This window comes from Quercus lobata, chromosome 2, assembly GCF_001633185.2.
Source record: "Quercus lobata isolate SW786 chromosome 2, ValleyOak3.0 Primary Assembly, whole genome shotgun sequence".
Lineage (NCBI taxonomy): Eukaryota > Viridiplantae > Streptophyta > Magnoliopsida > Fagales > Fagaceae > Quercus > Quercus lobata.
The window spans coordinates 74,365,014-74,466,771 of record NC_044905.1 but is presented as its reverse complement, the minus strand read 5'-3'; the positions used below and the strand labels follow the sequence as shown (position 1 = coordinate 74,466,771).

Sequence of the window (101,758 nt, the reverse complement as noted above, 5' to 3'; positions counted from 1 at the left end):
TGTTCAAGTAGCACCTCCACATTAATGTGCCTAGAGAGTTAGCTGTAGAGCATTTAATGCAGTGGTAGCAGTTTTTTCCTTAAATATTTTAAAACTTCTCTCTGTCCTTTGTTTCTGCAATGCTTATCTGTACCAACAAAACTTCCTGAAACATTCCTCCGGACGACAAACCACCTCTATGGACCTTGACTTTAGTTAGCCGAGGAGGCATTCATCCTCGGCCCAACCTCCTGGGCCGTTATGATCAAAATTGACATATTCTTTTACTAACATGGGCTCCCTTGACAATGTTTACTTCTCCTCGGATGCCCTCTAATCCTCGGCTTGGGCCTTAAACCCACTATATACATAAATAATGAGCTCTTGGGTCCAATACCCCTACAAGAAACATAATAAATAAATGATTGAATTAAGTTATCGCTTTGTTTTTTGGATTTTTGACTCGATCACATCACATTTACATTGGGAAAAAAGAGTTTGACTTTGATATAAGGATTTTTTTTTTCTCCTTCCCCCCCCCCCCCCGCGGATTTTGAACAGTAGTTTTATTGAGTTTTATTAATTTTTAAGATACATTTTCAGTGTTTTGGATTATAGGAGGAAAATAATTGGGTTTGAGAAAGTTGGTATAAACTAAAAGAATAATTTTCAATTTCTAGCATACTTTTTATTGATGCACACAATGTTATAAACTATTATTAAGGAATTAATATTTTTCTTAACTTAAGGAATTAATATTTTTCTTAACTTACTTATTGAGAATTATTGGGAAAGATTGTATTGATTTTTCATTTTGATGTGATGGATATTTTTTTATTTTGTGTGCATCGTCTTTATATGAAACTTTCATGCATAGAGCATAGGTTAGTGACTAATCTATATATAATATCTAATAGTCGAAGATGTTTGACTCTTTTTTGGACTCTTTTCATATTATGCCACATAAGTTTTGGTAGTCTCGTGATTTTTTACATAATATTTATTTTTTCAATTCTTTATTTATTTGAGACATAATTTTTATTTTTTATTTCCTTATTTATTTGACACATTTTTTTTAATTCCTTATTTATTTGACAAAAACTAACCAAATGTCAATCATTTCTTTTAATGCCCAATACGTTGCTTGTATTTAGATTCTCGTTAAAAACCGTTTTCCTTAGAGTGGCGTGCAAGTCTTTGACTTGCTTGCAAAGCATGTTTGTATACAATGCAAATTCCTTCACAGTTACTCTCCTAAAAATCATATATGATTAATAGAACTAGGCTAATTAAGCTTGACCCATACGTCTATATAAGATGCAAGAATCCTCATAAAAAAAAAATTAACAACATTGTAGGTGTAGTTTCAACTTTTGAGCTATTGGAAAATTGTCATGAAGAAACACACCATGACCAAGTATAGGAAGACCATCTAATCTTCACATGTCGAATATGCGTAAAGCCCGTGCAATCAAATCATAAATTCAACTTCAATAACAATTGTGTGCACCCTTTTTTATGATGCCAAATATATTAAAACCCATATTGACAACAAAGTGCTAAACATTGAATGTCCTATGTATATTTATGATGCATGTGTTTCATGGTTAAATAAAACTTAATATCATATATATTCTATATCTATATTTGCTACTTCAATTTGAAGGCTTCACAACATCAATATTTTATTTATTTTATTTTAAAACCGAATTTTACCACTACAAACATGTTTCACTTATATTTATGTTGTGTACTTCGGTCCTTTTCAGTCCACTTTGGTCGTATTTGGTTTTATTCGGCTCAATTTGGTCTCTTTTGTCCACTTTGGTCATACTTTGTTTTATTTGGTCCATTTCAGTCTTATTCGGTTCAATTTGGTCCATTTTGTCCACTTAGGTTATATTCGGTCCATTCTGTCCACTTTAGTCCTATTCGGTCCATTTTATAAATTTCGGTCCTATTTGGTCCACTTTGGTCTCATTCGGTATTTTAATTATATTCGGTCCACTTTGGTCCTATTTGGTTCTATTTAATCGATTTTGGTCACCTTTAATCCTATTCGGTCCACCTTAATCGTATTTTGTCCAATTAGGTCCTATTTTATCAACTTCAATCTATTCGTTCTTTTTGCTTGTGGTTTTGATGAAGTTTTTTGCAATGGAAATTGGTAAAGGTTCTTGTGCCTAGAAAATTAATTTAAATACAATGTAATAAATGGAGTTATTTGTTATTGTACTATGCAATTACCCCTTAGAATAGTTTTAAAAAAAAAGTAAAATTTTTTTTATGAAAAAAACAGAGTAAAAAGTAAAAAGAAAAAAAAGAAAAAAAAAAAGACTATTAGGACTGTTTGGTAGGAGAAAGTATACCATATTTCGGTAATACAAACTCAGTTTCTGTTTTGGTATTTCCTACTTAATAAATGAGTGACACCTGTTTCAAAAAACCACATTAGACTACTTCAATAAAGGATTAATTTATCTTCCCGATAGTATAGAAGATTGTGATTAATTTATTAGAGTAGTCTGATATGGTTTTTTTGAAACATGTATCACTTATTTAATAAAAAATACCAAAACAAATGCCGAGTTAGTATTACTGAAACATAGTATACTTTCTCATTTAGTAGGCAAGCTCAAACTCATATTTTTAGTTTTTAAACAACCTTACATATATTTTCACACACATTTTCATCCACACATATTTTAAAAAATTACAAACAATATTAGTCAAACTCTTATACCAAACGAGCCCTAATATTATCTTAACTTTTACTTCTCGCTACTAGATGATAATTGCGTCAGATTTAAATCCAAATCCATAATAATATTAAAATAAAAAAGGTATTTTATTTTATTTTATTTTTGAGGAATAAAAAGCATCTTAAAAGTTTATTAAAAAAAAAAAAAGCATCTTAAAAAAGACACTGTTCCAAGTCCTTTCCGGAGCAACGTGTCCCCACTTTTTTCCAGATTAATAAATATCAGGGACCCACCAACAATATAGAAAGTTACAGAAATCCCAAATCCCTACCACTTTCCACATCAGCACCAATCACACCTCGCCACGTCTCCCACCTGTCGTTCCCCCCAAAACCCCTAAAACTAAAACCCCCCCTGATTTTAGGGTTTCCATTTTTTCTCTGTTCAAAATTTTCAGCTCAAGCTCTTCTTCTCCACAATGCTCACTCACTGCTCAGCTCCAAAATAATATAAAGTCTCAAACTTCAACTTTTTCCCACTACTGCTATGCCATGCTGTGGCGTAGACTCGATGCGCTCCAATATGTTGTACCTCACAGTACTACTCACTCTTCTTCTAGTGTTGGACACAACGACGTCGTACTCAGGCTCAGGCCCTCACATCGCCGATGTCAATTTACTCTTACCTCCCAAAATGACTCATCCTGTTGAGTACAGGCTTCAAGGAAGCGATGGCTGCTTCAAATGGTAAATTTCTGTGAAATTTTTTGAATCCAAATTCATAAACCCTAAACCCCCCCTGTTTGGCTGTCGAGAAAATGTGTATCATAAGTTCGCTTTTGTTGATGTAATCATAATGTTGAAGCATTTTTGTTTGGAATCTGTATGCATAGGTCCTGGGATCATCATGATGTTCTGTCAGTGTTACCTGAGTATAATTCGAGCAATCACTGCTCGACTAGTGCGAGGCTGAGGTCGATTGCTACTTATAGCGGTCGAAAGGAGACTGCTGTTTATGCTACTGATGTTCGCACGGGGGTCGTGATTCGTTGCAAAGTTTTTATTGACAATTTCTCCAGAATTCAGATATTTCATAATTCTATCAAGCTTGACTTAGATGGACTCGCTACTCTCCGTGTCCGCGCCTTTGATAGCGAAGGTGGATGACCCTTTTGTCAATTGTTTTTAGCTTTTTTTTGCAGGGTGAATGGATTTTTGTTTTCTGAATTTGGTTGTTTTGTACTTTAAATAATATAATTTGGTCTGGTTGGAATGTTTATTTCACTTTTGTCATCCTTCTGTTGCAGATAATGTGTTCTCGTCACTAGTGGGCTTACAATTCAAGTGGCATCAGATGCCCGAAACTGATGGATTGCCTCATCACCTTGTCCATGTTCCGTTGAAGGATTCTCCGCTAAGCGACTGTGGTGGATTGTGTGGGGACTTAGATATCCAAATACAACTTGAAGATAGTGTATGAATGCTGCTACTGAATGTGAATGAGAATTGGCAGCGTGTTAACTAATTCTTCTATATGTATAAGTAATTATTTTCTTTGATATGTAATGCAGGGTGTATTTTCAGATTTATATGTTGTAAAAGGAGTTGAAATCGGCCAGGAGATTGTTTCTGTGCATTTGCTTGAGCCTGGATTAAAGCATATGGCTGATAGGATTGTTCTGACTGTAGCAGAAGCCATGTCACTTGAACCTCCCTCACCTGTTTTTGTCCTCATTGGTGCTGCTGTTCGTTATAGGCTTAAAGTTATACGTGAAAATATTCCTCAAGGTTTCTCTATTTGAACCCATTTAATAATACTCCAAAGTAGTTCTACATTTTTTTTTTTTGGTCTATTTCAGTATGCCTTCAATTTGGATGATTCTGCGTACCTGAATTACAGGCCATATATGACATTTTTTTTTTTTTGGGTGGCAATATTATCTTTTGATGCTATTGATTTAAACAGAAATATAGAAGTGCATTGGAGATATTGACTAGTTGATGTTTTTTTTATTTTTTATTTTTTTTAAATAGATAACGAAAAATTTTAATAAGAAAAAAATAGCCAACTTGAGAACATTGGGGATGTACTGCAGAAGCAAAAATCAAAAACCAAAATTACAATGATCAAGTAAAAGAGGAAGAGAAAAACAAGAAAAAAGCGACAGGGTCACACTCCAAACAAGGAGAGTGTGTAAGAAAAAGGACTTAATCTTATTGGTTAAAGTTCTCTGCTGGGATCTGTATGTTATTTGAAATCTTTTTGATAAATAAAAAGATTGCAAATAACATATGTTAATTGAAATCTGAAGTTCTGCTGTTTGGTTCTCAAAGAAAAATTTATTTATTTATAGAAATTTAAAGTTATTTCTAGCAACTTTCTAGTCCAGTAGTAGGGAAACCTTAAGGTTCTTCTGACCTCAGGGTCAAGGTGAGTTTTTAGCCAAAATAGCACTGCCTTATTGCCCAGGAGTTATGGGATTTTACACTTTTTGGGGTTCAGTGGGTGATGCCTGGGAGGATTGTTGATCTACTAGTGAGTTGGCAATGCCATTTTGGGTGGCATCAAAATAGGGGGATTTGGAAGGCCATTCCTCATTGTTTGATGTGGTATTTATGGAGGTGGTGAAATGCAAGACATTTTGATGGGTGTGAGATGTCAATTTTAGACCTGAAGTCGCAGTTTCTGAGGACTTTGTTCTAGTGGTTATCAGCCTCAGGGATGTTTTCTTTCTCAAACTTGATGGAACTTAATTGATTATTTTTCTTTTAAATCGTAGTTATGTGAACATCTAGTATACTGCCTGTGTACTTGATATTTCTTTCTTTCTAATAAAATTACTACTTATTTTATATATATATATATATGTGTGTGTGTGTGTGTGTGTGTGTGTGTGTAACCAAAGTAGCTACTCATTATGCTGTAAAGGCCTGAATCAAAAAAAAATTACGCACTTTTTTTTTCTTTCTCTATCTAGATATGGATGACTCTTATTGTGCTTTGATGCTGAGAATCTAACTAAGAAAAGACAAAGCTCTTTAGGGAATGGTCGCATTTGGATTGCACTGTAGCAATAAACTAGTGGGGGTCTTGCATCTTTTTACCTTGGCTTTGCTGAAAGTTGGAAATCCCCTTGATTGAAGATCTGGTTTCAAATTAGTTTTCTTCGTCTTAGGGTTCTTTAGGTCAGACTCTATACACAATAGTGTTGGCATGATGGATGTCAAGAGGTTTTAAAGGATTGACATTGGATGTGGGTTTAGTTAAGGTCTAGTTTCAACTATGCATTATACTCTCTCTCTTTATTTTTATTTTTCTCTGAGTTGGCTAAAAATACTGTGCAATTGTAATTAAGTTGGCCATTATGCTACCTGGCTTTATGTTTTTAGCTGTGATGCATTCAATTCTTTAAGTTTCTGCTGGTATTTACCTCTTTTATAGAATTACATGGACTGACTACGTGCTTCTTCATTATGGGCCTATTGTCAATGGCCTTACGCCACTTTCCTGGAATTTTCAGTGGTCATTTTACCATCTCCACATCATCGATGGTCTGTTTCAAACTCTTCAGTTGCTCAAGTGGACTCTATGATGGGATTAACAAAAGCACTAGACTTAGGGGTAGCAACTGTTGTGGTTGAAGATACAAGGGTTGTTGGCCATGTACAAGTTTCATCCCTTAATGTTGTTGTACCAGATTCTTTATCGTTATATATAGCATCATTTTCTACCTCTGGTGATCCTTTAGAAGGAGTGAAAACCATTCCGTCTGTGGCACGTTGGTATGTCGTTTCTGGCCGTCAATATCTCATACAAATGAAGGTCTTCTCACAAGGGCCTGATGCACAAGAAATTTACATTACAGAGGTAACTTATTCATATTTTGGTTTCAATTTTTTAGTGTTACTAGAAGTTCTAGAACGATGCCTGTGTGATGCACCTATCGATCAAAAATCATATGTAAACTCAAAGAAATTTTTTATAATGTAATTGAAATTGAATAATAAAATAGATAATAGAAATATAGGAGCAAAAATAATTTAAGTTATGTGGCAAAAACACATCATGTAAAACTGAGTTTTTATCAAAACTAATAGATTATTAAAATATTTTAACATCTATTAAGAAAATGTTTTCTTTAAAACTTTTGGTAATTGAGTTTTAATTGTTGTAGTATTTTAAATTTCTTAAAGCAAATGAGCTATAACTTAATTTTCACCTCCTCCCCTTACAAGTTCTAGGTGGAGGGTGAGATTGTGGGTTCAAGACCTGTTGGGTATATTAGTAACTTACCAATAAAAAATGGTATTTAAAATCTCTTAAAACATTGGTGATAGAATTTCCCTTAGAGTAAACTGTGCTAATAATTGTACTTATAGTGCATGTAAGACCCGTATTTTATTATTAAACAAAAAATTTTGGGATATTGTTAAGATATTATAAAATAAACAATTGAATTTTCTAAACACTTATTTAAAAAATAGTATTTTAGACGGAGTAATGTTTTCAAGCAATAGACTAGACTTGGAGCAAACAATGATAATAGTTTAATATCCTTATATTGTGCCGGATGCCATACAAAGTGGGAAAAAAGAAAAAAGAAAACAGAAGAGGATATTCACTTGGTCTAAACACAGTGTAGGATGGAATTTATATTATATAGTTTATTATGTATGAAAGCATAGTATGCATGATAGCTTGTTCGTCCTTTTATGATGTCTATATAATTGGTCTTCCTAATTCTGTTAAGACAAATCGAGGCTATCAATTCATTTACATTATTCTAGGAAAGTAATACCTGTTAAAAGTGACTAATTTTTTAGGAGTTTGAACAATCCACTAAATTAATTATTGTTGAGTTGTAAAATACGAGGTATTAGGGTTAAAGGGAAGAGAGAGAGAGAGAGAGAGAGAGAGAGAGAGGGTATAGGACTATTTTTAATCAGTCCCTCACCTTTGCACATATTTATATGATGGTCTTATAATATGATTACAAGAATGCCCTTATGCTAACGGAAACTAACATACTAATATAAAATAAAAACAAAAACAAGAAGTTTCAACAATTATGGAGTACAATCAGCTTATCAAAACTAATGTATTTTTTTGGGGGCCTCTAGAAACAAAAGAGCTATACAGACTTCAAATTTTTTCAATCTCAATTTCAAATTATTCTGGTGTATGGCAAAGGGCTAAGCAATCCTCTCTTTGTAATTTAGAGGAACTACAGAGATATCTATAAAGAAGCTTACATTTGTAGTAGTAGTCCAAGATGATTTTTTTTTTTTTTTTTTTTTGGGTTGTAAAAACTTATGAATGAAACTCAAAGAGGTAACCATGTACACTGGACATGGAAACCCCATCTCCCATTCCAAGATGGGATTTTATTTGGTGGGTATTTTATCCCTTTATATCATTTCATTTTGATAGCTGCATCTGAAAGGTGGTCTCATCTGTCAAAATAAAGGCTTATCTTATGATAGGGAAACACCTCCAATTATATGTTCTTTCACATAAATACTGAATTAACTTCTTCAGGATGTGCTATTGTTGTCAATTCTGGCACTCTTTATGTTTTGTCTACCATGTTTTCTTTATATTCATGATCTTTATTCATTCTAAAATTTCTTTTATATCTTTGCATTTACACTATCTATAGTTTTCTTTAGATTTTTTTTTTTTTTGGATGACCTGGAACCTCACCAAGGTAGGGCCCTTTAGACCCATCCTTGGGAAATAAACCATAGATACACGACCCCACCTGCTAGAACCGTGTATTAGGTAATCCATGAGAACTACTAGTGGAGATTGAACCATGATATCTGGGTCTATAGCTTGTTCCCAGCAGTTTTATTTAGATTTATTAGTTTATGTGTCGAAATGTCGGAATGGCATTTTCCTCTCTCTTGTTCATGATAATTTAGTTTACTATTTGTTTTGCAAATTTCTTGCTCCTATGCATGGACAATATGCCAGTTATCTGTTGGCGTTTTGCTCTTATTATTCACTTTACTCTGTTATACCAGCTAGTTTATCATGATTTTCTTGGCTGTCTTCTCAGAAATTCCTTCCTTGAATTGCAGAGTGATGATGTTAAGTTGTACGATAACCAGTCAGAGTACTGGAGAACTTTTTTGGTGCCTGATGATATTGCAGTAAAACATAGCTGGCAGACTAGAATCCTGAAAGCAACTTCACAGGGACTGGATAAGTTGATGGCTTCTTTGACATATTTTACCGGGCATCAAGAAACAAAGGAGGTGCTGCCTTGTATTAGTTTGGAATTTTGTGCTTGTATTATGAACTTCTTTCTTATTTTGTCCCCCCATTCACTCCCCCCACCCCTAAATTATCATACCTCTATTGTCTTTGGAATATATAGTTCCTTTCTTTTATGTGCCTGTGTTGGTTATATTCCCTTTTAGGTTCTCAAAGTTGTGCAAGAAGTCAAGGTTTGCAATCAAGTGAAATTTATTTTAGACAAAAGAAGCGGTATCACACAAAGCATTCTCCTTCCCTGGGCCCCAACTGTTTATCAGGAGGTGGAGCTAAAGGCCACAGGAGGTTGATACCCTGCTGAGTTTTGTATGTAGTGTTTAACTTGCTGCTAATGTTGTTGATGTGCTTCTGATTGCTATTAAATTTTTGTAGGCTGTGCAAAGGCTTCTAGTGACTACAAATGGTTTTCTTCAGACACAGCTACTGTATCGGTATCTGCTTTAGGGATTGTCCAGGCCAAGAAGCCTGGTAAAGCTACTGTTAAAGTGATATCTGTTTTTGATGCATTGAATTATGATGAGGTAATGTGTTTGCAGTGCTCAGTGTTATACCTTGTTTTTGATGATTTATAAGCATACAAATTTTGCTTTTAGAATTTAGAGATCCTTTAACATCCATATACATCCAAGAAATACTTCACCACGGAGTTTATAACAGAAGTTGAATATTAAAATGTTGAATACATAATGAATATTGATTGTATACTTATTGCATATATATATATATATATATATATAGACAAACACACACACACACACACACACTCACACTTATCACATATGTTTAATAATAAATCTTCTATCTGAAGTGATCCAATTTGAAGGAAATTTCTAAAAATTGAAACATGAAATGATTTAATTAATTATTGCTTACTTTTATCTTTCGGAAAATTTGAGATATTGCACTATGTTACTAAGATCTGTTATGTTTTCATATTTCCTAATATCTGTGCTTGTTCTTGTGTCCAATAATGCTGAGAAAATCTTATAAGCTGGTGCACTAGCACAAGGGAAAACCCTTTCCTTTCCCTTTTATTTATTTATGTATTTAATTTTTGGGATGAGTAAAGGGACAAACTTTAATCACTGGTGTTCCTTTAGATTTATTTTTTGGTTTTTCTAGATGTTCGCAATGATGAAATCTCTGCATCACTTATCTCTTTGATTCCCTTTACCCTTTTGTTAACACTTGTATTTATAATGTTAAATAATTACTAATAGGTGGTGATTGAAGTTTCCATCCCCTCATCTATGGCTATGCTTCATAGCTTCCCCGTAGAGACTGTTGTGGGATCACATCTTCAAGCTGCTGTAACAATGAAAGCATCAAATGGTGATGCCATATCCTTGAACCATATGAACTTGCCTTTTGTTGGTGTTGGTTAAGTCTTTGTTAAAGGTGATTTGTCAACTGCAGGTGCCTATTTTTATAGGTGTGATGCTTTTTGCTCCTTCATTAAGTGGAAAGCTGGAAGCAAGTCTTTCAATATTGTCAATGCAACAGGGGAGAAACCTGTCTTGGACATGGTAGAAAATTTTGAGCTCTATGCATCATTAAATGGTCCTCCATGCTCTTGGACCCGTATATATGCTTCCGGTCCTGGTCGAGCTATGTTGCATGCCACTCTATCAAAAGATTATCACCATGTTGATAACTCATTACAAGGACCTATTGTCTTAAAAGCATCTACACGTATCGCAGCATACCCACCACTTATCATTTGTCAGTTAGGGGATGGGAGCCAGTTTGGTGGTTATTGGTTTGATTTGGCTCAAGCTGAAGCTCAAAATCTATTGGAAAATTTGGATAAATTTTATCTTGTTCCTGGAACACATTTAGATATCATGCTTCTTGGTGGACCTGAAAAGTGGGATAAAGGTGTTGACTTCATTGAAACCGTTGAAACTTTGGATGAAGGGCATGGTCCTGTTCAGAACGGAGTTCTTGTGAATCAGCTATCTGGCAACAATAGTAGTGTGTACAGAGTTTTATGTCAAACGCTAGGAAACTTTGTAAGTTTCTGCATTCTTTCTTGCTTTATATTGAATGCAGTTCTTTTTTTCTTTGAAATCTTGAAGTCATGATATTTTTTTTCGATGGTTTAAAATGATTCAGAAACTTGTTTTCAAACATGGTAATTTGGTTGGGGATGACCATCCTCTGCCTGCAATAGTAGAAATTTTGTCATCACTTTCATGTGGCTATCCTTCCTCAATTGCACTAATAGCCGACGAACCTGGTACACATTATTTCCTTATATCAAAGTTGCATTCAGTCACAATTTACTAGTTTTTATAAATTTAACTTTTCATGCTTTTGGGCAATTTATGCCGCTGTTCAGTAAATGAGCGCAATGTTATACAAACTGCAATTCAAGCTGACCGCAGCTCAGGACGAATTCGAGTCACCCCTGTGACTGTGGCAAATGGACGCACTGTTCGAATAGCTGCAGTTGGCATAAGTAACACTGGAGAACCTTTTGCAAATTCATCTTCTCTTTGTTTGAGGTGGGAACTAAGCAGTTGTGATGGGCTAGCCTACTGGGATGATGCTTTTGATTCAGTTAGGTCGAAATGCAGTTGGGAGAGGTTTTTGGTCTTGCAAAATGAATCAGGACTGGTACTGGAAAACTTTGATTCCTTCATCTTTCGTATTGTTTTGTAATCTACTTATGCCCTTTAGTTGTTTGTAAAGAATTTAGGTTTGAGATTGAACTCTAGTGGATAATTAGGAAAAGGTTGCAGCCATATATCTGGTTTTTTAGGTTCTATGGATAAAGCACTTGCTTTATTTTTATTTTTTCAATTGACCTTGTCACTAGCACACAATCCTCCATATTTTCTATTGATCTTAAAATTATGACACTTTGTCATATTCTATGCTCTAAAAATTATAGCCTCATAATGTACCTCTTTTCCTTGTCATGATGTGAGTAAATTGTAATAATTCTGTTCTGAGATGTTAAGTACCCTTCTTTTCAGTGCATTGTTCGTGCTAGTGTCATTGGTTTCAGCGATACCGTCATTGATCATTATTCTGCTCAACTGCTAGAAAGTTCAGAGACTGTTCTTACAGATGCAATAAAATTACAGGTCTAAGTTTGTAATTTTTTCCCTGAAGAGATGCTTATGTAATTTTTTCTTGTTCTCTTTCCCCCATTAATTTCATAAGATTTGTGATGAAGTTTGTTGTGCCTGGTTTATACAAACCTATAAACCATTCAGGTTTATATTGCTAATCTATCTTCCAAAGTATGATTCTTACCTTCAGTTTTGTTCAAATATGCAGCTTGTTTCTACTATTAGTGTTTACCCAGAGTTCAACTTGCTATTTTTCAATCCTGATGCCAAGGTAGACTCTAATCCCAGTACTTAATGACTTTTTCAGTTTGATTTCAAATAAAAATGCATTGTCAGCAGCCTGTTTGAATTTGGTCTAGGTTCAAGGCCTAACAATTTTTTTTTTTTTAACCAAGCAAATTTTTCTGTTGAACTTACCAAAAGTGGTGGTTACATATTATTGGTCTTCATTTCATCGGTGTCCTTTTACTAAAAAGAGCACCTTCACACCCATTAACTGCCACAATATTTGGTAAATTAGGGTTTGGTTGCATTACCAAAATGTAGGTTTCATAGATTAAGTAAATGGAGTTAGTAATGCTATTTCAATTGATGTAAATCAGTATTATCAAGAGGCTTCTGATTTTTCAAAGAGAGATTAAAGTAACTATCCATTTGAGGAATAGAAAATGCTTTGATGAGTACTACACTCTCAGGAAAATGTTTTGTGGAGCAACATTAAATCATTTGCTGTCACATACAATCAAAAGCAAGATTTGATTCTACTTAACCCAAGCTATCTCAATGCAGAAAAGTTTGTTTCCCTCTTTTCTAATCATTTTTGTTATGGTACTAATTAAATAAAAAAGGGTGATATATTAGCTTTCTAAGGTAGAAGAAGGCATTGGGCCGATTAATCACCATGGATGTGTGAGATGAAAGATTGAAGGCTTCAGGCCTGTATAACTCTGATGTGAAACTGTTTTTACTTATCCATTGAAGATGATGGTCATTGTACAGTGCCATTGTTATAGATCTTCATTTAACTTAAGCATCCTGTTTGTTTATAGTTTAAAAATATATTATTTTCAGAATTCTTGAGATGCTTTGAGCTGGACGCCAATTACTTGGTCAGGTTTATGAATGTTTATCTGGTATATTTATCAAATGGCACATACCAAAATTGCTGATATGTTTCGCAATACTTGAGGATGCTCATGTGTAGGACAACTCATTTGACACTTGGTTTTCAACCTAAATTGCCCATCAGATTTACCTCTCCAGTGCTGCTATGTATTTATGTTGGTGTCAGAAAATATAATCCTTATACTGCTTTAACTTTTATACAATGCAATGATTTCCTTATTTTAGGTAAATCTGTCAATTATTGGTGGAAGCTGTTTCTTGGAAGCAGTTGTGAATGATTCTCGAGTGGTAGAAGTTGTTCCACCCCCACTGGGTTTACAATGCTCACAATTGATGTTGTCTCCTAAAGGGTTGGGTACTGCATTTGTGACAGTTCGTGATATTGGACTTGCTCCTCCAATTACAGCTTCTGCTGTGGTATTTTTCTTCCCATCTGTTCTTTCTGTGTAATTTGTTTGATTGTGTCTTTCACCTTTACCAACTTCAATCCTGTTTCTAGTGTTGATGAAAGATTTATTGTAACAAGTTTGCAAAATTTTATTCCCACTCCTTTTCCCTTTGAAACCGTTTGTTTTATGAAGAAATCTTTTTGGAGAGTGTTTGACAATAGATTCTGGTGGAAATATATATTTCCCCAAGCTAATTTAAAGAGGCATGAATAAATCCTCAAGGTCCATATAAATTTTTCAATTAAGAGAAATTAGCCTCAAATGGAAATATTTTTGTTGAAAACAAGTTTGGATCTTATTCTTGCTAAACAAGCAATCCTAGTAATCCATCTGTCTATGTGAAACTCTTACACAATCATATTTTTATTTAAGCTGATTTGGGTGATCATTCATCATGCAATTGTTAGGTCTGATGTAATGTTTTTCTTCTACTTTTTTGTGGTTTTTCATTCAAGTTTGGGTGTAAATGACAATATCCTGGATGTTGTGTACTTCCTCTGTACTTGGGCAGCGCCCTCTCTTAATGATGCTTATTAGTTATAAAGTTAATCTGATAATGCATGGCCTTGCCACCTAATGGTGTACTCTTCTTTGAAGTAGATGTGATGAGTGTCCCACATAAATGTAAATTCAGATGTTTATTATCAGATCCAAATGAATCCCTTGTCAGTTTCATATAAAAGTTATCTTTTTCTTCTTAAATATGAAAAATTACGTTTTGATGTGATGCATAATGGATTATAACTTGTAAAGTTAAATAGAAATTATCCGTTGCTATGGAAAGTGGGAATTTAATTTGCAATGTCTCTCACTTTTGGTTACAATTATAATCTAGACCTTGGGTTGTCTCTGTGACAATATAATCTTGAGCAAATAATCAAAATATTTAGTGTTGTCTAATTCATAAAGCTGTAGGCTGCTTTCTTTTCTTCATTCTTATACTTGTTGTGATGCCTTTATCTTCAGATCCACCTGTGTGAAGTTTCTCATAGATTATAATATTTTACAGGTCCAAGTTGCAGATATAGACTGGATTAGGATTACATCACAAGAGGAGCTTTGCCTTATGGTTTGTATTCCCTTGGTGATATATATTTTTTTATAAGCTGGCCTTTATTCTAATATTTCTTGCTATTTTTAGGAAGGATGCTCACAAACCATTAACCTAATGGCTGGGATTAATGATGGAAGTACTTTTGACTCTTCTCAGGTTTGAATTGATGTCATTTTTATCTCTCTCTGGGAAGACATGCATTCCAATATATTTTGTACTCAGCATGATTTAAACTGATTTTACTGTGACACATCTACTAGAAAGTTGCAGTAGTTTGCATGTGGAAAATAGAGCCTGTTGTTTTATATAGATATTCTTGACCACTATTCTTTTCATGCTTTAAAAAGGTTTTGTTTGTTTTTAAATAATTACTTCAGTGACTGGGAACTTGTGATGCAGTATGCTTACATGAATATTCATGTCCATATTGAGGATCACATAGTTGAACTCGTAGGCATTGATGATACCTCGAGTCCTCATGGTGGACACGTGAAAGGGCCGAACTTTAAAATTATGGGGACAAGTCTGGGAATCACAACTCTTTATGTAAGTTCACTGTTGATTAACACAAATATTTTATGTCTCCAATTAGCAACCATTGTTAGATTCTCTGTTGGGAATTTGGGGTGATGCAAGTTTAAAGATAAAACTTGATATCAGGTCAGTGCTTCACAGCAATCTGGACATGAAATTTTGAGTCAGCCAATAAAGGTCGAAGTTTATGCACCACCAAGAATTCACCCTCCTAATATTTTCCTGGCACCAGGTGCATCATATGTGGTATGTTCTGGATATAAATATTTGCTTGTCTATTCCTTGTTCTCATCATAAACATTAGCTTTAGTTGATAGTGCTAAGATAAAGAGAAATTCATTTTGTTGCTATAATGGATGTTATATTTCATTCTGCCTTATTCAATGACTCTGGAAGTCCACCACCCCCCCCCCCCCCCCCCAAAGACACAAAATTATACATGTGTTTCTGCATGTATTTATGTGTGCTTGTGTTTTTCTTTTTTTTGTTACTTATTGGTGCCTTGTGGTTTTGTATGCTTAGCTTACTGTTGAAGGAGGCCCAACTATCGGAGTGTATGTTGAGTATGCTAGTATGGATGAGGGGATTGCAACAATTCAGAAATCTTCAGGAAGATTGTCTGCAAATTCACCTGGCAATACTGTAAGATATGATAACTAGCTAATGCTGCTTTGCTGTTAACTATTATCTATAGCTTTTTTATGCATTGATTATGAATTACTAGTTTTTGTTGTTCTTTTCTTTTATGAGCTATGGGACATGATATTTGATGTTGGATATAATAGATCCTATAACTTGCAGTCAGCTGCCTAGTCAGAGTGTGCATCTGGCTTCTTGTTAATGGTTACCTGTTTTTAATTATTCTGTGGCAAGAACACTTCTCTAAAAGGGAAAAATGCAAAAATATCCCTTGAACTTTGGATAAAATCAAATTTGACCCCCACTATTTCTAATTTGAAAATATGATACCTTGAACCCTTGGTAAATGCCAAAATCACTCCTTTTGGTACCATTTTTATAATCTAATTGACAAAAAGTATTTCATGCATTTCGCATGATAGCATTTTAATTTAAAAAAAAAAAAAAAAATTTGTAATTAAGATTTAATAAAATTCTCCAAATCATCTCTATCAGACCTCACAAAAGTGGGAGTTTTGTGCAGTGGGTATGACCTTTAATTAAAGGTAAAGGTAAAGGTTAAGAAGTAGAGGCCTTACATTAGGTGTGGTGGTACATGGAGAGCTTGAGGAAGTGGGGGTGGTGCTGTTTGGGTCTAGCATTATGAGTAGGCTATTTTGGTTGGGGATTGTGATGAAAACCATGTTATTATGTGACTGTTTGAGAATTGAGTGTATGTTTCCTAGTCATTTTTATTTTCAATGAACATTATTACTTACATAAAAAAAAAAAAGTGTTTTATTTGGGGAAGTGGCTGAAAATTTTGTTGGGGTTGTGTGGTTGTTGGTGGTTGGGTAATTGTGGTTTGGTGGTGATTGTGACAGTCTATGCTGTGACTGGTGAAGGAAGAGAAAAAAAGAAGAAGATGTTTTAAAGGGAAATTTTTTATTAAATTCTAATTTAAAAATAGTTTTTATTAAAATGCATGTAGCATTGTCCATCCATTCAATAAATAGAATGGTAACAGTAAGAATGGTTTGGGCATTTATCATAGTTCAGGAGTTAAAATTTCAAATTAGGAGTATAGGGTACCAGTTTGTTTTTGACCAAGAGTTCAGGGGGTATTTTTGCATTTTCTCTTTATAAAATTATATTAGAAGTAAATAGGCTTGCCGTTACAAATGACGATTTCAGGCAGGGCAATTCTGTCCTCTTGAACCATTGGATTTACCTAATCAAGACCAGTAGACGTTGCCTCTACAACTTTTTTCCTTTTTTCTTTTTTTCTTTTTCGTTGAGTATGTCTTATTTACATTTCTACTAGAAATATACTGACATTTGTTATTATGATCAGACTGTTCTTGCCTCGGTTTTTGGCAAAGGAGATACTGTAATTTGTCAAGCATATGGCAGTGTCAAAATAGGAGTTCCATCTGTGATGACTTTGAATGTACAAAGTGATCAACTTGGCGTTGGGCGTGAGATGCCAATATATCCTGTGTTTCCTGAGGTAGGAATTGAAAGCCAACAATTATTACCTTTCTCTTATTAAAGTACTGATTGACTTCTTTGTAATATCAGGGACATTTGTTTTCTTTTTATGAGCTCTGCAAAAATTATCAGTGGACTGTAGAAGATGAAAAGGTTGGATAAGTTTGGTGTCAAACTACTTGGGATTTCTGCTCATCACATGTTTTTACTAGGGATATTATGTGCTTGACCTTTTCTTTTTCCCCTTGTTTAGGTGTTGGGTTTCCTTGTGTCAGAGCATTCGCATGGGGAAATGTATAAATCCCTGGTGGCTACTTCAAAAGAAGTTCAATTCACTAGTTATTTGGAAGAGAGAGAACTTGGTTTTATCAAGGTTTTGTATGGAAGGTACGCTAAAGTTACTGCTACATTGGTTTTGTGTTCTCTCAATGGGATGCATTGGGTTTTATACTGAAATTAATTGCATTGAGCAGTCAAACATTTCATTCTATGATTGATTGCATCTGCGTAGATTCTAGTGCAGTCTTCTTCTTTTGGATTAAGTATTTCTCATACAATTGTGACTATTTGAAATCAGATGAAGATTGTTGAGGATATTAGCTCTTATATATACACTGCTAGGGTTCATTGTAATCAACAACTAAGAATACAATAAAGATGTAGCCACTAGGGCTTTATCTCATGGACGTACGATGTTGGCTGAAGCTGAACCACGTCACTTGTATTCTTCTCTCTTTTCTGCTTCAGCTTCTCTTATCAAAGCCATCTTTATCTCATTGTTACTATTGTTCTCGGTTGTTGATGGTTGGTTGCTTGTGCAACCTTCAGATCAAAGTTTGTGTTGTTGTTGGTGGTTGCTGTTGATAGTTGTTGGTGGTTGTTGGTAGTTCTTGGTGGATGCTGTTGTTAGTTGTTCTTGATGGTTTTTGCTGTTGTTGGTGGTTGTCTCGTTGTCATTGCTGGTGGCTGCTGTTGTTGTTGTCATTGGTGTCGCAGATCCAACCTGAAGGCATAGATTCGACCTGAAATCCAGATCTGACCTGCAACCCAGCTTGGTAGATCTTGGTGGTTGGCATCTGTTTTTGTTGTTATCAACGGAAGGTCAGTGGTGGTTTCTGACCATCCTCCACTGATCTTGGTTGTTGTTCTTGGTGTTTCTCAGTGGCCTTTTGTTGTTGGGTTGTTGTTTTCATCGTATTCCGGTGAGTCTCAGCAGATCTGGTACTCCTCAGTAGGTTTCAGCCTGCCACGTTGGTTTTTTGGTCATGGAGGTTGCTTGCCAGAGCTCGCAGTGGCTTTTCCTTGATCTCTCGGGAGTTTTCAGTGGTTCCAAGGTGTGTTTTTCTTGGTAGTTTCTTGCTCATTGCTGCCAGAGTTGTTGGTTGCCAGTGCAGTTGTCATCATTGAGTTCTGAAGCCATTGGTGTTGGTTGTTGGTTGTTGATCGGAGTTGACAGGGAATACCCCTGTTTGGTTCATGATGTGGGCTATTCCCTATCCAGGATAAGGATAACTTAATCCTAAATATGATAAAAAGTTATTTTTGGTAGATGTTTGATTGTTTGGGTATAGGTATTTATTTGTCCCTTATGCAGGATAAGGATAACCTAAGCTGAATAAAGTCTCTGTTTGGTTCTTTGTTTGGTTTCATATCATTTAGGTTGGTTCAACTTCTATTTCAGCCTGCCCAGGTGAATTTGCACCCTCTTTTGTTCATCATTTACCAAGGCACTATGTAGGAGTTGTTTAGGGTGTAAATGTTAATGTTCCAAGCTGGACCTATATGCTATATGCTCTTGCTTGAGGGGGAGTGTTGAAGATATTAGATTTATGTTAATGTAATGGTCCAAGATGCCATGACATCTCCTGAACTTTGGTGTAGTGGCCATTAAACCCCCTAAACTTATATTTTTGCCAATTTACTCCCTTAACTCCACACGTGTCAAATTGATACTTTTTTTAGTTTGCCGTTAAAATTGACTAACAGTGGTTGGCCTGGCTCAACATCCACATACAAACATAGAAAAAAAAAAAAAAAAAAAAGCCCAAAACTCACTGCAATGTCTAGATCGGCGGTAAGAATCATGGCTGTCAAATCTGGGATTGTGCTCCAAGTCTGCCATTGAGCCCTTGGACCTGCTCGTTGCCACAACTAGGCAGTTATTGGCAGCAAATGCAGCGGCCAACATGTGGCAAATGCCTCTGACCTCACACCTCTTGATTAGTACCTCTTCTTTGCTGTATGGTTCCATTTCATAGTTGAAAGAATCAGATTAGATTTATAATATTAGTATTACTATTTACTACCACAGGTTCCATTTCACAGTGAAAGAATCAGATTAGATTTATAGTATTAGTATTACTATTTACCACCACAGTTCTTCGTTGCTGATCTCTCTCTCTCTCTCTCTCTCTCTCTCTCCATCAATCGGTGACTCTGGCACTTATTCGCAACTCCACAGACCCTTATCGGCATGCTCTCTCTGCTAGCTACAATGGGGCCTTATGTTGCTGAGCTCTCATTTTTCTCTTTTCATATATATATATATATATATATTTTTTTTTTTTTTCTTGCTTCTGCTCAATGATTCTTGAAAACTCTTTGAGCATTTTACTTTTTTTTTCCCCCATTTTGCTAAGTTGGCGTCGAAGTCTGTTTTAATTGTTATTGGGGAAAATAAATAAAGGCCCACAATTTATATAATATTTCAAATTAAGTCCCAGTTTTCTAATTTTGTTAATTAAAGTCCCAAATTTATGTAATTGTTTTAATTTGCAGCCTCTGTTTACGTCCGTTATTCATTTCATTATTATAGGCAGTAACAGAGCAGATAAAGTTGGGAAATTATTAATTAAACTCTTTATTTCTCCTAGAGCTTGTTCATAAATCAAGTTGGCAGCTATGGACAGAAAGGTAGAGAGAGAAAGCTTTGTGTAGAGTGAGAGACTGATTGCCAGAAAAGTGAAACTACTTAGTAGTTAGCTAGGTGAAATACAAAGTTTAATAATGGTTTCCCCATTTATTCTGCTCCATTAATGCCTAGAATAAAATAAAAATTAATAATGAGTTGGACAGGTGATCCCAGTTGAAATTGTTTCATAAGTTTGGGACTTTAATTGACAAAATTAAAAACCTGGGACCTAATTGAATAGGGTTTAAACTGTGTACCATTTTATGTAATTTCCCCTTTTTATTTATTTATTTTTCTTTGATATATTATTGTGCTTATGGTTTTATTTACTGAATATGTCAAGATTAGTGTTGAATAGTCAATTTTTTTTTTCTTTTATTTCCTTATGTTTTTCTATTTATATCAAATTGTGAATAATAATGGTATTGGATTTTTATCTTTAAGTTTTGATGTTTATTTGTAGTTTGTTTTTGCCCTTGGTTTGTACTCTAAACATCACTTTATAATTATTAGTTTACATCTTTGCTATCTTTTTTTAAATTTATTTATAAGTAATGTAAATTTTATTCAGATCATAAAAAGGAGTCACCCATGTATACAGAAGTATACAACTGGGGACCAAAACAATCAAAAACACAAATTACAAGCATCCATTAGATCATAAACTGAAGACATAGTAGGACTTCCTGTCTATTATTGTTTTAAAATTAATTTAGATATGTTTTACTTATCAAAAAAATTAATTTAGTTATGTTTGTAAACTTATTGATGGCTATTACCTAATTTTAAAGTCTAAGATAATTACATAAAATATGCCTAAAAATATTTATATTAATTAATTAATTTTCATGTCCTTGATGTGTCATGACCTAGATTTTCAAGAATTGATATTTCACCGTGTTTCACGTAGTGTCGAACTGTGTCCATGTCTGTGCTTCTTAGACTGGGACTTAATGAAAATAATTGCAAGATCTAGGAAATTTTGGGGCCTTAATGTGCTTGAGCAAAAAACGGAGGGCTGATAGATTATGGATATATTGTGCTTGAGCAAAAAACAGAGGGCTGATAGATTATGGATGTATGCTGTTTCATCAGAAGCTTTGAAAGTTCCTCGGCCTATTTTGTTTATGACTAAATTTAGGTACTAGCATGTAATTCTTATTTTTCAGTCAGCGCTTAACCTGTAAACATTTCTTATGAAGAATGGTTTTGAGGTATTTAAAAATAAAATGTGCTGATGAATTGTTTGTACTTTTTACCTGTATCTTATCAAAAGAAAAAACCCGTCTTATCCTATTGTGGTATGAGCTACATCTGCTTTCTATCTATTCTAATTGACAACTCTTTGTTGGCTTATTTTTCTTATATGCCATTGTCACTCCATTCCAGATCTGCAGGCAGGGCAAATGTCAATGTCACATTCTCATGTGATTTTATAACTCCTGGTTCTAACTCAGGGTCAAGGTTTTACAGTGCATCAGTATCATTATTGGTGGTGGCAGATCTCCCTCTTGCTCTTGGAGTTCCCATAACCTGGGTTCTTCCTCCCCATTATACTACAACAAGTTTATTGCCTTCATCTTCAGAATCGTATGGTCAGTGGGATGGTCAAAGTCGGAAAGGAACTATTGTATATTCATTATTAAGATGTTTTGGTGAGAAGAATGAAGCTGTGCAGAAAGATTCTATTTCCATTCACAGGGATAGGATAAAGACAACAGACAGCAACAATCTTGCATGCATTCAAGGAAAAGATCGTACAACAGGAAGAATTGAGATTGCCTCTTGTGTTCGGGTCGCTGAGGTATGGATATTTGATCTTACGTAGGGCTGATAATTGGTGTAGATGTAGGCAAGCTTTATTATTTCTATTTTAGTTCTTTAAATATATTGTTGATGCCTTGCAGAGTGATGTAGGTAAGCTTTATTAGAGCATTGACATCAACTTACGCAAAAATTACCATCTATTTTAGAATAAGAACCTACTTTTTCTATTTTAATTAACCATTCTTCAAAACATGCACTTTTGTTTATCTATTTTATAATTTATTTCTTTAAAATAACAAATTTTCTTGATTTTTTTAAATTGTTTCTCTCTCTTCACATGCAACAATCACCATCCACCCTCTTCCTTTACCCTCGGGAAATGCAAAGAAATAATAAAAAATTGTTTTGCATAAGCTATAGTAACTTGTATATTTGCACAAGCTCTGTAGCAAAAACCCATTTTGCATAATTGGTTCATAATCTGATGTTGGTGATTTTTGGGCTTTATGCTATTTTACATAAGCTGTTGTTAATGCTCTTATTTCTAATAAGATATATTGTTGTCTTTTGGGTGCCCTCGCCCTGCAAAAAAGGGAAGAATAAAAGGTTCTGTAATTCAATGAGCGTGGGTTGCATGTTCATATCTTAGCATTTGATTTGTCTAACCTCATGAGAAAGAGACATTGTTAGTGTCTCAAATTCCTCGATAGTTTGGTGCAAATTGAAATGTGTATGATTCAATATGTCAAAGATGGGATTTCCAATTAATTTGACACAAGCAGATGCTCCCTGCTCAGTTTCATACATATGCATTAATAATTCACTTCTTTTTCTTATGACTCAATAAGAAAAGCAATTGAAATTTTAACGGGTTACATGCAGGTCTAGTTCATAATATTTGTCAAAATGTAGTTACTGCATAGCATTTGGAAAATATGTACAATGTCTTGGGTTCCTTCTTGTGCCTTTGCCTCATCTCAGTCTATTGACATTTGAGTCTACATTCTTTAACACTTTGTGTACAAGTTTTAGAATTCACTATGCTGATGTCTGTGCATTTTGACCAGGTGGCTCAAATAAGGATAACAAATAAGGAGTTCCCATTTCATGTAATCAATCTTGCTGTTGGTGCTGATCTAAAACTGCCAATAAGCTATTCTGATACTCTAGGTAGTAAAGTTTTAGCTTTTTTTAATGTTTATGGGGAATCATAGCTTCTGGATTTAAGTCCTCATCAGTCTACCTGTTATTTTGCTATTGACCAGGAAATCCTTTTTATGAAGCACACAATGCAGTTCTTTTCCATGCTGAAACTAACTATCCTGATATTGTCCTCATAAACAACACACATGATGACGATGGAAATATTCATCTCAAGGTTTGTTGTTTACATAAACTTTTGAGTTTCAATTGTCCCAGCTTCAAAGAGCAAACTACTGGAGAGGAATCACGACTTGGCCCTTTTTCCATTTGTTCTGCTTTACATTGCATTTGATCATGCATTTTATCTCATCTGGATAAACAAATGAAGAACACTTATTTCAGTATTCATTCTATTTATTCCTGGCCATATCATCTAACTGTAACTTGTGAACTTGCTAATTTTTGTTGAAGGCATTACGACATGGAAGAGCTCTCATACGAGTATCAATGAGTAGTTCACCATTGAAGTCAGACTATATTCTGGTACAAACTAATCCCTTTTTTCACAACCCTTACGAATGCTTGAAAGCAATGTAAAGAAGTGATGCTATCTTCCAGCCATAAATTATGCATTTCTTCTCTTGCACATAGCTTGAAAGCTAAGTTCCATAGAAATGCTGCAGAAAGGCTCTGATTTTGTCATGCCAATACACTCAAGGCATGCTTTCCTTTATTATTCTAATTCATTTTACATCTTGAATGGAAATAACTGACTCTACAGTTTCAAAATTTCCCTTGCTACTTATTTTTGCCATTTTTACCATAAACCTCAGTTTTTTATTTATTCATTGCTGGATGTATGAACCCATGTATAGCGATTTGAGACTACCAGTAGATGGGCCACACCTAGGGTGGTAAATGAACTCAGTTGTTCATGTACTGCTAGGACTTGGCTTGTTTTCACAAACCCATGTATGGTGGTTTTGATATGCGCTTGTTAAAGAACTAGAGCCTAAGGGCTCTGTGTACTTCAGCTCAGCTTAATTGGCTCAAATATGCTGGATTGAGGAAATTCAATGTAATTCCAAATTACATGCTATTGGTTTATGTTTTTATTCATAATCCTCTGCGTCTATACTTGACCTGTATAAGCTCGGTCTTGAGAAAACCTAAAAATCATATTTTTGGTCCTTGCCCTCCACTCAATCATATATCTAATTTAATACTGTTAAATGAACCAAGCATAACTTGAGCTGGAATTGGGCATTACTTGATATTGTTGAACTCATTTACCAAAAGACAGAGCGGAGCCAAACCAGTGCTTTGCCTATCACTCATGAGTATTTTGTGGGAGCTTTTTTTATTTATTTGATAAGTAGTTTTTGTGGGAGCTTGAAAGCTATTTTTATACTTTTATTGATAGTTTATACACATACCCAGCGGGTCTTGAACTTAAGAGCTCAGCTTTAACCCTATTCTTAAAGGGGAGAAGTGTCACTTGAGTTAAAGCTCAATGAACAGCATGGGGCTGGATTGTTTGCAGCCCTAGCCACACAGCCCACACCTGATACATTGTTTTGTTCAGTTGTTGTAAGATATCTCATGGAAATTTCCTAATTAGCCCCACAGGAGACTTCCTGAGACTTATGTCTGAAATAAGCCTTATTTGTTAACCAAATGCTATTGGTTCTGATCATAATATGAAAAAGTAATCTCTATATGCGTTTTACTTTCATATTTTCCTTCTGAGTTTCATGTTTATGTTTTTAATTAATACTACAGTTTAAGACAAGTTAATTCCTTAATTTTCTTTAGATTTCAGTTGGTGCTCATGTACACCCTCAAAATCCAGTCTTACACAAAGGAAGTTATCTGAACTTCAGTATAGAAGGTGGGTCTACAGTGAACATACTACCAATACATTTTCTTTACAGTTATTTATAGTTATGTGTTTTCTTTCAAATCTGTCTCAAATTACTAATTAAATGAAATTTCAGTTTGTGCAGTACTGTCTCCATCTTGTTGCTATTTATAACTATTTGCTCCATGTTATAACGTGAAATCTGTGATAGCATTCGTCTTCTAGCACTTCATAATTGTATCTGATAATATTTGAACTACTCTAAGCTTCATTTGTTAATAGTCAAGTTTATTTAAAAGTGTTGAAGAAGTCTAATTCCTATATAGAATGTTGGACTTGATATGATTCTAATTTTAACACTGTTCAGTCTACTCGGAAGATGAGAGTTTCAGGCCCATGGCCTATGGGTACCACATACACACACATGCACACACACAGAAAATTCTTTCATTTCCCATAAAGAAATTCATAAAATAAATAGTTCTCAACTGTGAAAATTCCTTTGACATCTCCCTTTTCTCTACTTCCTTTCTTCACCTATTGTTATCTGAAGCAGATGTATCTCCCGTTTTCTTTGATGGATGTATTTTGCTTATATAGAAATAGGTTCCCTGCATAAAAATATTTATCTGCCAAATGCATTTGCATCACAACATGTGGACTGCTTACTTGTGTCCTAGGGTGGCAGATAATGATGTTCTAATGTCTTCTTGTACCATCCTGTTTCTCATATATTAATCATAGTATTATTTTCTTTTCTACCAATGAGCTCTAGCTCAATTCGCACCTCCTCCCCTCAAAAGTTCTAGGTAGAGTGTGAGGTCATTGCTTCAAGACCCATTGGTTGTGTACCTGACCGCTAAAAAAATATTCTTCTCTTCCAGAATCAATATTCAAATATCCATGGATTTATCATTCCTTTCGTACCTTTTTTTTTGGGATTTTACATTGTTCAATTTATTATGGTAGGTTTAAATGATCAAGATTCTGGCAAGTGGTTTACTGCCAACGAAAGTGTTGTATCTGTGGACATGACATCTGGAATAGCTGAAGCAGTTGGGGAAGGTTCAACCCAAGGTATTGGAATAAAACCTTTCGCTTTGTTGAAGCTTCTGGCACAAATTTAATGTTAGATATCTTCCCTATGTGCTTCTATGATTTCCTCTGAATATGATGGTAGCCCTTTTCAATATGGAACTTGTTACCTGTGAACAGTTATTTTCGAGGGTTCTGGTCTGAAACTGCAAACACTGGTTACGGTACTCACGGGGGATATTGTTTCTGTGGATGCTCCAAAAGAGACGCTGACAAATGTTCCTTTTCCTACAAAAGGATATAACTTCTTGGTGAAGTTCAGGTTTGTAAACTATGAATTGCAGACAAAACCCTTGTAATTTGTTGTGAATAGGTGTTGGATTCAGCAAGTCCAAAACTTGAGACACAGTCATGGCTATATGTGTGTTTTAGTAAATTAACAATATTGAAACATACATTTTTGTGTATGATGGCAGAAAAAATTATTAGTAATAAAAATCATCAGGATGATAAGAATTTCATAGGTTATTAATGGTTGATAGTAATGTGTTTGATAATTCTCCTCATTTTTTTTTTTAATTAAATGAAGGTTATTTTACAAATCTTAGAATGCATGTTGGATAATGGTGTGCTCAATTGTCATGTCCACAAGTATCTGACGTGCCAAAGAAAGTGTCACACAAGTCATGGTTCATAAATAAGCCAGTCCTGTGCCGACAGAGACAAGATAGAAGCACCCTTTAGTGACTTGTGAAGTACTTGAAGACAGATTATTTAATTTATAGGTTTCAATCATGTGGAGAAAAGTAATTCTTCCATTTATAAGAGTTCAAGCATGCCATTAGAACACATTGCAACTGTTTTCCTTTCTTTCTTTCTTTATTTTTTCATTTTTCTCACCTCTATAAACCCTTTGTGACTTCTGAACATTTGCAAAGCAAGTTATGCTGCCTTGACAACTCATGCAAATAAGTTAAATAAAATTTAGAGTCTGAGTTAATCTAACACGCACACCTGTAATGGCTAGAATTACCCCCCCCCCCCCCCCAAAAAAAAAAAAATCTGAAATTTATTGTGTACCTATTTAAATGACTTAATATATCATGCGATTAAAAAATACATGTGGATGGTCATCTTTTTGGAGAAGACTTCTTTAAATTGGTTTGGATGAAAATTTTGTTCTATCTTGAAGTTTATGGCTCCATCACCCTTAATCTTTGTCGTTGATATGTTGTATACTTTATATATGTTGTGAAGACTTGGTATTCAGTTTACTAGCACACTTTTGTAGATAGATTCATATAAGTGATGACATTCGGTTAATCCCTTTCTTTTTTCTCTTTATTATGAAAGTAATGCTTATGGCAACAACTTTGGACCTCTTGGAAACAGTGAGGAAGTCCCATATGACTGTATTGTGGACCCTCCTTTTGTTGGGTATGTTTCTTAAAATTTTGTATGTTTTGTATGCTAATTTACCAGAAAGTTTTCTCATCTGCTTATATTCTTTTCTGTCTGTGGGCTTGAAGGTATGCAAAGCCATGGGTGGATCTTAACACTGGCAGCTCATATTGCCTCTTTTTCCCTTACTCACCAGAGCACTTGGTACGCTCTATACCCAAGTCAAAGGACATGAAACCAGATATATCTGTTTCCATGAGTGCATCAATTAGAGGAGCTAAATATGCCTCGGGATCTGCATCTGGTCTTTTTATTGGAGGGTTTTCGGTATTAGAAACGGGCAAGGTAAACATTTATTCATACAGCTTGCCTTTCTTTTTGGTTGGTGCAGGAAGGGAAGAATAAAACTTGAGCAAGGCACCTTGATCACCACCCATCAGTTCAGATGACCGTTGGTCCTGTCCTCAATAAGTTCATGAACATGTGACTTCAGTATAGGATTGGCTAGGAGGCTTAAGATTTATTCTGTAGATAGTTCATTGAATTGTTTTTGGATTAAATTTGGGGTGCTCTGTTTAATGCCTGTGATCCGATGAACTAATCTGATTATATGATATTGCAAATAATTTGTTTCAATTTTAGAAGTGTATGATGATGCAATTTTTTAATGTTTCAGAATTTAAAGCAGTTGAATCTGACACCAGGCTCTAACAAGACAATCATAACCATCTTGGGGAATACAGGTACAGTGCCAGGCATTTTTCCCTGTGTATGTGTGTGGGGGCATGAGCCTTTTCTCTACCCATAGCCCTTACACCCTGATGGAGGTGGGGGTTCTCTCTTTCTCTCTCCTTCAATGGTTAGATTTGAACCTTAAGACCTGCAACAGACTTTCACTACCTAAGCCAAGGCCTATGAGCCATGAAGGTGCAAGTTCACCCCATTTCTCTACCACCCCCCATGAAGATTTTACCACAAAGCTAGCTGGCTCCTTCATTATCATTGGAAGGGGATGCTTATTTTAGAAATACTACTGCATGAACCAGAATTTATGTTTATGATAAGTTTCCAGAAGAAGCACATGCATGGTGATTTTTAAATTTATGACTTTAAGACTGTCAGCAGAACTTTCAACATTTAAACTCATCACAAACTGATGAGCTGGGATTTTGAATATGCCCTTTTGTGCATCATCCATAATGTTTGTTCAAAAATATAATGTACTTGTCTACTTAGGTTTTGGGGGAGTTCCCTTGCTAGCCATCTTCAGTGGTTGAGACCTATTCTTGTCATTATAAGTATCATGGATTCCTAATGGCATGTTTGGAGCATGCATATCTATTTGCACCATTCATATTATTTGTTCAAGGAGCCTATAAATGGATGAAATAAGATGTCTTTATTTTTCAGTGACCCCGTATACAGACATAATAAATTTATATCTACATTAATTTTGCTAAGCTTTGGTAGAAAAAAAAAAACCCAAAAGAGAGAGGGAGAGAATTGGTAACTGGATAAAAGTACTGCAATGACTTATTTGGTTGTCTCATTTTAGATGTCGAAATCCATTGGCACAATCAGGATCAGATCATGATCATCCCCATCTATAGAGAAGAATCTGGAATTGGTGGGCGGGCACAGTATGAGGTGAGCATTATGCTTCATTTAATGCATTTGCTTATAATGCAAGTTTTGTTGATGAGTAATTATTACTAGTCAAGTTAAACTGTCACACTTTACAGAAATTGTTTAAATGTCTTGTAGAAATAAAAAGGTTTCATGGCTGGCCTACGAGTATATCAAGCTCAAGAACACTTTTAAGTTTTAACTTTTTAGGCCCCCTTCACAGGCTGGCCTACCCAACAGCATTGAACAAAAAAAATGCAGGCCTTGGACATTTAGAACCAAAGCAACAATGTAACAGAAACTGAAATGGGGTTTAGTATCGAACACAAGATTCATGAATCATACCGGGCTTTAATACAATGTTAGTTATTTCATCTCAAAAGCTGAAGTTATTAGGAAATAGGCTAACAATGTGTACATCAACCTAACAACCACAAACTCTAATATTGGGAAGCACATTGTCCAAAGTCCTAATGTTCCTCCTCTATGTTTGCAGGACTACAGGATAATAATTAGTGTACTGGTTTCATCTCTAAAGCTGTATAAAATACAACAAGTCATTTCATTTTTAGACTGATCATCTCTATTCTCCCTGTCTCCAGATCAAAGTGCTAGGAACAAAAAGTTTTGAAGACAAAATCATCATCACGCTCCCAGCTAATGGTGAGTCTGAATCATGATACGTCTTTGCTTTTTTTAGCGATCAAGAAAGTTTGTCTCTGAGGGAGACACAGTGGATTTCTTAAATATGGACCAAATTGACATCTTTATTGCCTGTTTTACAGGTCAGAGAGTGGAAATAGATGTTGCCTACCAACCTGTAGAAAGAGCAGCGGCATCAGGAACTATCATAAATAAAACCCTTTGGGCAAGTGTGGTTGGGTGCTTTGTGCTATTGGTATTGACAGCGGCCATCTTCATCTGTTACTTGGACAGGCCTGGCAGATCTCAGACATCCACTGCTCCTGCTCCTGCTCCTGCTACTCCCACTGTCCCAGCACCCATGACCCCTGTTCGTGGCAGCCCTGCTGTTTTGAACGAACAGTCTCCTCAAACACCTCAGCCTTTTGTTGACTATGTAAGAAGAACAATAGATGAAACTCCATACTACAGGCAAGAGGGAAGGAGGAGGTTTAATCTACAGAATACAATGTAGATGTATGGTTTGTCAGGGTCTAGATTAGAAGGGTCTCTCTCTCTCTCTCTCTCTCTCTCTCTCATGTAAATTCATGTACAACGTGGCAAAGTGCCCATCAAAATTTTGTTGTATTATTAAAAATGGTTAGGAACTTAAGTATGAAAAAGAAAAGCAACAAACGTTGATTCTTCGATCATGTGCAAAGCTGATCTAATTTTCAAACTTAATAGTTGGTGATAATTTTTTCAATGAAGTGGATTTTGCTTGTTGCCCTTTCCCCACCATTTTTTTGAACTTTGAACTCCACAATAAAGAACCATTTGTGGAGTACATGTCAACTCGAAATCAACCGCACCCTCATTTTGAGTGACTGGTCGATCTTAGTCCAGAGTATCGAGTTAACTGTACCCTTTCTCCCAAACATGTCGATAATTCAAGTAACTCAAACTAAATCCATTCAACAAGTAATTCAAACTAAATCTATAAATCAGATCCACCCACATATGGAATTTTTTTTTAAATCCAATAAATTTCTATGCATTAGATCTGAAAATTAAAAAAAAAAAAAAAATTTCCATAAGAGAGAGTTACAAATTCTCAATTGGACCTAAACCTCAACTCTCTGCTCGTAGCAACAGTCAATGAGGATATCACTGGCGACTGAAATCCTAAAATTTTTGGCTCAATCAATTAAAACTAAAGCTAGCAGAAGCGGTGAGATTCAATGTTTTCCCACAGGATTGGACAACAATTAGGGATGGCAATGGGGCAGTGTGGGGCTGAAGGATAGGGTCTTCGTCCCCGCCCCGCTTGGTTTTGTCTTACCTTATTCCCGCCCCACCCGATGGGGAAAATTTTCTCACCCCATCCCCGCCCCTTGGGGTCCTGCGAAGCCTCGTCCCACCTCGTAAAACTTTACTTTTTGTTAATTTTCCCTACAACTAGTACAATTTTTTTAATGAAACCTATTTCATTAATATACTTGAAATTACAACTAAATTTATCCCATCAAATAAATTCAATTTCTATAAAAAAAAAAAAATTAAATAATATATCCAAGCGTTTAACAAGACAATCACCAAAAAAAAAAAAAAAAAATTCTCATAGTGTAACACAACAAAATAATGGTAAAGAACCACATTGGATAAAATAAAATAAGCTAATATTGATATGTTTGTAGGGTATAAAAAATTTACAATTATAACCCTTAATAATGAGGAATGGGGCGGGGTGGGTCTAAAAAGTCTAAACTCATACCTGCCCCGTCCCGTGGTGCGGGGCTAAAATCCTACCCCATTCCTGCCCCACCACCTTTGTGGGGCGGGGAAAACCCGCGCGGAGCGAAGTGGGGAGGGGCGGGTTAAAATTGTCATTCCTAACAACGTGATGCTTTCTAAAATGATGGAGATTTAACTTATAAGGAGAGAGAATTTTGTAGTGATTTCTTTTCCTCACAAAAAAAATAATAATAATAAAAAGAGAGATAAGATAACATTATATTTATCTAAATAAATTTTGCATGTGTGAGGGGTGAGAATACATACATCCAACAAAATTAAGACATGCATATATTAAAATCGGTTAAGTCAGGATTACTCAAGTGAATTTTAGTAAACCCAACATCTTATCGAATACTCATTTGTGTTTTTTTTTTTTTTTTTTTTCAATCGAGACTCATTGATAATTGAACAAATGAAAGAACTGGCTCGTGTAGACTCGAATTAGGTTGGGTATGGTGAGTAGGGTGAGATACCTATTTTGTCCTTAAAGTATATGATTAAGCATTCATAATTTTTTTTAGTAAATCACATAAATTTGATAACTTCAAGGCAAAATAGGGATTTCATCTATAAGCTTGCATCAAATTAGAAATGTTAATGCTTAACTAAGAACATGTTAATCCACAAAAATAGACTAATAGGCAAAAATAACCATTAGAGTTTCATTATACCGGTTGCGCTTTTCACAAAGTTTAAGATAATTATCATTTTTTACTTCTACGAATCTTAAAAGATTGATGTTGCATATATTCATTACACAAAGAAGATTGACGTAATTTGTCTAAAAAAAAAAAAAAAAACCAAAAATATATGTTTGTTTCCTAAATTTTGGGTAAGGTTATATTTTAGTCTTTGAAATTTGGAAAATTCATTTTTAGTGCTAAAAAGGAAATATAAATGCATCAAGTAAGCTATTTTGTAATTTTGTCATTACTCATTATAATTATTGCTAACATGACAAGATCTAATAAAACCACAAAACGCTTCATTATAACATAAGTTATAAAATAACTAATTTGATATATCTATAATTTTTTTTATATTTCAATAGTTGAGAATAAAAGATTTGAAACCGAGATATCACTAAAATATAACTTATAAATTATAGTGAGCTTTAAAAAATGGTAAAAAGAAAGAAAAATTATAGGATGGGTTTAAAAGGAAGGAAGAAGTAGAACACTTAACACGATAGCCGTTTGTGTCCAGCCAATGAGAGAGCAGGAATAGCTTAAAAAGGGTTTTAGTTTTAGGGCTTTCTTTTATTCATTGTACTCTCTCTCCCTCTTTCTCTCTTTGACTCTTCTAAAGCCAAAAGCTATTAAGCTAGGGCACTCCAAAATCCAAATCCAAATCCCAAATCCTAAATCCAATTTTTCTTTTTCTTCTTCTTCTTCTTCTTCGAATTCGTGAAATCATCGTTAGCTAGCTTCCAAATGGACTCTCAAGCCAACGAAGCCATCCTCGACGGAGAACCTAACGACGTTAAGTCTTCTGACCTCAGAGAAGACGACGATATCATCAACGACAAGTCTCACTCTCACTCTTCCGACGGAGCTAGCGCCGGGTTTCTCTCTCTCTCTCTCTCTTAAACTTTCAATTTTTAAGCTCTGTTTGGTTCCCAAGAAAATCTATCAACAGCAATAAAATCACCCAAATCTTGTTAAAAAAAAAAAAAAAAAACTTAGTAACTGTTTCATTTGCTCGTTGTTTCTCTAATACTTTCTTGATTATTGGGAAAAAATTTTAGGGGAAAAAAACGGAAGGAAAAAGAAAGAAAAAATTTCGGAACTGAAGGAAATTTGTGTTTGATTTTAATTGTTTGTTTAATGCTCTTGCTAATCAAGTAGTTGTTATGAATAATTAAGATGAAAGTAAAAGAAAAGGAAAAATTTTCAAGAACTTAAGTAAGAAGGCTGTATTTGAGTTTACGTTAACTTCTTGTGTGGATAATAATTTGCGTGTGTGTGTGTATGTTTTTGATCTGTTTGTGATTTTTTTCCTGTTTGTAATTTGTTGCAGAAAAATCTTTATAGGGGGCTTAGCGCGAGAGACAACTGATGGTTAGTTATTTTTATAGTTGATGATGCTTTTTTGTAATGTATCAAATGCAGTTTACACTTTACACCACTTTTAAGTTTGGGTTCGTGTCTAAATAGGTCGTCTTGGCTTTCAAAACTCGCAATTTACGCCATGTTGATGTGTCCCTTTTCTTATGTTACATCACATTTTCACCAATAATCATGCCCGTCCCTTTTGGGTTCATTAAAAGAAAAGTTTTAACGGATGTTGGCAACTAGGTCTAGCTCAACTGGCACCTCCTCCCCTTATAAATTTAAGGTGAGGTTGTTGGTTCAAGACCCATTGAGTGCGTGTGTAACCTACCAAAACAAAAGGTTTAGCAGATGTTGATGGAAGGGGCACACTGACATTGTTGTAATACTGATTTAGAAGCGATCCTAAACTTAAAAGGTGTAAATAGTGTTTGTCTTTCTTTTTTCTTTTTTATTTTTTCTTTTTTATGCAAGTGTTGTTGATTTTTAGTGGGACATTTATGAGTTTTTGTTTGGTTCTTCTTTTGATTGTAATTGTATTATGCAGCACAATTTGTCAAGCACTTCGGTAAATATGGTGATATTATTGATTCTGTGATAATGAAGGACCGGAAGACTGGGCAGCCCCGAGGATTTGGGTTTGTGACTTATGCAGAACCCTCTGTGGTTGATAAAGTCATTGAGGATACCCATGTTATTAATGGGAAACAAGTAGGGTTTTTGTTTAATCGTGTCAATATTGAGCTAGAATTTAGTTGTTTTCGCTTTAGTTGTTGATTCGATTTTATTGGTGTTTTGATGTGATTTTGGGGGGCATTTAGGTGGAAATTAAGCGGACTATCCCTAAGGGAGCTATTGGGTCTAAGGATATCAGGACTAAGAAGATTTTTGTGGGTGGAATTCCTGCAACTGTGAATGAAGGTTGTTTCTTCTATAGTTTTGTGGTAATTGTCTTTTTGTGAATATAAAGGTTGTTTGCATATTAATTCTGAAAGGGGAGCTATTTGTTTGTTTCAAATGAGCAGATGAGTTCAGGGACTTCTTTGCACAATTTGGAGAGGTCAAGGAACACCAGATCATGCGGGACCATTCCACCAGTCGTTCTCGTGGGTTTGGGTTTATTTCCTTTGATACAGAGCAAGCAGTTGATGATCTCTTGTCCAGGGGTAACAGACTGGAGCTGGCAGGAGCTCAGGTGAGCAGAGTGCTAACTAAAATTAACATTTATTTTTCCTTTTTGTATGTTCTTAAAGATAATGTCCCTATTTCTATAACCAGCCTTTGTATGACGTAATTACTAGCTAGGCGACACATAACATATTAGTTACTAGATTATTTATATATATATAAAAAAAAAAAAACATATCAGTTACTAGATTAAAAACGAAGACTATTATTATTCAAATGCAAATTTTTGCCCAAAGGGCCTCATACAGAGCTTGCAAAGGACTTCTAATTTTTTTTTTTGAAAAAGTGAAAAAAATGCATCTATTTATACTTGAATGATTACATAAATTTTTGGTGGGTGGGGTTGTGTATTCGTGGTTTACTCCCCAGGGATTGGCACAAAGTGTCCTCCTTCCCTTGGTGAGGTTCCGTGTTATTTAAAAAAAAAAAAAAAACCATAAACTAACATCTAAGTGGGGATGTTTTGACTATTAGTTATGTGCCAAACCGAGTGGGTTTCTTAGGAAGTACTTTGGTGTATTAATCATTCATTATTGGTTAACTTTATGCTATATCTTGTTTAGAATTTTTTTTATCCATATCAGCTGTCCCTCTATTCTTTGGCATCCATCAAGCATGGTGCCTGGTGTAGAGTTCATAATTTTAAATTTTTATATAGTTTATATGCCAACAATGTTGTTGTTTTTGTAGTCCTTAAAAAAAAATTCTGTAGATGGATGATGTTAATGAAAGTATTTCCAAAAAAATTTGCACTATTTGGTGGCTTACTTTAGCGCCTACTTTCAGATTTAGAAATATTTTAATAAATTCTACTACTCCAGATGTGTTGTTATCACTGTTGAAGTGATGCATAATGTGGACTTTATACAGAAAGTTAGTTCTAAGATGAAAGGACAGGAAAAAAGGAATATAGAATTTAGAAAAAAAGAAGAAGAAGAAGAGGGGGGTGAGGGTCAGGGGAAGTGAAATTAGGATATCGTTTTCTTCTTTGATTAAACTAATTAATATTACGTCTTCTAAGCATACGAAAGATAAGAAGATTCTTGAATTATTTAACACATATGCTGTTGTTCGTACTGAATAGAACCCTTTTTCAATTATGAAGCATTGTAATTTAGGTTCATGTTTCTTTCTTGTAGGTGGAAATAAAAAAGGCCGAGCCAAAGAAGCCAAACCCACCACCTGCCCCATCCAGGCGTTATAATGATTCTAGGCCCGCATTTAGTGGTGGGTTCAGAGATAGTGGTTATGGTGGATTCGGAGGCAGTAGCTTTGGAGGTGGCAGTGGTGGTGGATATAGGTCAGGTGGACCCTATGGTGGTGGCAGGAGCAGCGCTTATGGTGGTTATGGTGGAAGTGAATTTGGTGGTTATGGAGGATATGGTGTTGGTGGTGGTATGGCAACTTACAGGGAAGAGCCCTATCTAGGATACTCGAGTCGTTATGGAGGAGGAGGCTTTAGCAGAGGTTATGATCTAGGAGGCAGTTATGGTGGACCTAGTGAGAGTTATGGGGGATATGCTAGTGGTGGTAGTGGTGCTGCTGGTGGCGGCTATGGGAGTAGTTATGATGCCAGTCTTGGTGGTGCCTATGGAGGGGGTAGTGCCTCCTTCTATGGGAGTAGAGGGGGGTATGGTGGTGGTGCAGGGAGTGGTAGTCGATACCATCCTTATTCAAGGTAGAAGTCATTGGAGGAGGAATATTAGGATTATAATTTATAAGCGTACGGAAAAATGCGAACCTGTCTCAGTTTGTAGCATTGAGTTTCAAGTTTGTTAGCTTATGTTTTCGGATTCTTTTATTTTGTTGAGGAGGTGGTTTTGAATGTTTTTACCCTTCTGTCCTAGTAGTGCAAGATAAAAGATCTGATTTTAACTTTTCATTCGGTCGACATTAATGAGCTGCAAATTGTGCAGATGATTGTATTATCTCTGGTTCTTGAAAGGTTACCTGCAGACATAAGTGGCAATTAATCTTCTTAACATTGTGTTTACTCATTTTCATTAGCAGATCATTCCTGTCAGTTAAGGAAGCACTCAATTTATTTCTTATGTTTAGCGAATCATTTTAGTTCCAGCAATGCCATAGACACAACAAATTCAGAACTTTTTTCACAACATTTGAGGTAGCAGATTATTGTCTCCGTTGTATACCAATCACAACTTGTCACCTTAGCACTGATGAAAAAAGTTGTGAAATTGGTTGTGCATTTAGACTTATTGTTTCAGTTTTGCATGGACACCAGTGGCTAGACCTTGCTGTTCATGGTCATAATTCCTCCGGATGTCAACTCTTTAACATATATGTTACATGGATAGCTGCCTTGTTTCATAAAATGCAATGTTCTGATATGTTAGCTGCTTTCTATGACTTAGAACCATTCTTTTCGACATGATTGTTACATTGCAACCTTGACTACATGAGCTCCTATGATGGAAATGGAACAAATCTCAACCATTGTTAGTTTAACCTTTACTATGTTCCTGCTGAGTCTTTCTTCTGGGTGAATTGGATCTTGGCGAGAGTTGATGTGGTATGAATTTGGAACTGATCTGGGTGTGAATGCATCTTAATCCTGCAAGATTGTGACTTCTTAGTAAAGGCATGCCATGATTGTAGCCTTTGTATTGATTTGATAAATTTATGCTATCAACAAAGTATAAGAAATAACATTCAGCTACTCGGCTAGGTTGGGTGTTTAAAACTGTAGTATATTATACAAGGGTGAACTGAAAGGACATAAGTCATAGCTGCACATGAAACGGTGTCTGTTTCCACATCCAAAAGCATTTGCAACTTGTTGAGTGTAAGGCTAGGGATGTGATGTGATACTTGAGAACTACGGCAACAAAGACGGCAGGTGATGGTTAAAACCATAGCTTTGCTCTCATATTTGCTATTTGTTGCGAATGTATATTGTTTGAGTATTTGCAAATTCTATATTTTTACCACAATTATGTTACCAACTAATGTGCCTGTTTGTTTGTTTTTTTCATTGTAAAACCTATTATGAAATGTGCAATTCAATATCATTCATTCCGTATTCACAATCTACAAAAGATCATTATCATCAATTTGTAATGAAAATTTAATAAATGTTTTATATAATATTTCTTACATATTAATTTATTCTCTCTCTCTCTCTCTTCAATATATAACTAAATTATTTTAAGCAATTCCTCAAATACTCCATTAGGCCTGAGCCAAGTTGGTCTAGGGCTCAAGCCAAAACTTTGACTGAATCACTTCTGGTGGTTAATTTAATAGCAGAAACCGCCATCAATTGCGAAGAACCACAATCTTGACTATTTGATCTCTCATGGACAATGAAGGGTGATGGGGTAAGGATCTCTAGATCTTCATTTGATCTAGAAACCCTTTTAGATCTTTCTCGATCATTTTTGTTGTATAAAATTCCAATATGGGAAAATCAACACTCAAATTGAAATGATCAATTTTTTGGAGACTTTAAGGGTCTATTTAGATAAACTTATTTTGATGAAACTGAAAACACTGTAGCAAAATAATTTTTAAATGTGTAAATAATACCGTGAGACCCATTTTTAATGAAAAAGTTGCTGAAAAGTGAGATTTGTGGGTCCTATAAATAGTGTATGGGACCCATTGATGTGCTAAAAAGGGGTTGAAAAGTCAAATAGTGCGGCTACTATTCATGAATAGTGTATGAACAATAGCCGTTTGTCTCCTGAAACGCGTGCCAAAAAAAAGAAAAATAGAAAGGGAAAATGCAAGACTCAAAACGCAAAACGCCAGACGTGTATCCAAACCCACACTAAGTGTGCACTTGGGAAGTGTTTCGTGTTTGTGCGTTTTGTTGAAAAAAAGTAGGTCTCACGGCACTATTCATGGACCCACAAAAGTCATTTAAACACAAATTTCAATATAAATTTGAGTTAGCACTATTCACATATTTAAAAATATTTTACTACAGTGTTTTCAAAAATAAGTTTTCAATTTTCAACAAATAAGTGATATCCAAACACACCCTAAGTCACCATCAACCACCTCCTGCCATTGAAACCACTTAGATCCTGATGGATCGGTTTGGATTGGGCGGGTGGGTCAATTTGAACTAATATTTTGGACAATTCTAAATACCACACTATACAATGTGGAAAAGAATTGATTTCAGAACAATAATCCTCCACAAACCAAGCCCGAAAGGGCAATTCATTTTAGTTTACAAACTGAACTTGGGCTGCAAAGTCAGTAGCCCATGGGCCAAACCTGATACGAAAAAAAATTCCAAATAAACTTCCTCCAACTCAGTAAACATTGTCGTGTAATCACAAAAGAAAAATCTTCAATTTTTTCTGGCTTTCATGCTCAGAGAGAGAAAGAGAGAGAATGGCGATGGTGTCATGGAACTTGGGCCTAGGTGCATCTCAAAAGGTACGTAGATTCATTCCGCAACTCAATTCTTAGGTTTTTTTTTTTGTCCTTAATATTTTATAGTTACATTCCGCTTCTCAATTTTCCCTTCTTTTTTAAATAATTAATTTTTAATTTTATATTTTTTAAAAAGCAGAGAGAGGTACCCCAACTCCAAGTATTTTGCAGAAAGAAAGAGAGAAACAGAGATAACAACCACCCTTATAAAGTCATCGAAATTACGCCTCCGCCCAAGAACCTTGGCATTCGTTGCTTCCCCTCTGTAATTACCCACTATTCTTAGTATCTATTCTACTCCTTTTTTTTTTTTTTTTTTAAATTTATAATTATTATTTTTTTATCTCCATAATCAAAGTCACATTCATTTTTATAATTCTTAGCTATTAATTTAGACTAACAGCTTGGAAATGATTTTTATTTATTTATTATTATTATTTTATTTGGGACATACAATCCAAAATAAAAGAACTACAATAGTAAAGTACATATAATGATATATAGCGTTCACATTTTAGTGTTGAAAGTTAAAACTACAACTTACTATCGTCATTTTGGACAGAATAATGCTAGAGCCAATTTTTTTCACAACGGCTGACATGGCCAATTGTGATTGGAGCAACGCGATTTTTATCCCTTTTTAGTTTATCCACAAAGAAAAAGGATTGCGTTTGCTGTTGGCGTCTTGGATGTCGATAAGTACCTGTATGTATATGATGTGTTAGTTAGGCCTAATGGATGTCTTTGAAATGTTTATTAATTTTCTACATCAGTTTGCGTGCTAATGATCTTTCACAAAAGAAGGATGTGTACATCAATTAACTTTAGAGGCAAGACATTACCCTTTTCTAATAAATTTTTTTATGTGTTATTTAGGAGATAAATGCAAGTACCTTGTAAAATACACTATAGATGGGCATCTCTAATAGGCTTTTTAGGAGCATACTAGCTAGGTTATACAAAAATCAATAATCACATGTGCAGTATGAATTATGAAACTTGGTCAACTATCACATGCCAAATGTCAAAATAGGCCTAGCATTATTGGAATCAGATTAAATTACGTATGACAGAAACAAAGAAATGTGATTTGGAATTATTACAAGAAACTTGGTTAAAGAATTGTTATTGCATGCAGCTAAGTGTATATAGAAGTGTTGTGTTGTTGGTCAAATTTGCAAAATAAATAGAGGCACAGAGAGAGTACTTGATTTTCATCCACAATTCCATTGATGCAACACACTTTTGATTGACTGATAGCAAGAAGAACAATAATCAAAACTTAGTCCCAAAATGTTGGAGTTGCCTATGAATCTGCAAAAAAACTAGTCAAGATTGGCCACATGTTTTTTTGATTGACTGATGCTTAAAAAAAAGATTTTAAATTTGCATTATTGCAGGTTTACACTGGTAGTGAAAGGCAATGAAAGGTGTCCAAATAAGTATAGACTATAGATTACTTTTAATGTGGTTTGAAGGATGTACTCCACGTAGCAAAATGGTCCCAAGAAAAGATGCTGCTAGATTAGCTATTTAAATAACTTAAATTTTTTTTTTTAATGGATGATAAGGAAATCTATTGAAGGTTGTATTATAGATAACGATGCTAGTCTATAACACACCTTGTCCTTGCTTGCTCTATAATAGATCTCCAAAGGCAAAGAGAAAGATGAGGGAGAAAGATCATGCAAATATTCTTTTTGTGCCATGTGAGCTTCGTGGCTGGGACTGGGGTCATCCCAGAGAGACAGAGATAGTGGAAGAACTAAAGACAGCATAACATGTTGGATTAGGATAGAGAAAATTCTAGCACATACATTATTGTCTGCATATTTTGTCATAGTTTGAAAGATATGAGGAATGCATTTACTAATATATGTTGGTTCCTTCTTTCAACACTAATGCTTCAATGCCAGAACATGTTACAGGAAAGACATATGGTCCCATTTGGCATCGAATTTGCTTAATCAACTGTAAATTTCAAGTGCCATTCTATGTGAATTGGAAGTGTAGATAACTGGCAAAAGACGTTCCCCTTAAATTTATGCGCACCCAAAATTTTTTTTGCCGTTCTGTCATGTTGTCAATGTTGCTGTTATTGACGTATTCGTTGATCTGTAGGCCCAGCATAGCTTGTGAATGAATAAACAGCTGAACAAAATGTTGCAATCAGGGTATCCATGTTTAGCTGTATATCTCAATTGTACCTTGTTTGTTGCAGAACTTGCAATGTGGAGAGAGTGTAACAATAGAAGGCCAAGCCTATACTATTTCAGCTGTAACTCATCGATACCAGCTTCGAAAGGGCAAGTATGAACCAAGTGAGAAGAGGCTTGATGTTTTGTCAACAGGGAGATACATCCTGAATTTGTATTTAGAAAGTTTACTAGAACAATCTTGATGTCTATTTTATGAATAACTTCCATTATATATAAAAATTAGGCTTTGTATAACTAGATTGTACAGGACCACTCTTTTAAATTGCATCTTAATGCTTTAGTTGTAACAGCTAAAAAACTGTGCAATGAAGCTTTAAGTTAATGACTTAATGCAACACCTTTACTTGTAAATCATAATGGTATTACCTATATTCATTTAGTATGTTCAGTTTATTAGATCACCCACCAACCAGCCCAACTAACCCTCTTTCTAAGCTAACCTTTGGACCAAAGTGACACCACTTATCTGTCTTTCTGGGATTCAAACAGCAGGACCCCAACCCCTTTATGGACTTGAATGCAACAAGCTTTGTTCCCGTAACTGTAAAAGGATGTACAAACCATGCTCACTAACACTGTTTTGTAACTATCAACAGGATTTGTTTGCCAATAATTAGTACATAGGGCCACATTCCATTCTTGAATTGTGAATTACTAAGGATCTTTTGTATGCTGAGCCCGAGCTACACTACAACCCATCACAATTGCTCCATCTGTTCCCTAAGTAATGCTATTTTCACAAACATTCCATTTTACAAATCAAGTATACTCTTAATGCTAAAGTGACCAAGAACACTACAAATTCTCAATCCTCTCTATTTCAAATAAGAGCATACGTTAAAGATTTATTTCTTTGTTCTAATAGTGTTTAGGATGTCATCTTATTCAAAATTTTAAATAACACTAATAAATACATATTTAGATTTATAATATTTAATTAGATTGAAAGACAGTTTTTTCTCAGCAAAAACTTGGAAATTTGTTCTCAATTGCGCACTTGATCCTAGAGGAGAGGACCCATGAAGTGAGAGCCTAGCTAGTGAGATTACTATTACTCATTGAGAAGTAAACTCTTCAGTGTGAAGCGACCAAGAGGACTTTGGTTGTAGTTGCTGCACATGATCCTAGAGGACAGGAAGGAAGCATGAAAGTAAGTGCCTAGCTTCGTGAGAATTTTCGTTAGTCATAGATTTGCTGGAGAAAATGATAGCGTACATTGCACACTGAAAATGATTGTTGAAACATGTTTAGTTGATTGGTGACACTAGTCACCACAAGCCTGGACATCTTTGTCTCAGAACCACTTAATCATAATCTAAAAAACGTGTCAAGTTGTAAGCCTGCAAAGGACTGGTTGGGAAAGTCCCCCTCCTTTATCATGGCCCCCACTTATATGCAAAAATTTTATAAGTAAAAGTCCGTTAAAATAGTCTTCGCAACAAATAAAATAATATTATTTAGGTAAATGTAGCATTATCTGCTAATATTTTATGAGAAATACTAATAGATGCTCTTAAAATAATAGTTAACAATCCATTTTAAAAAAGTTTTTATGGGAAAAGAAAAAAAAAGTAATTAATGTTTTGACATTTTTTTCTATTTTCCATAAAAGTTGTATCAAAATTTTCCTAAAATGGATTATTAACCATTGTCCTAAGGGCATCCGATAGCATGACCCATATTTTATATTCTATTTTTTTATACTAATTAGTAAGCTAACTCACACATTTATATCGGTGGTATCATTTCGTTAGTGGGAAGGATTATTTCAACAATCTATTCTGGGACTTTTTTACGAAACATGATGTTCTTTCCTTTCACATTAAAATTATATCTGTAAAATCAATCATGAAAGTGAGAACAACGAGCACCAAGTTAATTACTCAGTTATATGTCTCAAACCGTTAAAAATGCACTATTGTCCATTGGATTAGAATAAAATTAGAGGTCAAAGTAAGGTTATAGTTAATGGAATGGAACCCACACAATGAGGCCCACTAAAAATATGGGAGGGGATTTGTTATGGTCATCATCACGAGGGACTACTCAACCACCGTATTCCCTCCGTGCCTACCGTCTGCACCACATATAATAGTACCTACGTGGGTCCCAATTAAAGCCCCAAGACTAGATTAGAACAAGTGGTGGGTCCCACTAGCGTGGCACTCCGGCCCCTCATGTCGCTAGAGATGCCATTGCCGGCATTGTAAAAAAACTTGTAAAGTGAACATTGATATGGGCACCACCACCTCTAACAAAAAAAAAACAGATGATTGTGGCCTGCATTATGATCCATAGTTTTTTTTAGGTAACTTTTGAGTTGATTTCTTTTTGTACAATGTTGTCCAACCATTTTTTACAACCCTTATCATCAATAATTATATAGATATATTAAATTAATAATAGTTAAATTTTATTTCAATATTAGGTTATAATCCGTAATGCCGTACTTATGTATAAAAACATTTAACAATAATAATAATGAAGTGGTTTTTATTTATCTAAAGATAAGGGAGATAGTCTTCTAGATTTTGACACTGAGTATTATAAATGTGTAATTGGACATGAGGTGTAAAATTAGAGAATTATTAAAAATTGATTTAAATTTTTTCTTAGAAGAAAATTTGAATTATGATTATACTTTGACTTAAATATAATATAGTATATAATATATGATTGATGTCAAGATAAAACTTGATGCTTATACGTTTTAAATGAATTATAAAATTTTAATACTTTCATTGAAAGGTTTTTTTTTTTCTTTTTTTCTTTTTTGGATACCATTCATAGGAAAGAAACCAGGAAACAATACAAAAATTTTTACAAAAATGTTGGATTAATCCATCAGTGGTTGGTTGGCATCCTAGTAGCTTGCTCAGCTAGAGTAGTAACTTTACACAAAATGATCCTTGGTACAAAAAAGGATTGAAAGACCAGCCTGTTCTGTGATAGGGACTGTAAATCTGTGAGCATGATTTTTTCCTTCCAATTGGGAGAGCTTTTCGAATTGTAAGGTTATACCAAAAAAAAAACTTAATCCTTGTAGTCTTGATATCAAAATGACGTCAACAAGTTAGTGTCACAAAATTTATTATTATTATTATTATTATTATTACGAGTATTATTATTAAAACTGCTTTTTGGTAGTATTATAATGGTTGATATATAATAGTGTTAGTGATAGATGAATATGAAATTATAGTATAACTTAACATTTTAACGTGAACGAATTTATTTCCTTAAGAATTACAGTACTAAAAAGTAAGCCGCCATTTGTCATCAAGTAATTAATTCTAGTTTCTCAAAAAAAAAAAAAAAAATTAATTCTAGCACCACTTTTTTTACCATATAATTTTCTCACAATTATTATGTGAAAAATTGTAATTATTTGTCTGTTGTTTTTACATAAATCCACCACTCTTTTTTGCCGTTCACATTCAACTACATAAAGCAATTATGGATTTCAGTTAGTTCAACTAGTAAAGTAAGAGATTTGTAATTCAACCAAAAGAGCAATCATTCGAAACGGACGCAACAGGTTAACAATACCTCTCAAAAAAACTACATAAAACAATTGTCAAAAGAGAAGAGTGTGGTAAAGGTTATAGTGATATAATTATAGTTTATCATCATATGGGTTCCCTCAATAATTACTTATTACTTTTATTGATGGGGTTTAAAACTCACCGTAGGGGCAAGATAATGTTATGCGCCGAACAAAGCAATGACAGCCGTCCACATGCTTCTGGTCCTCTTCACGTGCGCACATGTGACACCTTCTTGTTCCCGCCAATCAAAAAGTTAATGGTATTGGTGCGATGACTTAATCCCCATGTGATTACTATTAATTTTTTTATCAATATTTTTACTCATCGATATTTTACATTCAAATACGAAAAAAAAAAAAAAATCAAATCTAAATTGGTCTCCGTGAATTTGATTCCTAAACTTAATGAAAAAAATGTGGATAAGAGAGAGAGATTCGAAGCATCCACATGCAAGTTAATGGTGTTGTCCAATTAAATTTGGGGTATTACAAAACTGGTTGAGATTTAAGAAAGAAATGAATCTTTATCTACTCTCTGTCCAAACATTGAATTTGATTGCTGTAAAACCCAATAAAAAAAGTAGTATTAGTTGACACCCCAATTCTTGTAATTTACTCTCTCTTAACAAGTATTAGGAGAAAGCAAAGCATTGAAGAAGACAAAAATAAAATATATCACTCTTTTTAACTGTCCCTTTTTAAAATTATTAAGCTCTTTTTCTATCATGCTTAAACACTTTTCTTTTATTTTTTTGCTGTCAACACTTGTATGCACTCGGAGAAGGAGCTGTCTAAGAAAAACTAAAAAAGAGATTTTTTTTTATTTTTTTATTTTTTTTTTATTTTTTATGATTTGATAGTTCGGTAAGATGTGGTTCTTCTAATAAAAGATAACAACTTGTATTATTAAGTTAAAAGACTCTTAAAAATATTAAGGATTCAATGTTATCATTTTTTTTTTTTTGAGAAAAGGATTCAATGTTATCATAATTAGTAGAATTAATAGGATTTGATTGGTGTAAAATCATTCTTACATAAATCTTTATTATATATCAATCACAATTTATATCATACTAAAAAGTATGAAAAGATTTGTGCTACTACTCTTCATATTAGCCAAAAAGAGAATTACCTTTGTTGGGAAAATAACTTTGTTGGGCTCATTAAACTCTCATGATGACATAAAAGAACTCATGTTTATTGGCATTATTGTAATAAAGTTTATCCTAAGTATTTTTTTTTTTACATCCTTTGAGTATCATGCGATTGTCATTTTAGTCCCTTGACTATCAAAACTTATAATTAACACCATAGAATTTTAAATTATTATCAATTCATTCCTTCTGTCAACTCTATTTGCTAGCATTTATAAATAATCCAAACCTACATCGTTTTGGGCAAAAAAAAAAAAAAATGAACAAAGATTAAAAATTTAAAATAAGAACATTAAAAAAAAAAAAAGGGAGTAAAGTTATAAACACAATAATATTCATAACATTTTTTTGTTCATAACAATTGAGTTGGTTTCTGTCTATTTGGTTTTCACGTTGGCACACTACTAACTTAATTTTTTTTTTTTTTAACCTACAATAACAACTTGTTAACTTGTCAGTTATGAAAATTCTCTCTCTCTCTCTCTCAAACAAAATTGTGTAACTAATTGAATTTCCATGTTGGTTAAAGGGCAATAACACTCTTCTCCAACTAACAAAATAAAAGAAATGATATATCTACAATATTTTCACAACAAATTCTAATGACAGGTTATTATTGGTTGTTACTGGTGAGAAAAAAAATAATTTTAATGATGGATTTAAATTAAAACTAATAACAACTTATCACCTATGATGAAAGTATTGTTAAAATATTGTGAATATTCAATATAGTACTTCTCGAAAAATAGTAGAGATTTTTTTTTTTCTTTATATTGATAAAATAAGAGAACCTTTACCATCTTTAATTATAAGCAAAGAGGCCTTGGGGTCTACAGTGGGGGTGCGAGCAATTCGTTGGGGATGAGGAAGTAATTTTGGGTGTGTGTATTATGTATATAATATTAAATTTTATAAGATTTTCTAATTCTTTAGTTATATTGTAAGCAATTTTTGATATAAATGTATCTAAACGATATTGTTATGATTAACAGAGACAACAGAATGATCATTTTGATTGCAAACCAATAATAGTTAAAGGTTTAAAATGAAAGTTTTGATAGTCAAGGGACTAAAATGAGATCAACCCACTAATCAGAGGATGTAATGTATTTTTGCCTTGATCTAAAACATTAAGTGAATTCGGTGGATAGTGGAAGTGATGGGTGAAATGACTCTAGAAATCATTTACTTCTCTAATTTACCATTTACCAATGATGAGTGACATTTTTAAGTTGAGCTTTCAGTAGATAATATAGCTCCCTAAAAAGAAAAGCAAAAATATATATTTTTCAATTTACTAGTATTTAACTATTTATTTATGGGTTCAATTAACGAGTGCTCTAAAGACATTTGTTAATAGGTTATTTTAAAAAAGTTTTGATATAATTATTTACAGAAAAATACATAAAATTATCAAAAGAATCGATTATTTTTTTTTCCTTTTCTAATAAAAAATTATTAAAAATATTTTTGGTTAATTTTATTTTTTCTTTTATTTGAATGATGAAGAAGTTGCCTTTTTAGAAAGGGGTTCATTATAAAACACAGAGTGAAGTGAAAGGGGGTGCCCCATGAATCAAAAGTGACTTTGTTTGTTTGGGTTGCTATTTTACCTTGGCTATGCTTTGCTTGTGTGGTTGGGTTTGTTTTTAGTTTTTACTCACTGAACAAAAATCCCATTCCTATGCAAAAGCACCATTAACTACACGACGAAAAATAACAGAAAAAACCTTTTCAATAATAAAAAAATTAAAAAAAAAATTGTTGCTGCTGTAATTATTATTGTTCCATTTCTCTGTCTGTCTTTGTGCGTCTCTTTCTTTCTTTGTTTCGATCAGATCTGAAGCTCTTCTTCAGAGAAACACAAAGACAACCCAAAGTTGTTTCACTTTCTCCGTGAGTTTTTTTGGTTCTCTCTCTTTCTTTCTCTGTGTTCCAACTGTCATGAAGGATTGCTTGCTCTGCATTGTACTCTTTCTTCTCTGATAAAAAGGTATGCTGTACTAAAACTAAAACTATACTGTACCCTTTATTTCTTTCATTCTTTATGATTCTTTGGTTCTTTGCTTTTTTTGGGGTTTCTTGCCTTGTTTTTCGTTTGGTTTTTGAGAAATTGTGGGAAAAGAAAAGAAGGGGAAGGTCAAGTTTGTTGCTTTTTTGGCTCCAAATGAATGGAGGTGTTGGGTTTCTTGCGTCACAAACAATGAAAGCTTCGAGCTTGATTGTTTCTTCAAATTCTAGTTCCTTCCTTTTCTTTTACTACATTTTTGCTTGGCAAGCAAAAATGCCATCTGGGTCGTTGAGAAACTTCTTTATGGTGGTGTAGGAATCTCAAAGCAATGCATTTTTATTTAGTTGATGGTTGACTTTGCTAGTTTTTTGACCCTTTTTTTTGTGTGTGTGTAGTAATTATGTTCACTATCTTGATTCTGGGGTTAGCTATGTTTGTCTTGGTATCTCGGGTCGGCTTTAGGTTTCTTGTTCTATCCGTAATCTTTGGGATTTTCTTTAATTGAACGAAATATTTGTGTGATGGAACTCTGCAAATTCTGTTAATTATGATTTTTATTTGAAATTGCATACAGGGTCATTAAAATTCACGCCTAGGTTTCAACCACATAGTTATTGTCACAGATTTTCTTCTTTTGAAAAATAGATAGACGTTTAAGTCTAAGATTTTGTTATTAATGGCCTTGGCATAAGGTGGTGGTAGTGGTGATGGTGAGGGGGATTATATTGCTTATCATTTTGTCAGTTTTTGTCTCACAAATTCACTGTGCTTAGTTTAGATTTTGGCGTGGCAGTGCCTGTTTGAAATTGCTGAATGGAGTCACTTATTGATGGAGTTTCGAAGACTCAGAATTTGGCAATAGGCAACAAGCCTCCATCAAGATCTAAGACTCCTCACTCCTCTAGGCCTCCATCTTCAAAACAAACTAGACATGAAGTGGTTTCTTCCACTTCCTATGCAACTATTCATAATCATGCCATGAAAACAGCCAGCTATCCAAATGGTTATGTGATTAATCAAAAGCCATCTCACAAGGTGGCCCATCATGATGTGCAGCATGCAGAATCACTGAAGACAGAAAAACACTATTACAATTCACATAAAGGAAAATCTGAATATGGGCCCCCCAATTATGTTGATAGTAAAGTGGGTGGAACCTCTTATGCGGAGAAGGTTTCTGCAGTGGCAATGAAATCTTACATCAATAATCCCATTTTTGATTCAAAGAATTGTAATTCGAGTGGCTTGTCAGAATCTGAAAATTCGGTTTTATTTCCAAGTAAAGGAGGTGCTGAACAAATGAATGGCCACTGTACTTCTCAACCAGTGGTAACCTATTGTCCAAGTCCTCCAAATAGCCTCTATGCTGCGACCCTGTATTCAGAAGCCAAACAAAGTTTCACAAACACGGAAGTTAGTGAATGCACAAGCAGCATTGAGAAGTCTATTGAAAGTGGTGAAGTTACTAATTCTTGTGATCTTGTCGAGAGCAGGAAGACCAGCATCTACAGAGGCAGCACTGGCAGTGATCTTAGTGATGAGAGCAGCTCAAGTAGTTTAAGCAGTGCCATGTACAAGCCTCACAAGGCAAATGATATAAGATGGGAAGCAATTCAAGCTGTTCGATCTCGTAATGGGATGTTGGAAATGAAACATTTTAGATTGTTAAAGAGACTGGGATGTGGAGATATAGGCAACGTTTATCTATCAGAGTTGACTGGCACTAAAACTTATTTTGCCATGAAGGTAATGGATAAATCAGCTCTTGCTGCTCGCAAGAAGCTATTGAGGGCTCAGACAGAAAGAGAGATACTGCAATCTCTGGATCATCCATTCCTACCCACATTGTATTCATATTTTGAAACAGAGAAGTTCTCTTGCTTGGTAATGGAGTTTTGTCCCGGTGGAGATCTGCATGCACTCAGGCAAAAACAACCAGGAAAGTATTTTCCAGAGCATGCTGCCAGGTTAGGAATTGTTTTCTCCTCCTGTTCCTTTTCTTGTTGCTTTAAGCACTTGAATTTGTACAAATGCATGCACTCAGGCAAATGTTTTATGTTGCTGCTATTGGTAAAGATAAAAATGTTGGTTCTCGTAATATAATCGAGAATAACTTGTGAGTCCAATTCCAGTTAACTCTGTCTCTCTTGATTTGATTCATTTGATGGTCTCACTATGCTCTTATTTTATTTTTATTTTAAACAATACAGAAATTTCTCTGTAGACTTTGCACCAGACTTCAGTGGTTTGTACAGACTCTCTCTTTCTAATAGTTTGGCTGGTATGAAAGAGGAGTCATCTTCGCCTGTAGAAACCTTGGGGAAAGCCAAAGAACTGCAAAATTTAATTATATATACTAGTCCATTTTTGTCTAGTGGATCAAGTGAATCTTTAGATCTTGCCACTATTATGAATGCTTTGATGTTGATAGCACCTGCTTATGCAATTTAATTTTTTTTTTCTAGGAGGTTTCTAAAACAACAAGCATCAATTTCCTTTGCCATAAACATTCCTTTTGAACTAATCCTGCTTACAACTCAATTTTTTAAGAATACCAACCTAGTGGAATCACACTACAAACAGTTGTCACCTGCATGAACTTGATGTTATACCTTATATTTTGGTACTACATCAACCTTATTTATGATCTCTATCTAATTTCCCTTTGCTGTCCCTTCATCATGATGATTTGGGCAGTCATAACAAGTGCTCATTTTCTTGTTTTTCTCTAAGTTCTTTAATTCTTATGTGGAAGTCTCTTTCATTAACTTAACTCCTGATTATTCCCTTTCTCTACGGCATCATACTAAGTTTGGCTTGTCTATACACATATAAGTCGCTTCTATTGTTGCTGTTATCATTATTTAACTTATAGAATAGGTTTCACGAATGTAAGATATATTGAAGTTCTGAAATATTATGCCAAAGCTAGCAAATAGAAGGTAAGTTTGTGCATTATCAGTTGTCATTAAAACAATGAACTCAATTAATAGCCAAAGGAGTGTGGGGGTGGGGAAGAGCCAAAAAGGATATTTGGCAGGACTTTCTTCTCCTAGAGATGTAGCCTCTTGGGGAACTATTTAAAATTGAAAAACAATTGGAAAAATTAAAAAAAAAAAAAAAAAAAAAAAAAAGGATTCCATCATATTAAGCAATACTCCTGGTTCTCACAAAAGCTAATATTTTTTCTTTTTCCTTGTTTTTGTTGATATAATTCTAGTGAATGCACAATGTGTTAAAGAAATTAAAAAACATGATATTTGAACTAAGACTTCTGGCACAATTGTTCTTACCGATCTATCTTGGTAACTGTTCGTTTTGATGATGATGGTGATAAAGGTTTAATTTTATCTGAACTTAATTTTAAAGAAAAAATGATAATGTATCCCATTGATCTACACTGTCACTGCAGGTTTTATGTGGCTGAAGTTCTTCTTGCTCTGGAGTATTTGCACATGCTTGGCATCATTTACAGAGACCTAAAACCAGAAAATGTGTTGGTGAGAGAAGATGGGCACATAATGCTTTCAGATTTTGACCTCTCTCTAAGATGTGCTGTCTGCCCAACTCTGGTGAGATCCTCTAACTTAAGCTTGGAGACAAAAAACTCAGCATACTGTGTTCAACCCACCTGCATAGAGCCAACTTGTGTAATGCAGCCAGATTGCATCCAACCTGCCTGTTTTGCACCACGTTTCTTATCAGGCAAGCCCAAGAAAGAAAAAAAGAACAAGTCAAGGAATGAAACATGTCATCAAGTGACTCCTCTCCCTGAACTCATCGCTGAACCCACCAGTGCTCGGTCAATGTCTTTTGTTGGTACACATGAGTACTTGGCACCTGAAATCATTAAAGGTGAAGGCCATGGTAGTGCTGTAGATTGGTGGACATTTGGGATATTTCTTTATGAGCTTTTGTTTGGTAAAACTCCATTCAAGGGAGCTGGGAACCGGGCTACCCTATTTAATGTGGTTGGCCAGCCCTTGAGATTTCCAGAGTCACCTTCTGTGAGCTTTGCTGCCAGAGACTTGATTAGGGGTCTACTTGTAAAAGAGCCACAGCATCGTCTTGCTTATAGGCGTGGTGCTACAGAAGTTAAACAACATCCTTTCTTTCAAAGTGTGAATTGGGCACTCATCCGTTGTACAAATCCCCCAGACGTGCCAAAACCAGTTGTGATGGACTTCCCCTCTATCATTGATCCGCCAAAAGCACCCACAACTGAGGTGCCTGGTGTTGATGTGAAGCCTTCAGGTAATTATTTAGAGATTGATTTCTTTTAATTCTTGTATCCATTTTCCTTCTTTGTACCACTACCAGTTTCCTCTCCTCGATTGTATTGTGCCTCAATGGTTTCCTTCCATTGCAAAAAAGCTAAAAAGTGGTTGTTCCTTTCGATTGGCACTTGTAACTGCTCTGCAGTTGTAGGCACAAGATAAACACAATGAGGAAAAGCAAATGCATTAAAATCTGGAATGAAGTTGCTGATCTTTCTTTCCTACACCTGTTGCTTCTGTTAAATTAAATTTGTCCTGGTGGAAATATAGTATTTAAGATTGAAAATGCCTACTTTTGCAAGATTCTTCCTATTTTTCCCACTTGCATTCTTGTGGGCACGTTCCTGTTTAGGTTGGCCTGGTCTAATCAAAATCTAAGTCTAATCAAATCTATCTGACTCACATGAAGAAACACAGTGAGTTTCCACTAAAGCTCATTGCTTGAGTCTATAGGCTACCTCTCTTATCCACATATCTACAAGGTCTACTTTATTCTTCCTTTAAACCAGAATAAGAGACTTTCATTAAACTGATTAAGAGGCTACATCAGATGCTATTTGAGTTTGGAGGAAAGCCGGAGTTTCTTCCATCCAGATTACAATGAATATAGCTAACCTTTTATTTTCTTATAACAATTATGTACTTCAAAAAATAATTTTATGCATATATATTAATTGAAATTCAGGGTGTTATAAACTTAACTACTTTGTCTTTATCATTTCAAATATATATAATTTTCTAAAACTTTGTACATATTTAAGATTTTTAAAAAGAAACCTTATAATTTTAATTTACAGTAACCATTTTTTTTAAAAAAATTTTGGGGGGCCATTGGCCTAACATGGATCCATCAATGTTTGGATCTTCTCCTCCTCCATTGTTGTAATTATTGAATTATTAAAAAATATATATTGATGGAAAATTTTTTAAAATGTAATGTAAACATTGCAAATGACTAAGTTATTTAAGCTAAATAGCTGCAGGTACCCATTAAAGAGTGAAGCTTGTGTCCAATGCATTTTTACACTGGAGACGATACAATTCGGACACGTGTTTGCATTGTACTCTATTTAGTGCAAAAATGCACTGAACACAATCTGTATCCCCCATTAAAAAGTAAAAATTTAGTCCGAAAAATTGAGGAATCTCGCAGTGAGCAAATTGAACGGATTGACATTCATCAACCTCTAGTTTATTGCTATTAATAGATGCAACAGTTTTGAATGATTCATGAACATTTTTGTATACATTGTCGAAAAAGTAAAAATTGGATTTGGATGGCTAAAATAAAATGCACAATAGAAGCTTTGTTGGGTGGTGATTGACTTCTGAGTTGTGAGGTACACTTTGAGTGAATGGTATGGTTGATTTTGATGCCTCTGACGCAAAGAGATTTTTGTTTTGGACCAGCTCTAACTGAAAGTCCACCCACGGCCCACCTGAAATTCTCAAATTCGTAAGAGCATGCGTCAGCAATTGGGCATCCCCAAAAACATCACACATACTAAGGGCACAATGGAAGGAGCAAGTAGGCATACTTATTAGGCTTGTTTATCTAACATCCACAAAAATATGACACATACAAAGTGCCCTCGGAAAGAGCAAGTCGGCATAAAGTGGCTTTGTTTATCTAACATACAGAAGTGTCCTTATATTTTCTCCCCAAAAAAAACACACACACACACACAATTGTGCCCTTATAGATTGATGATAGTTTTGGTTATAAATTAACAACCCCCCACACCTCCCCCCCCCCCCCCCCCCCCCCCAAAAAAAGAGTATAAAATGAAATTGGTTTTTTTTTTTCCTTGATGTCTAGTCTATGAGTCTATCTACACTTATGTTAACTAAATCTGGAGAAAAATATGTACGTAAAAATTAATAATTTAACTGACTCCATCTATTTTTATTTTTAATCTTGAGTAAAAACATGTTGACTTGTACCCGACATGTTTTTTAAGTCAGATACATTCAAGTTCATGAGTCTGAGTTTATCAAGTCTAGTTATTGAGTCAAGATTGGATAATTTAGTTTGTTTGGAGTCTTGATTTATGTGTTATACTAATTATGCATTTTCTAAGTGATAGAAATTGTACAATAAGAAAAAAAAAATGTTAAGGTATTTGACACCTAATATTCTATTAAGTATACCTTAATTGATAATCATGTTTCATCATAACTTATTTACTTGCCTAATCTTACTTTGTAGGCTAAGAAAGTGCCTAATGGGTTATCTTGAGACTAAAGTATTCACATATAATTGTTTGAAGATTAGCTAAATTTAGAAGAAAACATTTTCTTTTTCTATTTTAAGTTTTTAACTGCTTAATTGTAAAATACACTTAACATTTTTCTTTCTATTGTTTCACCTCTCCATTAAAATATTCATTCTATTTTTTATTATTCTTTTTTCTCCACTCAAAACACCACACCTATCATCCAAAACACTCACACCCACAATCCAAGTGACCCATACCCACAACACCACCCTCTCAATCTCTCATTTTGATCTGTTTATGTCCCTTCATCCTATGTCCAACAACCCACCTTTGCTAGCCCACGCTTCAAACATTGCCCCAACACCCCTTTCTATAAACATGAAAGCTACAATGACTGTTTGTAAATATGACTGTTGTAACCATTTTTATTTGGTTTCATCACATTTAGGATCTCCTCCCATTTAAATATTTTATAAATCTCTTATATTTTAAACCAAATACAAGACATATGGCATTAAATTAATCTAATGGTTTTTTTTTTTTTTTAAATCCATGTCAACCACACAAAAATAAATAAATGTCAAATCATAGCTTGTGAGATGTTTGAGTCCTTATAGGGTGATTAGACTTATAATTTGGCAAGAAAAAAATTGATTTACACAACCAAATGTATATGCTCTTAGAATGAATGTGCTTCAACATGTTATTGGCTAGTAGGGTCAGCCTAATAACCATCATTTTCAAATTTTAGTTTCTTTTGAAGCCTCAATCACTCAACCCAAAATAATAATAATAATAATAATAATAAATCTCTTGTATGCTTGGAATTAAAATTGCATTTTGGAATTGATTATCTAAAGAAAGGAAATAATTTTTAGTTAAACAATTGTTAATGCATAAATCATGACGCAAGTTACCCGAAAAACGGAGGATTGACTAAACCACTGGTTAACAAACTAGTGGGTCCTATCAAAAGAAAAAAAACTAGTAGGCCAACCAAAGTCACTGTCTGTTTCATAAAGGCTATTGAAGGCCCAATCATGAAAGGCCACTTCAGCAAATTCAGATACTAAAAAAAAGATTCTATTCACACTATTAGTGGGTACTGCACGCGCGCTCTCATCTCCACGCGCCTTTCATTGAGCTTTTGAAGTAGGACCACACTACACCCGTGGTCGCGTACACGGAAGATCAATCTTCCAGTCTTCTTGACCCAATTTGATGGGCGAGGGTTCCAACCGCCTCGAAGAGTTGTTATCAAGTACACCCTGGACTAAAAATGATCACGTGGTCCTGGATGTAATGGGAATTCTTGTTTATTTTTAGGGAGTTTTAGGACTTTCAAATTCTATATATATTTTTTTCCCAGAAAAAGAATTCTATAATTTTAAAATATTTTGGTCAATTAATTAATTGATTTTTTTAATACAAACGAGGGTATTAAGACCATTTTGAGCATAGGCAATTCCTCCATCCTACATACAATAGATTATTATAAGGAAGAATTCCTTGAAAGTGCCTCTAAGATACTGGTAAGAGGTTTTGAATTCAGGAACTTATAAATATTATCCACTTTTTTTGTGTAAAAAATTATCCAATTTTCGAATACATCTTACACCCTTCTCTTTATTTTCCTTATACATTTAGCTTATATTTTCATCATAAAAATTATTTGCTCTCTTTTTTAGTGGGATTTAATTGGGATGCTTCAATTCCCATCTACACTTATAAAATAACAAAGCAACTTAGAATTGTTCATTCGCCTTACACCTACAAAATAACAAGGCAACTTAGAATCATTCATTCGCCTTATGATTTATTTGTATTTATCCAATTCTTAAAATATAGTTCTAATGATCGAATATCTATAGTTGTTCTTAAACGAAAAATAAAATAAAAAGTCATATATGGATGTTAAAGCCCTGAGAAAATAAAAGACAATACAAGAATTTAATATATTAATATCATAGTATATGGTATGAAGTAATTTCCAATAATGTAGGACAAAATATGACACATTTGTTAGTCCTTGCCAAAATAAAACTATATAGTTTTTATGCTAAAGAAATTTAACCATGTTGTAAGTGCTTGATTGTATTGACTAACAAAAGTTTTTAAAACGTTGTTATTCATTTTGGTTGCATCCTCACAATGACAGGCTTAAAATAATAGAAATAACATTCTTCCTTATTAAGGGGATGTTTGAAGTGGATGAGTATTTATTTCCACTTGATTTTTTTTTACTTGGTATTTGGGGATTAAAATCTTAGATGTTTCATTAGAAATACTAAGAGGTATTTGATTTATTGTGACTAATATTGCAATTCTTATCCTATAGATGTAAAGTGCAAACATATGATAAGAAAAGCATCGCGAAATTAAGATTATAGCTCTCATTTTCATCCACTATTTTTGTAAGATTTTGTGCTTTACTAATCATTTTCTAACAAGGTGAAAAGGATCTCTAATTTCAAAATAATTAGGTACTTGAAAATTGTTGAACACTTTATTAGCAAAAAAAAAAAAGAAAAAAAATCTCTTTGGGTGAGGACATGGCATATGATACTATAATTTTGCAGACCAAATTATAAAATTATTTTTATATATTTTGGTACACAATCATGTGATTTATTTTACAATTATATGAAATATTTGATCAAGAATGGATAGTCAAATGCGTTGTTTAGTTTAGGCTAAAATGCAAACGATACTATTTAAGTTTAACTGAAATTTATTTTAATTCTGTAACTTTACTTTCGTTCAATTGAGTCATTTAAGTTTTGAATTTATTCAATTCAAGCATTCTTTTCAATTTTATTATGAATTTCAATCAAATTTAAATGGTGTAATATGCATTTTAGTCATTAATTTATTATATAACTGATCAGAAACTTAAAAGGTGGTGAAGTTGATCTATTGAAATATCTAATCTCTTATAATTCAATTGAAGAAAAATTGCATCTCCCTCTATCATATTTTTAGACAAACTTAATTTTCTTAAACTAAGGCAAAAAATCTATCATAAAAAAAGAAGAAGCTAGATTAAAGAATAATGATTCATTATATCCCCTACTTGTATTTAAGTCTAATTAATTACATGCATATAGTAATTTGAAAAATCTAGTCTTCAAAGAAGATTCCCATTTAAAGAAAAAAATGTAGATTTGAAGAAAAGGAGTATTACATTATCATTTTCTCTTAGACCCAGACCCAGTCCCAGTCCCACCCAAATAACCGCGTCTTACCCACGCGCCAGCCGCGCTTCTTTCTTTTACCCCAAGCAGCGAAATACTTGTCACCATTTCTCACAGCCCAAATCACCAAAAAGCCCAAAAAGCACCGAAGACAAAAAAGAGTCCCAATTTCTCCATTTTCCTATTTCCCATATGATATGCGCATTGCGCACCCTTGTCGCTCTCTCATTTCTGCAGCTAACTCCCACTCTCACCGCATTGTCTCTATTCTCTCATTTCCTATCTCTCGCTCTTTAACAACAACTACAACTCAAACAACCCTAACCCAAGCTCCACCCTCAGCTCCTACCACCATGGCTTCCGAGTCCGATAACCTCTCTACTCTCCCCGTCGCCAACGGCAACGTCGTCGAAGATGAGAAGTTCGGCTTCCGACGCCCCGAGATGTTCACGGAGAACCTCGCCGGAACAGTCGGCGCCTACGACCGCCACGTTTTCCTCTGCTACAAGAGCCCTGAGGCCTGGCCATCGAAGGTCGAAGGCTCCGAATCCGATCCGCTCCCCAAGCTCCTCTCCTCTGCTGTCAAAGCTCGCAAGAATGACATCGCGCTCAAGGTCAGCTCAAAAAAACGAACGAACAAAAAAAATTTGGATTAGTTGGTTAATCAGTGCGGTAAATTATGATTTGTGCTTAGTTTTGAATTTGCATCGAGTTTTGAGAGACTCGGTTTTTTTTTTTCCTCTGAAACCTAGATTAACCGTATAGGCTACGGTTTAGGACGAATGATCGGAGTGATTGTGAGGTTCATTCGAGAATTCAGAGACTCGGAATTTTCATATATTCTTTGCAAAATTTGATTAGCTCGGTGCGTAATGTTAAAACTCAGATTAATCGGTTTGAAAATAGCAATAATTGTGAGATTCTTTTATTCCGTGAGTTTTGAGACTTGGATTTTGGTAAGAGTTTTGTTGAATTGGTTGTTTTGGATATGACAGACGAACGTGACAGTATATGAAGGAAGCGAGGGGACTGAATTTTCTGATGGAGACGTGTTGATTTTCCCTGAAATGATTAAGTACAGGTAGATCGCGATGATTATATTGGATACGTATTTGTCTATATCTATTTTTTGGTTGTGGTTTTGCTAATTTTCGTAGAAATGATGGATATAACTCGGTTGCTTTGTTCTAGGGTTCATTTCTAACAAGTTTGTTACATGATCTGATATGTATTTTTCTTAATCTATTTTTTGGTTGTGGTTTTGCTAATTTTCGTCGAAATGATGGATATAACTCGGTTGCTTTGTTCTAGGGTTCATTTCTAACAAGTTTGTTACATGATCTGATATGTATTTTTCTTAATCTATTTTTTGGTTGTGGTTTTGCTACTTTATAATTGAATGAGTTTTGGTTTGGTTTAATACTGTGCCATTTTCAAACGGAAATGGTTGGGTTCTTGGGGCTGAGGCTTTTTTTGCTTTCTCTATTGAAGGGGTTTGAAGGAATCGGATGTGGATAGCTTTGTTGAGGATGTTCTTGTGAATGGTAAACCGTGGGCTTCTGGAGTGCAGGAGGTGTTTACTGGTTCGCATGTGTTTGTATGTGCTCATGGGAGTCGTGACCGGAGGTGTGGTGTTTGCGGGCCAGTTCTCATTCAAAAGCTTAAAGAGGAGATTGAGTCTCGAGGATTGAAGAATCAGGTGTTTGTCAATGCATGCTCGCACATCGGAGGGCACAAGTATGCTGGGAACGTGATTATCTACAGTCCGGCCCCAGATGGGAAGATTACAGGTCATTGGTAAGTTACAAGTCATAGCTACTCTCTGTCATTCTACAAATTTGAAAGATATTTGATGTTATCACTCTAGTTTGGGTAACGTTAAATACGCTAATGATGTCAGGTATGGTTACGTTACTCCTGATGATGTGCCTGCATTGCTTGATCAGCATATTGAGAAGGGAGAGATCATAACACATCTTTGGAGGTTTGTTCTTTTGTCATTTTGCACATTCTTTTATCATGAAATTTTTGTTTAATGATTTTGTTGTCGATTCCACAAATTGCAATTTAATACTAGTGGCAGATTCAAGATTTATGAATTATTGATCAAGAAGGACCTTATTGGTTTTATCAATATATGAAATGCATGGACTGATCCAATTTCTAATTCTGGGTGTCAACATACGTTATTTAGTATATCAAGTCGCATTACTTAATTTCCCTATTTGGCCTATTAAGTTTTGAAGAGAAACAACAACAACAACAACAAAGCTTTTAACGGTGAATACCTGCTACATGCTATTGCTTAGCAGACTGTTGTTTACCAGACAATATTTCATTATTTTACCTGAAATGTACTAAAAGTTCATTGAAAATTTGAGCCTTTCAATTCTATATTAAAAGGGGTAATTCCAAAGGCAATGTGTAATATAATTTCTATATTAATGTTATTTTGATATCACAACTATAATCCAATAGTTATAAGAAACAATAACTTACCAGTCTAAATTATATTCCAGATCAGAATAATTGATAGATAGTTGAGACAGGTGATGCAATGTGGTCAGTAGTCCATTAAATCTGTTGAAATTCCTTGCTTTGACACTCATTCTGACTGTTTAAACATAGCCTACATTTTGGTTCCTTGCTTCCACGTGTTTCAAGATGAGTTCTATTATCAGTCTTTTAAGTGTTGAAATAGGACCTATATAAAAAAAAATGTTGAAAGACATGGGGAAGGAAAAGGCCTTTGTTGGGTTTTCTTAAAATTTTATTTTATTTCTTAAGAAGGAAAGCTTTCTCACATTTTCTTGTAATGAGAATCATCTGATGTTTAGTTGCTAATTGATGATTGCTCTTTCAATCATTAGTGTTGTGAAAAATAGATGAGCATAAAGTAACAATAATTATATGCAGAGGGCAAATGGGGGCGGCTGCTGAGGAAGGTGGCAAAGAGGATGAACATAAGCTTCCTAAAGGGGATTCGAAGAAAAACAAGAAGAAGAAGCACGAAGAAAATGGTACTCAGAGCAAGAAGGAGGAAGTTTCTGGCTGTTGCCAGGGTGTTAATGGGTTTTCTTGTTGCAAAGATGGAAGTTTGGATCAGAATGGTGTAATTGAAAAGAATCTGAATGAAACCGTAGCACATGAAAAGAAGGAGCAGGGCAAACTATCAAGCTGGATGGGATCGTGGGAACAAAGTGACGTTCTCACTGCTGTTGCTGTGGTTGGAGCAGTGGCAACAGTTGCTGTGGCCTATAGTTTTTATAGGAGGTCAGGCTGAAATATGCTCTATTTCCACGAGTTCAAGTTTGTCTGTGGGTCTGTAGAAACCCTGGTTTTTTTGTAGAAAGATGTGATAACATCTATGAAATAATTCTCTGAACTGCGTATGTCTATGGAAGAAAAAAAAATATAGGTATATGTTATGCATAGCAAATGGGAAGAATTACTAAAAATGTTAATTAATTTGTTTGCCCCCCTTTCTTTTATAGTTGATTCTTCTCAACTAAAATTGTTTGTTTCAACACACTTGGTGACTGGTCAACTTACTACTGGGATTTGTTTAGTTGCTTGCTTAAGGTAGTAATGAAATTTGTTATTACTTGCTTGTTAAATGTATCTACAATGAAATTGTGTTGATCCTTTGACAGTGGAGTACAAATGTTCAGATGCAGAAGGGAAAAATACTCTCTTTAGCGCAAATATGGTTAAAAGTACTGGGAGTCTGTATTTTCTAGGCTATGTTATGGTCTGTAGTTAGAATTGCAACAACTTGTAACTGATCTAGCTGTTGATAATAACCTTTAAAAATCAAACTGTTGCTCCATAATTAAATGGTTAACTTTCAACTAATGTGTGTTTGGGGAATGATTATAAGCTAGCTTTTATAGCTTTTTCTTTTTGAAAATAAGCTAGCTTTTAGCCCTACTAGATATAAGCAATTCCCAAATGGACACAAGACTTGGAGCTCTACATACCTACTTATTGCTAATGTGGAAACTGCGTTTGGAATAGCCTTTTTATCATGATAACTTATACGGATCACTATGTCAAATGGAGTAATTGAAGCCTATGCAATCAACTTGTGTTTTAAACAAGCGAAAATGTAAATTGTCATAGGAGAGGCAATCCCCATTACTTCTTTCATATGATGAGATCCAGAAATTCTCAGTTGCCATGACTATACTTAATTTCCAAAATCTTCTTTGCCCATGTACTTCAGGAGAGCAAATCTAGACCTGATATGAAACATGATAGATTATTAATGCATGAAGCTTGAATGCACTTGTTACTGAAATTATGACCATAGACTATTATTTGTTTTATGTTTCCATGTCATTGCGGGTCTAGTTGGGGATCTGGATTTGTACAAATTGATGACATGCATTTATATTTTGGAGTTTTTGGTTGACAAGAAACTTGTCCTTGCTCACAAATAACGTGGTCAGAAAGATAAAAGATAATATTATGTTAACAAACCTAATACAAGATCAAGATATTGCTGTGTTCCGGCCTTCGATTGACAAGGTCCGCGTACATGTATGCAGCCATAGACTGAGTGCCAATGAATGTGCAGACATAGGCCCCAAGCTCATTTAACACAGCCAAAAGTGTGTGTTTGTTATAGTTATTAACATATCAAAATTGCACACACGAGTCAAACTTGGTGATTTACTAAAGGCTTGGAGAGAATTAAATGAACAGTAAAAGTTTCACAATCAAGCCCATGGTGCCAGATTGCATGCAAGCAGCAACCCTTGGCATCTTTTAGAATAATCTATAGTGGAACTTTCTAGGAGAAGATTTCACCTTAAGAATATGCTTAAATGTTTCAATTCACTAAACATGCGGGAAGAAATAAATTCCACATGCCTTACTCAAGTAGAAATCTCATTTAGAAATGAATACTTCATCTTCTCTTCTCCATTTTGTAGATAATGTCTAAACTATGAATCTTAAATCAGTTGCATAACAGTTCAAATCCAGCACTCTTTAAGAAGCTTATGACGAAAAGGATTATTTGAGAAATAAGGAGAGATGTACATAAGAAAAGCAAAGCAAGTGATACAATGGACATCAACTCGGTTACTGTGATAGAAAAATATTTAGACTGACTGCATTTGTAAGGAATAACACGATGTAAAAACTAATTAATGACCCCAACCATCTTTAAAAAAAAAAAAAAAAAATTTAATTCCAAACCATCTAGGGTATGTTTAAACAAAAATAGGAGTTTACTCAATCAAAGCTAAACAAAAGCTTCACACTAGGCTAATTCTATTTTTCAGAAATTAAGCAGACACTACCACACAGCTTTCAAAGTTGACCAACAGGCAATAGGATAAGAACAAAGGAGTCGAAATTGAATTAAAAAATAAAAAATAAAAAGAATGGAATAGGTAATTCACCATTCTCCATTTGTCCTAAACTGTAATACCCCAAGATGTACAAGCAATATCATAGGGAAAAATAAAATAAAAAGACAAACTATCTTGAAAGTTTCAACGTCTCAAGCTTCCACACCCGAGATATTAGACACTTGGCAAAGAATTCTATTATAACATAGATGAATTGCAAAGAGAAAACTAGTGGAGAGAGGATTAATTGCTTGAAGCCCGCTTGAGAATGCTAAAATTGAATCTTGAATTGCTTTGATCCCAATAAAGTCCAATCTCATCACCTTTCTTCAGACCCCTCCTCCACACAAAATCCCTAGTCCATTTTTCATTGAGGACATAACACCCATTACTTGGCCACTGTTTGAAGATCAACTGATGTTCAGACTTGGTATCACAATCCCAAACAGCAACTCGTACCCCATTCTTGATGCCTTCAATGCGCCTCGCATCCCATTGTGTCAAAATATGCCTCTTCACTATATCTGCTGCTAACAAGAGCCTAGCCAAATGACCTATATCACTTAACTGAATCCTCTTCTTGATAACCCAAGGTTCAAGGCCAAGCTTCAACTCCAATGACACACCATTAGGCCCTTTTCCTTTTTCAACTTTATGGCTATTAAGTCTCATTCTTTTGATTCCACAAGCTGTAGATGACAGAGAGAAATTGGCCAAATTTTCACTTGCTTTCCTCTTATTGGCTATGCAAGAACCATAACCCAACTTCAACTCTGTTAAAACCTCTTCAGATTCATGATAGGTTTTGGTTACAAGCACATTTTCTTGATAGACTTGGAGTTGATCATTCTCAGGAATGGCCCGAATGGGTATAAAATTAAAAAAGATAGGTTTTTTCTCTGTACTTTCAGAAGCAGAAGAAATAATAACCTTATCAGTTGAAGAATTTTCTTTCTTCACCACAAAGATTTCCAATGTAAGTTCTCTGTTTTGGCCATCTTTTCCTTCTTGGGTTTTCTTGGTTTGTTGCACACACGTAGGCTTCATGGCTTCAGTGATTGAAATGCAGGGTCTTAGGCTTAGAGTTAGAAGACCCTTCATTATGCTGAGAAATAAAGAAAGAAAGAAAGGGTTACGGAGGGTTTGTGTTTCTTGGAATGAAGAGCAACAAGTAAACGGTAATGGCAGAAAGAAAGATTTACAGAAGAGGGTTTGTGTTTCTTGGAATGAAAGGAAGTGATATATGTAAGGGGTAATGGCACTTATATTATATATCCGTTTGAGGCTTTTGGGGCAAGAAATCCAAAACTATGAAGGATTTAGGTTTCAAATCTGATTGGAATTTCCAATTGCTGTGAGGAGTAACATCAGAAATCCTTTGAATTTTTGCCGCCTATGTTGTACCAATGAGGTCTTTTTATGTTGTGGTCGAACATATAAGGACTGGTTTTATTTTATTTTATTTTATTATTTATTTTTGTTTTTCCCTTTTCACTTGTGCAACAAATAGATGAAAGGGGACATCACATATGGTCAAGAACCCATAAATATGGAGTTAATAGACATATATGAGGGATTAAGGAGGAAAACAAAAATAGAAGTAAAATAAAAATCATTTGTAAAGGAAAGCCAAATTACATTAGTGTTAAGTTAGTGTTTTTAGTTCCTCAAGTTTCAAGTGAACATTATTGGTATCTAAAATTTAAAAAATGAACATTATTGAGTTTCAATTCTTACGTGACTAATGGTGTAATAACATGACATCTTTAAAGTAACATGAAAAATTTAAAATTTATTTTTACATCTAAGAAAACTTATGAACCATTAGGATATTTGAAACTCCAATAGTTGACCCATTTCATAACGGGTTCTTCACCAAATCAAATTTCAAAATCCCTAATATGAGAATCTAGAAAGATAGAGATAACAATAAAAATGAAGGTTGAGGATGTGGATCTTTTCCACATAGGAACATCCGCACATGTGGATAGACTTTGCAGCAAATAAATGAAGTGCTATTGATGTAGATTTTTTTCTTTTATTTCTTTATAATTCATTATTTATTCTTTTTTTTAATATTAATTTTAGTTGAGTTTTTAATTAATTTTTTGATATAGAAATTTAAAACTTGGAACTATTATTTTTGCTTATGAAATTATGCTTGTTCTTAAAATTATAATTATAATTAAAATTATTTGTTCATGTTTTATTATTTTTATATATGTTGTCAATGAAATTGCGCTTGAAACTATCTAAAATTTTGAAGTTATTTATATTCAACATTGTTACTTTTTACTATTCATTCTATTTTTTTTAATATTATAGTTAATTTCTAAATTAATTATTAAAATAATTATAATAATAATTGATAAAAATTCTTATTTCTTTATTTTAACCAAATAAAATAAATGTACATTCATTTTTATCATTATACATTTCTATTCATTTTCTTCTTAAAAAAAAAAATTTTCTATTCATTTTACTAAACATACAAGAAGGATAACAAAAATCTTTATTTCAACCAAACCAAATAAATGTATTTTCACTTTTATCATTCTACTTTTCTATTTATCTTACTAATAAACAACAAGGATAATGAAAATCTTACCAAAAATATTTCTTTCAACCAAACAAAATAAATGTATATTCATTTTTATCATTATACTTTTCTATCCATCTTACTAAACACACAAGAGGATAACAAAAATCTTTTCGTAACTCCAACTTTTCTATTCTCCTTATAATTTCCATTATTCCACTTTTCCATCTCTATTAGTGTTGTCATATCCATGTTCTCTTTTGCTTCAATTTCTTGCATCATTACCTCAATAAGCTCATGCTTTGGTTGTTCATTTCTTAGACTATAACTTGAGCAATCCCTCAGAAGCAACAACTATTCTCTAGCCATATCCCGCTCCATGTCCCATGTACACCCAACTATAGTAAAAATCTCATTTAGAGATGAATACATTCATCTTTTCTTCTCCATTTGGCAGATAATGTCAAAACTATAAATCTTAAATCATTTGCATAATTTTCTCAAAAAAAAAAAAAAAAATCATTTGCATAAAAGTTCAAATCCAGCACTCTTTAAGAAGCTTATGATGAAAAGGATCATATGAGAAATAAGGAGAGAGGTACATGAGAAAAGCAAAAAAAAACAAGTGATACAATGGACATCAACTCTTATTGTGATAGAAAAATGTTTAGATTGACTACATTTGTAAGGAATAACATGTTGTAAAAACTAATTAATGACCCCAACCATCCTTTTTTTTATTTTTATTTTTATTTTTTAAATTTTAATTCCAAATCATCTGGGGTATGTTTAAACAAAAATAGGAATTTACTCAATCAATGCTAAACAAAAGCTTCACACTAGGCTAATTCTATTGTTCAAAAATTAAGCAGATACAACCATAGCTTCCAAAACTGACAAACAGGCAACAGGATAAGAACAAAGGAGTCTAAACTAAATTAAAATAAAAAAGTACAAAAAATAGAACAGGTAATTCACTATTCTCCATTTGTTTTAAACTGTAATACCCCAAGATGTACAAGTTATATCATAGGGAAAAAAAAAGAAAACTATTTTAAAAGTTAATGTCTCAAGCTTCCATACTCGAGATATTAGACACTTAGCAAAGAATTCTATTATAACATAGATGAATTGCAAAAGAAAACTAGTAGAGAGAGGATTAATTGCTTGAAGCCCGCTTGAAAATGCTAAAACTGAATCTTGAATTGCTTTGATCCCAATAAAGTCCAATCTCATCACCTTTCTTCAGACCCCTCCTCCACACAAAATCCGTAGTCCATTTTTCATTGAGGACATAACACCCATTACTTGGCCACTGTTTGAAGGTCAATTGATGTTCTGACTTGGTATCACAATCCCAAACAGCAACTCGTACCCCGTTCTTGATGCCTTCAATGCGCCTCGCATCCCATTGTGTCAAAATATGCCCCTTCACCAGATTTGCTGCTAACAAGAGCCTAGCCAAATGACCAATATCACTTAACTGAATACTCTTCTTGATAACCCAAGGGTCAAGGCCAAGCTTCAACTCCAATGACACACCATTAGGCCCTTTTCCTTTTACAACTTTATGGCTATTAAGTCTCATTCTTTTGATTCCACAAGCTGTAGATGACAGAGAGAAATTGGCCAAGTTTTCACTTGCTTTCCTCTTATTGGCTATGCAAGAACCATAACCCAACTTCAACTCTGTTGAAACCTCTGCATATTCATGATGGGTTTTGGTTACAAACACGTTTCCTTGACTGACTTGGAGTTGATCATTCTGAGGAATGGGTAAAAAATTATAAAATATAGATTCTTTCCCTGTACTTTCAAAAGCAGAGGAAATAATAACCTCATCAGTTGCGAAATTTTCTTTCTTGGCCTCAAATATTTCCAATGCAAGTTCTTTGTTTTGGCCATCTTTTCCTTCTTGGGTTTTCTTGGTTTGTAGCACACTCCTAGGCTTCAGGGCTTCAGTGATTGAAGTGCAGGGCCTTGGGTTTAGAGTTAGAAGACCCTTCATTATGCTGAGAAATAAAGAAAGAAAGAAAGGGTTACAGAGGGTTTGTGTTTCTTGGAATGAAGAGCAATGAACGGTAATGGCAGAAAGAAAGGTTTACAGAAGAGGGTTTGTGTTTATTGGAATGAAAGGAAGTGATATATGTATGGTAATGGCACTTGTATTATATATCAGTTTGAGCCTTTTGGGGGCAAGAAAGCCAAAACTATGTTGGATTAAGGTTTCAAATCTGATTGGAATTTCCGATTGCTGTGAGGAGTAATATCACAAATCTTTTGAATTTTTGCCGCTTATGTTGTACCAGTGACAGTGAGGTCTTTCTATGTTGCGGTCGAATATATAATGGCTGGTTTTATTTTATTTTGTTTTATTATTTATTTTTGTTTTTCCCTTTTCACTTGCGCAACAAATAGATGAAAGGGTACATCACATATGGTCAAGACCCCGGGGCTGTTGAATAGACATATATGATATATTAAGGATTTGGGAGGATAGCACAAATGGAAGTAAAAAAAAAAAGAAAAAGAAAAAAAGAAAAAAAATCATTTAAAAAGGGCCAAAATACATTATTGCTAAGTCAATGTTTTTAGTTCCTCAAATTTAAGTGAGCGTTATTGATATTTGAAATTTAAAAAATGAACATTATTGAATTTCATTTTCTATATAACTAATAGAGAAATGACATGACATTTTTAAAGTAACATGTCACCATTTTTTTATTAAGCAATTAAATTTAGTTTACATTTAAAAAACCCATGACCTATTAAGATATTTGTTGCCCCAATAGTATTGATCCATTTCATAACGAATCTTCCCCAAATTAAATGCCAAAATCCCTAACATGAGAATTGAGAAAGATAGAGGCAATTATAAAAAATGAAAGTTGAGGATGTAGATCTTTTCCACATGTGCACGTGTGTATAGTATTATACATTTGGAAGCAAATAAAGGAATAGATTCTTTTTCTTTTATCTACTTATTATTCATTATTTATTCTTTTTTAAAATATTAATCTTAGTTGAGTTTTTAATTAATTTTCTGATATTATAATATGAAACTTGGAACTATTATCTATGCTTTTGAAATTATGCTTGTTCTTAAAAAAATTAATTTATAAATTACTTATAATATAAACAATTAATAGAGTGAATGGTCAAAAGTAACACTGTTGAATAAAGATAACCTCCATTTTTGTAGATAATGTCTAAACTATGAATCTTAAATAAGTTGCATAACAGTTCAAATCCAGCACTCTTTTAAGAAGCTTATGATGAAAAGGATTATTTGAGAAATAAGGAGAGATGTACATAAGAAAAGCAAAGCAAGTGATACAATGGACATCAACTCGGTTACTGTGATAGAAAAATATTTAGATTGACTGCATTTGTAAGGAATAACACGATGTAAAAACTAATTAATGACCCCAACCATCCATTTAAAAGAAAAAAAATTAATTCCAAACCATCTAGGGTATGTTTAAATAAAAATAGGAGTTTACTCAATCAAAGCTAAACAAAAGCTTCACACTAGGCTAATTCTATTGTTTAGAAATTAAGCAAACACTACCACACAGCTTTCAAAGTTGAGCAACAGGCAACATGATAAGAACAAAAGAGTCAAAATTGAATTAAAATAAAAAAATTAAAAAGAATGGAACAGGTAATTCACCATTCTCCATTTGTCCTAAACTATAATACCCCCAAGATGTACAAGCAATATCATAGGGAAAAATAAAATAAAAAGACAAACTATCTTAAAAGTTTCAACGTTTCAAACTTCCACACCCGAGATATTAGACACTTGGCAAAAAATTCTATTATAACATAGATGAATTGCAAAGAGAAAACTAGTGGAGAGAGGATTAATCGCTTGAAGCCTGCTTGAGAATGCTAAAATTGAATCTTGAATTGCTTTGATCCCAATAAAGTCCAATCTCATCACCTTTCTTCAGACCCCTCTTCCACACAAAATCCATAGTCCATTTTTCATTGAGGACATAACACCCTTTACTTGGCCACTATTTGAAGGTCAATTGATGTTCAGACTTGGTATCACAATCCTAAACAGCAACTAGTACCCTGTTCTTGATGCCTTCAATGTGCCTCGCATCCCATTGTGTCAAAATATGGCCCTTCACTAGATCTGCTGCTAACAAGAGCCTAGCCAAATGACCTATATCACTTAACTGAATCCTCTTCTTGATAACCCAAGGTTCAAGGCCAAGCTTCAACTCCAATGACACACCATTAGGCCCTTTTCCTTTTTCAACTTTATGGCTATTAAGTCTCATTCTTTTGATTCCACAAGCTGTAGATGACAGAGAGAAATTGGCCAAGTTTTCACTTGCTTTCCTCTTATTGGCTATGCAAGAACCATAACCCAACTTCAACTCTGTTGAAACCTCTTCAGATTCATGATGGGTTTTGGTTACAAGCATGTTTTCTTGACTGACTTGGAGTTGATCATTCTCAGGAATGGGTAAAAAATTATAAAAGATAGGTTCTTTCCCTATACTTTCAGAAGCAGAGGAAATAATAATCTCATCAGTTGCGAAATTTTCTTTCTTGGCCTCAAATATTTCCAATGCAAGTTCTCTGTTTTGGCCATCTTTTCCTTCTTGGGTTTTCTTGGTTTGTAGCACACTCCTAGGCTTCAGGGCTTCAGTGATTGAAGTGCAGGGCCTTGGGCTTAGTGTTAGAAGACCCTTCATTACGTTGAGAAATAAAGAAAGAAAGAAAGGGTTACAGAGGGTTTGTGTTTCTTGGAATGAAGAGCAATGAACGGTAATGGCAGAAAGAAAGGTTTACAGAAGAGGGGTTGTGTTTATTGGAATGAAAGGAAGTGATATATGTATGGTAATGGGACTTAGATTATATATCAGTTTGAGCCTTTTGGGGCAAGAAACCCATACTATTTTGGATGAAGGTTTCAAATCTGACTGAAATTTTCGATTGCTGTGAGGAGTAATATCACAAATCCTTTGAATTTTTGCCGCCTATGTTGTACCAGTGACAGTGAGGTCTTTCTATGTTGTGGTCGAATATATAACGGCTGGTTTTATTTTATTTTATTATTTATTTTTGTTTTTCCCTTTTCACTTGCGCAACAAATAGATGAAAGGGTACTTCACATATGGTCAAGATCTCGGGGCTGTTGAATAGACATATATTAAGGATTAGGGAGCATAGCACAAATGGAAGTAAAAAAAAAAAAAAGAAGAAGAAGAAAAAAATCATTTAAAGAAGGCCAAAATACATTATTGCTAAGTTAGTGTTTTTAGTTCCTCAAATTTAAGTGAGTGTTATTGATATTTGAAATTTAAAAAATGTACACTATTGAATTTCAATTTCTATATGACTAACGGAGAAATGACATGTCATTTTTATAGTAACATGTCACCATTTTTTTATTAAGAAATTAAATTTATTTTACATTTAGAAAACCCATGACCCATTAAGATATTTGAAGCCCCAATAGTATTGACCTATTTCATAACGAATCTTCCCCAAATTAAATGCCAAAATCCCTAATATGAGAATTGAGAAAGATAGAGGCAATTATAAAAAATGAAGGTTGAGGATGTAGATCTTTTTCACATGTGCACGTGCGTATAGTATTATACATTTGGAAGCAAATAAAGCCAAAGGAATAGATTCTTTTTCTTTTATCTACTTATTATTCATTATTTATTTATTTTTAAAATATTAATTTTAGATGAGTTTTTAATTAATTTTCTGATATTATAATATGAAACTTAGAACTATTATCTATGCTTTTGAAATTATGCTTGTTCTTAAAAAATTAATTATAAATTAATTTATAAATTACTTATGATATAAACAATTAATAGAGTGAATAGTCAAAAGTAACAATGTTGAATAAAGATAACCTCAATTTTTTAGATAGTTTCAAGCTCAATTTCACAACATATATAAAAAAAAAAAAAAAACATATACAAATAAATTATAATAATATTAAAATAATTATTTTAATAAATCAATAGAAATTTTTATTTCTTTCCTTTAATTTTTTCTTTCTACCAAACAAAATAAATGTATATTCATTTTTATTATTCTACTTTTTAATTCATCTTACTAAACATACAAGAAAGATAACAAAAATCATAGCAAAAATATTTCTTTCAACCAAACGAAATAAATGTATATTCATTTTTATCATTATAATTTTCTATCCATCTTACTAAATACACAAGAAGGATAATAAAAATCATAACAAAAATCTTTTCCTAACTCCAACTTTTCTATTCTTCTTATATTTTCCATTATTCCACTTTTCCATCATCTCTATTAGTGTTGTCATATCCATGTTCTCTCTTGCATCAATTTCTTGCATGATTGCCTCTATAAGCTCAACCTTTGGTTGTTCATTTCTTAAACTATAACTTGAGCAATCCCTCAGAAGCAACAACAATTCTCTAGCCATATCTTTCGCCCTCCATGTCCCATGTACACTCAACTGAAGTAGCCCTGGCATCACTCCTTCCCTTAAAATCAAACCTCTATATCTTTCTTTATTGCTCTGGCATATAAGCAAGAGGATTCCCACTGCATGCTCTTTGCATTGTGGAGAACCATCCTCCATAGTTTCAACCATTGCACAAATGACACCATGTGTGCTAGCAATTTCACAAAGTGCACTTTCTGATGAGGAAACGATATGCTGAAGTAGCCCCATTATCTTTTCAACCAACTCCAATGACTTTTCCGAGTTGTAGATTAATTGAAGGATGGAAGATAATAAACCAGAAGGGGCAATTGAAGGAATAATCTGGTCACAAGTTGAGAGATTGTGGAGTGTGGCTATGGCGTCGAGCTTGGCTTTCATGCTAATGCTATTCATGTTGTTAACACCTTCATTGAGAAACTGTATTAAGTGCTGGATGGTCCCAGATGAAGCGATTGCTAGCTTGTTTGCTGTGCAAGAAGAGAGGATGAACATTGCTGCTAATGTGAGCTCAATCAGTGCTTCATTTTGACATTGAAGGAGGCTCAGCAAGACTGGTATGGCCCCAGATTTCACAATGCGGATCTTGTTTCTGTAAAAAAAAAAAAAAATTCAGAATTCCCAAGTCAACTATTGGAAAATACAGAACATTTAACTTCTATACTAAAAAAAATAAATTCTCATGTGTTCTATACATAAATGTTAGCAAATAATCATCATTATGATTGGGGGCCACTACTGAATAGCAACAACTATTACAGTATTACTAATACAAATTCCATGGTCCGAATAATCCAGCAAAGGGCATGGGGGTAGAAAAAGTAAAACTTTTTAGTTTTTGTACTAATTTTGCAGCACATTATTTTCTATAGAAGATTTGTTGTGGATTAGTATCCTGAATTTCTTTTCTATTTGTCATAATGATGAAAGTTCAAAGACAACCCAGATTGCAAACAAATTCAATGATAAGCGATGAATGAATATGAATTATATCTAAGAATTTAGTTTTGAGAACTTACGAAGTGAAACTTGATATTATTGTGGATAAAGAAACTAACCGTTCACTGCCAAAAGTAAGGTAGACGAGAGCAAACAGAGCAGCTTCAATGGCCTCATAATCTTGCGAATGAAGCATCATAATCAAAGGAGAGATAACACCTCTTTCAGCCAAATTGTGCCTCTGCTTACTACTAAGTTTACTGAGTTCTCTAGCCGCTTCAATCATTGCTTCTCTAGCACCATTAAAAAGATTTTGTACCACCACTTCCTCCATGACAGCAAGCTTCCTCTATGTGTCTCTCAGAACTTCTCTAACTATGTTTTCTTGTGAGGAAGTGATGCTAATGTTGATGTTGGTATTGGGACAATGGGATTGGTTGCTTCAAGATGAAAAGTCTGTTTTTTTGGTTTGAAAATCCATTGTTTTTTGGTTCACAAAATAAACCCAATTGAGAGTGTTTGTGTTTTTTTTTGGGTACTAAAGAGAGAGAGAGAGATAGAGATTCAAGTGTAGTGGCACTTATACAATATAAGTTATATTATGTGGAAGCCAAGGCAATGGAATTTGGCAAGAAATCCGAACATAAGTAGGATTTATGTGTTTTAAATCTATTGAGATTTCCGAACTTCGAGAGGTTTTGCTTTTGCCGCCTAGTTCTTAGTTGGGCGGTGACTTGGGCCATAAATAGTGAAAAGGAACATTATATATGTTTAATTGGGCCATGATGGTCAAGACCATCCCTCTTACAGACCCATATATATTGGGTTTAGGCCTATGATGATTTTGATTGTTTGTAAAGTATATGGTCCAATGCTAAATAGGGTTGTCAGCATTTATTATTTTTATTGTTATTATTATTTATTTTATATTTTTCATGAAAGAGGTGTGTATTTTTTCAATAATTCATTAGTTTTTTTTTTCTTCAATAATTCGATAGTTAAATGAAGAGATATTTGAAAGTTGGATATTTTGATTGGAAATAAAAAAAAGTGTCTATTGAGTTATAAAGCTTTTTTTTTTTTTTTTGATGAAATAGGATATGTATTTAATAGATAAAAAATATTATAAAATATAGAGTGTGTTACAACAAGATAAAAACAGAACATTTTTTTTAATCGCTCCAATAGGGGATAGGAAAAATTTACTTAGATTGCTTTTGTTTCCATGTGAAAAATGTTCCAACTGTAAATATTTTCAGCTGAAAACTATAGGAGTTCCATATCTAAGAGATTATTTTGTTTGAAAAATTGGAAAACAAAGATAATGATGAAATTCCAAATGACCCGAGGGAGAAATTATGTCTGAAACCTTGAGTTATTCCTCATGCTCTTTAAAAGGTCCATAAATATGTTTCAACACCGGTCCACATGGTAGCCTTGAATTCATCTAGAAAACAAACAATTTGTCCATCTCTTATGTGTCAAATGAGTCGATTCATGGGATTCAAGAGATAGTATAGTGGTAATGGTATCTTTTGTGGTGTCTCATTTTTCATGTATGTGGATTCATGAGATTTAAGGGATAGTATAATGGTAATTGTATCTTTTGTGATGTCTTATGGATGTGGTTTGAACCTCACCTCCTCCCCTACTACTTGTCTATATAAAATAAAAAGGGTTTGGCTTATTTCCGATACTTTTTTTTATTGGACATGTCCTGACAAGTGATAGTAGGTTTTAATCTTCACATTTTATTTAGCTAGTGGGTGATGTAGTAGTCTCTTATTAAAACAAAAATAGATTCTTTTTAAAAAAGTATGAGAGGTAAGCCAAATTTAAACAAATAGTCCATTAATCATTTACTTTTGAGAAGGCTTAAATACATTAGTACTTCAAAATTTTGAAAGGAAAGTAATTTAAACCATTTTGAAAATTTATATATATTTTTTTTCAAAATAAATTCGTATTAATAAAGATATACTACGTAAGATATATTGTATTCAATGATTTCTTTCCTTATACTTATAGCATTTTTCTTTATTCAAAATGCCAAAAAAAAAAAAAAAAATTGGATAGACAGTGATGTGAAGTACATGAAAAAGCCGAGGATTTCCAAAAACATCTCCGAGTTGAACAAGCTACAAAGAACAAATTGAATTTGACTTCATTTTATAGGGCTAATGATCTCTAATAAAAAACTTGAATCGGGCTAGAACTCTGGATACTCATCAGTCATCGGTTCATTGGTCTGACCATTTGGGCCAATATAACGATATAAGTTTAATAACTATACTTTAAAATGTATTCTTCTCAAAAAAATAATTTAATATGTATTTTGAGATAAAGAAACCCAGTTTGCACTTTACATGTGCTTAAGTAACACATAGGCCCATGAGAAATTATTATGTGCACTAGGTATAATGTCTTATTTTCATATGAGGGTGGGTCCTATGGGCAAAGACACTTATGTGACCATGCGAGGCTCTCATCTATTTGAGAAAAAGATGTAATACATTACGTATAATAAATAATTAGTTTTTGCTAATGGGTACTCTTGTACACACGTTAAGGAGGCTTATAAAAGGTTACACCTACATTGAAAAATAGTAAAAGCTAGTAAAAATATGGATTTTAAACCAAAAGTAACTCGACTACATTATCAATTCTATCTTTAACGGTTGTACAAGCAAAATAATTTCATACACCATGAGAATCTGTCAAAGCCCAAGCAAATTTGTTTTGTTTTGTTTTTCCTTTCCGTTCCCTTGAAGAGCTAAAATTGCTTACTCAACAATGCTTTATTCTCAATGTGTCATCTTTACTGCTTATAAAAAAAATCTGTCATCTTTACCCTTCATTTTGAAAATTGACTACAAACTAATGAGGCGATTAACAACTGTACTGTAATTCATGCATTGTCATATGTTCCCCTGCTGTAGCAATGAGAAGCAGAAACATGGGGATACTAAGAAATATTTTTAGTAAAAGAGCAAGGATGATAGAATGAATGTTTAGACGACTACAATTATAAGGAATAACATGATGTAAAAACTAATTAATGACCAAACCATCATTTTTTAAAATTTTCATTCCAAACCATCTAGGGTATGTTTAAACAAAAATAGGAGTTTACTCAATCAAAGCTAAACAAAAGCTTCACACTAGGCTAATTCTATTTTTCAGAAATTAAGCAGACACTACCACACAGCTTTCAAAGTTGACCAACAGGCAATAGGATAAGAACAAAGGAGTTGAAATTGAATTAAAATAAAAAAATAAAAAGAATGGAACAGGTAATTCACCATTCTCCATTTGTCCTAAACTGTAATAACCCCAAGATGTACAAGCAATATCATAGGGAAAAATAAAATAAAAAGACAAACTATCTTCAAAGTTTCAACCTCTCAAGCTTCCACACCCGAGATATTAGACACCTGGCAAAGAATTCTATTATAACATAGATGAATTGCAAAGAGAAAACTAGTGGAGAGAGGATTAATTGCTTGAAGCCCGCTTGAGAATGCTAAAATTGAATCTTGAATTGCTTTGATCTCATCACCTTTCTTCAGACCCCTCCTCCACACAAAATCCGTAGTCCATTTTTCATTGAGGACATAACACCCATTACTTGGCCACTGTTTGAAGATCAACTGATGTTTAGACTTGGTATCACAATCCCAAACAGCAACTCGTACCCCATTCTTGATGCCTTCAATGCGCCTCGCATTCCATTGTGGCAAAATATGCCCCTTCACCAGATCTGCTGCTAACAAGAGCCTAGCCAAATGACCTATATCACTTAAATGAATCCTCTTCTTGATAACCCAAGGGTCAAGGCCAAGCTTCAACTCTAATGAGACACCATTAGGCCCTTTTCCTTTTTCAACTTTATGGCTATTAAGTCTCATTCTTTTGATTCCACAAGTTGTAGATGACAGAGAGAAATTGGCCAAGTTTGCACTTGCTTTCCTCTTATTAGTTATGCAAGAACCATAACCCAACTTCAATTCTGTTGAAACCTCTGCATATTCATGATGGGTTTTGGTTACAAACACATTTCCTTGTCTGACTTGGAGTTGATCATTCTCAGGAATGGGTAAAAAATTATAAAAGATAGGTTCTTTCCCTGTACTTTCAGAAGCAGAGGAAATAATAACCTCATCAGTTGCGAAATTTTCTTTCTTGGCCTCAAATATTTCCAATGCAAGTTCTCTGTTTTGGCCATCTTTTCCTTCTTGGGTTTTCTTGGTTTGTAGCACACTCCTAGGCTTCAGGGCTTTAGTGATTGAAGTGCAGGGCTTTAGGCTTAGAGTTAGAAGACCCTTCATTATGTTGAGAAATAAAGAAAGAAAGAAAGAAAGGGTTACAGAGGTTTTGTGTTTCTTGGAATGAAGAGCAATAAGTGAACGGTAATGGCAGAAAGAAAGGTTAATAGAAGAGGGTTTGTGTTTCTTGGAATGAAAGGAGGTGTGATATATGTATGGTAATGGCACTTATATTATATATCAGTTTGAGGCTTTTGGGGCAAGAAATCCAAAACTATGAAGGATTTAGGTTTCAAATCTGATTGGAATTTCCGATTGCTGTAAGGAGTAATATCAGAAATCCTTTGAATTTTTGCCGCCTATGTTGTACTAGTGACAGTGGGGTCTTTTTATGTTGTGGTCGAACATATAAAGGCTGGTTTTATTTTATTATTTATTTTTGTTTTCCCCTTTTCACTTGCACAACAAATAGATGAAAAGGGTAATAAAAAAAAAAAAAAAGATGAAAAGGGACATCCTGATAAAAAAAAAAAGAAAAAGAAAAAGAAAAAGAAAAGAAAGATGAAAAGGGACATACATATGGTCAAGAATCCATAAATATGGAGTTGAGGTGTTTTTTTTATTTTTTATTTTTTTTAAGTGAGTCTCTTCCCAAAAAAAAAAAAAAAAATAAAGAAAAGAAAAAAAGGTTTCCAGTGATAGTTATTAACCCTTGAAATTTAAAAAATGAACCCTATCTCTCTGTTAATTATTGTGTGGCAACATTTTATTATTAAGAAATTACAATTTATTTTTACTTTTGACAAAACCTATGACATATTAAGATATTTGAAGAGCCAGCAGTTGACCCATTTCATAACGAATCTTCCCCAAATTGAATGCCAAAATCCCTAATATGAAAATCGAGAAAGATAGAGACCACAATAAAAATGAATTTGAATTATATTTAAGAATTTAGTTTTGTGAACTGAAGAAGTGAAATTTGATATTATTGTGGATGAATAAACTAACCGTTCACTGTCAAAAGTAAGACAGAGGAGAGCAAACAGAGCAGCTTCAATGGCCTCATAATTTTGCGAATGAAGCATCATAATCAAAGGTTATATAACACCTCTTTCAGCCAAATTGTGCCTTTACTTACTACTAAGTTTACTGAGTTCTCTAGCCGCTTCAATCATTGCTTCTCTAGCACCATTAAAAAGATTTTGTACCATCACTTCCTCCATGAAAGCAAGCTTCCTCTCTGCGTCTCTCACAACTTCTCTAACTATGTTTTCTTGTGAGGAAGTGATGCTAATGTTGATGTTGGTATTGGGACAATGGGATTGGCTGCTTTAAGATGTAAAGTTTGGGTTTTTTTGGTTTTAAAATCCATTGATTTTTGTTCACAAAATAAACCCAATTGAGAGTGTGTGTGTTTTTTTTTTGGGCGACTAAAGAGAGAGAGAGAGAGAGATTCAGGCGTAGTGGCACTTATATTAATAATATTATATGGAAGGCAATAGACTTTGGCAAGAAATCCAAACATAAGCAGTAGGGGTGCATGAGTCGGGTTAGGTCAAGTTGAGGGGATTTTTTAACCCAACCCACCATGGTGGGTAAAAAAAAATTCAACCCAACTCAACCCAACCCAACCCACATGGGTCGGGTTGAACTCTATGGGTTTGACAAATTTTATTTATTTATTATTATTAAATTGAGTAAAAAAAAATATAAATATTAATATATTAAAAAACCTAAAGATTAGTATCAATGTAACTCCTTAAAGGCAAACAACACTAATGACTAAACAACAATAATAATTTATTAGGATTTGTGTGAACTAATTGACTTTTATATAAGATAGGAAGAACTGGTTATTTTAAAAATTTTATTAATTATATAATATATTATATATATATATATTAAATTAGTATTAGTAGGAGGAACCGAGGAAGTGCTGCTCTACAGTTGGTTGGTTGGTTGGTTGGTTTTTTTTTTTTTTTTAATTATTAAATATATAATATATATTTAAATATATATAAGTGTCATACAACTGATTTGAAAAAAAATTTTATTATATATATAATATATTTTAAATATATATTAAATATGGGTGGATCGGGTTGGGTTTGACGGGTTTGTAATTTTATGACCCAAACCCAATCCGACCCGCTATAAAAAATTTTTTGTAACCCAACTCAACCCATCAAGCCTTAAAAACCGACCCAACCTGACAGGTTGGGTTGGGTTGAGTTGGGTTTGGCGGGTCGGTAGGTGGATTTATGTGTTTTAAATCTATTGAGATTTCCAAACGTGGAGAGGCTTTGCTTTTGCCGCCTAGTTCTTAGTTGGGCGGTGACTTGGGCCATAAATAGTGAAAAGGAACATTATATATGTTTAATTGGGCCATGATGGTCAAGGCCATCCCTCCTAGAGACCCATATATATTGGGTTTAGGCCTTTGATGATTTTGTTTGTTTGTTAACGTATATGATCCAATGCTAAATAGGGCTGTCAGCATTTATTTAATTTAATTGTTATTATTATATATTTTATATTTTTCATGAAAGAGGTGCGTATATTTTCAATAATTTATTATTTTTTTTTCTTCAATAATTTGATAGTTAAGAGAAGAGAGATTTAAAAGTTGGATATTTTGGTTGGAAATACCAGAAAGTGTCTACTGAGTTATAAAGTTTTTTGAGTGAAATACGGTATGCATTTAATAGGAAAAAAAAAATTACAAAATATAAAGTGTGCTACAACAAGATAAAATCAGAACAGTTTTTATAATCGCTCCAATAGGGGATAGGAAAATTTTACTTAGATTGCTTTTGTTTCTATGTGAAAAATGTTCCAACGGTAAATATTTTCAGCTGAAAATTCTTGCAAGAAGCAATTTATTTTCTTGTGCTTGATTCCATTTCTGAAAATGCTCCAAAAGACATCTTTAGACATTTGGCTCGTATGGAAAATAAATTTTTTCCTTAAATATTATCACAAATTCACAATATACAAAATCAACAATAACAACATTTAATTCGGTATAATCTTCTTCTAAAAAAAAAAAAAAATTCGGTATAATCTCAAAATATCTTAACCAATCTAAAAATATTAAAATCAAAATACTATAGGAGTTCCATATCTAAGAGATTTTTTTTTTTTTTTTGAAAAATTGGAATGCAAAGATAATAATGAAATTCCAAATTAACCGAGGGAGAAATTATGTCTGAAACCTTGAATTATTCCTCATGCTCTTTAAAATGCCCGTAAATATGTTCCAATAGTAGTCCACAAGGTAGTCTTGAATTCATCTAGAAAACAAACAATCTTTCTATTTCTTATGTGCCAAATGAGTCGATTCATGGGATTCAAGAGATAGTATAGTGGTAATGATATTTTTTGTGGTGTCTCATCTCTCATGTACGTGGATTCATGAGATTCAAAGGATAGTATAATAGTAATGTTATCTTTTGTAATCTCTCATGTATGTGGTTTGAACCCTACCTCCTCCTCCCCCACTATTTGTTTATATAAAACAAAAAGTCCATTAATCATTTACCTTTGAGAAGGCTTAAATACATTGTTACTTCAAAATTTTGAAAGGAAAGTAATTTAAACTATTTTGAAAATTTATAATTTTTTTTTTCAAAATAAATTCGTATTAATAAAGATATACTATGTAAGATATATTGTATTTAGTGATTTATTTCCTTATACTTATAGCATTTTTCTTTTTTCAAAAAGCCAAAATTCCTAAAAAATATAAAAATTAGACAAACAGTGACGTGAAGTACATGAAAAAAGCCGGAGGGTTTCCAAAAACATGTCCGAGTTGAACAAGCTACAAAGAACAGATTGAATTTGACTTCATTTTATAGGACTAACGATCTCTAATAAAAAACTTGAATCGGTCTAGATACTCATCAGTCATCGGTTCACTGGTCTGACCATTTGGGCCAATATAACCATATAAGTTTAATAACTATAATTTAATATGTATTTTTCTTAAAAAAAAATTTAATATGTATTTTGAGATAGAGAAGCCCATGTGCTTAAGTAACATATAGGCCCATGAGAAATTATTATGTGCACTAGGTATAATGTCTCATTTTCACATAAGAGTGGGTCCTATGGGCAAGACACACATGTGACCATATGAGGCTCTCATTTGTTTGAAAGAGAGATTTAATATACTATGTGTAATAAATAATTAGTTTTTGTTAACGGGTACTCTTATGCATACGTTAAGGAGGCTTGTAAAGGGTTACACCTACATTGGGAAATAGTAAGAGCTAGTAAAAATATGGACTTTAAACCAAATGTGGCCCGGCGATATTATAAATTCTATCTTAATGGTTGTACAAGCAAAATAATTTCATACACCATGAGAATTGGTCAAGGCCCAAGTAAATTTGTTTTGTTTTGTTTTTCCTTTCCTTTCCTTTGAAGAGCTAAAATTGCTTCCTCAACAATGCTTTATTCCCAATGTGTCATCTTTACTGCTTATAAAAAATAATCTGTTATCTTTACCCTTCATTTTGAAAATTGACTACAAACTAATGAGACAATTAACAACACTACTGTAATTCATGCATTGTCATATGTTCCCCTACTGTAGCAATGAGAAGCAGAAACATGGGGTACTAAGAAATATTTTTAGTAAAAGAACAAGGATGATAGAATGAATGCTGCATTGGTTGAGAATAGTAGGGTACACTAAGGAACTTGGGTGGATTGGATCCTAAGAAGTAAGAATGTCAAAATTAGGACAAATTTCTCAGTATCATACGCTGGTCAAATCAAACTACTACTGTTTGTGATTGTCAATATCTTTATGTTAAATATCAGAGTTCTAATCGTCACAATAAAGATCAGACTCCCAAATTAGCAACAGAATCCCAAAAAAGTACTATATACAAAGAGAGACACCTTTCTCAAAATGTTGCAAGGAGTGAGCCCATCACCTGGACCCAGATCAGTATAATTTTTGATTTAAAACAATGGCAGGTCATGTACTAAGCTTTGCAATCATCTCCTCTACCAGCCTTAGTGTCGAACCCTCGATGTTATCTCCTGCATCAATTTCTTGCATAATCTGCTCTACAAGCTCATGTTTTGATTGTTTGTTTCTTGAACCATATCTTGAGCAATCCCTTAGAAGCAACAGCAATTCTCTAGACACATTTTTAGCCCTCCTTGTCCCATCTACGCTCAACTGAAGTAGCCCTGGCATCACTCCTTCCCTTAAAATCAATCCTCTATATCTTTCTCTGCTGCTTTGACATATAAGCAGGAGGATTCCCACTGCATGCTCTTTGCATTGTGGGGAACCATCCTCAATAGTTTCAACCAATGCGTGAATTACACCATCTGCGCTAGCAGTTTCACAAAGTGCATTCTCTGAGAAGGAAACAATATTCTCAAGCAGCCCTATTGTCTTTTCAACCAATTCAGATGACTTTTCCGAGTTGTGGATTAACTGAAGCAAGGAATATAGTAAACCAGAAGAGGCAATTGATGGAATAATCTGTTGACAAGTTGAGAGATTGTGGAGAGTCGCTATGCTGTCAAGCTTGGCTTGCATGCTAATGCTATTCATGCTGTTATCACCACTATAATCTCCATTGAGAAACTCTACCAAGTGTTGTATGGTGCCAGAAGACGCGATTTTTAGCTTGTTTGCTGTGCAGGAAGAGAGGATCAACATAGCTGCTAAAGTGAGCTCAATCAGTGCTTCGTTTTGGCATTGAAGGAGGTTCAGCAAAACTGGTATAGCCCCAGATTTCACAATGCGGATCTTGTTTCTGTAAAATTAATATAATTTCATTTCAGAATTTCAAGTGTACTATTGAAAAACTTTATAGAATACTTTCGTAAAACTCAAGAAAAATAATTTCTCAATGTGTTTTATACATAAATGTTGGTGCAGAATCATCATTGTAATTGGGGGCCACTACTGAATGGCACACACCATTACAAGAACTTATTCCATAGTCCCACTAATCAAGCAAAGAGCACGGGTGTATAAAAAGTAAAACTTTCTGTACCAAAATTTTGCCACACACTACTTGAAATAGAAGGTACATTGTGTATTAGTACCATTAATTTCTTTTCTATTTGTTACAATGATGAAAGTTCAGAGCCACCCCAGATTGTAAACAAACTAAATAATTAATGACAAATGAATTTGAATTATATCTATGCATTTAGTTTTGAGATATTGAGGATGAATAGACTAACCGTTCACTGCCAAAGGCAAGGCTGAGCAGAGCAAACAGAGCAGCTTCAATGGCCTCATAATCTTGTGAGTGAAGCATCACAATTAAAGGTGACATGACACCTCTTTCAGCCAACTTGTGCCTCTGCTTACTACTGAGTTTACTGAGTTCTCTAGCCGCTTGAATCTGTGCATCTCTCTCACCATTAAAAAGGTTTCCTACCACCATTTCTTCCATGAAAGCCAATCTCTCTGTGTCTCTCTCTGTGAGCCTTCTCTAACTACTCTTTTAGGCAGTGGTACTAATGTTGATGATGTTGGTATCGGGATTGGTTGCTTCAAGATGTAATCTTTGGCTTTTGTTGGTTACAAAATCCATTGTTTCAGTCTGAAGCAACTTACCTATTCTTTGGTCAGCTTTTTTGTGAATGTCTGATTTGGAAATACAATAACGATTCCTAAGAATGAATCTTTTGCTCTCCTTTTATAGAAGCAAGCGCCTTAAACTTTAGGAATATTTTTTATTTTGGGATTTTCTTGGGATTTTGTTTTTCAGTTTTATGGCAGTTTTTTAATTTTTGGATCCTCGTGGACTTAATTGTTTATTATTATTATTTTTTTTGGTAAGACAAGATAACATTAAAACCAACTAAGCAGGAACAAGTCTATTACAATAGGAAGTCTCCTTATCAGCAAGGAGTATAGCAACCACCACAGGCGGTGAATTGTTTATTATTACGACCCATACTTATGTGATTTGTTTTTATGGATAGTCAAAATAAGTATGTGATCACTACACTAATACACTAATACACTATACATTAATAGGCATGTGTTACATGTATCATCGCTAATGAAGTTCACATTTCTTTTTTTCTTTTGGAGTTCATATTGGGCAATCACTGAAAAAGAAACCAAAGCCATTAGTAGTTGTGATTAGAGCATCAATTAGTTGACTGCTCTAATGGGTGTTTTCAAGAGTTTCAAGGAGTAACACATTTATTTATTTATTTTTATTTTTTATTTTTTACGATTCACTGAATTCTCTTAGTGCTTAGCCTTTCAACACTGGACAGTGTGTAGAAATTATTGTGTATGACATTTCAAACCCTTGAAAGATGAAACGGTTAGCTTCTTTTTTTAACTTGTGTCATATACATATATATTTTTCCACATTAGCAGAGAAGATATAATGGATCAATTATGATTTATAAATTGTTTTCCCCTAATGTATAGATAAATATCTTGCTAGATCCTAGTCACCCATATAACTTTTATAAGATCACCAAGTTAATATAATAAACCATATTGGCAGTAACATTGAACATTGATTTTTAAACTTCCTTTTCAAGGTATGATTTTAACATGAAAGGGATTTTGAAAGATATTTTCTTAGTAACATTTACTTCAGTCACATCTCCTCTCCTAAATTCCTAATAAATATACCTTCCTATCTTCTACTAAGGGCTTAACTTTGACATCTAATTGATCAATTTTTATATAAGTATGCCACATGCAATTAATAGTAAATACTAAGGATACAGTGAAGTGATACCAATCACATCTATTCTCATGTCAATTTATAAATATATTATAGTAAGATTAGTAGTAATTTTAACATTTTCTAAATTTTTGCAATCTTTCTCACTATATGCTAAGGTGGTAAGTACTGATTGAAACAATGTTACTTTTACATAGATCCATTACTAATATCATTTTTTATTTTGTACCAGTTACAACATCAACATTCTACGTTAGTAGTTGTGAAAAAAAGTTTTACTCTTGTAATCTTTATACTAGAAGGATCTTAATCCTTCATTTTATGGGTATCTATGTGAAATTTATATGGGTTAATATAAATTAATAATCCCAATTTTTGGTACATATAAAGATTACAGTAGAGAAGATTCAAGCCCAAGCAAGGACATAGGACGCATATTACAGAAAAAGCATCCAATAACAGTGATATCCACAGTAACGTGGTAGAGAATGTGGGCTCTGCCGAATAGCATGACTTTGGGCTAAAACTCGTGATCCAAAGCTGACAATTGTGTATAAAAAACTAAAAGCATGGAATATCTCATTTTTCATTTTTCAAAGTGTAGGACTTGACAAACAGCACAGAATATTTTGTAGTAAAAATTAATTCATCAATAATGTCATGGGACATCCTTTATATTCACTTGTTCTTTTGGTCAAAAAAAAAAAAAAAAACTATAGTTTAAAAAGAAAATAATAATGATGGGACCCTTTAAAAAGGAATCCCTCTGCTTTGCTTTCGCCGCTATACTGCGGCATTGTCTTTACGAAAATGCTTCCCAAATTTTCATGATCATTCATGTTGGTAGTAGGTGCATGATTTGAATGCTCCACAATTTTCTTTTTCTTCATTTGCTTTCGTTAGGAAAAGTTGGAGTCTCACACTTTATTATTATTATGATCCAATATCTGATTGTTATTCAAATGATTATTTTATTTCCTTCAAAGTTTGTTGAAATTTATGATTATAATATTGTACATCTAACATCTTGAAAATGAACAAAACCATTGAAAGGGTCTCATTCAGTTTATTTATATAAAAACTTTCTAAAATTTATGATTATAGCATAAAGCAATATTTTACATTTTTATTGAAAATTAATGATTATAATATTGTACTTTTTTATTTTTACCCAGCATAAAGTATGAAGTTTAGTCATGAATCATAGCATGAACTATTCTGGTGATTTATGCATTCTCTCTGGAAAACTCTTTCAGTTTCATTTTATTTCAGGGGTTGAGACCCTGGTTGATGTTGTTTAGCGTAATTGTGAAGTCCACATTGAACCAAAAAAAGAGAAAATAAAAATAGTAAGAAGTTTAGAATTTATAATTCCAAACCTGTTTACAATTTATCAAGTAAAAATTTTTTTTTTGGTCGACACAGCAACACCGAGTTTATGATCAGATTTTTATATTTGTAGATTCAAACTTAACAAAAATTCCACCAAAAAGACAAACAAACTAAAGTTTGGTCAAACTTTACGCGGGGTATTGCCTATGGATGATGAAACTATGGCTGCAATTATGTTAACAACTTTAATTAGTGCTAACTCACGATTAAAAAAACTAAGCACGTTGTCCACTAAATAACATACTTGGCTTCAAAGAGAAATTAAGGTGTTTCCATTAATATATATATATATATATATATTTTAATTGGAGTTCTTCTCTAGGTTTTTGGCAGACCTAGCATACAGGATGGGTTAATTAGATTCGGTTAGGAACATGTCATCTTGAACGGGTTACAATACTTATGATCCTAAAACTGAGGCTTTTGAGGGTTGGGTTTAACCATCATCAACAAATGGACCACATTATCATATAGTATTTAATTATGAGATTTTATTGTTAGACATATTATGGCCTAAATAGCTTATACCAATTGTAGGTCCATGTACTTGTAGAACAAGCATATTAACTTTAAGTTAGTCTATGATTAACCTAAGGTTAGTCAAGTATTTTCTAGTATATAAACCGTACATTGAGTTTATTGTAACACAAATGCTTAATATAATATATATAACCATCAAGGGTTTTCTTACTGTGGACATAGGCTGCCGTTAGCTTGAACCACATAAATCTTTGTGTTCGCTTTCTTTTTCATACTTCTGCTCATCATTCAATTATTACACACAATCACACAACAACTTTCACACTTATGATAGTTAGGAATAAATTCAAAACGTGTTTGTACGCAACTATGTCAAGATTCCGATTGTATCGTTACATTAACACTATGTTAGTTCATGGATTTTCAAAATGTTTTTATAATAAAAAGCTATATTGTTTTTCCTAAAACCAAAGATATCACTCCCCTTGCATCAATCTTGATGTATGCACGATCTTCCAACAATTCATTGTAGGTTGTTTGGAGATCCTTCTTGCCTACAACTTCATCATCTGAGCAATCACTTTTAGCCAAACATTGATAAATTTTTTCAAGGAAAAGAAAGAGAGACAATAAATATGAGATATATTAGATTTTAAATAGTAATAATTTTTTTTAATAAATTTTTTTTGTATAGTTATAAAAATATAATATTATACTCACACTAAATTGTGACCTTGTTCACACTAAAATTTGCATCAGCTTGTGCAAAATTTTTTTCTTGTCCATTTTAGTAAAAGAACCAATTTTTTCTATTTTACATACTCACTTTAAAAAAAATTCCACATCAAATTACCTATTTTACCCTACATTTCATTAAAATATTAATTTTCTTGGTATTTTTTTTAAATTATTTCTCTTTTTTCACACATAACAACTACCATCCATGCAAAATGAATAGTGTCAGCATAAATTTAAACGGTTATTATAGCAAACTTGTAAATTTACACAATTATACATATACTGATGTTGGTTATTTTAAGGCAAAATTATGTAAATTTTACATATTTTTCTATTATACACGGACTGATGTGAATGCTCTTGCAATCTTCTTATTTTTGCTCCGTTAGGATATTTGAGATTTTTTTTTTTTTTTTTTTTTGGGTTTGTTTTCTTTTCTGGTGGTGCTCTAAAAATACAAGAAGTTGGCCATCCACAGTATTTCAATCCACGTTACCTTCCTGACACAAGTTCTACCAGCGCCAGCTTCTCCGGAAATGCAATCCACGTTTCCAACTTCTTTCTTTCTTGTTTTGTTTTGTTGTTTTTTTTTTTTTTTTCAAACAAAGCTTCTTGAATAAAGTATCTTGTCATCTAATAAAAGACTTAGAATCTTAAGAACTTTGTAACTTAATTGGTTTAAATTCCCTTATCCCTAGCTATCAAAATATACAAAGGATTTGGATTTAAAGTCATGCCTAAACAACAAAGAAACTTATTGATATTTTGACCTTTGACCTATGATAAAATATAATTATTATAACACCGATACACCATAAATTTTAAATCTTATAGAAAAAAACAATAAAAAAATCCAATAACTCTATCATTCAAATTAAAATAATTCATAAGACTAAACTGAAACTTAGGTGAAAGTGTAAAAGAAGTATCTATAAAATTCTCAAAAAATTAGACCACAAGTTACAAAATCTAAGAGAGGATTTTACAAAAATGCTCCCATTTTATTATTAAAATCCCAAATGACTGAGGTTTTACATTGATTACAGAAATATGGGATCCATTGTCACACCCAATTGCGTAACATATTAATTTTTATGACTGTGAAGTGATTGGTTCATATAATGAGTAGTTGATAGAAAGTGCCTATCATTAATCACATTCTCACAATTCAACATATTGTGAAATTAGTTGTGCGATTGGACGTAGGAACACCTATAAAACCCATCAAACTTATTCTTGGGGATACTTTGCAAAAGCAAAAGGCATCATACAACGGCAATGGTCACACTTTTGTACCCTGAGATGGTTGTGGCAATATTATCATTTCTATGCTTCCTTTTTCTTTGCCATTGGAGATGGAACAAAACCTCACCCATCACAAACTGGCCTATCTTGGGAATGTTCCCAGACCTTTTTTTCAACGTGTCACATGTGCATGACTACGCAACGAGCCTTCTAAAACATTATGGGGGCACTTTCGAGTTTAAGGGCCCTTGGTTAGCTCGCATGGACGCTATACTCACCAGTGACCCCATGAACATTCAACACATTTTGTGCAAAAACTTTTCTAACTATGACAAAGGGCAGACTTTCCGAGAGATTTTTGAGCCTATGGGGGATGGTATTTTTAGTACTGATTCTGAAACGTGGAGATATCAGAGGAAGCTGATTCAGTCATTGATAAAGCACAGCAAGTTTATGTTGTTCTTAGAGAAAGTTGTCACGGGAAAGGTGGAAAAGGGCCTCATCCCTGTTCTTGATCACGTCTCAAGTCTGGGAATTGAGGTGGATTTACAAGACGTTTTTCAACGGTTCACCTTCGATAATGTTTGCTTAATGGTTTTGGGTTTCGATTCAAATTGCCTCACCATTGAATTCCCAGAAGTTGCACACGCAAAAGCGTTTGATCAAATGGAGGAAAGTCTGTTGTACCGACACATTCTGCCAAAAAAATGTTGGAAGTTTCAGAGATGGGTTCAAATCGGAAGAGAGAAGAAGCTTAGTAGTGCTTGGAAGACTTTTGATCAATTTGTATACGGATGCATCTCATCCAAGCAAGAAAAACTTAGCCGAGGGAGAGCCCTGAAGATGGAGGAAGCAGAATTTGACTTATTGACAGCCATAGAGCAACAAGAAAGAGAAATGAATGGTATTGCATCATCCAACAAGTTTCTAAGGGACACTGCATTTAATCTCATTGCGGCAGGGAGAGACACCATCAGTGCAGGACTCACTTGGATTTTATGGCTTGTTGCAACACACCCATCCGTGGAAGCTAAAATTCTAGAAGAGATTAAAGCCCATTTGTTGGACGAGGTGTGGAGGGTTTTAGGCATAGATGAGCTAAGTAAGCTAGTTTATCTCCACGGAGCCATATGTGAGTCCTTGCGCCTTTTTCCGCCCATACCTTTCGATCATAAATGTGCAGTTCAAGCTGACATTCTTCCCAGTGGCCACCATATCCGTTCAAATATGAGATTGATATACTCTTTATACTCAATGGGGAGGATGGAGAGCATATGGGGTGAAGATTGCCTGGAGTTCAAGCCAGAGAGATGGATTTCGGAGCAAGGAGGAATAGTGCATGTACCCTCTTTCAAGTTCATAGCATTTAACGCAGGAGCAAGGACTTGTTTAGGTAAGGATATAAGTTTCACGCAAATGAAAATGATTACAACCGCTATCATTTGGAATTACCATATTCATGTGGTTGAAGGTCATCCTATTTCACCACGTATCTCTGTTGTACTACATATGAAACATGGTTTGAAGGTGAGGCTGAGCAAGAGAAATGTTTGATGAAGAAATTTCTGTGAGTAGTTGTCTCCCAAATAAATATAAATTGTGAGCTGCATAAATTCCTTGAAACATAATGAAAAAATGATGGTTAGACCACTGTGATGAACTTTGTGGAATTATTGGATTTACTCATCAATCATACCTATTAAAACAACCCACACATTATTGGGGAATTTCAGGGGAAATTCAATGGAAAACATAAACTTGAAGTAGGCTTAGAGGTACGAATAAATTCAGTCTTTAAGATGATATGATATTGACCCCACTCAATTTGAGTTTGCTATAGGGTTCCAAAAAAAATCAACTGCAAGATATAACTAAACCCGGATCCTACAAGTAGCCATCTTGAAGGAATCTACTGAATTTCTCTTTATGGTGTGTCTCACTCACATAAACTATTTGTGCTTTAGAAAGCACCCAAAAATGTAACTATTATTCCATTTAATGCATATGAAACAATATCAATACATAATGAAGAGTTTTCCATTGAAAAGGTACACTGGAAAGACTACTTTTGTTTATGTAAGCCCTCTAGATTGTTACCTTGGATTTTATCGGCAGTTTTCCTTTTTTTTGGTAAAATTTTGTTAAAAACACTGTTTTTGCAATTGTCTCGCTTGGGTGGGACTCACATGTCAGTGAGACATGGGTTTCATAAGACCGGCACATACAATTTTTATTTTTATTTTTTCTACTTGAGAGACCTCCACTTAAGTGAGCTCAAACCTCACTGAAGAAGGTTCGGCTCTAGTGAGCTCAAACCTTCGCTCTAGCAGACTCTAGTCATGTGTCATTTTTTGCTCTCACTTTTCCGATCAACACTTATAAAGCCAACAAAAAAAAAAAGATCATAATGTTTTATTCCTTAAAATTCTCTTTGCTTTTACTACTTTTAATAATACTCACACAAATTATAACTTGCATGTATATTCACAAATATAAAACATAGATATGCATAAACCAATCAATCAAAATAGCCAATCAGTGGTGAAGTCATGCAGTCATGCACATTGAAACTTGGGGGCCGGAAGAATGTGAATTAATTCCCTTCCCCCAACGGAAATTCCTGGCTCTGCCATTACTCACAGTAAGTATGAAGAGCAAGCATATGAGAATGAACAATGCGTGGATGCCAATCACATTAAACAAGAAATGACTTCTAATAAGGACTATAAATAGTGGAAGATGATTTGAAGGGTATGAGTGATGATTTACCCACATAAAGATTTTTATTGAAAAACAACTTGTCAACACTACAACTTTAGCTGGTACTGAAATTTCTTCGTCAAACATTTCTCTTTCTGATCCTTACCTTCAAACCATGTTTCATATGAAGCAGAATGGAAATACTCGGTGAAACAGGATGACCTTCAACCACATGAACATGGTAATTCCAAATGATGGCGCTTGCAATTATTTTCATTTGAATGAAAGCTATATCCTTACCTATACAAGTCCTTGGTCCTGCATTAAATGCTATGAACTTGAAAGATGGTGTATGCAATATTCTTCCACGCTCTGAAATCCATCTCTCTGGCTTGAAGTCCATATAATCTTGACCCCATATGCTCTCCATCCTTCCCATTGAGTATAAAGAGCATAACATTGTTGTATTTGGCCTGATAGAGTGACCACTAGGAAGAATATCAAATTGAACTGAACATTTGTGCTCGAAAGGTACAGGTGGATAAAGGCGTAAGGATTCGCATATCACTCCATGGAGATAAACTAGCTTACTTATTTCAGCTATGTTAAAATCCTTCCACTTTCCGTTGTCCAACAAATGCTCCTTGATCTCTTCTAGAATTTTTGCTTCCACATGTGGGTGTGTTGCAACAATCCAAAAAAGCCAAGTGAGGCCTGCACTTATGGTATCTCTCCCGGCTACCATGAGATTAAATGCTGTGTCCCTTAGAAACTTGTCGGATTTTATAATACCACCAATTTCTTCTACTTGTTCCCCTAAAGCTGTCAACAGGTCAAAATTTTCTTCCTCGGTCTTTGGGGCTTTACTTTGGCTTAGTTCTTCTTGCCTGGATGAGATGCATCTGTATAGAAATTGATCAAAAATTTTCCAAGCACTGCTTAACTTCTTCTCAATTCCGATTTGAAGCCATCTTTGTAGCTTCCAGCAGCTTTCTGGCACAATGTGTCGGTATAACAAACATTCCTCTAATTGATCAAACGCTTTTGCATGGGAAACATCTGGGAATTCAATGGAGAGACAGTTTGGATCAAAACCCAAAACCACTAAGCAAGCAGTATCAAATGTGAACCGTTGAAAAATGTCTTGTAAATCCACCTCAATTCCAAAACTTGAGACATGATCAAGAACAGGAATGAGGCTCTTTTCCACTTTTCCCTTGACAAATTGCTCAAAGAACAACTTAAACTTGTTGTCCTTTAACACTGTGTGAAGTAGCTTCCTTTGATATGTCCACGAGTCAGAATCAGAATTGAAAATCCCATCTCCCAGAACATCAAAAATTTCCTGGAACTTCTGCCCTTTTGTGTAGTTAGAAAAGTTTTTGCTGAACATGTGGTGGATGTTCATGTGATCACTCGTGACCATGAAGGTCATGTTAGTGGACCAAGGACCCTTAAACTTGAAAGTGCCCCCATTTTGTTTTAGGAGCCAGGTAACATACTCGTGCACATTGGATGCATTTTGAAGAAGGCCTGGGAGCATTCCGACAACAGGCCAGTTTGTAATGGTTCGGCTTTTGTTCCATCTCAAATGACAAAGAAAAAGGAAGCATAGAAATATTGCTACAAGTATCTCTGGGTACAAAAGTATGGTCATCGGAGTTGTATTAAGTTTTCTTTAGGCCCCAAAGTTGTATGAAGTTTTGTAGGCTTGCATAGAAGAGTCTTTGCCTACCCTTCTATTGAAGTAAAATATCAGTTAGGATATAAAGCAGTAAGTCCACTTGTTTGTTATCTAGTTTAGATAAGGTTGCAGATGGGTGATATGCCGAAGGGATTACGTTCTTTTGTCTTTTATGATTTGTTGTCGGCGACAAACCTTCTGTTTGGAGAATGTATTATTGAAAACTTCATCCCGACATTTATCTGTAGATCCTTAATTGGTTCACGTTTATTTGTAAATTACCTTTTGAAATTATATCTACAAGAAGTTTGTTTCAACTTTCAAGGATGGTTATTATTTTAAACGTGAAAATTAATTGAAAGTGAACCAAGGACCCTAGCTTTCAAGGGATAATTATTCTCAACTTTTGATTTTGTCTTAGTTAATCCTTATGCTTGAGGATTTACCCCATAAGCCTTGTGAAAACTTACCTAACACTACAAAAAAATCGTCCTATCAGCGTTTTTACAAACCGCCGTAATAGATAAGTCTGTGCCAGCGCTTTTTGAAAACGCTGGTATAGGAAATCCTATTACGGCGACTCAAAACCAGCGCTTTATAAAGCGCTGCAATAGGAGGCCTATAGCGGCATTTTTAAAAAACGCTGTTATAGGAAGCCCAAAAACGCTGGGATAAGGTTACTGATTTCCCTTAGGGGGAAAGACCTATCCCAGCGCTTTTAAAAGCGCTGGAATAAGGTTGACCCTATTCCAACGCTTCAAAAAGCGTTGGGATAGGTCTTTCCCCATAAGGGAATGAGGGACCTGTCCCTGCGCTTTTGAAAGCGCTGGGATAGGTGGACCCTATTCCAGCGCTTTCAAAAGCGTTGGGACCAGTCCCTACGTTCCCTTATGGAGAAAGACCTATCCCAGCGCTTTTGGAAGCGCTGGAATAGGTCAACCTATTCCAGCGCTTCAAAAAGCGCTGGGATAGGTCTTTCTCCATAAGGGAACGGAGGGACCTATCCTAGCGCTTTTGAAAGCGCTGGAATAGGGTCACCTATCCCAGCGCTTTCAAAAGCGCAGGAACAGGTCTTTCATTCCCTTATGGAGAAAGACCTATACCAGCGCTTCAAAAAGCGTTGGGACAGGTTCTTCCATTCCCTTATGAAGAGAGGCCTATCCCAGCGCTTTTGGAAGGGCTGGAATAGGTGGACCCTATTCCAGCGCTTCCAAAAGCGCCGGGATAGGATCACTCATTCCTTTATGGGGATAGACCTGTCCCAGCGCTTTCGAAAGTGCTGGGATAGGTCTCCAAAAGCGCTGGGATAGGTCCCTCGTACCACTTAAAAATTTTCAGACTTCCCACTTATTTTTTTCACCTTCCCACCACTTTGGTCTCTCATTTTTGGTCTCCCACTTCTTTAGTTCAGATGTTTTCCTCTCACCCACATTTTTTCTCCCTCTCCCTCTTCCTTAACCCACTTCCCCTCCTCCTCTCTTCTTCTTTACTCAAAACCCACCATTTCTTTTCCGAAATTTTAAGCACAAAAATACTACCCAAAACCACAAACCCTATCCAAAGCAAGGTAAGTCTCTCTAGCTCTCATTTATATTTTGTAGCAATATTTGTATATATATTTGTTGTTAAATTTCTAGTTTTTTAGTTTTGATTTTGGTTGAAGTTTGGTTTGGGTTATGTGTATATTTTTGTGTAACTATTGGTTGATTGTGTGGGTTTTAGTTTTGGATTTGGTTTTGGTTAAAGTTTACCCAAAGCAAGGTAAGTCTCTCTAGCTCTCATTTCTATTTTGTAGCAATATTTGTATATATATTTGTTGTTAAATTTCTGGTTTTTTAGTTTTGATTTTGGTTGAAGTTTGGTTTGGGTTATGTGTATTTTTTTGTGTAACTATTGGTTGATTGTGTGGGTTTTGATTTTGGTTGAAGTTTGGTTTGGGTTATGTGTATATTTTTGTGTAACTATTGGTTGATTGTGTGGGTTTTAGTTTTGGATTTGGTTTTGGTTAAAGTTTACCCAAAGCAAGGTAAGTCTCTCTAGCTCTCATTTCTATTTTGTAGCAATATTTGTATATATATTTGATGTTAAATTTCTGGTTTTTTAGTTTTGATTTTGGTTGAAGTTTGGTTTGGGTTATGTGTATATTTTTGTGTAACTATTGGTTGTTTGTGTGGGTTTTAGTTTTGGATTTGGTTTTGGTTAAAGTTTACCCAAAGTAATAATACCTTCTCTTTTTTTTTTTTTTTTTTTTTTTTTTTATAAATTTTTAGAAACAAGTAATAATATCTTTAAATAGCATGTTGATTAGAAAAAATTTTCAAAAATTATTGAGATTTTTAAAACTATCAATTGCATATGTTATTAGTTCATTATAATATATATTTCCTTATTAAAAGATTTATTGTCAAACCTTTAAATATGCAGCTGCCACAATATCGTGAGTTGGCAAAGTCAATGTTAGTTAGTAATTTCTATATTTTTATCTCAAAAAATGTTAGTTAGTAATTAGAAAACATTTTCAAATGTTAGTGAGATTCTAAAACTATCAATTGCCTGTATATATTTCCTTATTAAACGATTCATTGTTAAATGTTTTTAAATCATTAATAGGAATTGATATTTGTATTGATTATATATTGCCAAGATTAACAAATCTTACTAACTTTACTAGGCCATTTCCTGTTGATTTGATTAGTCAAAGCACATTTTTAAATCCTTAATATGGGAATTGATATTTGTATTGATTATATATTACCAAGATTAACAATCATATTAATGTTACCGGGCTATTTACTATTGATTTCATTAATCAAAGCAATAAAAAGAGTGGGGACGGCTTGCAAAACTTTCTTATTTCCTAAATATATAGTTAGATAGCTGAGTTAGTTGTATCTAGAGAGTGGGAACTGCTTGCAAATCTTTTTGGTCTGTTACATGGAGGCAAGACTTTTGAGCAATAATTTCGTCAAAATTGATATATTTTAAAATTTTAAAATTTAAGTAACTAGATCTTTGGACACAAGATTTAGCAAGGGTGTACATAGAATTATTAACTAGAGCTTTCTTCTTCTCTCTTGCATCCTAGCCCCTGGTCCCTTTTTATCTTCATAGAATTATTACACTTCCAATGGAATTTTTCTTAAAACTGCAAAAGAATGGGTATAAGTTATGGTGCAACAAACCTTCTGGTGCTTGCTTTCAAATTTCTTGGGAATGAAAATTGAATTGTCTTTTTGGGTTTGACTATAATCATATGTTTGGCTTAGCTATAGATGCTTGTCACTTAAGGCTATTAGCTTGATGCTTAAGAAGAGCTTGACAATCTTATTAAGTGAGAAGGCATTTTGATTTTTAATAGAAATGGAATCAATTTGACCAACTTCGGTCTCCATTCTGCTCTCACAAAGGTATACACTTTTTCCTTTTCTATTTTTTTTTTTTTTTAAATTTTATTTGGAAACTGTGTTCAAAATGTTATATTTTCACCATATGCGAATCAGATTGTAACCATGTAGTTTTTTTATTTTGAGTTTACGATTCTAATAAAGCCATTTAAAGGCATTTGTATTTTTTTTTTCTAATAATGAATTTGGGTTAGTATTTAGTGAGAAGTTAAACCTTAAGTGTGTAAAATTTAGTTGTATTTGATTTTTTAACAATGCAGAGAAAATGTGAGTTGTTTTGAATTTTACAGTAGTGAATTTGGGATATTTATAGGTATTGGAACAAGTGGGGTTTGAGGTAATTGATGGTGGACAATGGAAGTTCTGGAAGTATGTGGAGGAAGCTGAGATTGGACCAGGGCTGCCGGTTCATACTGTTTTCATTATGGGAAAATTGTTGGCAGGGGATTGAAATTTACTAGGTTTGTGTGTATATATATATGCTTTATTAATTTTTTTTAATTATCATATACAAGTTTAATTTTTTTTTGCAATGCTAAATATGAGGGATGTCTTCATTGGGTCTTACATTAAACACATTTGAGAAACAAACTATTTTTTTTAGTGCTTGCTTTAAGAGCTTGTCTATTCATGCAGCGGTCTTTGACACTTTTATACCTTGATTTAATTGGGAGAATTTCTTAATCACATTAAAAATTTCTAAGTGATGTCCACTTTAGTTATGCCTACAAATTTTGCTTCTTTACCTCTATAGTTTTACTTGTGTTTAGGATCAACAAAGTAGGGAGCTTTCTCAATGTCATGTATCTAAGCTAGCCAAGAAACTGAGGGTGAAGTTATGAGTGATGAGTTGGTACTTTTCACCCTTATTTATGATATTACTAAGTGCATTTGTATTATTGCTATTGTTGTATTTCTTTTGCAAGTTTAGTGTGAAGTTTTTTTAACCCTTAACTACAATCTTGTTTTAGTCATTCAGTTTTACCAATTATTTAGTTTTTATTTGTTGATTATTTTTCAGGAAGGAGAGGTAAAATTGAAGCCTGTTATTGCATTCGATTGTGGTAAGGTCTTCTTATAAGAGTTCTTTCAATGATTTTTAGTTACATCTTGATGTAATTGAGATGTGAAAAGGCTAATGCATTCAGTACTAATAACTGAAAGGTTTTTTGATTTTGGTCCTTTCATTTCATGGCCTAAAATGTGGCCGTTTCTTTTATTAGTAGATTTTTAGGTTATGGGTCAAATGTCCTTGTCTCACCATCCTTATTGAGTATCTAGACTTGGCTACGTTATATATATATATATATATATATATATATATATATTCCCCCCCCCCTCTTTTTTGCCAATATGGTACTTTGCAGGGCATTTCTGTAATGCCCCAAAATCATAGGCAATAAAAATCTATTTAATCTGAATAATCCATAAAAATATTAAACAAAAGAAACTAGCAACCTTGAAACTGATTACAAAAGTCAGAGCTCTAATTCACCAAATACGAAACATCCTCAAAATAATTCTCCAATACAAAGTTTAATGCCATAAAATAATAATAAAATCCTCAATTCCACAAAAATAGTTTGTAACATCTGTCTCCCAAGGATCTCTACTCCAGTAATCCACCTAATGTATCTGTAATGGGAAATAAAGGGGGGTGAGATAACTCAATAAGTGGAATTCACTAACATTGGGGTGTGGGAACAAACCTTTCAAATAAATAATTCTGTCGACAGATTCACAATTTATAATTCACCAATATTTTGTCATCAACTATTTCATGTAAAAGAAAATAATATATTTATATTGTGAGCCATCATAATATATATATTGATACCATCACATAAACAATTTTCTAGGCTTTTCTCGTGGTCAACGTTTATGCCCCGTTGACAGGGTTGTGCTGTCCCCTTTTTGGGACTGGAACCTCCTTTCATCCAATTTCTCAAGGATGGCTCCTTTGGAACCTAAAGGTACACTCCCTTGCTAAGGAGCTTCCTTTTGGATCCTCAATAGTATGCTCCCTTGCTAAGGAGCTATCAAATGTGCACTGTCCCCTTTTGGGACTGTCCCTTGCTAAGGACTAGCTGTAGCATGATTGTCCCTTGCTAAGGACTAAATATCATACTGAGCTTCTAATCACGACTTGCCATAGGTTTTCAAAACATATTCAATATGCTCACAAAATAATCCATTCATACTTCTCAAGATATAAAGACATATTCACACATACAAGTTTAAATAAAATTAGGTTGTCCCACAAGTTTTTCATAAAACGAATAGCCAATGTGCACATCAAACATTTGTAAAATATTCATTTATATATAAAATATCAACATATTCTTTCCTATAAAATAGTTTAATAATTAACACTGTTTTAGGAAAACCCCCAAAATTAGTAAACACCACTTACATCTTAGTTGCAAAAATAAAGGAAATCAACCTCCCTTGAATCACAACAATTCAGTAGAATTAGAACCTAGCAATACCAAAAAATAGGTTCATCAATACACAAATTCCCACTTAAAATCTATTTTCACACTTAAAATGGTTTTATCCTAGACAACATTGATTTATCCAAAATCCTCTATTTATTCACCTAACTATCCAATTTACTTTCAGCTTTGATCAGATTTTTGGACTTACAAATATTGCTGCCTTATTAGAATATTCATGAAACTTCAATCAATCTCAGAGCCAATAGAGGTATGACTATACATACTATTCATACATAATCAAATTTCAAAGCCTAGACCATACGGCTATATCAACAATTCTTATTATACTATTATAATCATCACTCCAAAGACCCAAAATCTATTATACGGTTGAACTAGTGTGAAAGCAAAATAACCAGTCAACAATTGTGGCTTAGTGTGAATGCAATAACAACCGGTCAACAATGGTGGCTTAGTGTGAATGCAATAACTTAAGCATTCTTTTCACTTTAACATGGTGACCAAGTCCAACATATTACTCTATTTGGCTCAATCTCATGTCTGTGTTCCTTCTTGACATATTGGCCAAATCTTTATCTAATATAATACAATTATAGGAACCCTTTTTCTATTAGAATGATGATAGTTTAGGTTCATATCAATTGCAAGCTATATGACTATTCAAACTTCCTAAATCTTGAGCATGAGAAACATCGTACCTGAAGACTCTAACTCAATGCCACAGTGGAGAAAGGCAGAATTCAATTGTCGGTTGAAGCAAAAAGAGATCCCATCAGAAAAACACATGTGACCTAAGAGGAAAAAGGCTAGGATTTTCAAGGCCCATATGTGTACTTATGTCACCTTACTTGGGCTTCATATTCCATAGAATTTATCTTCTTTTTAATACTTTAGGCCCAAATTTATTTAATCCATTTTAATTATAGGCCTCCATTAAAAATTTACGTATAATAATTTAATTGGTATCAAATTATGGGGTGTTACAATTTCTGTCAAACTAAAGACTTTCATTCATCTATGTCAATTCATGTCTGGTTTCTTAGCCAACCATTTCGTCTGAAGTGGACCCAACTCATTGAATTTTGTTTTTTGAGTGCTTAATGTAGCATTGACCAAGTATACTAGTACTAAAAATATAGCTAACATTTGCAAACAGCTAGTTCCAAACAACAATCTGAATTGACCTGAATGACAATAATGTATAAATACTATTATTTAATATGTAACATGCCTTTGCAATTTGACAATGAAATTTTCTCAACCATTTTTATTCCTTTTGAATTGATGAGTGAGTTTTGCTCTTGACTTCTTGCAATCTTTTTAATTTTTTTTTTTTTAAGTAAAAATACTTGCATAGTGTAAGAGAGTGCAAGATTTTAGATACATCATCTATCAATATATATCCCAAGAGAGAAAGAGAAAGAGAGCTACAACTACAACTAGAACTACAAGTCTGTTATGGCACGTCTAATTTATCAATATTTCAAACATGAATCAAGCAAGTGCCTTTAACAATGCTTCTATGCATTAATCTTTCCACTCAATTTAGTTGATAATTTTATTTTACTTTGTCATTGTGTTTTTTATTAAAATAAAAAACAACTCAATTCTGATTGTTGGATTTGTTAAATTACTAGATTAAACATTTGGTGGCTACTGCAATATCTTTGGCATCCCCCATGGAGCAAAGCAAGGTAGCAACTAGTAAGTTAACCTCTCATTCTCTAACTACGTATGATTAAATTATTAAATAGCTCATGTTTACTATGGAATAAATGCAAACTAGCAAAATATTGGAGCTTATCTTTTGGTTTGTATATCTTTGCACACCTCTCCCTATTTTAGTTTATAGTTTGTTCTCTCAATGTACTTATTATAGTAGTTTCTTCTCTTTTCACATGATTTTGGACGTGAAGTCACCTAATTTACGTCTTTTAAGTGATCTTAGTAGTCTATAATTTAGACTTAGATTTTGTAAGATTAGCAGCTTGTTGTAAGTTTGAGTTCCTCTTTCTGGGAGCAAACCAATGAATTGCTAAAGGGAGAGTAAAATCTACTTCAAAATACCCTATTAGTATATAATTATATGTCAAATTTTTTGTTGTGGTGAGTTGTTGATTTGGAGCAAGCGGGTGGCTTGCATGGTGATATAAGGTGGTTTACTTTTCATTATTGGGAGTGTTGATTGTCTTGTGAATATTGTGATATTATTGTTCAACTATGTGTGAATTTATTTTATCTCCTCTTAGTAAATTCAAATATTCTACTGTGGTGGGTTGTTGATTTGGAGCAAGCGGGTTGTTTGCACGGAGATATAAGATAGTGTATTTTATTTTGAGAGTGTTGATTGTGTTGTTCCTATTGTGCTATAATTATTGATAATGAACTTAGTCATTCTTGCTGGAATTTCCTTAATAATTCTACCTTTTATGTGATCATCTAAGTTTACTTTCTATCTATTGCTGCTTGAGTAATACTCATGCATTGGTGTGTTCAGTGATTAGCCCTAGGCAGACCAAGTATGGATCTAACTTGACTTAGACTTATATTTTTTAGTTTCATGAACACTAGGTTCCTAGGTGATTGGAGTGGTCTAGCATTTTAAAGCTTTTTCAACTTAAGCTATGGAGTCAAATTC

At 33.9% G+C, this 101,758-nt stretch overlaps 9 protein-coding genes across 11 annotated transcripts; 5 read left to right on the top strand and 4 right to left on the bottom strand.

Annotated features, from left to right (window-relative positions):
• The first annotated feature begins 3,107 nt into the window (after window positions 1–3,107).
• On the top strand, window positions 3,108–36,721 carry LOC115976582 (nuclear pore complex protein GP210). Its single transcript, XM_031097935.1, has 41 exons — window positions 3,108–3,427; window positions 3,574–3,839; window positions 3,988–4,154; window positions 4,252–4,468; window positions 6,202–6,548; window positions 8,765–8,941; window positions 9,107–9,245; window positions 9,333–9,481; window positions 10,181–10,292; window positions 10,377–10,972; window positions 11,076–11,199; window positions 11,302–11,579; window positions 11,942–12,052; window positions 12,249–12,311; window positions 13,391–13,582; window positions 14,624–14,683; window positions 14,756–14,824; window positions 15,068–15,214; window positions 15,329–15,448; window positions 15,725–15,844; window positions 17,175–17,330; window positions 17,402–17,464; window positions 17,565–17,698; window positions 21,612–22,026; window positions 23,057–23,159; window positions 23,255–23,367; window positions 23,604–23,675; window positions 24,948–25,023; window positions 25,963–26,070; window positions 26,209–26,350; window positions 27,382–27,465; window positions 27,558–27,774; window positions 28,106–28,172; window positions 28,985–29,076; window positions 29,658–29,718; window positions 29,841–30,186; window positions 33,493–33,533; window positions 34,072–34,235; window positions 34,346–34,445; window positions 34,550–34,719; window positions 35,852–36,721. Exons 1-41 carry the CDS (start codon window positions 3,228–3,230, stop codon window positions 36,392–36,394), a joined length of 6,921 nt encoding a protein of 2,306 aa, XP_030953795.1. The 5' UTR covers window positions 3,108–3,227; the 3' UTR covers window positions 36,395–36,721.
• Window positions 36,722–39,001: 2,280 nt separating this feature from the next.
• LOC115976581 lies at window positions 39,002–41,692 on the top strand. The gene is made up of 3 exons (XM_031097934.1): window positions 39,002–39,125; window positions 39,262–39,387; window positions 41,344–41,692. The coding sequence occupies exons 1-3, from the start codon at window positions 39,081–39,083 to the stop codon at window positions 41,521–41,523; spliced, it is 351 nt and encodes a 116-aa protein (XP_030953794.1). The 5' UTR covers window positions 39,002–39,080; the 3' UTR covers window positions 41,524–41,692.
• Window positions 41,693–47,710: 6,018 nt separating this feature from the next.
• LOC115976579 (protein kinase PVPK-1-like) lies at window positions 47,711–52,556 on the top strand. 3 transcript variants are annotated; one of them, XM_031097932.1, is made up of 3 exons: window positions 47,711–48,035; window positions 48,847–50,020; window positions 51,466–52,556. In XM_031097932.1, the coding sequence occupies exons 2-3, from the start codon at window positions 48,867–48,869 to the stop codon at window positions 52,334–52,336; spliced, it is 2,025 nt and encodes a 674-aa protein (XP_030953792.1). In that variant the 5' UTR covers window positions 47,711–48,035; window positions 48,847–48,866; the 3' UTR covers window positions 52,337–52,556. The 3 variants fall into 3 exon arrangements, with proteins under 3 accessions (XP_030953792.1, XP_030953790.1, XP_030953791.1); XM_031097930.1 differs by having other exon boundaries at window positions 48,832–50,020; XM_031097931.1 differs by having other exon boundaries at window positions 48,827–50,020.
• A 5,320-nt stretch (window positions 52,557–57,876) lies between these two features.
• LOC115976580 (altered inheritance of mitochondria protein 32) lies at window positions 57,877–61,360 on the top strand. Its single transcript, XM_031097933.1, has 5 exons — window positions 57,877–58,357; window positions 58,739–58,824; window positions 59,235–59,540; window positions 59,644–59,727; window positions 60,660–61,360. The coding sequence occupies exons 1-5, from the start codon at window positions 57,941–57,943 to the stop codon at window positions 61,024–61,026; spliced, it is 1,260 nt and encodes a 419-aa protein (XP_030953793.1). The 5' UTR covers window positions 57,877–57,940; the 3' UTR covers window positions 61,027–61,360.
• Window positions 61,361–66,792: 5,432 nt separating this feature from the next.
• On the bottom strand, window positions 66,793–67,650 carry LOC115970520 (putative B3 domain-containing protein At1g78640). The gene has a single exon (XM_031090148.1). It carries the CDS (start codon window positions 67,648–67,650, stop codon window positions 66,802–66,804), a length of 849 nt encoding a protein of 282 aa, XP_030946008.1. The 3' UTR covers window positions 66,793–66,801.
• A 4,224-nt stretch (window positions 67,651–71,874) lies between these two features.
• Window positions 71,875–73,384, bottom strand: LOC115970512 (U-box domain-containing protein 41-like). The gene is made up of 2 exons (XM_031090142.1): window positions 73,170–73,384; window positions 71,875–72,703 (listed from the first exon to the last, which is right to left on the bottom strand). Exons 1-2 carry the CDS (start codon window positions 73,382–73,384, stop codon window positions 71,875–71,877), a joined length of 1,044 nt encoding a protein of 347 aa, XP_030946002.1.
• Window positions 73,385–82,175: 8,791 nt separating this feature from the next.
• Window positions 82,176–83,822, bottom strand: LOC115971013 (U-box domain-containing protein 3-like). Its single transcript, XM_031090680.1, has 2 exons — window positions 83,541–83,822; window positions 82,176–83,104 (listed from the first exon to the last, which is right to left on the bottom strand). Exons 1-2 carry the CDS (start codon window positions 83,753–83,755, stop codon window positions 82,309–82,311), a joined length of 1,011 nt encoding a protein of 336 aa, XP_030946540.1. The 5' UTR covers window positions 83,756–83,822; the 3' UTR covers window positions 82,176–82,308.
• A 4,971-nt stretch (window positions 83,823–88,793) lies between these two features.
• LOC115976577 (alkane hydroxylase MAH1-like) lies at window positions 88,794–90,600 on the top strand. The gene has a single exon (XM_031097928.1). It carries the CDS (start codon window positions 88,907–88,909, stop codon window positions 90,425–90,427), a length of 1,521 nt encoding a protein of 506 aa, XP_030953788.1. The 5' UTR covers window positions 88,794–88,906; the 3' UTR covers window positions 90,428–90,600.
• Window positions 90,601–91,538: 938 nt separating this feature from the next.
• On the bottom strand, window positions 91,539–93,323 carry LOC115976578 (alkane hydroxylase MAH1-like). The gene has a single exon (XM_031097929.1). It carries the CDS (start codon window positions 93,228–93,230, stop codon window positions 91,713–91,715), a length of 1,518 nt encoding a protein of 505 aa, XP_030953789.1. The 5' UTR covers window positions 93,231–93,323; the 3' UTR covers window positions 91,539–91,712.
• Window positions 93,324–101,758: the final 8,435 nt, after the last annotated feature.

Bases quoted from the DNA above. Each gene is read 5' to 3' on its own strand.
- LOC115971013 (XM_031090680.1), bottom strand. From the start codon at position 83,755: ATGGAAGAAATGGTGGTAGGAAACCTTTTTAATGGTGAGAGAGATGCA. The intron at 83,105-83,540 runs GTTAGTCTATTC...TTAATTTTACAG, and splicing joins CTTGCCTTTGGCAGTGAACG to AAACAAGATCCGCATTGTGA.
- LOC115976580 (XM_031097933.1), top strand. From the start codon at position 57,941: ATGCGCATTGCGCACCCTTGTCGCTCTCTCATTTCTGCAGCTAACTCC. The intron at 58,825-59,234 runs GTAGATCGCGAT...TCTCTATTGAAG, and splicing joins CCTGAAATGATTAAGTACAG to GGGTTTGAAGGAATCGGATG. The intron at 59,728-60,659 runs GTTTGTTCTTTT...AATTATATGCAG, and splicing joins ATCATAACACATCTTTGGAG to AGGGCAAATGGGGGCGGCTG.
- LOC115970512 (XM_031090142.1), bottom strand. From the start codon at position 73,384: ATGGAGGAAGTGGTGGTACAAAATCTTTTTAATGGTGCTAGAGAAGCA. The intron at 72,704-73,169 runs GTTAGTTTCTTT...TTTTTTTTACAG, and splicing joins CTTACTTTTGGCAGTGAACG to AAACAAGATCCGCATTGTGA.
- LOC115970520 (XM_031090148.1), bottom strand. From the start codon at position 67,650: ATGAAGGGTCTTCTAACTCTAAACCCAAGGCCCTGCACTTCAATCACT.
- LOC115976578 (XM_031097929.1), bottom strand. From the start codon at position 93,230: ATGACCATACTTTTGTACCCAGAGATACTTGTAGCAATATTTCTATGC.
- LOC115976582 (XM_031097935.1), top strand. From the start codon at position 3,228: ATGCCATGCTGTGGCGTAGACTCGATGCGCTCCAATATGTTGTACCTC. The intron at 15,215-15,328 runs GTAAGTTCACTG...ACTTGATATCAG, and splicing joins TGGGAATCACAACTCTTTAT to GTCAGTGCTTCACAGCAATC. The intron at 17,331-17,401 runs GTAGGAATTGAA...TTGTAATATCAG, and splicing joins TATATCCTGTGTTTCCTGAG to GGACATTTGTTTTCTTTTTA.
- LOC115976577 (XM_031097928.1), top strand. From the start codon at position 88,907: ATGGTCACACTTTTGTACCCTGAGATGGTTGTGGCAATATTATCATTT.
- LOC115976579 (XM_031097932.1), top strand. From the start codon at position 48,867: ATGGAGTCACTTATTGATGGAGTTTCGAAGACTCAGAATTTGGCAATA. The intron at 50,021-51,465 runs GTTAGGAATTGT...CTGTCACTGCAG, and splicing joins TTTCCAGAGCATGCTGCCAG to GTTTTATGTGGCTGAAGTTC.
- LOC115976581 (XM_031097934.1), top strand. From the start codon at position 39,081: ATGGCGATGGTGTCATGGAACTTGGGCCTAGGTGCATCTCAAAAG. The intron at 39,126-39,261 runs GTACGTAGATTC...TTTAAAAAGCAG, and splicing joins GCCTAGGTGCATCTCAAAAG to AGAGAGGTACCCCAACTCCA. The intron at 39,388-41,343 runs GTAATTACCCAC...TGTTTGTTGCAG, and splicing joins GCATTCGTTGCTTCCCCTCT to AACTTGCAATGTGGAGAGAG.